The sequence below is a fragment of the Vanellus vanellus genome (assembly GCF_965231255.1).
Source record: "Vanellus vanellus genome assembly, chromosome: 3".
Classification (NCBI taxonomy): domain Eukaryota; kingdom Metazoa; phylum Chordata; class Aves; order Charadriiformes; family Charadriidae; genus Vanellus; species Vanellus vanellus.
The window spans coordinates 22,044,696-22,177,243 of record NC_138907.1 but is presented as its reverse complement, the minus strand read 5'-3'; the positions used below and the strand labels follow the sequence as shown (position 1 = coordinate 22,177,243).

Sequence of the window (132,548 nt, the reverse complement as noted above, 5' to 3'; positions counted from 1 at the left end):
AACTCTTGCCCTGTATCCCAGCAGCTACCCTGTCCCAGGGCCTGGCAGCCTCTTCAAGGCATCTGCCCTTTAGGAAGAAAGTGGTGTGATGCTGTGCAGGCCTGTGTAGGGTTTCTCTGAGGTCAGGTACTGGGTTTATGTGGCAAGGATTTGGTTGTGGGGAGACTGCAGGCGTGGCTTGTGTGAAAAGACACCAGAAGCTGCCCCCATCTTGGACAGAGCCCATTCCAGCTGGCCCCAAGTTGGACCCACCGCTGGCCTCCTCACGGCCTCAGAGGAGGGGTAGGGTGGGGAGTAAAAGGCTGTGAGGTGGGAAAATGAGGTGTTCTGCAGCTGGAAAAGTAAACCAAGGCCTTTTCTGCTTCTCACACTGCCCCGCCAGTGGTCTGGGGGTGCACAAGATGCTGAGAGGGGACACAGCGGGGACGTCTGACTCCAACTGACCAAAGAGATATCCCACAGCATACGATGTCATGTTCAGCAATAACGCTGGGGAGGAGGGAGGTTGGCAGGGGCTGCCCTTGCTTGGGGACTGGCTGGGCATCGGTCAGTTGGTGGTGAGCAACTGGGGTTTTTTGCATCACTTATTTTTCTTGGGTTTGGTCTTTTTCCTCCTTCTTTTCTCTTCTCCTCTTTTCTCTTCTCCTCTTTTCTCTTCTCCTCTTTTCTCTTCTCCTCCTTTCCTTTTTTTTTGATTAAATTGTCTTTATCTCAACCCACAAGTTTATGCAGTTTTAGCCTTCCAATTCTCTCCCCCATCCCACAGGGTTGGGCAGTGAGTGAGCAGCTGTGCAGTGCTTAGCTGCCAACTGGGGCTAAACCATGACAGTCCTCTGTAAATCATAACAGTAATGCCCCATGCACCCAACATCTGAATGATGGGACACAACCAGCACCCTCTGAGCATCTGCAGATTAGGAGTGCAGCAAAAAACAGGAGGATTAGCCATAGATGTTTAGAAGAAATCACGAGTGTGACAAGAAATCCACACGCAGCAAAACATCAGTATTAAAAATGGATAAAGTCAGAAATATAAAAGGTGTGGCATTTACAAAGACAGCCAAGCGAGTCTTTAAAGAGCCACGTTAAACATGACACAACTGAGGTTACCATGAACCACCATCCGGAGACCTCAGGCAAGGACTTATGAATTCTCAGGTGAAAACGTGCAAATTTGCCCTTTTTTGTCTTGTTTCGTTTGACAAACTGGCAAATGGGATACAGGTGATATATCTCCAAGACTTGTATCTTTTCGAATTCAGATCCCTGTATAGCTGTTGCATGCACTAACTATCCTAGCAAAATCTGCTGGTCATGGTGGAATTATTTAAAGCAAATAATATATTAGCTGAATCTGGCCAGTGTGAGGAGATAATTAAAACAGGCTACAGGGTTTCTTCTTTGTAAACTGGCAGATCACTTTATACTGCAAGCTGAATGGTGCAGGACTGTGTTTAGTGCAACTTCATGGATAAGCTCGTCTTTATGTTCAAAATTTAAAGCTTTCTTCTTGTTTCTGCTCTATAGTCCAGATTCTCCTGGAGGCTGTATCTCTGGTTTGGGGCAGTTGAAATTGCAACCACTTCATTTCTTAGTAGCTTGAGGTTTCTTCTTTTTTTAAAAATCTGATTGATAAATTTACTTTAAGGATGGATTAACTGGAATGCAATCACTATTGAAGCAACAAAGGTGGTACTGTGCTGTTTTTTCTCCTTCTTTTAATACTTACTGGCATTATCTAAAAGGATTATCACCAAGATTTGAAACACTTGATGGTTTTTAAAATTAGAGGTGGTTTTTTTTTTATCAAATGATATAAACAATGAAATAATTCCGACTGGATTGCTTAGTACCAGCCTATTGATCTTTTCCAAAGGGCACATTTTACAATACCCAGAAAGGAGCTGTCTTTGCTTTTGGATATCTAGAAGCAGCTTTAGTGCAAGCAAAAGAGGAATATGAAATTAACAGAAAAATCTGGTTATCATGCAGGTAGGTAACAACCAGGGTGCAGTACGTTTGGTATGTTATGAATTTTGTGCTACATACACAGTTAGACCAGTGTGGCAGAAAGCACTTGCAGAAGAATCAGAATAGGATGATTCCAATTAAGGATGGACCATTTTGTCTGGCTTCTTGCCCCAAGAGAGATCAATTAATTCTTGACAGGCTTGTCAGGTAATCAGTTGTAGTAGTTTTGAATCCTTTCAGTAACAGAGTTGTCTTCATTTCACGTAGATCACACTGTCTGCATTTCAAGCTCCTCTCTAGTCCTATTGACAAATTATCCTTTTGTCTTTCAGGATCTTTTCCTATATTTGACTGTTGCTGTGCCTCCCCTTAGCTTTTCCATCTGTAGACTAAACACCACCATCCCTTTGCATCTTTCTGCCTCAGCCTTAGTTCCCAAGATATTTAGTCATTCTTATTGCCCTCCTCTGGACTTTCTCTAATTTGTCCACATGCTTTTCAAATGTTGTCATGTCCAAAACAGAACACAAGCCTCCAGCTGGGGCTTGCCAAGACAAAGTAGTGCATATCTGCTACCTAAGCAGCTGTTTCCCATCTTGTCTGAGTGCAGAACCCCGAAATTATTTCCTTACATCCTGTTTTTTTTTCAGAATATTTACCTTATAGACATTCTTTTGAATTGTATTCTTGTTTTCCATGTTACTCTCAGTTGTTTGCAAAAATATATTTCTAGATATATCTGTTGCATCAACCCATTCACTAATGTCCAAGGCAGAGCCCCGCTCTGTCTATCTCTCCATGCTGACAGTGAAATATTGGTAACTAATCCCTATATAATACATGTATATCTATACTTAGAAAAGCAGCTTTTCTAAGAAAAATCAGACCCATGGCTGACCTTTTTTATCTGAAGCAACACGAAGCTACTTGCTGCCATTCCATCCTCTCACATTAAACACACTTCTTGCTGCCAGTGATTTTTTAAATAAACATCACTTCTCCATATATATCATTATGGCAGATGCTTCAATTAATCTTTGTTTATTACTGTATGATCTATTAATTAGAAATAAAAACTATTGCGTTGCAGTTAAACACCAAAAAGCAACTTAAGACAATGAAAGTAGTTGTGCAAAAAAGTATGAATAGCTATATGGAATCTCAGTTCAGACCTTCATTCTTATGCAGCATGATAGGCTTTATTACAGGGCCATTTTTTTCCAGAGGACTTTATGCATAGGATAGTTACTCAAGAGAGCATGGTCTATTTTCAGTGTATTTCATAGATCTGTGCAGTCTGTCCTCTTTTATTTGCTGTGCGACACCGAAATATAGTACAGAATGGGGACTTGTTCATCTCCTTCTGGGTTCTTGAGGAGTGGTGTCCAGTAAGTATCTGAATGCTTGGCAAATGTAATTTTTTTACAATACAATGATAAGAGTCAAGATTGTCAGCAGCCAACTAACTTAGAGTATACAGCCAGAAACGTCATGGGACATTTAGCATGTTACACTGTGGATAGTGTTCCTATTGTGCGCATCTGTAGTGACTATGAATGGTCAACACTCCTGCCAAAGGATGGGAAATGTTTCGAACCGGAGCCCAGCAAGCACACGTCACGCTGCTATGAACTGCCAAAATTCACACAGGGATCGTATGGGAGCTGTAGGGCAGAGGCTGCCATGGTGTTCTAACTCACCGTGTCATCTTTCAGCTGCCCTTGTTATTTTCTTCCATCTCACTCCTCAGTCTTCTGTTTCATTCACATCTTCCAAGCTCTCCATGACCAAGGGTGGGATCCGACATACAACAGCTTTCCTCGCCCTGCAATCCTGACCCACTCCAAAGGCAGTGCTCCAAAGTCCCTTCTCTCCAACTGATAAGGATGCATGAGTCATAGGATAAAATTGTATATGATCACAGTATCTACCATTATTCAACATAAGTAGGGGATTTAATGAAAAGCTTTCTTTTAACTAAGTTCAGTTTAAAGTAATCTTTTCAAAAAGTCTAAGCGTGCTGGAAAAAAAGTAATTCTGTGGATTGCCCTGATCCTGGAGAAATGTTCAGAGGGACAGCAACAGCTGAACCAGTGACCGTCTCTGTCGAATGTCAAGACTCTGAAACACTCTAGTTCCTCTGTGATTTATAGCAGTGAAGCAAACAAAGAATTGTTTTAACAGGTACTAGAGAAAAAACATTATTTAACTCTTCAATCCATCCCACTCCTACCAGTATGATGCCAATAGTAGACGCCCAGAGCCTAGTGAAGGGTTGCAGGTCAGCAGGAGAGCACCTGGAGTGCAGCACAAAGGAATTCCAGCCAGTAAGTCAACTTCATCAGGGGCCCAACATAAATGCCTCTATGGAAACGCAGGTAGCATGGGGAATAAACAGGAGGAGTTAGAAATGTGCGTACGCCTGCAGGGCCATGATCTTATTGGCATCATGGAGATGTGGTGGGATGGCTCCTATGACTGGAGTGCTGGAATGAAAGGATAGGCAAACGCAGCTCACCTATCCTGCTCTAACACTGCTTTTTGCTGCTGAAGCTAAACTGGTCCATTTCTAAAACACAACAGCTGGTGTTTCCACATTGTTGCCTTTCAAGATTTTATTTTAAATATGTGGCTTCTGGTATTGCAAATGTCCTGTTGTTACTTTACCGCATAAGCTACAGTCATAAATCAGCCGCATGTGATGGAGCCTCTATGCTCAAGGTAACTAGAAGTACTGGGACAACTATTGTTTTTAAGTGCTCCCTAACAGAAGATCTTAACAGAAGATACCCAAATTAGTTACCTTTTATCTAATGAATGTTTTACTGTTTTGTCTTCAGGAACATGGAGATGGTGGAGAGAGCTCTGAGAGAAATGACATGGGCTTTTTGAGTGAAAAAAGCTGCCTTGAGGGTACAGGGTATTGAAGACAGATCAGTTAAGGATACAATGGGTTTCTCCCAAAGTACTTTTGCAAATATTAGTGAAGTTTCAGAATGTGACCCAACAAGTGTCTCAACTACTAAATAATGTTGCCATTTCAATATATCTCCAATTAAAGTAATTTATGGGCTATGAATGAATCATCAGCAGGCCATAACATTAAATGTCTCCTCCCTTTGCCCATTGCAGCATGATTTTATTGTTCAGTAGAGAAAAAAAGCAACACAATCATTGAAGAGAAAAAGGAGTTTTGTGCAGAAGATGCCTCTGCAGCATCTACTGCTTTATTTAGTCTAAGGAGATAGTTGGAGCTTCTGTCATCTGGCTCCCATTTAACCAAAACTCTCTTATTTTCTGATGCACAGATCTTGGATCTGTTGTTAGCTGATCACTTATGAATATGGAAAACTTACTGCTTGGGGCAGTACAGTGCAATTCAATATCCTGGTACACCTAAATCATCCTGCAAAGTCCTCTTTTTTTTCTGGGCGGCTGCAGACTTTTTCCTCATTCATCAGAGTAGCAGAATCAAAAAAACATAATTTTAGCTGACTGAAAACATGTAACATTTACCTTTTAAAATATTCAGCAAAGCAAGTGGCTGAACACTAATAATCATGACTTTATTAATTCTTGCTCTACAGATTCTATATTTTTTTTGCAAATTTAAGTGTTGGTCAGTATTCGTAAGAAGATGAATTGGCTTTACAGATTAACCAAGATAATAAAAGAAGAATACACTTATCCTAGCTGATGTGCTGCTTCAGTAATCTTGGGATTTACTGAGTATTGTCCTAAACTACTCTTCATTGCACTTTTTTGATTACTTGTATGCTTGAAGAAAGTGAGAAGAACATCTGGAAGAGTGGATTATGGGAAGTACTATGCAAGATGAGTTTTCTGGACAATACTTTTGAAGAGATGTCTAAATTCTCTTTTACCCTGACAGTTTCATGGTTGTTGAGAAAAAGCATGTCTAAAATTTGGGTTTGCATGGGCCTGTGTGGTTTCTGGCTGGCTAAACGGAATAAACAAAATTCTCCAGTCGCTGGGTTGTCAGTTGAAAGTGCAAATCAGTGCCGCTCTGTTGTGCGTGCTAACTTTTTTCCTTTTTTTTTTTAAAAAAAAAAGGCTAGACTGATTGCAATGGTTTAGAGCATGAGGATTTTTTTACAAGAGTAAGATTCCCCCAAAAAAGCTGTTTTCTTTCTCAACTAGTGAAACTCAAGTTTCAGAAATACAATCACTGAAAGCAGACGTTTCATTCATCTACATGCAAATCACCACTATAAACCATGCTTGAGTCTCACAGGGAAGATTAGAAGTGACACAACCTCCAAGCAAAACTGGGAGCTCAGCCTATTTCTGCATAACAAGTGCTATAAGTGATTGAAAGCCGTGAATTTACCATCACTTTCTCACAGGCTGTCGAGTCGCTCATTTCTTTGGCATTTCTGTTTCTTCCTATTTCAGAATTGGAGAGTTGAATTCTTCACCTTTCAACTCCTGCTGTATAAACCAGAGGTCAGCATCAATAAATGTTCCAGCTAAGATGGCACACTCCACAGGCCTGTCCGCACTGCTGGATGAAATATTGAAACTTAAATTATTTCTATTACACATAACCGTTGTTTTATTATAATTATGTTGCATATTAAGTCCTGGGATTTGATAATGTAATGCTGGGGTCAAAGCAGTGGAATTTAGTCGCAGTGGTCATTCCACTGACCTGTTTTATTTGTTTGTTTGTGGTTTGTTTTTTGGGTTTTGTTTTTTTACTCTGACTTCTCTTCAGAATCATATGCCTACTGGAGAGATATCTTATAGCTATGCTGTTCCTTGTTCACATTCTGAATTATGTCTTTAAGTGTTTTTTTTTTTTCTTTCAGCTAGTGCCACTGCCAATAACACTGTCTAGGGGAGACTACTATTCTGTATGTAGCATGATAAACCTTTGGGAAGAAAAGAACATTTCCATCATTTTTGATGTTTCACTGCAAGGCAGAAAATGCCCACACCATCCCTCTGCTTGCAGAGCTGCTCTTACTGGCTTTCCTCTGATTGCATAAGTAGGCGAAGCACAACAGAGGAGGCTCGCGATCAGCCATTTCTGTCTGGTAATATACACAGGAGACTCCATTTCCACCCTACTCAGGTTTTGGCAGGTTGCCTCTCTTTGCTGCTTATAGTTTGTACCTGATGATATCTATGTTGGCAAGTTGGGGGTAGAGGTGAGATCTGGAGGGAATCTCTTTGTGAAGGGCACCTGTTGTGAACCTGCTCCATCAGCTCAGTTCATTTCCACTTGTTGAAAAATCAAATGGAGCTGTTTGCTTTACCTCTTTTTGGAAAGCAACTTAAGGGAGATTTTTCTCTTTCTGTGGCATTGTTTTCTCATGTTTTGTCATCCAAGAGCAATCACGACTACGTGCAAACTACTTCTGATAATTGGAGACTAAGCCCATGGGGCCCCAGCCCAACTGCTTCTCTCTGTCACCTCAGGGCTTGAGGTTGCAGTGTAGGCAGCAGATTCCAGTTGCTGACATCTCTGGTGTCTGGTCTGATGTGGCAGCAGTTCTATATGCACCTCCAAAACAAGCAGCTCAGCTATGATCTGTCCAACTCATTCCTGTGTTCCAGCAGCTCTAACTGGGGATCAAGTTCTGTTTTGCCAGGTGCTGCACAAATACAAAATAAAAGATGGTCTTTACCAGCAAAACCTACACTTAGTTCAGAAGAGATGATAGCAGGTTGTGTGGTGTGAGTGAAAGGGCAGCACTCACGCCTCCATATGAGCTGGCAAGGACAAAGCAGCTGTGAAACAGAGCTGAGTCTTCAGTACCACATGGATTCCCCAAACCCTGATGTTCAAACCCTGCTGTCACCTACCTGGCTTTGGAATCAGGCAGTCAGTCTTCTGCAGCTTAAGGGACGATGGGTCATTTCTGGCACTTTTCCTCTCTGCTGAAAGACAGATATTTTCTAGTTGTTGACAAAAAAAAAAAAAAAGGAAAGAAAAAAAAATATCTCTGGATCCCTGTCTATGTCCTTGTTAACTGTTTGAAATATCTCTTCTAGAGAACAGCTAGCTGCTTTTTCATCAAACCTGCAAAGAGTGGTTCTACCGTGACATTGTAAGGAGACTGCACTAAATGCTTTGACAAAACCCATGCACACTCTGAAATGAAGTCTTATTTACTGTGGTGTTATTAAAGTGCTAAATAAACAGACAAACTCAGAAGGGCTGGTAGGATGTGGGCGGGTGAATAAATAAGCTTTGATGCTAACGTCAGTCAATGCTAATTCCTGTCCTTTGAAGAAACTGAGATAAACACAGCTGCCAGAAGTGTGATCTGAAATTGCTCTAATTAAATTAAATTTTCACTGCAATGAAAGCAGCTGAGCACCTTGCTTTATTTCTGTTTTAGCTGGACTAATTCAGAAAATAATGACTTTCCAAATCTTTCATTATCAGGTAGGGAGGGTAAGGTTTGTTAAATATATATAAGGATCTGAGTATGCACAAAACTATTGGATGAATTTCTGTATTCATACTCCTTTTATTGTATTTGCTGCTCAGGATTTGTATCTTAATTTAGAATCTGAGATCTTCAAGGGGGAATTATCTGTACTGGCCACTAAACACTTTCTTCATAGAAATATAGGGAGACTTTGTAAGTCCCTCATGTTTGTCTCTTAAGTTTATGTGTTAGTAGTAAAAGACAGACAAGGGTGTTTCAATGGTTATGAAGTATTTAACTGCCCATCATGGACTAGGGATGAGAACAAGAAGTCACTGTAAAGAAAGACATCAAGGGAGAAAAGGTAAGAAACTGAAGACCGGTGATCTCTGGATAATCCCTCATTTTTTGTCCCCTTGTTTCAAAAACCACCTCCCTCCTTTTTGTAGATGGATTGAAAAATCTGTCACTCCAAGCTTTGCGATTTGACTTTGCAAGTAAAATTTTGATTGGACTCTGATCTGGATGGCTACTCTGGAGATCTGGAGAGCTGAAAATGAAGCAGGGTGATAGATTATTTCGGTACTTTTTTTGTGTGTGTGTCCACTATTTTCTGAAGCAACCTAATTAGTTACAGAGAACAGCATAGGCAGAAGTAAATAACTGAAATATATATATATGTTTGATTTGTGACTGCTATTGATTTTAAATAGAGATTTGTGTCAGAATTTAATGCCCTGAAATAAAAATATGAATAGGTATATCTCTAGATTTTATATAGAGAAACTTTTTTTCAGTTTACAAAAAAATACTTTCTATAAGTGCCATCTATCAATTTCCAAAACGTATTAATCGTGGCAAATCGATCTGATGAGGAATTCCATTAGTTGCAGCATCTCTTCCACGAGTGAACACTAGATGGCACTGAAAGACAGAAGCTGTGGCATGGAAAAAACGTATTTAAATTTCTCGAGGTTCGTGTACTTCAGTGGAGGATCACTGAAGCACAAATTATATCCTGCAGGCATATTTTGTTAAATAGGGGAAGGTTTCACGGGAATTACAGAAACTATCTTATGTGACTCAGTAGTTGCTTGAACCGATAGAAGAAATCAGCACAATTAGAAATTAAGTGTCAGAATATGATATTAAGTGACCAGGCCTGGCGGCAAAGTCCCTCTGTAGCCAGAGACCATCTAGGTTTTCCTATTCCACTTGCTCACGCTGCTCTGCAGAAAAGAAATCTCCTGTAAAATTCATATGCTCTCTCCCATTCACAGTTGTGTTCCTTGAGCGCTGCTCTAGTGCCAGACTTGACAGATCTAAAAACATCAACCTCCACAGCATTTCATGCTCTGATCCTACCGCTGTCTGACCAAAAACAAACCCTTGGGCTGATACAGGACACACACTGCTGGCATTTAGGATGAGGTCTGAGTCAGAAGTCAAGATTATAATGATCCTTTAATAAAAACCATGTCGAGTGAACTCCAGGGGAAGAACGAAAAGGGAGGGAGTTGATGTCTCTGACTCAGGCTGCAAACTCTGACTCTCAAACCATCGGCTGCCTGACCCCGGGGCGCCTCATGTGCTTTAGAGCAACTTTTAGAGAGCCAATTACCTTCGCGATGTGATGAAAGTGTAACACCTTGTCATGTGCAAGGGATCACTGCAGATTATCCAGTGTTTTATTATGGTTTTAAAAATTACAAAGATGTACTTCTATGCCAACTGCAAAAGCAAGCACTCAAAGGTTAGGAAACTGCGCCATCTCTGAGCGACAGCACAGGCGTGTTTCAGCCTATGCACTGACTGAGGCAGAGGTCCTTGGGGATAAAACGGTATGCAATCACGTAATTAAAAACAAAAGCATTTGCACAAGATGGCACAATTACAGCTGTAGCAAGCTTTTCCTAGCATTCCATCACTGGATTTACCCATTCTTTTCCCTGTGTAATCTTATATCCAATATTGACTTTTTTTTTTTAAAGATCAAGGATGGTCCATTGTGTGCACAGAGACATTGTGGGGGCCAGAGAAGGGATCTGCGTTACAGCCTGGGATGAAATGGTCCCGGGGCCATTGTGGCCCACGCTGTGCCCTAGGTGGGCCCGGCGGCTGGCGCTGCAGGTGAGGCTGAGGAGCCAGCCCGGGCCCCTCATCATGCTCCTCTCCTCCCTGCTGGGCCCGGCCTTGCCGCCATGTTCCCCATCTCGTCACAGTGCCAGGGACCCTCTGCAGCCGCCTCAAGTTACAGGGCAGCTGCTGAGAGGGCCAGGTTTAATTTCTTTACTTAATTTCTCCAGAAAAAAAAAATAAAAAATCTGCTGATAACATTATGCTTATTTGCTTTTCCTTATTGTAATTTTCCAACACTGAAGAGAATCGTTTCAACCCTAGATACGACTTCCCCTCTGCTTTGATCCTTTTTTAAAACTGTGTGTCTTAGGCTGTCGTTCTTTGGAGAATTTTAGAAAACCTTCATTCGTAGCACCTTCCCCGACATGACCCTACTGGCTCACGGAGCTTGGGCCCAGGGGCGGACGGGGACTGGGGCAGGCCCATGGCGAACCCTTCGCCCGCACCGCCCTGCGGCCGCGCCACGCTCAAGATGGCGGAAGGCAGGCGCCGGGCAGGGCGCCGCGCTCAAGATGGCGCCTATCCCCGCCTTCCCCTCCCTTCCCCGCCCTCCCGGTGGTGACTTCCGGAGGGAGAGGGCGTCCGTCCCATGGTAACTGCGCCACGGTGGAGACGCCGCCGCCGCGGGGGTTGCTCGCTTCCTGCCGCCACCCGGGCCACAACAACGGGCAGCCGCCTCCGGGGCTTCGCCGCCGGCAGCCGTCAGGTACGCGCCGCCGGGCGAGCACAGCGGCTTTCCCCGCCCGCTCCCAGTCGTGAGGTGAGAGGAGCCCGCCGGGGCCGGCGGGCGGGCCCCGCGGGGCGGTCTCACCGAGCTGCCGCCGTTGAGGTGTGCGGCCCCCGCGGTGGGAGGGCGGTACCGGCCGCGTCAGCCACAGCTGGCTCCGGCGGGCACCCGGCGGCGGGGCCCCTCAGCGCCGCGCGGGGCGGCGGGCAGCGCTCCCGCCTCTCGTCCGCCGGGCTCGTCGCCGGAACAGCTTCTCCCCCCCCCCCCAATCTCTGCCTCAGGGCTGGCGGGCGCGCCCCGGGCCCCCGGCCCCATCTCCGTGCGGGAGGCGGAGTAGGTCGGGCCGGCGGCTCGGGGGAGGCGGCGGTGGCCCCGCGCTCCGCCGGCGGCTTTAGTGGGGAGGGGGACCCCCCCCTTGGCCTGGGGGTAGCGCTGCTGCGGGTGGGCCCGCCGCCGGTGGTGCCCGCCCCGGGACCCCCGACCCGCTGGACACCGGCGTCTCCTCAGTGGGGGCGAGAGAGCTCTCCCTGGGGCGGGGGTGCGCAGGCGGGTCGCGGTTGCCCTCTCAGCCGCTGGGCAGCCAGCCGATGCCCTTGTGTCTTCTGAGCCTTATTTTAAAACGTTGTGGAAAAATGAGTTATTTTTATGTTCACTTCTCAAATTTTGTGTTTATTTTACTGGGAGCTGGGACTATTGTTTTCTTCTTTTTTTTTTTTTTTAAAAAAAAAAAGGGGTGTTCAGGCACCTAACTTTTTTCGTTCATCATGGACTGAAATACGATCAGGCTTTGGTGTGCTTTTAGTCTTTGTTCAGCCACACGCTGCTTGTAGCTGCCTAGTTTATTTGTTAGGAGCAAAGGCTCTGAGAACGTAAGGTCTACTACAGGCAGTGTAGCTTCTAAAGGGTCCTCATGTGGCACCCTTGGTCTCAGGGAATAAAGATGCGGTAACTCCTGACTTCTGTCTGCACAGCTGGCATTCTGATAAGCTGCTTCAGTGTTGCTTTCAGTGGTGGTGGCAAACGCTGGAGATGTATTGGAGAGGCCGCTAAGGCGGAGGTCTGTCCAGAGATATTTACATTATGACTAGTCCACAATCCACTGTATCCAGAAACTGAAGAGCAAGTAACCAGTTAACATGTTGTCAGTGATGGCATCTGCAGCCATCACAACTAGTTATCACTATGCTCCACTTACAGAACAGGTTAGCTCCCATGTGAAGGATAGCTCACCTGGTGAGCTTTCTCCATCTTTCTGCTAGTAGAGGAGGAGAGATGTTAGGAGTTTAGTTGAAAACACTTCTGTCAGGAAGGCAATAGGATGCCCCTGTATGTTTTTTCAGTCTCTGGATAAGATTGAAAAATATGATTTTGCAGAGTGGTTGATGGTTCGTGTTGTATGTCAGCGGATGAGAGAAGAGGGATGAAAATCAGTAGTTACTCAAAGTGTATCTGTAGCATCTGTGTATTTTAAATGAACAAAACTGTCTATTCAGAATTGCAAGCAGCTTGTTACAGAATATCTAACTTAGACAAACCTGTAAAATAGTAACAAACACTTAGCATAAGGCATCCAAGTTGTCAATGGGTTTGTAAACGTTCTCAGTTTTAAAAGTGTTGACTGGTGGAATTGCAGAGGAATAAAAGGTGCAAGAAAGCTCTTGGGATGGGTAGGGACTGGGAGGAAGGTGGGATTTCTTAACTGGGCAAAGGGAGAAGAGCTTGAAGCAAACAGCCTGCAGTGATGGAGCTGGAAGAGATCTAGTGTGAAACGGCAGAGGGGAGGATGACAATCTTTGGAGTGAGGAAATGTGTTTTAGGAAAACATAAATACTTAAAACATGAGCATTTATAGGCTCTTGTGGCAAATACTTAAGTGTGTTATCACTAAATTGTTGACTGTAACAAATAATGCTTATAAGCATTCACAGTATGCTATGTTTATAACATTCACAAGTTGTACTTATTTTACGTACATTTACATTTTACACTGAATGTAAAATAAATATGACTTGTGCTTCTTTAGGTTTTTCAGTAGTTCCCAGAAACTATAACTAGTACTGGGATGCTGCTGTGCTGATTGCTGAGTATACAAGTGAACTGAGATACAAATTAAAGAGGCAAGCAAACATCCAGGGGCTTTTTTGCTTAAGTAATTATCTTTAAACGTTAAGCTTAGAGTATAAGAAAAAAAAAAACAACACCCAGCCTTTGACACCAGTATTCTCTTTAGGAATAGAATGGTTGAACTACACCATGATTATAGTATAAGATATTTTGGAAGTCATTAAATAGAAAGGAAAATAAAATTCTGCGGAAAGATTTATTTCCTCCTTTACAGCAAAGTGAGTAATATCCTGTAGTAGTATAATAGCCTAGTTTGAGGACACAGTTATTTTGAGATTAGAAGCTTAAATGTGTATGTCAGTTAAAAGCAGATGGATGTTGAAATTGGGACCTGATACTATAGTGGTGCAAAATATGTAAGACTGCATTAGGACTTAAGTCTTTGTAGTGTAACTCAGGAGGGTTGAGGTGGTTCCTCCCCCAGACCCTTTGGGAGGAATTGCCTATATGTAGGGAATAAAATACAAGAATTGGATTTTCTGTATTTTTTTTTTAACCTGCTTTTGAACTCATTGTAGTGGAGTTAAGGTTGTTTGCTGGTTGTGTCATACAATAAATAAGGCTGCAGTGGTGACTGTTTGCCTTTGTGGAACCTGGAAGACAGTGGGTTTGGTGGTTGGGGTTTCCTATATAGAGAGCAATACCTTTGCTTCAGTTTGATTGCCTTCTCTTTCTCAGATGCATGAGAGATGACTTCAGGATGAAGCACGTTCTCTATTTTTTAGCAGAATGGCTTACAACATTGCTGAGAAAGTAGGGGTTTTCCCTTCAAATGATTTTTTTCTTAGTCCTTCTTTCCAAATCTGCTACCATTGCAGATTCCTGACTCTCTTGGAGCACACCATGTGAAGCTATTTTTGACTGATCAGAGAATTACTGTAGCAGGAACAAAAGACACTGATGGGGGAGAGCAATCCCAAGGGGATTCAAGAAGAAAGAGATGGAATTCAGATTAGTAGCCTCCAAAAAAATCTTGCTGTGGAAGAGGTGAAAAATAAGACTATAAAAGAACAAAGGTAAAAAGAACATGTGAAAACACTTAGTTCTCATAATGTTACCGTTTCCCATGAGGAGGCTTTTTGAATGGCTTTTCACAGTAATGTTTCTCATATGTTGACCATAGATTTGAGCAGTAAGCTTTACTTTTTTTCTAAGCCTTTAACAGAGATGATTGATTTATTAGCTTTGATAGAAGTATAGAATTACTTTCAAAATTTGAAATACATAATAAGCACCTCAGATAATTAGCAAGCCTACAACTATCTCTCTTTAAAGCTATCAATGGTGTTAATTTAGTTTGGTGACCATGGCTATTTTCTTGTTCAGTGACCATATGGTATTTCTGAGTGTAGTGTGACTTCCTGTGAGCCGTTTTTACAAAGTCAGCTGGGCTTTGGTGTGAAGTGCAGCAAAAATTAAACATTATGGGAAGGTGTGAAAATGTTCTTATATTAAGAAAAAAAAGGAAAAAAGCTGGTTGCTTTTCTACCCTAAGAAAGCAGGTTGCTTTCACTTTGCTGTAAGAGTAGATTGTAGCCTCTGAATCATGTGTTTGGTGAGACTGTAATGTTACAATAGTCAAAACTTATAACTATTGCCTGTTTGACACTAAATTTTTAATACAAATAACTATCAACAGATTAATGTTTTGTTGTAAATGAAATACTTTCTAACTTTATTGTAAAAATGAGACCTCTGTTATGGTAACTTAGCCTTTTAAGGGGATCTCTTCTTGATGTGTGATACACTAATGCTGCTGTTGTATGTGTCTTGACACTAATAGAACAGCCACGTGAAATTTCCATCTGAATTCTGATTTTTTGAGGCTTGCAGTAGTGAAAGTGTGAATTTTATCTGTCACATAATTTTTTGGAATACCAAATCCACTCCAGGAGCTTTTGAGAAGTGTTCTGGGCATCAAGGGGCACAGTCCAGCTGAGTTGATGAAAGCTAGAATAACAGAGAAGGTTCTTTGCTTGGGAAGCCCTGAGCTGTGTGTGAAAGAATTGTATAAAGGTGAAAGGTGGTTGGTTTATTTTTGTTTTTGTTTTAAGCTGACCTTTACTCTCTGCTTATTAATAGCAGTTTAAATTGGTCTGCAGGAGATTCTCTAGCATGCAATATTAACAGAAATAAATGTGGCTGTGAGAGTTGTGGGGAAGGAGAACTGGTGTCAAATGATGAACCAGGAAGGAAAAGATCTAAAAGCGGAAGCTATCAGGCCAGGTGAGTGAGGCAGAGAAAAGCATAGACCTTGCAAGAATAAAGTTTTCTGGGGAGGGAAGGTGGCATTGGGGAGAGACAGAGGGATGAAGTGGTTGGTGTACAGACAGGAAAGTGCCACTTGAAATTAAGTAAAAATACATCTGAAAGGAGTGACAGGCACTAGAAGAAGAACTAGTGACTGTAGGGTGCATGGTCTCGGACTGACCGTGGTCTTGGGGTGGCGTGAAGCTTGACCCCATGAGGGGAAACCTGAGTGCTGAGCGGGGGAACTGAGGGACTTGTGGTATGGAGACAGCTTAAGACATGTGGCCCAAAATGAGAGAAGCTGTACAGGTATGTGGTAGGGTGCCATGCTGGATGTCCTCAGTGATGCAGAGCCCAGAGTGGTTATCACAGTGTGCTCAGTTTACAGAAGCTGTGAATGAAACGCTCTGCCCTTCCTAGTCTTATTCCTCCCCCCACCTTTATCCTCTATGGTAGGGGTGAAAAACTTGCTTTCTAGTGGGTTGGTGTAGTCAGCCTATGACTGGAAATAATGTTGGGTTTCTGCATTTAAGCTTCTGAAGAAGGGTCTTGCTGTGTATCTTAATCTATAGCATTGTTTTTATAGGAAACAGAGAAACGCATCATGATAAAACCATTCCTGTGCTGTCTATAGTACAATGTAACTTTTGTACTATGTAGCACAAATTAATAAAAATTACTAAATTAACCCATAATTATTAGCAGATGGATACTGTGTTTTAGTCTTGTATAGTCTCTCCTTGTTAATGAACTTGACGTGCAGATAAAATGGGAAGGAGGTAGCTTGGGCTTTAATAGGAGGAAATGTTTCTCTTGTAATCTGAAAACACTTGCGTTCCCTGGTGAAATGTGCATGCTCAGCAATAGTGATTTCTTGTCCAGAGCCGTAGCATTTAGAAATTAAACTGCTGTTATTCCTGGATTGTCAAGGATCTGCATCCCCTAGAGCTTTAGTTCTTCATATTCTGTCTTTATGTAACCAAGGTTGGTCAAGGGCTGTAAACAGCCTTGCTATAGCCTTCCTGGTACATCTCTATGCTATTGCCATCCTAGCATGTGATAACACATGCCTGTTGAAGCTGTACCAAGGAGTAAATCTCAAAGGCAGTAAGGTTTATTGCCACAACTAATACTGTGCTCGTGGCTTGCTTTTCAAAAGTATCGCATTTGCCATTTTCCTGAGTGTTTGAAGAGAGTATTGATGAGCATTGTTTCATCTTCCTGTGATGTGTACCTGTCTGATCAATAAGTATGCTTTAAAAATACTTTAGACATAGAATGGCTAACTTAAGAAACTCGTTCTTTCAATGCTCATCCCTTTAAGACTTCTTTACCAATGTCATATTTAATTGTATGCATAACAAGAATTTTTCTATGTTTTAGTTTAGGGAAGATGCATTTGCCACTGATGTGTGTTCAAGCTGCCTTTTGTGAAGTGCTTGTCTGTGATTAAATATTTATACACAGGATGGAGCATCAGTAATGAGATTTGAGAAGACACATTTTGTAAATACAAAATCTGTTCTACCTGGAATGTGAGTGGAATGATACAGCTCAGATTACGCTTGTGCTTTGGGATAGTGCTGGAATTAAAGCTGGGGTTTTCAGGGTTTGTTTGTTTGGTGTCTCTTTTTCTTTTTTTTTTTTTTTTTTTTTTTTTTTTTGCGAGGCCTCATCTGTGGTCTTCCAAGTTCTGTGTTTTCCTGTTAATTGTAAGACATGGTGGGTGCTTGATACCTATAGATTTGGACTGAAGGTGCTTCTAGACTTGATGTGAACTTTAAAGACTTTCTTAGGAATTTTCTTCCCTGTTTGCTGAAAGTAGTTGCTATGTTCAGCAATACAGCTGGTAGGATCCATTTCTAAAGGTAAAAATATTTAATATTAAACACCCTTGTTGGGCAGCAGTTCTTGAAGTTGCATAAAACCTGGGGGATGTAGAGATGTCTTTGGGTGGGAGGAAGGAAGAGGGGGATTTTGAGAACTAAGTCATTAATTAAAAAATGCTGCAGTTATGTTTTGGGCTCAGAAAATTAGGGTACTATGCCACATAGTTTGAATACGTAAGTGAGTTAAAATATTTTCTTTAATACATATGCTGTTCAAAATAATTACATAAAGCTGAAGGGAATTTTTGCCTCTTGGAATAAACTTTACCCTAGTCTTAAACATATGTTCTCACTTATTGTTGATAGCTTCTTTAATACCATAAAGAACTACAGCAGGTATTGCAAGAATTCAGTAACTTAATCTTAACCCTTTGAAGTTAAATCATGTGAAATGTATGTCGTGCTGATACCTTTATAAAAACATAATGGAATTAAAACCAAAATAATTATTAAAACTAAAAAGAAGATAATTAATATAGTTTAGAACTCGCTTCTGTGACAGTAAAGTCTAAGATCCTGGATAGTCCTAGGAATTTTTGGCATCTGAGTTAATCATCATGTATTTTCTTTGACAGTGAAACTTTACAAAATGAAAAAGCAAGAATTACATCAAAGGGTTTGGAGTATAGTATTTGTAAATGTATCATAGTATAATAAGGTTTATATACATTAAGACAGCTGAAGAAAGTAGTGTTATGGTTGACTGTGAAGTCTAACTGGCTTTTTTTATGTGCAACTGTTGCATCAGTAAACTGTTTTTCTCTGCTTAATCTGCTGTCAAGTAAAGCCAGTTTAAGATCTGCTGCAAACTCAGTACTTTTTAACAGAGAACAAGTTGCCAAATGGTAGAGATGGTACTAGTGGAAAAACAATTACTTGCTTTGTAAGTAGTGCTGTTGAGTTCTGACTAAGTATATTGATTTGCCTGGCCAACACAAACTCCAGATGGACTTTTTTTTTTTTTCCATGGCCTTTCCACGAGAGGGTCACATGGCTGTTTGTTATTGCCTTGGATATGGTTGAGTACTACAAACCAAACTGCTTTCTGGGGAAATTGAGAGTTTTTAAAATTATTTTCTTGCAAATAGATCTTGATCACTGATGTGTGATGGTGGTCGATTGTGAGGGGGGAGGCTTGTCCCTCTCTTCTTAGGTTTTAAAAATCTGTTAACTTTGCAAAGCTCTTTAACTTTTCTTTGGCATGGCTTTACCAATAACATATAAGTTATTGACTTTCAGAAATATATTAATTTCTAAACTTTTTTTTTTGCTATGTAGGCAGGGAAAACCAGCATCTGTTTGCTTGTGCCAAATGTATTTTTGTTTTTTCGTAAATTGGTATCTTTTCCTCTAACTTTCAAATGTGATGTGAATATAGTGTTCAGAGTTCCCTGCTGCATTTAGAACTTAGGCTGCTAAATCTTTAAAACCCACAAACTGAAGCTGTAATAATGGGATTATGAGACACTGAGGCTTCTTCCTACTTTTGAGGTCAAAGAGTAATTAACAGAGCTCCTTCTTGTCTACCCTACCTTTCAGTATTGCCCTCTCCGTTTCAAGGAAGTGTCCAGTGGTCACTGCCTTAGTGTCAGAGGTTCCAAGTTAAAATTTAGTAAACTGGTAACAGTGGGTCTGAATGATATCCCAAAATTATTATACTGCTTTGCCCTTCAAGGCTTAATGCCAACTCTTGTGTCAACCCTGTTAAGACTATGTTCTCTGGTATCTTGTTTGCCTTTACTGGAAACTTATATTAATGTTTTTGTTACAATTTTTCTCCATTGTATAACAGCTGTAAGTGGAATGACTGGGGCAGAGAAAAGAACAGAAATAGAGTAAGCAAAAAGACTGGACAAAGTAAAAATGTTGGTAGTTCTTAATAAGATGTAGTTATCTCTTATGTGTGAGCTGCTTCTGGGTAGTCTTCCATGATTTACTGTTTAGTGTAATAAAACAAGCAAAAACAAGTACTTGTGGTTATTGCATGAAGAAGGGCAGGTGGTGGGAACTGATGCAGCAATTTTGTTCCACTGCTTAAATTTTTCTTTCTCACAGTTACCTTCTTTCACTGAATTTAGACTTGTATAGACTAGCTTCCTGACAGTCTATCTATAATTAACAGTATCAAGTAGTTTTAGTTATAGATGTGGCTGCCATGTGCAGCAGCTGTGCTCTTACTGTGGGTAATGTTCTAGGTTGGGATGACAGCACTTGGGAAACATAAATCGGAACTTCCTACTACAACATTCAAGCCCAGTAATGTGATCTTGCTTTCTGCTTATGCATTCATGGCATAAGACTATATAATTTGCTAAGCTAGCAGAAAACTACTGGCTTAAGTTAGCTTTCTGGTTATCAAATTGATTGAGCTCAACACATGGTCAGATGTACAACAGCGTGATTGGTACACCTCAACCAGAACAGGAGGCAAGAGACTTCATTTAGCACTAATGAGATATTTGGTGATCAGTTAGATGGCTTCCATCTCTAACATAATTTTTTTTCTCAGTTTACCAAACTGGACTATTGATAACTGGAAGGTGAGATGCTGCTGAGTGTTTACTAAATTAGGGTGCAGACAACTAGTAAAAGAGCTGAGTAGTGAAAATATTCTAAGAAGTCAATTGGTTGCAACCTTTTTGGAAAAGGTTTGGGTAAACCTTTTTTCAGAAAAATATTTAAAATTTCTTGTTTCATACTTTAATGAAAGTATGGATTTCTTTCTCTAAATTTGGTTAAGAGCACATACTGCCTGAGAGGTCTGACACCGAGACAAAGTTATGTTAAACAATGTTAGAATAAAGATTAAAAGGTAAGTATGGTTAAATAATAGAAATGCATGATACAAAAGCATTATACTGTACAACATGTACAAGTGATTTACATTAGTGTGTTCATGTCTCTAGAGAGGTTTTTCTACAGGGCTAGCTCTTCCTCTGTGTCTGTTCAGGCATGTTTGATACTAAGGGCATCCTCTTATGCGTACTACAATAAAGATAGTGTACTTCTAGAATAGTTTCTATGGTGATAATAAAAATAAGGGTTTGGCATGCAACTGAGTAAAGAAATGTAACATGATGCTGAGAAAACTGTATGTTTAGTGCACTTGTTGCTTCAGATTTATCTTTATTGCAGGATAAGCTGCAATTATAGCTGACCCCTGAAACAGAAGTGTAGGAACTTTCCTTAGATGAGGAAAACAATGAAGAACACTTACAAAAGTGCTAATTTGAAAAGCAGGTGAAACTCAAACAAGGTTATTTTACTTCACCTGATTCCTGGTCTCAGAATCATTATCAGTATCCATGTAGACAGATAAAGTTCTTTAAAGTGGGGGAGAAGCCAAGCCAGTACCTGTACATAAGAGGGGCAGGTAGAAAAGAACCACTAGAGAACTGGAGATCATTTGCAGAAACATTGCAACAAATGTGAACTATTTGGTAAGCTCTTCAAGGAAAAAATGCAAAGATGTGTAAATAAACATAAATGTGGATTTTCTCAAAACAAAATTCACGAGCAGTTGAATGTCCTTTTATGGCATGGTATCCAATCTTGTTTGGGAGGAACAAATATGTTCTTACTTTAATGAGCTATTCCAATGATTTTTTCTGTGTGAAAAGCAAGGAAATGTTTCTCTAAATACTGCAAAGTTGGTGAAAACCTTTAAATAGTTTCATGGATCACTGTCGGACCAGAGTATGTCTAGACTGAATGGTCTCTGCAGGGTTCTGTCACTAATTTCAACTTAAGTGAAACGTTAAGGCTATGCAATATTAACAGCAGATGGTACCAGGCTAGGAATTGCTGTAAGTGCATTGGAAAACATGGTTAGGGTTCAGAATGACTTGAAGAAAGTGGGGAATAATATGCCCTTTGGATAAGGACAAGACTCAAGATCCTCCATTTATTGATCATCTCTGTACAAGTAGGCAATGGGGGACTAGAATGAATTTTATGCGAAAGATCTGAGGATGCTAGAGTTAAGCTGGATGTGATTCTGTTAACATAGGTGTTGCAAGCAAGTCAGATGTACTATGATACATAAACAGGATAACTTTCCATAAATCACGTGACAGTCCATTCTGGGCTTATGCGTTTCACCTCACAAAAAGCTAAAGTACCATGTGAGAGAATAGAGGAAAGTATAGATAACAAAGTCTTAAATCTTTCTGTGAATAAAATAATTACATTTTCAAAACAGTTTCCCTTAAACAACAGAAGACTACAGGGAGAAGGAAGTTGTCTTCAGGTGAGATATAAACACAAAGAGAGGAGAGCGTTTTTTATTCCAGCCACTCTGATGACAGAAGCACTGGTAATGTGCTTAAACTGCAACAAAGATGGTGTAAATGGACACTAGAAAAAAGATGGTCATCCACTGGAACGCATTGCTTGGGAAGGCTGTGGTATTTCCATTTTTAGAGTACCTTTTAAGGCACAGATTAACTATGTCTAGACCGTGCTTTTCTCCTCCACTCCTGAGAGGGTGTGTTAGCTGATTTATTGAGCTCCTTTCCAACCATTATTTTATAGTATTAGAAAATCCAAGAAGGGTTTCTAGAAAGTGGAGGCATACAAATTAAAAAGGTATCAATGTCGTTAATAGCATTGGACCCATGTTAATCACTTTTTCATTTTCTGCTAATGGGTCTTGCTATCAAAATTGCACATCTGTACTCCCTCATTTCCACTCCCTGCTCTTCAAAGAAAAGTAATATTGCATTGGGGGAGAGGAGGGAAATACTTTCATAAATTTTCTGGCTCACTTCCATGTCATGACTGTAAATATCTGCCAGTTGATACACTAAGTGTATACTGGTGGCTACAAACTTCCAAAATCCTCTTTCTTCCCCAGCTTCATATAAAATTGCTTTGGGCACAAGGGAGAAATTAGAATCTTCAAAACCCATGGTAAGTTTCATATCTGATTGCGAGATTTCAGACTGCTTTGCTCATTGCTCCGAGTTAGAATTAAGATATAAAATAACATTCCTCATTAGCAGATACCAGCCTTTATCTTGCATGCCCTTTTTCCTAAAACTGGCAATTAAGATGCATGAATAAGAGGCAGTGTAGTCTCGTAGCAGGAACTTGGGCCTGAGAGACAGAACTGTCAGCATCTTAATCTTAGATATGATGTTGAATTATGATTTGCTGAAGGGCATGTTTAATTCTTGGCCTTGATTTCCACACACAGAACATAATGCTGTAAGGATTACTTTTTGTCTGTAGCTAGAGAGATGAAAACTCTGACATTTATCTCTTTCTGCATTAAAAGTTGGTATGTAAGCCGTAGGTTTTCATTCATGGATCCTTATGTTGTGTTTCACTTGTTCTGCTACAGTATCTTCACGTTAAAGAACAATTGTTTAAAACTTAGTAGGTTAAAAATCACCATCGCAGTAGAATTTACTGTGGTAGTTTCCCTTGTCTTTGTATATGAAAAATGCAGGCTCTTGTTTTCTTCCTTTGCTTTTTTTCTTCCCCACTACTGTTGAAGATGGCTCCTTTCTCAAAGGCTTTGGATGTATGGTATAGTTGTCTGGCTCCGCTCATGATTTATAAGGGTACAGAAAGCTTACAGAATTTACTACCTAGCTCTTCTTAGTGAGGAGGCTGCACTGGTATAAACTGATTTGACTTTAGCGTTGTTATAGCAATACAACTATCCTATGCATTTCTCTTTTAATTTAAGTTCCTTAAGAGGCTGGGGGCCATGCTAGTATGATGTCATTCTGGTTTGACAAACCAGTAGTGTTGAAGAGTGAGAGGGCGCGTGGGCTCTTTAGGGCAATGAAATACCTTTTTTAAAACTGGTAGCATCAGACTGAAATCCCTGCAGGCTTCTTTCTGCAGGTGTGGGTTTTAAGCTAGGCCTCCACTGACGTTTACATTTAAATTTATTATTACAGTATCACCCTACAGGGTTTACAGTTCCTTCAGTGAATTCTTTGTGAAAGAACTGGCATAATTTTTTAAAGGTTATGTTGAATTCTGGTTTCCACAGCACAAGTTGCCATGGTTATGTCAGGTTCTTAGTATTTGTTTACAGAGGAATGAGGTAGAGAAAGTTCATGCTAGCTATTTCAAATGAATGTTCTGCATCCAAATGATGCTGTTCTCATTGGGAGTTAACTGTCCAGGGAACGTAAATTCTACTGGCTGCTTTGAAAATGGATTAAGTTCACTTTGGAATGACTTAATGCAGAAATGTTCATGTATATATCTTTACTTTGCACTAGCTTGTCAGTTGTTCAGGTTCATTTTTTCCCTCTGCAGTAAAATGGTCCTGCTGATTTTGTGTGCCATGCAGTATTTTGGAGTCTTGTCAATCAGCATTTAAATAGGTAGACAATATACATGCCTTATTCTAGTGCCCAGGAAACGAGGAATGCATCATTGCCACTGCCAAACCTGCTGTATTTTGTGCATCTTCATGAAGCAAGGAATGGTTCTAGACTTCCTGTGATCTGGGAAAAGGGGATGGTGAATTTTGTCTGGCTAAGAGCTGGCATAACAAGGAAACTAAACCATAAAACTCCTGCATGCATAGATCAAATGCCCCAGAGAGACCACTTACATGATACAACACACACACTTGATGTGTGTTTCTGGTCTGTTCTCTGCCTTCTAAACCATCTGCTTTGCTACTTCTTAACTACTCATTTACTTTTCTTCTCTTCCAAAATAAGGATCACAAAGATGAATGTGTTTATGTAACCCCTCAAATCTTGATTCAGAAATACGGACTGCTGGCTTTCAAGCCCATGCATACTTACCTGCACAGCACACCAGACTGTGCTGTTAAGTAACCACTAGAAAAAGTATACAATTAAAACAGAAGTCAAACATTAACTAGCTCCTTTCCCAGGTCACGCTGGGAGGGGCATGGGGAAGGCATGTTTGAAAGCTGAAGAAAACGAACCCTAATTTTACTGTAGGGAAGATACAACTAGACTAAATACTGCTCATGTCCCATTCTAAGCTGTGTAGCCCTTAAGGACAAGGCAAACAACTGGTACAGGACACATGGTTAGGTTTTTTTGGCAAATAAGCCAAAAGTCAAGAGGCAACAGAATGGAAAAGAATGAAAAGGTGAATGTCCTCGTGTGTAAAGTGGAAGATGAGTAAGGAAGAAAAACATCTATTAAAGATGCAGCTGCTGTAAAAGATAGATGACCACTTTTAACAGGGCAAAAGAAACAATTAGCAGCAGTTTCCTTGGTAAAATTGAGCCTTGTGCACGTGCTGAGATAAACTTAATTCTGGAACTCCACAGCCACAATGGCTCTATCCCTTTCCAGTTCACTATCAAAGGCAGGTTTCTTGAGTGGGGGAGAAGCCTGGGCATGATCTATCTGTCTAGCAGTTGCTTCCCATACTAGCTCTACTGTCAACCTTGTTTTAAAGTTCTCTCATGTGTAAAACTTATTAAAGGTATTTTGACAAAAGTATAATAGTCTTATGTTGTGTGTTCCACAAACCTGAAACGTTTCTACGAAGGGGTGTCTTGTGTATTTTAAAATGTGTAAATAAAATACCCTCAAGTGTGCTAATTTTAGTGCAGTACATCTGAGCTGTTTCCAAATGGAGGTAACAAGATGCTCTATGGGTTTAATATCCGTAGCAGTAGCCAGAGAGGTGTCATTGTGAAGTGATAGGTGCAGAGATAGATGTTAAACTATGCCTGTTTGATAGAAGAGCTTTTTCATTGCTTTTACAGATGTCATGCAAAATATCTCAAGTGATTCATACAAGACAAATACCGCTTAGCAGTCACCACCATTAAACATCTTAATGTTCCATTCAGAATCTGAAATACGTTTTCTGTACTTTCTGCACCTGTTTGGAGATACAGTATCTGTCAGAGGGAACCTTTGTCTCGCAGAACAGCGAGGTGACTTATAGTCTAGTTTTCTTTGACACAAGTTCAACTTCTTTGGGAAGAAAGTGGGCATGGATTTGAAGAGTCTAGTATCACATGTCTAGGATTAAATGAAGTTGTGAGAAACATCACTGGAATCACTGAGAAACACAGATTTCTAGCTTTGAGTTTTAAAGCTGATATGGTATGGTTCCCCTTGCTGGCTATATTATAGCCCATATACCGTAAGTGTGCAAATTCAGCAGGACATTATGAAATGACAATGCTCGGGGTGAATGCCTTTTGCAGACTCTGCTTATTTCATTATATTAGATGTCATCTTAACAATGCCAAACTGTCTTTCTGCCGGTAATCACCAGTGACCGAAGCCTCTTGAGTTAGTCTGTTTCTATGGCAGTTCAAGGCTACTTTCCAAGTAGAATTCTAGGTAAAAGCCACCTTGTCTTTTTTTTTTTCTTCTAATCATCCCATATGTCTGTTTTCCATACCTGGAAATTGTAGGCAGAAAAGCCACTTGGGCTGGCAACAGGGGAAGAAAACCCAAAGTGCTACATACATCTACTGGATTACCTCATTTTCTGTCAATCCTCTTGGCCTGACCCAGCAGCTAGCTTCCAAAGCTGAAGCTACCAGCCATCAAGATCCTAAATATTCACAGACCAATTTCTATGGAATGTTTTCAGATTAACCCTTAATGGTCAGTGAGAAAATGCCTCAGATGCAGAATGTCTGGGTTTAAAAAAAAAAAAAAGTTAGGTTCTGCTTCACTGGGGGAGACTTAATATTTTTTCTGTTTTTACCTTACAGTGTATTCACTTAAAAGATTCCCTGTCTCATGACAAATTGAAACTTTTTGTGTGAGCTATAAAAAAAATCAGTCTTAGTATTCTGAATTTGAGACGTAATTCTTCAGTATTGTTTTTTCTCCATAATCTGCTTTTGATGTGATTATTTTCCTTTGAGAGAGGAATGAATGTGTATTACTCTTTAGTAGATTGACTTTTGAGAAGTTTGTCGCAAACCATAGGTTAAGTTTAAAACTTAAAGTTCCCCTTGTGTGTGGATGGGATGTGGCAGTCTCCTGAGAGCTCATGATTTGCACTTCTATGCTTTTTTTGTGCAAACATACTTGCTTGCGGGGACTTCTCTCCAACCGTGTTGTTGTAGAGATTTGTTATTCTGGATCGCTGGGGGTATTGCTTGTTTGATCCACACACTCTTTATTAATCTTCTGTGCTGAATGTCTGAGATAATATACGTGTGCTCAGTTTAAGAAATGAAGGCATTCTTGTATCTATTTGAAATTTTAAAAGAGCACCTCTCTGCTGGCTAGAACTATGTATGTGACTGCTCTGTAAGGCTGCCAGGTTTTGAGAAAATTCATACTGAGAAATGGTATTTTTATAGTTAGGGTGTGGTTGAATTCATACTGCTCAGTCTTTTCACTCTGAAAGTTACTTTTTTTAATGTGGGTAAACATTATGTCTTGATTCTCCCTTAAAGTGGTGAAGAGCAGGTGTGGGGATTTACGAAAGAAAGAGGAATAAGAAATTATTCTTACCATACTTTTTCATTCACATTTACGTAGCTAAACTAATCATGTTGGCTGTTGCTTTTAGAGACAGTTTAGCTGAAACTTTGAGAGAGAATTCTTTGCTTCTGGTGTGATGTCCATCATCTATGAACTGTGAAGTCATGATCAAGGCAGAGACCTGGGGCCTTGGGTGCCTTTTATGTTGTGGTTATTTTTGTGAAACATAAGTGTAGTAGTCTAAAGTATCTCTTTTTCCCGTATTATTCCTTTCTCCTCCTTTTGGGATTAACAGAAAAACATTTATCAGCTATTTAGTACTAGAATTCTATCTTCTAATTTCTGTAAAAGGAGTCTCTTAAATATGCAAAATTAATTACTTGTAAGCATGTGTAACTGAAATAAACATATAAAAAGTTATTCTTGTCAGTGTCTAGTATGCTAGAAAGAAGGATTTTGACACAGGGAGAGTTCTACATACTTCTAAAAGCACGGCAAGAACCTCAGTGTTCATAAGTAAACTTTATACTTCCAAATAAAGTGGAAATGTGTTTAAAATTGATGTTATAAAGCCTACTTCCTGGGTGATCAATGTTCTATAGCCTTTAATTTCTTGCTATATATCAGTCTTTGCATATTTTAGGGAGTAAACAATTGATTTTTAAATGACTGAATCTCAACTTTTCTTTTTGGGTTAGTATTTGTGCGCATGATAGCACCTCTCAAACAGGTTATTTGCTGGTTTTATACATTCATGGCTAAATAGCATGGATGTACATGTTAGGGGTGAGTACTGGGGATTCTCTGCTAGGGATTTCTTCAGTATGTACAACTCTGGAAGTGCACAGACGGTTTGCTTGCTCTCCTGTCCTAGAACAGTTGTTTCACACAGATGCTGGCATTCTTGCAGACAGAAACTGTTAACTCTTGAGTTACAATGGTATTGAAGAGAATGCTGTAAAATGCAAATATATGTTATTAGAGTATCATATGTATTATAATGACTGATATTTAGCAAAAGACTCTGGCTTGCCTCAATCCTACATAGCTGTTGTCAAACTTTTATTTCTTTTCCCTGATATTTTAGACTTTTTAGCAGCTGTCATTAATTGTGTGGTTGAACAGTTTGAATACTAGTTGGAAACAGGTGGTGTGTGCTCTAAATATCTTGAGATACAGATGATGGTCAGCAACGTTGTCCCTGAAAATGTAGATATTTGCATCAGTCTGTGCTGATTTTGTTTTAGCGGAACGTTCATATTCTTTGTTATGGAGAAGTATGTACAAAGTGTTCTAAAATGACACTAGTCATAAGACGTTGCTGAAGCATCAATTCATTATAGATTACTAAACCTGTACAAAACCAGCATAGAATTTGCTGGCTTAATTGTAGAGGGTATGGATTAAACCAGCAGCAGAATGTCATGACTCTAAGCTGAAAGACAGCTTTGTATGAAGCATTTCATTTGGTATTCTACGATTCCCACCCAGAGTACTCCTATGTTCACTGAATGTGGTATGCGTATTAACTGGGAGATACACTTATATAACACAGTGAAATCTTTTACAAGCAGACACTTTGGGAACGCTTGAACTCCAGACAGGATCTGTTGTTGTGTACCTTATTCGGATAGTAAAAGTATCCAGTTTGCAATAGCTTATCCTATAGCATAACATTAGTTTGGGGCCTTAAATCTGTTTGCAAATTGAACCTTGTAAACTTGAAGATAAAAGTGCATAGTTTTGCGTGTACTGTAATTGAAGACTTTAGAGAAGAAGAATCAAATTGAGGCAATTAATTGGGCCTCCTTAATTAAATCTGTGGCTGAAACACTCATAATTAAATCTTTTTAAAGTATTATCCATATCTCTGTACAATGTTGTACTGCTAATGTAGTCAGTTGGGTAAATGGGGGTTGATTCAGACCTTTCTCTTAAGCAAAGTCCCTAGACCATTAAGCTAGCTGAAATAATTTTAGACATTTGGTTTTCATTAGTGTTGTAACTGAAACAAAAACATTTTAATGACTATTTTGAAGTTTGTGCAACTTTGCTGGGAAGGTATTTAAACTGTAGTATCAGTTGCAAGTTGGCTATAGGCCAATTTTTCAAAGCTGTTTCAAAGCAATACGCTGGGTTTCCAGAGCGTTAGGAAACAGGAAAACTTTGAGAGATGAAGCAGTGGAAGGTAGTTATGGTAAAATTTGCACCAATGAAATGAAATTGTCTGCTAAAAGGAGACAGTGGCAATATTCATGCTCTACTACAGTTTGCTGCTTTGTTAAAGAGCTGTTTCAGTTATTTGAGAAGAGATACAATTTTGAGCTTTAATGCTTATATTAATAAAGAATCATCTACCCAAGGAATCAGTGTGCTTTTTAGATGGGTTTTTAGTATCTCAGACTTGCACAAAATGGGATCCTGCTTCTAAGGGAGAGAACATATGTTGCTTACAAGATCTACTTTTAAAAATACTTTTGGGGAAAATATTTGAGTTGGTCTTGGGAGAGGATAGCAGTGAAATCTGATAAAAATTAGCATGTGGACTTGGTCGAATAAAATATTAATCTGTAGCTTTACATTTATGGGAGAAGCTGGAGACTGTTAAAATTGTCATAAGATGAGGATTGCTTATTCTGTATCATGCTGTAGTCACAATAATGTCTCATGGAAAACCTGCTGAAGTTGTTGAAATATTCTGGGTGATCAAGGGTCAGTTGGGGATCCAGGGACTTCATTGCATCTGAAATGGTTTCTTGTGGTTGCTGCGTGGCCTGGGTACACAGAGTGCCAATAGTGGTGTTTACCTGAGTAATCTTAGGATTTGATGTTTGGGCTTTTTTTTTCCTTATAGGTGATATGGGGTTAAGCAGCAATTAGAAAACGACCGGATTACTTCATTTAGGCTATTAGAAATTGATAGTGATTTGAGCTAGGGTAAACTAGCACTTCTAGCAATAAAAAAAAAGTACTGCTCAGATGGAATCACTGAATTGTCTGTCTGAACAGGTGCAGATTTCGATGGGTTAATCTGCACAGTATAACTGTAGTGAAGTGATTGAGCTGTGATTGACAAAAATGAAATGTTCCTAAAGAAATCCACTTGTCATGAGCAAGAAGCAGTGATCTGAGAGTGGCTGAAAGTCTGGGTAGCTTCTGAGAGCTTCATCCCAACTTTGCAGTTGATAAGTTCATACTTGATTTTAAATATTCACCTTTTAGGAATAATGTTCTTATGTGGAATGTGTATAGCCAACCTGAACTTAAGTAACTTTTTGTTGTATGTTTTGCAAGTATTATGTTGTTCTGTGTCTGTTCTGTTATTTCATTTTACAGTATCTTACGGACAATATAGACTTTTTTCACTGGCTTTCTAAAGATTCTGTAAGTTCCTTTAGTAAGTTTTGGACAGAAATACAGCATTTTACAACATAGATTCTACCTATGGTAGTAAAGTGGTCCTCTGTTTTTTCAGGAGAGTGTGTTCAGTGCATGTCATGGAAGTTTTATTTGAATGCCTAAATTAAAGGTTTTTACAAATGTGAAATAATGCAAAGTTGCTGCTCTTCTGGGAAGAGTCAGCAAGGTGGTATGCCTTTCCTTTTCTCCCATATTCTGTCTCTGGGAGGTTTCTTTTGTGGTTTCACTATTGGGATGTTCTACCTGAATTGTCTCATCTATTAAAGCTTATAGGGAATAGCTGCAATTCTGAGACTAAATTAAAGGAATGGCCTATTTCTCATTTGTGTGCAGTGCTGATAACATTGTGTACTTACACCTTTGTGTTCTGCGTATGGAAATACTGGAACAGATGCAGATGCATGTTTACTTTGGTACCTTTAGCTACAGGTTAGAAATCCAATTCAGGATCATGATAGTGATAAACATTTTTACTCTTCTGTGGTTAAACTGAAGATACCTTGCCTGTGCTGAAGATTTTTGGCAGTACTAGTTGTGTGTTGTTCAACACATAAGAATGTGAATACTGAAGGACTGCATAGTTTGTCATAATTCAATATAAGGAAGATAACTTCATGAAATGCTAGAAACTCGTATTGATACTGTGCTTTGAAACTGTTCCAGCCAGACTTCATTTTTTTAATATCTTCCCCCATTCGAATAGTCATTAGAGGTTTTAAAAAATTATTATTTTTAAAAGATTAACTTTAGAACTAAATTTCTTGAGAATATTTAGTTGAGACTTATTACTGTTTGGTAGCACCATAATCTTGATACTGAAAGTAAATACTAAGTAGATGCTGGTACTCACATGAAAAGAAGCAGCAGGTTTACCCTAGGGCATGAAAAGCCTTATTAATAAAAGGGGAGAGCTGTCCAGTACCCCTTTGCTGTACCAATTTATTCACTACTTTGTTTTAATATTCTGGTAGTTTGAGTAGAGATGAGATAGAGGTGGCAGAGGAGCGAGCATAAATAATAGCGAGCAGGCTGAAAGAAGTTAAGTGCTTATTTAAACAAGGCCTGTCAGAATGCCGGGTATGTTTAGGAGGAACAATTCTCTTGTAAGCATAGAGTAGCAGAATAAGCAGGAAGAGAGAGCATGTGCCATTATAAAGCTGGAGTAAAAGCAAGTTTAGGAAGACTGAAGAAAGGATATGGGTTGTCTGGGGAGAAGTAGCAACAGAAAATAAGATCTGTCCTCAATAGAGAGGCATTTAAAGAATATAGAAATGGCTGTGTTGAATTTGACTTGTAATCTGGCTGCTTACTGTATTGTCTCTGGTGTCAGCTACTGCCAGAAGCTTCAGGGTCTGTGGAAAGTGGTGTGTTAGGTAGTTGGGAGAATCTGTCTGCTGAGGCAGACCCACTTAATAGTTTAGGAGAGAGCTCATCATGGATAAGTTTAGCCATTTAAATGATTAAGGACCTAGCCAGGACTAGTCATCCAGGCTCCCTTTAGAATAAAGGAAGAGACTTGTACCTTTAAAACATCATTTTCAAAGACCATGTTAAGACGAGTGTTCTGGGACTGAAGTTGCACGCTGCAGCTATGCCAGTGCGATAGCCTTGTCTCTGCACCAGGTCTGGTATGCGTCAGGTCCATCTCTGAGTTGGCTTGGCTTGCCAACCAGGGAGAAATATATCCTAGTGTGAGGGGATCAGGGGGAGAATGGCTTACTGTGATCTTTGCCAATAGAAGCAGCTCAGTTTCAGGGGCTGAAGAGCAGCAGGGATTGGACTGGAATCTTATTGTAAGGAATCTTACCACCTTAGAGAGGGCAAAGTTATTTGTTATGGTTTGAGCCAGAGACATGAAAAGCTTAACATCTTAAACATCAGATTTTTATCTCTCTTTCAATAGTCTTTCCATTGACATTAATAGTACGAGCAGCTAAATGTTCTTGTCAACCATAAAAATTTGCAGTGCACTAAATCTTGCTGTATTCCATGTTTAGCATCATGTGGTGGTGAATTCTCAAGGCTGATTGATTTCAAAGATATCAAGGTGCCCAATTTAGATTTATTGAATGTTCTTTTGTCGTGAGCAGACAACTTGCTTTACTTATGTTGTATTTCTCTCCACTGTTAGGCTGCAACTGGGAACAATATTATTTCTAATGAGACACCTAAGCATGGAGCTCCAGTAAGAGCAACATCATCTGGCTGTAATAAGGCTTTGCTCTCTTTCTCTTGCTTTGTGATTTCCACATGCCAAATCCTTGGTGGCTTCATCCAGCTGCATCTTGTTCATAGGATATGAGGTGTGGGATAGAAAATGGAGGTGCTCTATGCAAACATGTGAGATGCAGGCTGCTGACAGGAAAACAATGTAAGGTGGGAATATAACATGCAAGTCTCATGAATGTGTGAGACTTCTTAACTGTTTGAGACAATGAGGACAGAAATTCCCAATTCTGGTTAACTTCTCTGTACAGTTATTCTCCATATAGTTTTTAGTGAGGTGCACTCATTTTCTTTGCAAGGTAAATAACTTCTGTAACTTCAGTGTCTTTGATATAGGTGGGTGTTTTTCCCCTCACCTTCTGGGAAAGTATGATAGAATGGCAAGAGTGTTGTTTTACTAAGGAGAGTTAGGATGGAGGTTAGATGGTAGTTCTGTGATTGAGAATTGGTTTCTTGATGCTGGCAAAGAAGAATAAAAGCAGGGGCTTAGAGAAAGATGCTGCAACACTGACAAGAACTTTGCTTTGAGAGAAGGACCTGAGGAATTGATTGAGAACAACGATGATGAGGTCTCAGGTGGCAGTTGCATTAAAGATGCATGTTACCGGTACACTAATTGACTCTCTAAATAAGAGCTGATCAAATGAGACATTAGTCTCTCTAAAGAACTGGAAACAGAAAAGTTGAATGAATTAGATTTAAAAGGCAATTAAGTAAATTAGGATTCTTTTTACTGACTTTTCATTATTTTCATTATTTTTCTTTTAGTGATTGTCATATCTGATCAGGTAATGACCCTGTTACAAAGCAGGTAGAATAACTAAATTATTTAAAATAAAGTGCAAATGTAAGTGCATCCTACTGCAGAGGTGAAAACTTAATGAGTTTCCTTGTACCTTGGTGGGTGGGACAGAGGTTGGGTAAATGCTGTGGAGGATGAGGTCCTACAGTAGGAGACGGTGTACCTTTAAGATTGTGTCAATGCCTAACTTAAACATTGATCTTGTCCTTGGAAATGAAGTAATTTCCATGTGATTCATGGATTTGTTGAGTTGTTTTTTTTTCTCCTTCTGTTTGCTTCGTTGCTTGGATAAGTAATGAAGTCTGGAGGTGACTGTAGGAATATTTACTTGAAATTAGAATTAAACCTTTTTTCATTTGACGAAAGGAAAAATACAGCTGTCTGGGTGAGGATACTGGCATGGTTTCTCTACGGAAATGGAAATGTATGGGTTTTTTAGGTGACATAACATGGAGTAAAACTTGCAAATAAAACTTGCTTTCCTGCTTCCCAAGTTCACATTACCCAGTTAACATCTTTAAAGGGACAGTGACTGAATAGCACGCTAGAAATATTTACCTTCTACATTTCCAAGTAAAACAATGCAATAGTACCTACAGGTTAGAGAAATATTTTTTCACTGATTTGACAGCTTTCTGTGCTTGGCAGCTCTTTCTGAGTAGCAGTTTTCTCATTTGTGGCTCTCTTGCTGTTTGCATCCCAGTCCAGTGAAATGAGGCAATGGGCACCAATTAAAAGACTATGAATTCCATATAAACATAAGAAAAAAAAAAAACAAAAAACACAACAACCAAAAAAACAAACAAACAAACAAAAAACCAAAAAAAAAAAACACAAAAAACCCAAACCAACTATCTTCTCTTACTGTGGGGGTGATCAAATACCGGAACAGGTTGTCCAGAAAGACTGTACCCATCTGTGCTGATATAGTGTGTGTTCTTTGTTTGCCATGGCAATTTCAATCATTTAATTGCAAAACAGTACTATGACAGGGAAAGCAATGTCCAATACTAATCACTTCTACTAATTTACTTGCTTTATACTAATGCAAAAATGGCAGTTCTTGGAAATATGAGGCATAGTTTGTTTGGAAATCAGAAAATTTGGCTAATGGTTGCAGAATCGATGTTGAGATAGGGCCTTTGCCATATCTGAAACTTATATTAAAAACATATCATAGACTACAAATGGGAAACTTTACTCAAATAGTAAAAAACCCTTTCGTAGTTAGGACCTTATGGCTCAAATAACTTCTAGGGAAAACGTTCACTATAGAGTTGTCCATATTGTGGCAGTCATACTTTTCTCTGAAGAATCAGGTATTTTGTTGTTTTTGAAGATTGAAAAATCCGTTGTCTTATGGATTGATTCAGCACAATCATTCCTAAATTTCAATCACAGAAATGTAAATACCTCCAGTTGTGCATACAGCAGTGTGTAATATTGTAGCTAGTTTCTACCAGAGAAATTACTTCATGACCTACAGAAAGCAGTAATGCCTTTTCTAATCCATAAATAAGTATGCTTCAGTACCATTGCTAATGGTTTCTCATAACTTGATAAATGCTGGAGGGAAGTGCGTAATTTCTGTAATGACTTACATGTAATTTCTCTTACTATAGGTGCACAGCTGTCTAAAAACATGCAAACCAAACTAACCTGTCTCTAAAATCCTCAAGAGAAAGAAGTTCTGGCTCAGCTTCTGGAGCAAGGAGACTCTTAGTTTTCTTTTTCTTATTGAACATTCACTTTCAGTGGTCCACTACTGCCATTGATGACATTAAAGATTCCAGAAGCAAAATTTTTACATGATTAACCTGAGACAATAAATGGAGATTAAGTTAAATTTTCTTAAGCATTCTTGGTTGATGGAAAGTAGAGCAAATCAGGAGACTGAAATAGCAATCAGTCTGCCTTGAAGTTTTAAGCTGGGAGTGGGAGTGCTGGAATGCCAGATTTCTGCTTCCACCCTGACTTTTCTGTTACTTATTGAGACTTTGTACTGCACCTTTTCAAAGAAAGGTCATGAGTAGGAGCATAGTCCTCTGCTGTTCCTGAGTGCTCAAGGTCCTCAATGAGAGAGTGAGTGAAGTGATAAACTGCTTTCGCTTCTTCCATTACCTCATCCTTCCACCTCCTTGTTTTTTCAGTATAAGCCAGTGTTGCAGACACTACTTTTTTTGCCTACTCTTATAGTGACCTGATGGGCAAATTGCATGTTTTAATGGTTTAGTGCAAGAAGCTTAGTTTTAGCTTGTGCTGTGCTGTAAAATGAAAGTGTGCATTCAGGAGAAAGTGGTATTTGTATTAGTCTTTCAGTTTCTCAAAGCTGTATGAATATCTTTTCATAGCTTGTTACAGGGCGGGGAGGAATGATAAACCACCTTACTACTTGCATTTACTTTCTACCCCATCCAGCTTTGCTGCAGTCTGTAAGAGCGTGTCCTGCCTGGGGAATGGAGCAGTTTCTTAAATGCATTTCAGCTCTGCGAGATAGTCAGTGGCAACAGCTGCTTCCATCTGTGTACATGTGCAGGAAGAGATGTTCAGCTGAACAGGCGACATGCTTTTTTTTTATTATGGTATGCATAATGCTAGCATATGTCCTCAGTTTTCAAATCTGCAGAATATGGCATATTTCTTCTGAAACTCATTGAACAAAATGTGGCTGAAAAAGAGTATATATTTGTATCTTAAAGACAAACAAACAAAATAAAAAACCACCCTGAATCTTGTCGTGATTTGAAGACATGACCTATTTCTTTCTGTTGTAAAAGATGGGTATATTTTTCTTTGTGTATCCTGCACTACAAGTGAAATACTGCCTTCTGTCTATGTCTCCAGAGAAGGAGCCAGGGCTTTTGGCATGTACTGCCAGTTCTGACAGTGCACCTAGAATCTATTTGCAACTGGCTGACATCATCTCAGGCAAAGTTTCAATTCACTGAGTTTGTCTACCTCAGTGCACAAAATGTATTTTTCAATGCAAATATATATTTTTGGGCATTGGGATATACTCATTATAAATTCACAGTTGCAGATTTGTTTATACACCACCCCCCCACCCCACCCCCAAACCAACAAACTGAAAAGTAGGAATTCTATTTTAGGATAAAGACGTGTATTTCCCCTTTTCCTTCTAAAGAATCTGAATCTTGCATAATACCTGCAATTCCTTTTTGGCAAAATAGTGGTCAGTTGCCCTACTGCTTGTGTTAACTACTGTTTTGTGACATCAGCTAACATGAAGCCCAGCAGCCAATTCTTTTCTCTGATACTGTGATTAAACACATTTTTCACTTGTGCTTGCAGACTAAAGGGAAGGAATGTTGTAAGTCCCACTTCTGCACCAGACAAACTGGATAAAATTAATATATTGACAGGTTAGCTTTTGTGGAGCAGAGTTTTGACTTGGAAATCTTTTGAGCATGTGAGCATGAAGGAAGAGTTTATTAGGAATAATCGATGTTTGGGGCAATCCAGGCAATGTAATAAATGTATGGCACAGAGCAGTGCTTTCTTTTGATTGTCTGCAAAAGCTTGGAGTTTGAAAGTAGAAAATTAGCAAACAGCAGAAAGAAGCTGAGATGTTGGCACACATCATATATCAACAAAAGTAGTATGTATGATGTGAGCCGGAGGAGAGACATTAGACACACACTTCTGAATTCGGACAGGATGAGTTCAGGTGCAGTACTACCTAAGGTCAGCTAGAGAAGACAAACTGGATTTGCAATACCCTGCAGTCTTCACAGAAAGATTACGAACCATGGCATAACTAATGTTTAAAACTGTTCTAATTATGTTAAGGTATTTGGAGCCAACAGCTAAGTTCTACTACTTGCAAAGAAATATTTGTATATGGGCATAAATAATGTTAACTGAAAAAAAATGAAAAGCAGACCTGCTCAAATATTCTGTCAGTCTGTTGTTGTTATGTTTCTTGTAGAGTACAGATTTTTTTAAAAAAGTCCGTATTTTATTCAAATGCTGTTTGAAGTACTGGCTTTCCCCTTCTGCAATACTGTATGTTCCAGTGATCAGTATAGACATGTCCCACTTTGAAGTGGTCTATACTTAATTACCTTGTTGAAATTCCAAGCAGAGCTCCACTTAGAAACTTACACTGAGATTCCTTCCTGCCCTGGTGAGGCTAATTGGTTCAGACTGTTTATTTTCAGTCCAGGTACAACTACTGCTTTTTGACTTTCTTCCAAACTTCATGAAAAATAGGTTTTCATGGAGAAAAAAAAAAATTAGAAAGTGTTAAGTGGCATGATATTCTGATAATGACTTTTTCTTATCTATGTCTCCTAAGTATCCTTTGCAGAGATGTGATTGTGGCAAGTGAGCACAAATAGTTTGTACTAGTTGATTTTCCACCTCAAGTAAAGAACGTACAAACATGGGATCATATTCCTGACATAAATTAGGCTTTAAGAGTATTAGAAATCTGCCATCAGCGTGCACACAAATATTTGCCTTTTGATCATTTAAATTATACAGATTTGATTACATTTTGGGTACTGAGTAAGGTACTTTGTATTCATATAGTAGGCAAGATCAGCATGACGCAGTTCCTCAGACTGCTAGTTTGTATATCTTTCTGCATCCAACATAAAATGTGTACTAGAGGCCTTGATTGGTTTATGCTTGGGAGTCTTCTGACTTGGTGGTAATCTTCAAGGTATGCTGAAATAACTTCAGGCCGTTCTTGAAGGCAAGTCTGCTCCCTTCCCATAGCTCCTGAGGCTTCTATTGAGTAAAAGCTTTTTACTGAGAGCAAATGAGATTTTTTTTTTAAAAAGAAAAAAAACCTCGATGGTTAACTGCAACAGAAACAGGCTCCTGTGTTCTTAGAAAGTCCTGACTTGAGATTGTCAGTTCTGAAATTAAGCCGTCTATTCAATTTACGTGAGCAATGAAAAAATTGTCTGATAACGTTTAAGTGGATGCTGCCTGAAGCTGGCTATCAACTAGCATGTTGGAGAACTTCATTTCTTAATCCTAATCTCCAAGCTGTATAGTTCCTTTCTGAACCATTCTGCATGCAGTATGATTAAATGTTTTAATAACTTCTAAGTTCTCGATCCTTGTTTTCAGATTAAAAAGCCATTTAAAAATATTCAAATAGCTACTTGTTGATAATTGCTCTGCTTTGTTGGTAATGTCTAACAATACAGAAGGTAGATGCTGTCCACTTTCACTTTCATTTTTATGAGACTTGAAAATTTTTGCTTGAAGATACTGTAGATGAAATAATAAATCCGTACCAGTTAGATTTTGGAGAGAATGGGAATGTGATGACAATTCCTCTACTCTTTTTATGTAAGAATTGCATCTTGGTCTAAAAGTCCCAAGTTAAACATAGTTCTGACAAGAAGTCATCATCCCATAAACGTAGAAGTTAGATTTTAATTGTATTAGACAAACTAAGAGAGGGTTACTGGTGAAGCAGCACCAAAGAAAAAAATAATCAGTGTTAACCTGTTTGATAGAGGGGTTTGCAGGGAAATTTTAAGGACTCGTACAGATGTTGGGCTAGTAGTACTCGGACTCACTGGATAACAGTAGGGTGAAGTTACGCTTGTAGTTCTATGGTTGGCTCAAAAATAGCAAAAGAGTATGGGACTCTTCTGTTGAAACTCCATTGATATGACTAGTTTGGGTGAATAATCAACAAAGTACATGAAAAGAATGACTACAACCCTAAATTCTCCTCCTATCAGAGAAAAGTTATGCCATTTCTAGGCACCCAGGCAGTCACTGCTCAAAACCAATTCAAGTCTACAAAAGAAAAACCCTGTAAGAAAGCTAATGGATACCTCCAGATGCAACCAGCCGTAAGGCTTTTTGGAAAGGAAAGCATCCGTTTCTACCTTACACTTCTGTAACGCCAGTCCCAGTAGCTCCAGGGCAGACACCTGCTTTTCGTAGTCTAAGAACTTTTTGACTGTTTTTCAAGACTGACGGGTGAGGAAATTGATGTGACTGTCATTTCCAGGTAATAGAAATTATTCTTGCATCTTATCACTTTAGGTGACTTTTCCAAGACAGTGATTTCTTTTTGTAACCTGCATGACTTACAACCAACTACTTGTCTGCTTCATCCCTACTGCCATCAATATCATCAGCTGGTGTACATTTGTCCCATTACTTAGGTGTTCCAGCTGACACTTTGCTGCTCAAACTCATAAAGCAGTATCCAGATATAAGAACATCTGTACTGAACAGTTGTCAAAAGAAGGTAGCTGAAGGCAGTAGTGGTCTGCAGCCAGGCAAACTGCTGTTGCCAGCCTCTTCAGATGAAAAATTCAGTTCATGTTACTGATGACTGAAAGAACGTGTTACAAATAGAAGAATGGGGGGCCCAGAGCTGCTGATAGGAGTGGACTGAAATCAATGAGTGGACTCCAAGACAGCTCGTGCAGCTCACCTAGCTGGGTGGTGCAGCAATACAGGGGAAGCAAGCAACAGGTACCATTTGTTCTTACATTTTGGGGGGATAAAATGTATAGATAACTGGTAATTTGACTTATCAAAATTATATATGCCCATGTTTCTCTGTTTCGGGAGTTTACTAAAATATTTATTTCTCTTCCTCTCTCTCCCCCTGCCCCTGTAACAATGGGTTGTATGAGCAGAAGGGGAGGGAGAATCTGCCCTGACAAACAAATTTCTAAAACTCATGTTAAGCTTTTTCTGTGCAAAAAGCGGAATCGGTAAAGAGTGGGCAGAAGCTTATGCCAACACAAACAAGATGCTGAACAGAATGTTGCATGTGACAGTAGTCTGCAACATACGCATGCAAACAGTGAATCAGCAGTGCCTAGATAGCAGACAATAGCAGTATCATGGGATTTCTTAAAACTCCATGTCATACAGTAAGATTTATGACTTGGAATGTCTCAGACAGTGCTTTAAGGCTATTTCTAATGTGCAAAAAACCAGGCAGAAGTTTGCATGTTGAAATGCTCAATAAGTTTGTCATGTTAACCCTCCTCAGGACAGTAAACTTCTAGGTATAGCAGTTGAGCCACACAACCTCGCTCCATATTCAGACTTAACTTTCCATTTTGGAAACTAAGTGTATGTGTATTAGCATGTATCTCTGTGCTACCTCTGTCTCTTGATGTGCTGGATCTGTTCACTTAAAACTTCTCAAGTAAAACAGATGTAACTGGCTAAAGACTTGTAATTTTCTGCTTGCATGGAATCCATTTTGGATTGCCTGGGATGTAGGAAGGGAATTCAAATATTGCAAAACATTCTTCCAAGTTGTGACAATGAATGCCTGATAATCTTAAGTCTTCAATGGTTGTACTGATCAAACCAGCAAAATCCTCCCACACATACTGTGATTTCTCTCAAATTGATAACAAAGTTAAGTCAACTTATTACTTGTGACAGACTGCTTTGGGGATTTTTTCCTCTTTTTGGCTTTTCCTTTTAAGGAGGGAAGTAAGTTTTGGGGTTTTTATTATTATTATTCTTCCCAGCCCATATGTTGGTCAGATCCTTGGGTTCCAACCTGATGATGACAATCAGTCTCTAATCTCCTGTGATGTTACTCTGGTTCCTAGGCAGACTCACCCTCTTGAAGTCCTTTCATATTCTTCTCAGAACATTTGTCTAAAAGGCCAAAAGAAAGGATTTGATTTCAAATTCGTACCACTTTCAAATGCACAACACTTCCAGCAATGCTGGGTGTTTGAATGAGTCCTTCACATTAAAGGCAAATTGAGGTCCTGCTTTGTTGTGTTTATTTTTGCTTTTATTTGTCTGATCTCTACCTGGTTCTGACTTAGCCTCTCAATAAGATCACAAGAATGTCCTGTAGTTGGCATAACAGTTCTGGTTTGTGTCCTGCTGACCTCCTGTCACAAATTCACAGAGGCTGTCTGAGTTTCTGGCTGGCAAGCCAGGTTTTGGATGCTGAAAGGCAATATCCAACTTGGTGTCTGCTTTGTTCTGCATAGGTAGTAATGTGGGGAACTTGATCAAACCAAATGCTCTGAATATGAGATACTTCTGCATAAATAGTGGCAGTGGTTGGGCTAAAACCCTCAAAGTGCCTAAACATATTGTAGTGAAGGCATGCCTGTAGCTAAATTGCTATGATTCCTTCTTTGACAAGAATCTGTTTGCGGCATAGCCTCCATTAAGTTCCGTTGATATTCAGGACTTTTTATGTGTCAAACAGCAGTGCTCAATTCAACTATGGAATTCTCATTGTTTGGGTGGTTTCTATCTGCCTGAGACTATTGCTTTAAAAAAAAAAATCTTTTAAAGAGGAATACTTTCTATGGCACTTTAAGGAAAAGTTCTGTTTGATTATATCATGCATAATTAAGATAATTTGCTTATATTATCAGTAATAATATTGGTACATAAGTTTTTATATTTATTTCTTCAGTGGTGAATACAGTTTTATAAACTATTTTAGAACTGTGTACTGAAAAACTGCTTATCTCCTTCATTTTTTCTTAACTTTGTGGGAAATGCAAAATATGTAGATACCCAAATTGCATTCCAGCACAACCTACTAGCAGGCAAGAGGATTTCCGCTTCAGTGCTGCAGTTCATTAAAGAGCTGTAAACAGAAATGCTGCAAAAGTGTACTGTGAGCCTGTGACAAGAGACTTCTGATAACCTCAAGGCTGGCTCCCAAATGATCTTATTAATTCTGTGAGTAACCCGGGGAAAACCGTAGGGTTTCTTTGACTTTTGCCCTCCGAGGTTGCAGTTTTTACAGCTTGGAGTAGCTATTAGTAACAATAGCTCTTGAAGTGTAATTTAAAAAACCCCAGGAAATGTGTTCCTGTTTTTCTTTCTGATGCAGTTACAACTGACAACTCCTCTTCCTTTAGCCCCTAATTCAGTGTGCTGCTGTTCCTGGAAACCTGTTTGGAATGTTATAATGAAGTTTTTCACTTGCCTGAAGTACATCAAATGTAACACATGAGCGTGGTTTCCAGTGGAGACTTCATTCTGCATGCAGTCAGCTGTTTCTCATGAGTCACACAGTTGGCTGGGTAAGGAAGGAAAGGGTTGCTTTGTGGGGGCTCTGGGAAGTTTTAATTCTTCTGTATTGGGAAGGCTTCTGTTGCAGCTCTCAGCTCATTTGTGTTCAAGGTAACTAATCCAGGACCAGAAAGTGACATCTTTTCTAGCTGTTAGTGACAACTAATGAATAAATTAAAATATGGACTGTAGGAAACCTGGATATAAAGTGTCACATTTTGTGGTGATGGATGGAAGAAAAGTGCAATGAGTATTTGCATCTTTTCTTGTGAACACGTTCTCTTTTTTTTAGAACTGGGCTGCCTCTTTCCAGGTGCCTTTTCTCCTCCTGTCCCATTTTTGCCTCTGCGCTCCAGAGCTGACATCCTAGGGTCTGTGTTAGAGAGGGCAAGATTACTGAGCATCAGACATGAACTGTTTTGAAAGGCTTGTATCTGTGGCCTGTTGTCTGGATGTTACGTATAATACATACAGAACTGTTAACTATATATAAACGATTCCCATTTTAAGACTTCTTTACTATGCAAATTAACCTTAGCTGTTCTTTAAAACTACTGCTTTGTAAAACTGCTTTTCCAGCTTAAGGTAGGCACGCTTACCTTGCTATTTAGTGTTAGCAACATATTTCTTTGACGTATATCCACATAACTTTGATGCTATTATAGTTTTCAAGTTTAGCTAGCTGCCTTCTCTCTCTGCTCTTAAGTGAGTTTTTATTAAAGTATATCCTTTTAAAACAGATAAATGGGAAAACACGTAATTTGATACAATAAAGAGTTATAAAAAGATTGATCCAGTCTTCATTAGTATTAAACTTTTGGTTACTGCAGTTAAACTGTGAGAAGTTCAGAAGTTTGGGGTTTTTTTCAGCTTTTTAGAATTTTCTGATAATTACTACTTTTGAAGCCAGAAGCTGTGTTACTTGATGCATCAAACAAGTAGATAATGTTATTGTGATTAAACTTATCTTTGGAGATCTTTTCCATTGTTTCCCTCAGGAGGATAAATAGCTTTGAAATAATCTTAGCCTAAATTGGAAAACTTAAGACATGCTTCATCAATGAACTTTATGGTGTCTGATACTTCATTGTTGTGGAAGTTGCAAATGCAGTGCAGTTCACCGCAATGATTAAAAGATGAAACTGGTTAATGGAGTTTGTAGAACCTGTGTGCCCACAGAAACTTCTCGGTTGTATGTTAAGATTGTCCTGTACATCTAAACTTCTTGCAATGGTAAATAGTGTTTAGGCAGATAGGTATTCGACACAGTAAGATTGCCTACAGGACAGATGCAGAGATTTCTCCTTTCCTATCTAGACTACTGCTTCTAGAAACTAATCTTCTGAGTTTCTGGTTCTGCTGATTCAGAAGATTTTGTAGTTAGGAAAATTCAGAAGCAGGAGATGAGAAAGAAGCAAAGGTCCATATAAAAGAAAGAGAAATGGTGCTGCACCTGGAGCATAAGGAGAGGTAGTTATTGATACGCTGGTGGGGCTGTGCAAAATGGGTTTGGTAGTAACAACCATACCTTTGAAGTATTTTTTCTGATTTTATAGAAATTATGACTTGTTCATAATTATTTTGCTGCCTTAGACTGAAAAGCAGATTTTGGCAGCCTCTGCTTTGCTTCCTCTTTTGTAATTTGCCTGTGTAGTGTTCTGAGTTGGATATTAAGGAACTGTAGCTCCCCACTGTGCAGAAAGCTGATTTTATGTTAAGTTTCATTATATTCATCTGTCACTTGCTACATACACTTGTACAGATTCTTGAGGAATTCTGGAATATATGGGGACAATGATCTCATTTAGATTCCTATACCCTAAATTTACAGCAGCCGTAAGGGGGAGGAATCCAACTTTATCAGATGGAATATACACACAAAGAAATGTTTGCTTTGATAACAAAAGAGGCTTAGTGCTCAAAAAGATGTTCTGGAAGGATTTCCTTCTAATTAGAGTACATAATTTGACAACTTTAAAATAAAGAATGCTATAATATGTTGATACTTTTATTCACAGCTTCAGCTAAGATGGCATGATCAATGGCTTTAGCAGGTTTTAATTAGCCTTCTGTCTGTTCTGTTGCAACAAGAGGAATAAATGTCTTAGCAACAGATTTCTGTTTAGGATAATTTAACTTAGTGTGAGCTTACAAAAAGAAAAAAAGGAAAACTGCTTTTGTCTCAGATTACCCCATAGTATGTTATATGTTTAATCTCCTTTAGATTTACTGTAGCTTAACTTGTTATACTATAGGTTTGATTTAATAAATAAACAGGATATGGAGCATTTCTCTTACACTTCCAGCAAAGTGATCTACATGATGGCCAGCAAAGACCAAGCTGGCTTCCCCTTTTGGTAGCAGTGTCTAAGCTGTCCCTGTGGAAACTCGAAAACATTTCCTAGCTGTAAAAATGGTACTTATTTTCCTTTTTTCATGTTGTTTATTGTTGGCTATTTGTTTGTCTTTCCCTAGGTTTTTTGATTAAGCTTTCACTTTTACTGAATCCTTATCTGTAATGACAGTTTAATTTTTTGGAAGATAAATTGGAGTATAGAGCAAAATAACTTTTCAACAGCGTAGTGCTAAATGTTTCCAGATACAGATGCAATTTAATCACATCTACACTTTCTGAAAAATGTAAATTTGCAGTTCTCTAAGGAATGTTTATTAATACCTTTTAATGTTTATTGTTGTACATCAGGAAGGTATACATAATCCCTCTGTGTTAGAAAGACCCTTCAATCTAAATTTATTGAAGATTACTTTACCCTGTCACAAACAAAGTGTCCCCTAAATCCAGTTCCCTCCCATGAAAGCGTGAGAATTTCTCCACTACTTGGGGTCTGTGCAAATCATCTGCACTACAAAAGAACCCCAGCTCCTTCCATTTTAGGAATCTGGGAAGGGTAAATATTTAGAAGTGCTGGCATAACAATAGCAGAAGTAGAAGGAAATTAAAGTTTGGGATCCAGTGCTGAGACGCATTTGGCTTAAACTGTGAGTGGAAAAAAGAAAAGCTTTGTAGTAAATTGGTGAAAGGTTACGACTTTCATTTTTGGGTTAAGGAATATGCAAAACTCTTCTACGTAGAATAAACTATCCAGTTTCACAGACAAGAAGTCTCAGGGTTTTAAAAGGTAACCTTTTTTGTTCTTGTTTAGTCTTTTTGCTTTTTCTGTCATACCAGACTATGTTGTTGTTCAGTTACTTTCTGACAGGTCGCAGGAACTAATATTTCGCTGAGCAAAGACTAGGTCTGTTAAGTGAACAAGTCTTTTTATGGAAGACTACTGCTGGTATGAGAACTTCTTGAATGTAAAGCTCAGGGGCTATAGGTTGAAAGAATGTATGATGTAGACTGAAATTAAGACCATGGCATAGAAATTGATTTCATTATGGAAACTCTGGTGTTAAGGTTGCAAAGTATTTTGCTCTATAAAAGATTTTTTTTTTTTTTAGAATCTTTTAGAGAATTTCCAGCATCTGTTGTTTGCAACAGCTGTTAGATATTGATCAGAAAGATTCGTTTATCCTCAGAATAGCAAGAAAAATGTATTCTTTATCTTGATAAATTCAGTTCGTGTTGAGTAACTCTTTGGATATTAAAACCAGTTTTCCTGGTGTATTTGACTTATCTTTGGGAGATTTTTGGCACTATGTTCAAATACCTAAACGTGTATGTTCTAAAGACTGAAGTCTATTTCTGCCAAAATTTGCTGTGTGACTTATGAGTCTATATAAAGACCATTATAATAACTTAAACTGATACTTGGCTTGTGTTTATGCAAGACAATTCCAAATAATCCTTTAACTTAGTTTTGAACAGTGCTATGTTTTTCAGAAAGGGACCATATAATGTTGGCTGGAGAAAGAGAACTGTACTTTTGCAAAGAATTTCAGTGTTCTGAAATTTTATGGGTTTTTTTTGACCCAATTTAGAAGTTAAAACAAAAAATTCTGCATTTCTTTGTAGAAGGAAATAGAGTTTCTTCAGGGTGTTTATCTCCACAGGTAGGAGACCCTGCTGGGTAGCCTTATCTGATGCCTCAGGGCTCTTGGGTCTCATTCCACTTGCTCCAAGTTGTATGGGTCATCAGAAAAGGCAGGTTTCCAGTTAGTTCTGTTGGAAAGTTGTCAAACTTTACCATCACCATCTCATGTTTTAATAGTATTTTTTTGTTACCCTTCATATAATTTTGATTTTTATGGTTTCCAGATGGTAGATAATTCAGTGCAGCCCCTGACAAAGTTTGTTAAATTTCAGATCACGTAGTGTCTTGAAGGCTATCAGAAGTTGCTCTTCAGATTTAGGTGCCAGTTGCTGCAGGGGAAGCTAGACCCACTGAACTTTGGAACTATAGTGAAATACATTAGTATTAGTGAAATACAGTGTAATGGTATTTGGAAATAGAGTAGTTTAGACCACTCCAAGAATTCAATGCCTGAGTTTTCTTATGAATTTCAGTATTTTGGTTACCTACTTGTGTGGATATTTGTTATCTTGAAGTTTCATTTGTGGGATGACAAACAGTTCAGTATTTAAGTGCCTGTCCCACTTTAGCTTAATCTTACTGAGAGTACTCTGCAAATTCTGCAAAGTGGAACAATTTAAAGAAATTCTTATTTCAGTAAGGTCATTTCTTCAACGTAGCTACCTGAAGAGCTAAACCCAGTGCCACGGGGTGATTGAACAATGTGGTCTTAATCTGTACAACAGTGATACAGTAACGAGCACAGCAGAGACCAGGTGGTTTGCCTGCCTTATTCAGAAGCTGATGTCCCCTGCACAAAAGGTAATATTGAATCTCACAGTTGATTAACCAAGCACTTTTCCTAGCCTTTTGTGTCATTGTCTGTTACTGCATGAGATGTACTAGTTGTTAAAACAAAACCCCTTAAAATATTAAGCAGAAAAAAGAAATTACAAAAGGAACTGAATTTATAGTAAACTGAACTTAAACCATGAAATATGAACTCTATGGTAGTTTAGTCTTAGTTGGAAATTAATATAAATCTACTTTGGATTCAGGGTCTATATGACTGACAACTGTTGAATTTTGGTCACAGTTCCGGGGAACTTGTGACCAGGGTCAGTGGGATTCAAGTATCTTTGCACAATAGCTTTCTACTGGTAATATAAATCATAACAGAGCACGTTTTAGATCTATGTAAGGCTTGTGGGACTATGACAACTTTAGTAGGTTCCTGTTCAATACTAATGAACATGGCTGAGTTGTGGCAGGTGACACTCATTTTAGTGTAGGATTTACCATGACCGTTTTGTGGGATGTTCCATTTCTTCCCCAGTAATTCAGCTATAGCACCATTTTACTGGTCAAGTCCTTATGAACCAGAAGAATTTAAGATGTTTGGTTTACCCTGTTTAAAAATAGGGATTTCAAAATCCTTTTAGCTGGGATAGAGTCATTACTTCTAGAAGTTCTTGAATTAACATCTTACAAAGTAGATCAGAACTTAGGAGGGACAACAGGGATGAAGGCCCTCATTGCATGGGGGAGGAGTGGAGAGCTTGGTCTAAGCAAATGTAGCACTCCTGTCCCCTTGCAGTGCCAGCAGCAAGGCATACTGGTGTGCTGTAGAGCAGAGGCTATGCCCAGTGCTGTTTCTACTAGTGGCCAAGTTCTACTGCAACAGCAATGAAAAAGTCTCCCCAAATGCTTTGCAATGCTTTGATATAATTGCCGGACAACTGTATGATAACTCCAAGGAAACGAAGACTTTGGCTTTTATACTGAAATCCATCTGAAGGATTTCAAGCTCAGGTATCTCACCAAATAGTGGACTCTTAACTACTCAACTGTTTACTAGGTTGGGATCAAGGGCATCCTTTGTAGAACTTGGAACACAAAATTTACAGGACCAGAGCGAGGGAGAGCACAAGCAAGCAAAGCAAGACTTTGTAATCCAATGATGAGGTCACTTACTTGGGTGGGGGGAAACGCGGGCTAGATATGTATTTTACATGAAACAGTGCACCGAGTTTATTAGCAGTCTTGGAAGCTTAAACAGAACTAAGCATAGCCTATAAAGTGGTGGATTGAACAATTTCTGTCTAAGGTCCTTTGTAAAAAATTGAGTGAAGCTTTAAAATGGCAGTAATAAACACAGAATGCAAGTAAGATTTTTGTACGTGTGGTTACTTTTTTTTTTCACATTCTTGATATTTGCAAAATTGCTTCATTTCATAACAGAATTTTGCGTGGTGAAAACTTCTGTTTAATCTTATTTTAGGCCTCTGTTTAATCTTATTTTAAATGTACTGATCAAGCTTTAGTTTGTGTACTTGCCAGAGAAATTATTCTTTATTTGTGTTATAGTTTTAAGAGAAATGAGCATATTGAAAAATCAATAGAAATTCTACATCCACATCTGTGGGTATAAAATGTTGATGTAATAGTGGTGCGTGCCAGCACTCGTGTATTTCTCAGTTTATAACTTCGAAGTGAAGAAAATGCAAATGTATTGTACTTCAGTGCATGACTAAAATAGGCTATTAAAACAGGTTCTTTATTACGTTTACCTCTAATTTTGATGGTTTAAAAAACTCACTTGTTATTAGCTAAATTTACAGTGGCAGTTTTAGGTTTCTAGGAAGCTCTAGTGACCTCTGTAAAGAGGTAATTCAGTGAACCTGTCACTAATAGTTTCTTTCTGCAGCTAATAGTAATGGGTTTAATCCAGAAATTATGAGCTGGGCCCCCCTTCCCTGAGGGAAGTATTTCTTTCCATCTTTAAATGTAAGGGGCGTGAGCATAGTAAATTTAACAGGACCTGGCTGTTCTTTTATTTTTGAAGTCATGAGGCTTTTGCTAACTACTATGCAGAATTGAGTAATATGCCACACAATTTTCCTTGAATTGCCTCCATCTGAAGGCAGACACATGTGTTTCACCTATGCCATTTTAATGGAGTACAGCTTTGTTTGCTGTCACTTGCATGTTCACCTGCGGCTTTGCAAACAAGCTCATGATGGCTGGTATCTTTTAGAGTCTTCTGTGTGCCAGAAGCCTGACCATTTCAGTCATCCTCTGCCTGATAATCTGAAGAATATGGATGCTTCTGCTCAGTGTTTACAGTAGCCGTGCAAGTAGTGTAGCAGTGCAGCACTTGTGAAGAAAGTCACAGAAGATAATGACATTTTAGAACTGTTGACTTATTTAGCTCTGAAAGGAAAAGTGCAGTCATTCAATGACAAAGCAGAAACCTGGGAAAATCCCTTCAGTGGCTTTACCAATTGTACCCGACTACATTTTAGTATTGAATTAGAATGCTAATCACTGAGTTCTTCTCCATCTTGTCCTAATGAAAGAAATTCCTGTATGTAGGGGACTGGAATTTCAGTTTGTAAGCATTTCAAATACAGCCCTTTGTTTCTGCTTTGTTATTTTGTGAGAATTTGGAACTAGTTCAGCAATAACTTGTTTTATAGAAAACTTACAACTAGAAATTAAGCACCGTGCTTACACATCCCTTCGATTTGCAGTTCTACTTTTTAGTTATATCCTGTCCTACGTGCTTTCTTAAGCAAAATTTTAAATAAGTTTTTATTTAGTGCTAAGTATCAACTATAAAGCTATTTCTTTTATAGTGTATACTACAATATACACATATGCATAAATACTTCTAAGTGGACCTAAATCATTAGTGTCACTGAAAGAAGCACATCTCCCTACTTACTCCTGCTGGTTACTCTTGCCTGTTGTGGTTGCTGTCCTTACACCAACAAATGTGCTTGTGCAGGTATGCGGTGAGCTGAGTTTAGAGAATTTATTAGGATTAAAACTAATCTATAAGGAGGAAGTGTGTGAGCGAGTAGTGTCTTAGCACATGTTTGCGTGATAGGCACTTGCCTCTTAAAACTATCGCCTAGCTGTGAAATTCCTTGTCCTCTGACCTCAGGCTGAGCGTTCCAGGTTCCCTTCTCTCCCTTCTTCCCTGCCCCTTCCCCTTGAAATGTGCAGCTTGCTCTCACCCCTGGCTTACAACATGCCAGTAACCAAGGAGCTCAGCGTCACCTGTTTCTCCTTGCCATGCACAAATACTGCTGGTCCCGCCTGACATCTCACACACAGAAGGGTGGGAAGAACACTGGCAGATGTTATGGTCTTTTCTAATGCCTGCCAATAACTTTGCATTTGGCTTTGAGTACTATGATCAAATCCATGTGATACCTTTTTCTTCACTGTGAGAAGAAAAGAAACATAATAGTGGGTATGTCATGCAAACATGAAGAACAAGTCATCCAAAATTGATTGGGATGCTTTCCTCAAGGTTAGATATATTATTTTTTTTCTTATCTTTGTCTCTAAAGCAAACTCTCTGGGAAAGATATTTTTGCTGGTAGATTTATACGTAAGTTGTTTTGGAAAGGGTATATACAAAGATTAATATCTTCTGACAAATGGAGCAATCTTTGTGTCTGCTCTTTTGTTTTCAATAGCTGGTTGGGCTGCGAGTTCTTGCTGGGAAGGTCAGTATCTTATGCATGCATTGCTCATATTAAAATAGTATCTGGCTGATGACTGTTAAATACTGTAGACTAAACAAGGCTGTTCTGTTAAATAACATTTAAAATTGTAAAAAGATTATTCAGGTTTTAATGTCTGAACACTTCTATAAAGGTTCAATGGCTTGGTAGTAAACAGATTTCTTAGCTTTATTAAAATTAGCAGTGCCCGTACCCTGGAACAGGTACACGGCCCAATTAAGTGATCTGAAAGGAAGGGAATTGCAAAGGGACCAAACTTTTCTCCCAGCCACAGAATGGCTGTGCAGCTGCTGCTGCCACGGGGCTGCCAGAAGTATTCGGCAGCTGCTGTATGCCTGTCTCTGTGTCTGATATGGAGGTGGTTCACTGGTGCTGACTTTGTACAGCTGTGGTACTGCTGGCAGACACCCAGTCACTCATCTTTGCCAGGATATAAAAAGAAAATCCCTCCATGGTTGTACTCTGTAATGACCAAAAGTGACTAGAGTTCTCACAATTCCCGTACCCCGGTTTCCTGTGCAGAAGACTGATATCAGTCCTGCTGCTTCAGAGTCCTGGAGTCCTTCATGATCCTCAGTTCCTGGGTGCGGAAAGAAACTGTACTCCTAAATACATTTCAGCACATGATCCTCTTCAGATTCCTCAATTCTTATGCGGAGAGAGTTATGCTACAGTTCAGGTAACCAGTAGAGGACCAAATCCCATTCCAATGAATCTAGAAACAGAGCGTGTATAGTACACGTAAAATGGCTAGCCTATAGTAAGTGGAAAAAGCAATATTGTCTAACTGAATTGGCTACATACATCACAGAGGCTGTAGCAGAAGTAATCTAATTGAAATCTTATCTTGAATTTGATCTTTAAATAGCTATCCAACTGTACTTATTGAATGTAAATCTCGGGAGGTACCATCAGGTTTGAAAAGCCTTCAAGTACATCATCTTAGACATTTGGTCAATACTGGACATATTCATTATAAAAATTTGGGTTGTTAAATGGACCTCATGCAGAGAAATAATATATCTGTGTTTCTAATAGAACTGTCATGAATTTCTGTATATGCTGTGCTTTTCAAAAGGATTTTTTTGATTGAGACTTGATCAAGAAGGTATACAGTTGCAATTTTGTACTGAAAAGAATACAGCTCAGAACTGTGTGTCTCCAGGGAACCTGTGTGCATTGCAGAAGATGCCAAATCAGGTTTTTTGAGAAGATACACCTCAGTATCCCTAGGCGTAATATAAAAGGAATAGAGGTAGCATTAAAAAAAAAAACATGTAAGGGAATGTTACATAGATGTTTCATAGTTTAGTCTTGTCTCAAGGTTTTTGACTTAGAGTAGCAGGTAAAACAGACACGTATCAAACTAACTTTAGTGAACAGCTTTGGAAATGATGTGACGTGCATACGCTAGGCAGGAACTGTAGTTTAGTCTAAACAGTGCGAAATCAGAGGGTCCCAGAGAAATCTGACATCTCCTTCTAAAGCTATGGCGGTTGGTGCTCTGAAAGGTCTGATTCTTGATTTATCTGAACGTACAAGAAATTCCCAGGCTCGCATCTGTTTGCTAAGAGACAGCTAGAAAAGGTTGACTTCCCATTGCAGGAGCTGTGTTTGGGTAACCCTCTGGCAGGCGGGCAGCCTAGTGAGCAAACATTGAGTTTATGCTCAAATAGCATTTTCTCCTGCCTTGTCTGTCAGGCCTTCGTTAGTGTGTCAGTAAAGCTCACATCAAATAAAAGCTCCTCTATGGGCTCTAGCAATGCTTGTTTACTTCAAACACTTAGACTTTGGTGCTTGTTTCACTTTCCTAATGGAGAAAGGTGAAGGTGCGATGTGAGTTGTGTGCAAAAGCAGGGGAGCTCTTTCATGCATTATTTGAAGGTTTAGGCCATTACTTTTGAAAATCCTTCAGAAAAATGAATAATAAGCTGGTAGGGGTTTTCTTTCCCGTTACTTTTACTAATCCAAGGGAACGGCATGCTAGGTTGAGGGTCGAACTTGCAATCGGTAGAAGAAATGTTTCAGAACTAAAGTAATCACCTAATTCGCTCTTCAATGAGTGAGAAACTCCTTTTAGCTGTGAAGGTGAATAAAAAGAACAATAAAATGAGTAGTTTTCTGATATGTGCAACATAAAGGTTTCTTTTGCACATGTGTTTATATTGCACACCTATTATATGGCAATACTTATGCAGTTGCAGTAAGTATTTGTTACATTTTTAGTTTCCCTGAAATTAAGTACAAAACAATAGTCCCTATCTTAAAAGTAATTGATACCTTCATGTTTTAAAAGAATTCCTTACGTTTCAAGACTTTGCTGTTTCCTGAAATAAGAATATGAATATGAAAAAGTGACTTCTCCTTTGCTTCTCTAGCTGAAATAGAAATAGTGGTAGCTGTGTTTTCTGGATTGTTGCTGTATGAATTCCTCCAAATGATGGGAGAAATGCAGTTCTTTGTTATTTCTTTGATTATAGACAAGTTAATCTTAATATGGTGGTTACTGTAACAATATTGGTAAACTGCATTTCTCCTGTCATTTGGAAAAAAAGTATACTGCAATAATCACTTTCACTGTAACATTATAGTGGTGGTTGTAATTTAAATATTGGTGTTGTACAAGTGATGGAATTACTGCTTTTTATGTCACTTGTTTATTTTACGTTCAGATAAAGCTTTCTGTTAGTTTTTCCCTCTGGTCAGTCTGGACTATTTTACAAGTGACATTATACATGTGTGGACTTACATAAGGTATACTTAAGTGTAGTTAGTTCATAGTGGAAAAGGTACACCTGTGAGAAAGGAATGTGAATGAGAAAATGTAGCTGTGTGTAAACCTGTTTATGCAGCTGCATTTTAATGTAACTTTTATTATTGGAGCACTCTGTCTAGAGAATAAAACTGTTACAACTGAAGACAAGCTATTAAAAATTCCTTCAAAACATTGTGAGCTGTAGATAAATCAAAAGTATAGAACTTCAGTTCTGCTTCCAGATTTATTTGTACTTTTTCTTCATATTAGTATCTGAAAACTATTTGAGATGCTAATAACACTCTTACAAACTTTCCATATTAAAGAATTTTTGCAGAGTACTAAATCTCATTTTTTTTTGTTTTATTGATGATTAATACAGAGCTTTGTATTTTATCTTAATAATGTAAATAATTGCTTCCAAGGTGAGGTATTCTTTTAACTTACTGGCTTTTAAGATTTTTGTGTGATGTGGGACTTGAGTTCCTGTTGGATCCTCAGATATGTATTTCAATTCAGAGTACATGGGATTTGGAAACATGCATAATAAAAGATTTATCTTTATTAGATATTCACTGAAAAATCATTAAACTGATGTTAGTATTTCTGTTCTGTAAGTAGATAAAAGAAGATGGTCTTACATTTCATGGAACTCAACCTTCACGTGACCTGGTTTAAAACCTCAGGTTCTCAATGAAAAAAGTTAAACACTGCTAGAGTGTAGAGTGTCATCTCATTTGGGGGGGGGGGGCGGGGGGGAGGGAGGAAGACTGGAAAATGTTGCTATCATACTTTGAGAGCTTTTTAAAAAAATCAATAAGGGAGATAGTTCAGTATGATATTGCAAACAAATAAAGCAGGATTCTAAACTGACTCTTTAATTACACCAGGGACTGAGAGCACATTGTTCTAAGTGCTTTGTGGACAATGAAAGACCCTCTTTGCCCCAGCGATTTACTTCTGTGCTTTGACTTTGTGTTATTTGAGATGATGTGACCTTAAATGTCCGGTTGCCAGAATATTAAAAGAATATGTTGGTATCTGTTTTATTGAATGTAGTGTGTAGGGTTTAAATTTCCTGATTACAAGCCAGAAGTCCTTTGTTTATCTAAAAAAACAAATAGAGCATGATCAGCAATTATGTCTAACATTTCCTCTGTCACTAGTGCTGAAGAAGAGTGCTTTGCAAGGATTAAAGATTTTTCAGCCTCTATACTCAATTCTCAGCCTTTCTTGAGGATATCAGTATGAAAGATTTTGTGATGAAGTCTGGATGAGTAGGAACTGGAGAAGGACAGCCAATTTACTTCACGTCATCTATTGATCAGTCAATGTTTCATCCTCATGGAGCTAGCAGTCTGAAAACTGAAGGCTCAGTACTTAAGGCTTCAGCCATCAATGTATGATGGTACTAAATCGGTTTTCGCTTATATAACCACCTATATTTATATGAAGATTTGCCTCCACCCCAGGTGGTGGGGGGGAAAGAGTGTATAGAAGAATGCTAGTGTGAGAGCATGTGAGTTCTTATGTTTAATAACTTTTATTTCATTCAATTCCTTTTCTTCATCCTGTATCTCAAAGAAATAAACCTACAGATCTAAGTACTTTTTTTTTCTCCATTGCAGGGTGCTTTTGGTTTTATCTTTTACAGTGTTCTCTTTCATCTCTGGATGGGTAACACAGGATGTGAATTAACTCCACTGTCGGTTCAGAGGCTCCCAGCTGCCAGTTTTGAGAGTTTCCATCTCAAGGGCGATGCCTTATAAGCACAGCTCTCATGTTTTCAGGCTGTTTAGGTCTAGGAGCAGATGACTCACACTTGTGTGTCTGCAGTCTCAGATAATCAGTTTGGGTTTTTGCCTTGTATTTGTGGACCCCAGAGCACTTGGGAGCACCATGTAGGCACTCGGATATCTCTGCAAAATCATCAGGTGTAACACAATCGGTGGCAGTCTAGACCTAGTAATCTCTGATGGATCAAGCTGAATCAGTCCAATTAACTCTCTCAATACTGTGCTCCTGGTATGCCACGTGTACTGCTAGAATCTGGAAGATCCAAATTTGTGCCCTATGTGGCTCCGACTAATTAAAGTATCTCCTGCTATCTCAGTCCTCAGTTGTTGGATGAAAATATCCCTTAGTGTGAAAAGCAGTAAATAAATAGTTGGTTCCCTACCACATTTCTCCCACGGCATTGTTTGTTTTAAGTGGCGTTTGGTAAATTGCCTCCTGCAAGTAAAGTGCTAAGATGCAATAGAGAATATTGGGTCCAAGAAAAAAACACCAGTCAGGAAATTCTGTAGGTGGATAGGAATTGTAATAAAAATTCAGTGTAGCTATAATAAAATACTTGCAGAGTACACATGCCATGTACAGAACTCATTTTGTCATTTGAACCTCTAATTAGCTCTTTACTTCTGTTCCATATTCCCTTATTCTCCCCAGTTCATTAGCAATTCAGCAGAATTTCTACGGCACCTCTGGTGCCCTCTGTCTGGCCTTCAAGGATTTCAAAAGTCTCCGTGCTTCTCGCCTGAGTGCTTGCCTGCTCCTTTAGTATCAGTTTGTCCCCAGAGCACCCAAAAAGGCCACCAGCTCTCCTGTTAATGTCCAACACTGTCAATGTCCTTCAGCTTCTTCTGAATAATCTCTCTCTCTTTTAAAGACACCACTGTGAAAAGAAGAATCTGTGATTAATGTCATATTAAGCTCGGAGAGGCGTGTGAAGGCATCCAGCCAAGAAAAGGTACTGGGAATAGCTGCAGCTACAGTGTTGGAAGTAGCTGGGAGCAGCTCTTGGTCGTGGCCAGCCAAAGCTAGCAGAAGCGGCTGGCACTTGATGGCATTGCCTGGTGTCTTCAGTTTAGGAAAGACTATGAAAGGATCAAGGCCAAGAATTGCAAGTCTCTATCTTGTTTGAAGAGAGAGAGAATGGTCAAACTCCATATGTTACAACACAGTATGTCAGCCATACTTTGTAAATACAAATGCAAGCTTCGATTTTTTTAGGCTTATCTTCTTATATATTATACAAGCTATAATTTGTTTGAATCTCTATTACGGTTATCATCCTAACAGTGTTTATTTTTTCCCAAGAATTGTATATTGAATTCTATATTAGTATTTTTACTACTACTTGATTTGATTTGTTAAGCATACTATAAAAAATGTTGTTTTAAATTCTCAGTAAACCAAGCCCCATATCATGATGTTATAAGAGATGGATTGCCCAGTTTTCTAAGTTTAAATGATTTTTCTTTGATCAGGACATGCAAAGTACGTTTGTTTCTGCAGAGCAATATGTCTGTCTTCAAGGGCTTGAAGTTCAAATCACGAATTTTTAAGTAATCCATGAAATCTAAAAATAATAATTAACTTTCAACATGGCATAATGGTCAAATTTTATTCTGCTCGTTTTCTTTTTTATGCATAGTGAAGCTTTGAGAGATCATTTTATTTATGATAGAAATTCTGTCACTTGTAAAATGTATCGACAGATCCATAAGGAGGTGGAAGTTCCTGGTGGATCGAGGATTGTATTGACTTAAACCAAGGCTGAATTAGTAGTGCATATGTCCTGCAGATTCCCTGCATGTATGCATTTCCAGCTGGTGGATAGAGCAGAGTGTTAGTCATTTATCTTCTTGAGGCTTCCACAGATCAAATTTGACATCGCTGATCTGCCTTAAATCGGTCTAAATTCTTCCATCCTTTTCCACCTTCCCGATTTTTTTCCTGTATCTGCACTCCATATGCTGCAGACCTCAGTTGTATTTCCTAATCACATACAAATGAAGTCAGCATTTGTCTGATATTGCTGGAGATGGACAGTAGGATAAGTAGCAACATTAAAAGCTGAATGTAGTGCAGAAGCGGATGTTAAAGGGTGTATGATGGAGATGTCAAAACCAGAAGTGTTCTGGGGGGTATACTGGACAGTTAAGGCTCTGCAGGGATAGAGCATAGTGTGGGGGAAAGGTTTCTCAGCATTTGCAGTGCTGAGTTTGCTTTTCAGATACTGCAAAGGCAATAATTGACTACGAGTCTGTAATTCAAATATATGATACAGTATTTAAATCCAATTTGTACAGGAGTAATTTTATTAAGCATAACCTCTGAACATACATTATACATTCATTTTACTATCGTCCTTGGGAACAAAGTATCTGCAGTAAGTTGGTGTGCTAAGATATAGTAACACTATTTTGTGCAGTATGTATAATCTAAAAGCTTTAATAGATTGTACTCCTTTAGATTTTTATAGTAGTTTTCCTCCTAGATATTGAAGCAGTGAGTTACTATTATGTCTTTTGTAACATCTTTGAGGTTATTAGCAAATACAAGTGATACAATATCTGCAGTGAACTGATATACAGTAATATTGACATATTTAAGAAATACTTTTATTAGTAAATAGCTTTTTCAAAAATACATAGTTTTTTGACTTTGGAAAAGTAGCTTTGAGATTATTCTTGTGATGCTCCTGGGCATATATTACATGTTTCGGATACTCAGAAAGTGAATACCATCTTGTAGTCCTACTTCCATTTTGAATTATGGTTTAAAGTTATCTGGTTTGTAATGTTGTTATTTTGCTCAATAAATATATCTGAGTTTCTTGTATAAGAACTGTCCTGGACCATTAGCACTGAGTGGCTCTACACTGGATGGAAAGCAAGTTTTCTGTTTGAAATCTATTAGTTACAAAACCAACATTCTAGATAGGATGCTGGTGGTGTGTGGGAGGTGGAAACAGGGCAGCTGATGCCAGTGAAATTTTCCAGTTGAAGCTAAGTGAAAAAGTCAAGGAATACCAGTTTAAAAAAAAAAAAAAAAGTTTCCCCTTAGAATGGGGGAAGTAGCACAGTCTCTCACCACCTGTTAAAGACCAGATCCAATGAGCAGGAAGAGCTGCCTTGCATAAAAACTTGGACCAGAGTTAGGATGCATAATTCTAACGTCACAGTGAGGGAAACTGAGCCCCATTGTTTCCTTTTTGGTAAGATTTTTTTTGCTTTACAAAGAGTAAAGATGCTTGTGGATGAGAAATGCCTTTTGCTACATGCAGCTCAACTTGACCTTGAAATCAGAACTCCCGTATTTCAATTGGAGAGGAAAGAGAGATCTTCTAAAAAGCTGGTCCTGGGTGGATTGTGACCTGCTTTGGAGTGGAGGGGACTGGTTTATAAGATGTGCCCCAGGAAGATGCCAGTTCTGAGGTTTGTGTCTGTTATAGCCAGAGCTGAGGAAAACAAAACAAAACAAAAAAACCCAGGAGTCGCCTCCCAAAACAAAAGGCTTGTGAGCATGTGAGGCTCAGTAGTTCGTTTGGGCATACCCTGGTAGAGCAGGTTGAGACCAGCTTGTGTCATTTCCTATAGTAGTGTGTTAAAAAGTTTTCCATACTACAGCCCTGCAAATTGAGTATCATGTTCCCCACCTTAATACTGACATCTTTCTAAACATGACCTGCTGCTTTATTCTTGAGGTCTTAGAATTGAGGGTTTAAATATCCCCAGAATTTGGCGATTTTTTTTTTTTTTTTTTTTTTTTTGACATGTAAGTGACCAGGCCATTTTCTCTGCTCCTGGACTTTTCAGCCTTTTGCATCAATAGTCTGTAGTAATTCAGTTCGTATTTATAAGGTCTTCTAAAAAATATACGAGGAGTATGTGGAGATGTTTACTTTTGGTGCTTACTCAAGTGCTTAAGAGTGAACGAAGCTCAAGAAAAGGCATTTTAGGTACAAATATCTTAAGATCTGGCTGGGGAAACCCCCGGGTTTTCCAAGTAAAAAAAAAAAAAAAAAAAAAAATGTTGTTGAAGTGCCGGAGATTTGTAGCCATACAGAGGTACTTTGTAAGAAATGCCTGACAAGCAAACGCTGAAGTAAGGGCTTGGGGCAGGGGGACGAGACATGCTGCCAGCGACTAATAAGCACTGAAGTGAGTTTGAAATACACTCCAAGTGACACTCGGTTTCTATTTTCGGTGTCCCGCCTCCCTCAGCTCTTTCCATTTCAAAAACGCTGGTGGCACGGTGATGCCGCTTGTCCTTTCCACGTCACCACGTGTGCCGCAGCTGGAAGCGCCTGCGGGTCCCACAGCTCCCGCGGGCGCAGGCAGGCGACGCCGCCGAGCGCGGCTCCCGGGCTGCGTCCCCATCAGCCCTTAAAACCAAACCAGACCCAAAGGGGGCTGGAACCGAGGGCGGGGAGCGGCCCCGCGGCTCCCGCAGCAGCAGGGAGGAGCCGGCGGGTCGGTGCCGGTTCCCTGACTTGCCGCCGGGAGGGGCTTCCCTCGGCCCCGGCTCGGCAGCGACGGTGCGGTGCGGCGCGGCGCGGCGTTTCCCCCCCGCCTCGGGACCGGCGTTGGGGCGAGCGGCGAAGCGCGGGTGGCTGCGGGAAGAGCGGGTGCGTAGGCGGGGGGATACCTGGATCAGGAGGAGGCTGCTTTTCTCCTTACTGCTACCGCGGCTCGGGTCTGGTAAGTGGTGTTATGCTGGTTTGCTCCTAATCTGGTCGTGCGTTCCCATAGCGTATCTTGGGTTACAGCTGAAACAACTCGGGGCTTTGGGAAAGCGTTAGGATGTAGGTTTAACTAAGACTATTGTGTACCTTCAGTTTATTTACACTACCATGCTACTTTGTAATGCAAGTAGTGTCCTGGGCTTGTAAAAGACTACAGCTGGGGAGTAATGCGGGAGAGCTTGGGACAGGACCCTGGTAGTGCTGAAGAGCTGGTGAGAGAGAAAAATATCCCTCCCCGACTCGAGATCCAGCTATTTCAACAGAGGCGCTATTGTAAAAGTGGGGTTTATCGTTTGGCCTTCAGAGCGCGGCTCAGCAAATAGGAGGCTTAAAACCAACATACACTTTGGAAATGAAGAGGAAAAAAGTCCGTTCTCGCATTTTTAGCTTTCGAAGAAAATGATTGTTGGACCGCTAGTGTAAAGCCGCTTTCTTATATTTTCTGTAGCTAAATGCCAAGAATGCTCTGTGTTTATCAAATAGGTATGACAGCTGGTATATACCTGCTTGATGTGCCCTGGCATTCTCACCAAGTGTTTTGCTTGTTTAATATGCAGTAGTTCTAAAATTACATTAGTGCTTCTATTAAAATATGAAGAAAAAATGCTATTATTGGTAACAGATTCTTTAAAGATGTTCAGACATAGCTTTTAAATTTGGACAGAAAACAAAAAATCTGCTTCTAAACAGCTGGTCGAGAGGCTTCTTAACCTCTTACGTAACGCTAATATAGTCAGGATGATGGTAGGCATAGCTGGAGTTGTATGCTAAAGAGTATTGCTTTTGTGTCCCTTTACAGCTGTAATAATTTAAATGTTAATCCCACAGCACGATGAAGTAAAAACTTGTGGAACTTTCAATGCGAGTAACGTCTTTTACATCCAGAAAGAGACATTTTTGTTTCACCCCCTTTGTGTAAGCAGGTTTAGAGCTATTTTGGATCAGAATATTTACAATTACAAAACTTAAATGTCTTTCATATGGTCACGGAAAGTCAGTAAGTTGTGTAAATAAGATTTAGTGCGATGACAGTGTCACAGTTGCAAGCAGTGTTTGGTTGTTTTTTTTAACAGCTTTCCATGCTTTTAAACTGTGCTGAGGTACGTCTGCTTTCCAGAACTATGCACAATTTTTTTCCTCAAAGCAGTGTGTATTCTTCCAGTCACTTCTGTTTGTACCTGTATCTCTTTCCAAAACTCAAGAGTATTTGAAACCTTTTCGGACTGTCTAATACATTTTTTTCCAATTTCCCCTACACATATATATGCTTAATTATTTCTTTTAATAAAATTTTAGATTCTTACAAAACTTGTGGAAGAGAATTTTCAGGTCATCTTGTTGTTGCTTCTGTCTGTAGTTTAATTATTTATTGTGAATTCTGACTTTAAAAAGACTTTGTAGGTAAAGCACTGCAGTTGGTTTCTCTAGTCGAAGCCCTGCAAATGATTTCTGTAAATGGTCTGCTATTGTTTTACTGTTTGTGCCAGGAGAAGAAACTTTAGCTTAAAAGCAAAGCAAAATCTCTTTGTGAAGTCCTGGAGAATACTCTTTTCTCCACTCTTTGCAGTCTTTCCCAGCTCCCTCATCCCACAGCTGTCACTGGTGGGCGAGTTCATCTGCCAGCTGGGCAATACTGGTTTGCTAGTGCCCATCTGTAGCATGAGCTGTAGTCCTGGCACAGTGACATCTGGAAATTCCCTGTCACAGGAATTACAATCTCCGAGCCAGTCTGCGACGCGGGAAATGAACTCACCATGTCTCAGGTTCAGGACAGGACAGCTTCTCCACCTCTCAGGCTGCTGGGAGGGATGGAAGGAATAGCTGGCTCTTGAAACACTTGCTACAAAATGGAGGAGGGGAAATTTCCCTTTCGAAAATCTCTTCTGCTTCATAATCGTCTTCTAACTACTACTGCGTGGTAAAACTAACTTAGATTGCTGAAAATCTGCTCATTAACAGGGAGACATTAGTTGAGAAAATGGAAGCTTATAGACTGTGCAGAAAATAAACTGACCATAATGGCATTTCTCAAAAATAGGAGCTACGTTGTATCAATCCCCAAAGTGAAGCAGTTGCATTAATGGGTGTATCACCATTAGAGTATCTTCTTGAAGATGAAGTACATTCTTTTAAAATATACTTTAACTACTTGAAAAAGAAGCGGAAAGGACAGGGAAGGCTTGTTCTAGTAAGCACCTATATTTTGTATAGTGAAAGCTTGTTAGGGAAGACTAGTGGTTAACAGCTGAAATGGAACAGCAAGAATCAGGGTATTGAGAGAAACCAAGCACCACGTGTGAATGCATAGGAGTAAGAGCTAGAGAATTTGAAAAATGTCTAGCTGAGAGCCAAAATGGAGATCAGCAACCATAAAACATTAAAAAGCTGTTTGACTTGCTAAAGACCATTGCAATGATAGATAACTAGACATCTCCCATAAAATCCGGTATCAAACACCAGGCACCACCTGTTACTCCTGCGAGCACTGAGAAAAAGAAAAGATGCAAAGAATTTTGGTGATGTGAAGGAGGAGAAAGCCCTCCTTAAGAGTGGCTGTGCACTGGCTGGCACAGCAAATGAAGTCTGGAGGATTTAACTGAGTTTACAGATTGAAACCGTGTAACCCATTTGCCACATTGAAAAACTTTAGTGTCTTAAGGGACTACAAGGTCATCATATTGCATCTGGAAGGAGACTTAATAGGTAGCACTGGCATTGTTAAACATTGCTTATTTCAAGAATGCACTGCTTTTAGAATCCAACTGTTTTACATGAACTTTTGACATGAAAAGACGTTTTTGTTACTTCAGACATCATGTTCAGCTCAGACCTATGACGCTTTGTATCTGTCAAGTCTGCAAGGTCCAGAATGCCAGGACTGGTTCTGCTGGCTGAGTGACATGATGCTGACTCCAGCTGAAAGGCTTTAGATAACTTTTAAATGAGATTTGAGTTTTGCCCTACCTTAAATGAAAAGTGTAAAATCTTATAACTAGCTTAGTTTTGGTTTAGTGCAAGGTACAAATTTGGGGGATTATTTTTTTCTTATATGGTTAAAACAACCCTCGACACTTAGCTCTTCTCTGTCGTCTTCTAAAGATCTATAAATTATCTGTACTACTAAATTTCCACTACATCATTCCCTCTTGAATTTGCACTTCTATCATACTCAATTGCAGGCATTATGAGTCCAGATGGGATTTGTTGAACAAATGTTTTTTTAAAGTCTGGTGGGGTTTTTTTGGTGGTTGTTTTTTCTTTTTTAAAGAAGCTTTAAAGCAAAGAAAAATTCTTTCAGTTGCAGCCAAAGGAACAGGTGAACTTAATCCAAGCCTAAAAAGAACACGCTAGTTAGGGAACACCAAATCCTACATAGTTTCAGTGTGGTACAGCATTACTTTATTTCCTGAAGGACTTGCAATGCAGATGGCAGATGTCTGCTGGGTAAACTGTAGAGCATTGTTAGCTCTACAAATAATAGAGGGATTACTCCATAAAACTGTCACTAAGTAACATTGCCTCTACAGACTGTGGTACTTTCCAGATATGACACTCTTCCAAGCTGTTGTTTTGAACTGCATGGCTAAAGTGCTTTCTTAGCAGTTACTGTTATCAAGTGTGCAGTAATTAAAGATAATTCTGATTTTCTTTCCTTAGCAGGCCAGCTGGCGTAATTTCTAAATAGATGTTAATGTTTAAAATACCTTGCGTCCAGCCAGAGAGGTGGATACGTAAGCGTGGTGTATCAAACGTGTAGCTTAGCACTTTTTCTAATTGCATCTAATCTTCTGTTAAGTAGGGCTGCCTGTATTAAAACCTATATTATCTACAACCTAATTTTTCAGAATACCTGTCTACTGCTTCAAAGCCTTCAGATGTAAATTGGATTAAGTCTGAAAACCTCACTCTGTCAGAGAATACCAAATCCTGAAGCAGTCTGAGGAATGCAGCAGAAATACTCCAGCATTGAAAGCATTTGGAATTCTCAAAGATTCTTATTTTTACATTTTGTTTTCACGATAAACAGGTTCTTTGATTTCCCATGTCCATGTGTTATTAAAACCTTACTGTGCTTTTACTTGTTGCATTTTAAATGGCTTACTTGTGCATCCTCTAAAGGAGAGATTCCCAGTTAACTGTTTCCTTGGACCATTATTACAACTCTCAGTAAGTTCCCAGTCACTGCAGTTCTGGCAGAGGAGACAAAATACAGCAGAGAGATAAGAATATAATCTAAAAATGTATTTTGCTGTGACAGCTGCAGGTGAAGTTTTGCTGTCAATGGAGTTGCAGTCACTTGTATAGAGCATGATACAAATAAAGTATCATAGTACGTAATTTTTATTACCCTCAAACATAAGTGAAACAAAACTCAGGTAACATCAGACTTGTCAAGTGACATCAACCATCTTGCACTCATTTAAGAAAAGCTACCAAACCAAATGAAAATGTACAGCCCAACTCATATGCTAGAGAATTGGTTTGAGTCCCAGTTCTTAGCTGTGATTGATTAAAATACTTAAGCATGCAGAGTAGTCTCGCTTACTTTAATAAGGCATTGAAAGAACGTCAAGGTAAGCAGGTGCTTCCATTGCCTTTCTCAAAGACTCCATGAAAATGGACAGAACTCGGTAGTTTCTCAAGGCTTAGGAAGAAAGAAAGAATCAGCTTGGTCTGATAAAATTTTTATAGCCTGTTCAAAAGGAGAGCAAAGGCAGAATTATATGTTGTGGTACTGATGATGATGATCTTTGGCTTTTCTTTGAATTTACTAGTTTCTAAAGAGTCTTTCTAAAGACTGTGGTTAAACTGAAAGGCATGCAGGTAGATATTACATCTGTTGAAAAGAAAGCATTTTATCTTTGATCGTATTGAATGGAGGCTGCTGGGCTGGATGCAACAAAAGTTATAATTCCCATGTCAGCATTTACGAGGGTCACAGATACAGTGGAGGTCCCAAGCCTGTGTGTCCATGCTGGGATCGCCCAGCTTCTGCAAGTGCGAGTTAGATTGCGTCTCTGTTTGGCACATGTGTGCCTTGCACGTGAATGTGTGGTTTCCTTTATAAAGTGATTTGAAACAGCTACTAAAAATTGTCATGTTATCTCAATTGCTGCACGCTGCAGATGTCCTGGGCTTAAAGCAAAAGGGCGGTGCATCTGTCTTCTCGAAGGGCCTAGAGATTTGCAGTATGTCCATACCATACTTTCAGTTATAATAGTAGTCTGTGGGACAGTCACTTTGGTCAGTGTACAGCAGTTTCAAGTGATGATGTGGATGTGTCAAACTAACTTAGAAACAGAAATGTAACTACATCATCGTGCAGTCTATCTCTTCTGGGACTGAATGTGAAAATAAGCAGCCAGAAATGCCTAAAATGCTGCCAGAGGCCTCGCAAGGAGTTTTCTCTGCCTTGATGTCCAGCGCTCTCGCTCTGTCCACTTCAGCAGGCTTTGAAGCTCCCTACAGTACAAGAGAAAACCAAACTGTTCAAACACAGCGGTATTTCACATAACTAATATGTCTCTTCAGACTGAAATGAAGTTTAGGCAGCCACTTGAATTCACTCACCTCCATGGGCTTGACTTGCCTGGGCCAGGGGAGGGGGTATCCAGCAGAAATGTGTGGAATTTGAAGCTGGAAAAAATATGCTCGTCGAGGAGTGTATTCTCCTGTTCTGAGCGGCTATCTAAATGAAAGTGATTTCCCAGGGCATCTGGCTCTGCACATGATCTAGAACAAATAGCAGAGGATTAATTTTCGTTTCAGAAGTGAAGGATTTAGCTATGTCTAGGGGAGGTGCTGCACGGGGGGGACTGCCGGGGGTAGCATTCCAATCTGCAAAGCACTTTCTGCTCAGAATTAGCATTCAGGCAATTAAATAGCTCAGCTGGCTGGGCAGGCTTAGCTCTCTGAGCACTCAGCAAAGGTATCTGGGAAGAAAGAGTTAGAAACTTCCTCGCTTATCTGTCTTAATCTGTATGTTGTGTCTTTCTGCAAAGTTCAGTGTCTGTAATCCGAGCCTTGCAATTTAGACTTGGAATGTTGTTGATTAAATTCAGTATCAAAAAGGTAACATTGTTAGCCAAAGCAGTTGTAATTAGCCCATTCTGTTCTTTAAGCATTTGCTGATTTATTCTTCTAAATAGTACATAATTAGTGTCCTTTCCTCCTTGTTCTCCGTTCTCTTCCTCCTTCCTCCCCATGTAACTTGGGAAACAAGTTCTTACCTAAGTGTGATGTTTGACCTTTTGTGTTATTTATCAAAATAATAATTTCCAACTTATTTTCAAAGCTTATTAAAACACAATTATAGCTAATGAAGAGGAAATTGGCTGCTGCGAGCACCTCAGACAAGTTTTGCTTTTGAGCCAAGCTCCTCAGTCACCTTTCCAGTGTTAATAGTTTTCACTTATTTACATTTTGCTTGAAAAAGACAAGACTTCAGAAGAAAATCTTTAATATCCTTTATTTACAGCACAGTGCATTTCTTAACTGCTTTTGGAATACATGTCACTTGGAACCATGAGCTTCTCAATCAACAGTAATTGAATCCTGGGATTATTTTTTTTAAGCTTGGGAAAAACACGTGGCTATATTCTATCTTTTTAGTATTTGTAACAGTTCATTTTGAGCTTCTGCTAAAGACCTAGTCTACCATCCAGACATTTTGACAAATGTCTGCTGAAGTGGCTTGATTTATTTAAATTAGGCATTTTAAAATCATTTATTCAAAAATGCAAATAAGCCTAATTTTCAGTAGAAATTGGAGATAGGAAGGGAAGCTACTGGAACTAGCACATTCATGATTAGTAAACAATCTTTACAGCGTGGTCCTGTCTCCTGCTGGCTTTCAAAGCATACAGGCAAATTGCAGTGCAAGGTGTGGATGGTTATGCAGTTTGTACCAAAATCTGTTTTCGTAAATAATGGCTGTTTCTTAGTCTTGTGCAAAATGATCTTGTTCCCATGTATATCAACCATTACTTGTTAGTTGTGAGCCAGAATGTCAAATGTCTATTCATTCTATTTATATTTTGGTTTAATCACTGAGCTTCACTCTTAACTTTTTCTTGAACAGATGAAAGTCCTTCAAAACCTTTCTGTTGGTGTGTGTGACTGACTCCTTTCTATTTCACTGTGTTGTGAAACATGAAAATGAGAGAGGAGCTTTACTTATTTTAATCTAAAGTTATTTCTGAGCATCTGAAGGCACTGCAGCTCTGTAAACTTTGCTTTGTTTCTTCAGGAACATCACATATCCATTGAGAACTTGGAGCATGGCTATGAGCAACGTCAGTGACTCTGTGGTCCTGAGCAATGGCAGCATCTTGTCAAATGCTACTGGCCCAGGTATTGTTGCAGCTAATGATGGAGATGTCGCCATCCAACAACTTCCATCCAAGGAAACACCAAGAACAAAAGCGAGTCCAAATGGCTGCCTGCAACTTAATGGTACAATCAAACCATCCTTTCTGCCTCTAGACAACCAAAGAACTCAGCAGATGTTGTCGCAATGCTGCCACCCTTGTCCATACCATCATTCTTTAAGTAGCCATAATAACCAGCAAGAATGTCATACAGTGGTTGGCAGCTCAGCACCATCTTCTATGACTTCCTGCTGCATGCAGCCACATACTGAATATTCAGCATCTATTTGCCAAAAACACACCCCCATATATCAACCTGCCTGCTGTCTTCAGCCCTCCCCATCTTTCTGCCTTCACCATCAGTGGCCTGACCATTTTCAGCATCAGTCTGTGCAGCAGCATATAGCCAGGATAAGGTAAGCAGATTGCATTATTTGTTAGTTCTCTGTATGAAAGTTTCATTTTCATAGAAAAGCAGAAGATCAAAAAGGAAGATGAACCAAATTTCTTCCCCAATGTTTTCACAAGTTAATCTCTGATGCATTACTAACTTTTTTTGTTTGCTTGTTTTAGAAGAAACCAAGTCAGGAAACTAGTTTTGGTGTGCTACATGAGTATTCCTGAATTAGTTCTTTCTAGGGCGGAAAAGAGGCTGTTTTTTCTTGGGGATTCTTTGGAAGCTTTTAAACTCTCTTAGAAAACAGAGTACATCTATATCGTGTGAGACAAACCAATAGAGAGTGAGCTAAGAAAACACAGAAAGAACTGGCAAGTTTGCATAGTCTAATCAAACCCTGTATTTCCTCAAAAAGATGCATTGAAAAATACTTTCACCAGTTCGGTTCATAAGTGAGTTTTCTTTGTCAGGTCAGCTAGTTCAGTGAGTTGCCTCCATGTCTTTTCCATGTATGTATCTGCTAAACTTTAAAGTTGTGCTTGGATTGAGAAATTTGGATTGTTCCAGGTTTTAATCCTTTCTCTCCTCCCCTTCATATGAATTTGCCTCTTTATATCTGTTAGCTTTGGAGTTCCAGGGACAGTAGTCCCAGCTACAAGAAGTAACGATCACGAGGAGAATCTTCTACAGCCTGCTGGTCCTGGGCAAAATCAGTCAGTCCAGGAGGCAATTTCTGAAAATCAAATTCCCCATTGCAGTAAGACACTCCTAAGCTTTTATGCAAGGGTATTTTCTTCTGAGTTGCAATTGAGCCAAACTGGATGAATTTTCACTGGGGTAATAAAAGCTGCCCTTCTCTCTGCTGTCCAACATCTGCATCCTTGCTCAAAAACTTGGAGCTACGGGGATTTCTCAGTCAGTTACAATGATTTTGTCTTGATGAAATGCATGAACTAATTTTAAACTTCTGAGAATAGCAGACTGAGACAAATATGTAATGTGGAAAAAGTCAAAGTGAATAAAGCTTTTTTCCTTAAGGTAAAAGCAGATGAAAATAAGGATAATAATGCAAAGTGCAAATCAGTTCTCCCATGCCAGTTATTCCTCTTACAAATGGAAGAAGTCTTAACTGTTGGAACTGCTTACGATCAGACATGTTTTTTTCCACCCCATACTTGTTTAAATGTTAAGTAAAAATGAAAACTTTTATGTAATTTTGTATGCAAAGGTATGCAGGATGTTGAGCCATTACAAAATCAGTCACAATTTTCAAATTGTCAAAATGGGTGCACTAATTTCACTGTTTTTCTCCCTGTGCAGCAGGACTGTTAAACTTCATCTGTGTTCTGTAGTCTTGAGGAAGGGAACAAATGAGATCCATGATTTGTGTTTCTGTTCTTAGTCTAGAAAAAAGGACAGTGAAAAGTTCTTCTAGATATGGTACATAGCACTTCACAAATACAAAGACTTTGTTTGAACTTCTCTGATTTGGATCTTGAGGCAAGATGCTTTTTTTTTTTTTTTTTTTTAATCTTGCACTTCCTCACCATGGTGTAAGTTTGTACATAAATGTATGTAAATTATAAATAATATTTATGGTAAATGTTTGTCTTGCTGTTAGCAGTCAAAATAAGGATACAATCTGACCTGTAAAGCACCTGTACTTATTAACTCAACTATATCCAATAGCATACTCTATGTATCCCGATCTAGTGGTTACTGTTTCCTTTCTGGCCTTGCTTCTAGCTAAGGCAACTGAATTTTCTCAGAAAAAAGATGCTTGCAATATGCCTCATAGGTCAGCAAATTAAATAAGTCCATCTTCTAAAGGTCACGTAGCTTCTGATTGCTGTTACCTGTTCTTTTAGCTCCAAACTATGGTAAATAGGACTTGAGTCCCATGCCATGTTGGGGAAGCTGGACTTCTTGTATGCATTTTAACTCCTTAAACTGGCTGTGGCTGCATTAACGGGCAATGCATACGTCCGAAGGTATCGCTTGTGTTATTAGCATGGAACCAAAGACTTCTTTTCTCGCTGAATATTCTATAAGATATGTGTAAATGTTATAGTCTACCAATGGTAGAAATAGGGATCAACTGGATGTAACCTTGCAGCTGGGTAGGTACATGCTCAGGAAGAAGCAAACTGTCTCATTGATAGTTACTCTGCAGTGCTAAAGCGAATAGCTGATAAATGTGAATTCACATTTTTTACATGCTCAGATAACTTTCTGTACACAGAAGAGTAACACTTAGGTCTGTGATATTTTTACATGATCTCTGTTCCACACCCTAATTTTATTGTATTTTGAGCCTGTAATCTGCACAACAGCTTCTTCTCCAGATATTTTTCTTACAAAGCTAATTGGGACTCATCCAGCTATATAATAATGTGCATGTTTTAACAGGGTTATTTAAAATCCAGGTTTTCGTACAATACGTAGTTAAATTCATGTGTAGCCAAACTAGCTTTTATTTTGGTACTTTGCATTTTTAAGAATTGCATTCAAATATTGCTATAGTTTTAAGCTTAAGGCGGGGGGGAAACATGATTAGATGGGAGGGGGGGAACTCTCTTGCAAACTCTATCACTAACGCTTACAGCTCTGGGCAGGTAACCAATTGTTTCAGCCCGACAGGTTTTGTCAGGTTTTGAAGCCCAAGGCTTAACATTTGTCAGTGACCTAATATTAAAGGAATGTGGCTCTGGTATATCATTGTGGATTGGAGTGTATAAAGAAGACAGATTGAAAAAATGCCACATTTGTCCTATCCTCTTAAAGCTGGCTGGATCTGGAATTTTGTAGTGTACTCTACCTTTGAAGTTTATACTAAATTACATGGAAATGTCATCTATACACCACAACTTGAACATCTGGGCAACTGGTAACTTTTTTAGATTGGTGAAAAAGACTTGTAGCATGAAAGAAAATATTTTTAGTGCTTGGTGGTTTACAATGTGATTGTGGCAAAAAATTCTATTGTAAAACTAGGTAAAGCAGGTCAACTGTTGGTCATAATGATTCTGATGATTTTTAGATATTTTCTGAGGTTGGAAGATCTTGAGCAAAGGTTTTTTTTGTGTGTTATTTTGTGCATATATTTAAGAAGTAGTTCATTCGAGCACGTTCATATCTCTTTTTAGTGAGCATAATACCTTGACCACACAAACACTCCCTGGGAAATTCCAGCTGTGTCTCTATGAGAATGCAGTTGTCCAGGCACTTGATTTGCTTTCTGACAAACGGTTTCTAAACTTACCTGTTTGGAGCATGGTATGATTAGTTCTTCTTTTCAGGTACTATTGGAAGATTTTTTTATTTTTTTTTCCCACCCTGCCCCTTTGGAGGACTCATGTTGAAGTAACCCTTTTTGTCTGAATGCACTTCTGTGTCTCAAGAAACCTGTGGGGCTTAGAGCCACTGGAGGGCGGGTAGTTATTGCCCCTCCTTTTCTGCCATCTGCTTCTGTAATCATCAGCAACCTTCAGTGAGCAGACGATAGAAAAGGGGAAGAAGAGCCAAGTAAGGCTGTTAATCTGAAGAAGTGGAAGAAGCACGAAGACTGATGCTTGACAACTGGAAGCACCGAGTTAGGAGTCACTGGGGACGAGTAAAACTGTGCAGCCCAGCAGCATGTTTAGTGAGATGAAAGGAGGATAAAATAAATTATGAAGGGTTTCATATTTGAGCAGAACTAAAGACTACAGTAAAGAAATGTAAAACCAGAAAACTCTTAAAATCATTCCTGGCATTTTTCAAAATCTATTGTTTATATAGGAAAGTATGCATGTAAATAGGAGCAAAAGAGGAAGAATATGCAAAGATCATTCAGTAAGTAGTCTCAGGGTTGTGGAAAGTGTGGGGTAACAGTGCTGTGCATGGCTGTTGTCTCTGGTACCAAACTGAATTGCTTCTCTCCAACTTCATGTATGAACTTTTTAATGGGAAACACCAGTTAAAAGTTACCTGTATCCTTGCTAATCTTGATGCCAACTCTTTTGGAATCTGTCTTTGGTGATACAGTTTAGAGAACTGATTTGCAGACAAAAAGATAGGGGAGAAAAGGTCAGGGAGCACCAAAAGAACCGATCGAAGGTACTTCTGATAAGGAAACTGCTGCAAACCACCAGTGCGTGTAGTGCTTGCACTTCTGCAATATTGAACCAATAAATTCAGACAAGTACTCTGCAGTGGGCATAGACCTGCTCTGTATCATCTACCATTATTTACATTTCAAGACTATACTGTTAAACCACATGCGTAAAGAACTGTTTGAAAAGCGTCTGAATTCTCTCTGGTAAAAAAGACAGAATAAAAGGACACGTGGGATGATCTCTTCATGAACATGTAGGCATCTCAAGCTAGAAGACAAGACAGTTTAAAGCCTCACAGAATCATTAGTTTGGCTAACATTTAAGACTGGTATATTTGTAAATTGTTCCTGATGCTCCACCAGCCTAGTTTGGAGGTTTTAGCTCCCAAATCTTAGTTTGAATTGCTGGATTCAAAGTTTTCGCTTGCTGAACCAATTTATATTCTCAGCAAGGCAAACCCCATAGTACTTCAGAGTCAGGAAACAGGTAAAGCGTTAATATCATCAGACTTACTGTACATCTTCCTTTCCATTAGATTTAAGCCTCCTTTTGAACTGTTTTGGCATTGCAGATTTATGTGAAGGCTCTGGGATTCTGAGTTCTGCTGTATCTCAGAGTTCTGTGCCACACAGTTTAAACACTATTGCAGACATACTTGAATACTTACACTTTAATTAATACTTTAAAAAGGAGATCTATAAAAATGAAAAGCTGTGAAGCGAGGATAGAACATTATAGCTGCCTCTTACCCATTTTGTATTTACCTTCTAGTTACTTGGCATAAAGATTAGAACCAGAAAGAAATAAAAAGCTCTTGTTTTTTCAAAAAGCAAGGGAATGTTTGCCAAATACCAATCTTAATAACAGGACTTTGTTATGAAACAGCTCCCTACTTGATTCCAGGAAAAGGATAATTGTTATCTAGTACATTCTGCGTGGCTTGCAGAGCTGATTATATGTATACATGTGTATACAATATTTTCAAATATTCTCATTTCAGCAACATTAACTGTTCTCAAGAACTCCTAAATGGACTTTTTTTTTTAAACAAAGTATTTTCCACCTATCTAAATATTTTCCATTTTGAAAATTGTTAGCTTCTGCTGTATTAGCTGCACTAAAAGATACTTTTGTTCTCACTTTTTACATGAAATGTGTACTAATGTCTTTTGTACAAAATACATATGTGTGTACTGTGTTACAGATTAATAAAAGACACTTAGTCCCGTTCCCTTGGAAGGTTAAAAATAGATATCTTCTAAAAAATATCCTTTAAGTCAGATTTTTGAAAGTTGTTTCTGAACTCTTTATCAACCTTTAGCAACTAGAAGGCAAAATTCGTTACCATCGTTTCATTCGGTGTTCAAGATGTTGCAAATATCTTGATGCATGCTGTAGATCAGGAGTTCCTGTGTGTTAGTAATTTTTATGGCAACAATACAAATTCGGACTCTGTTCTCATTTAAGTCATTTATTCCATGCTAAAATAGGAATTTTTTGTCCAGTGGTTTCCCAGAATGAGAAGACTGGAGGCACATGGGAACCACAAACTTAGATACTCCCTTTCATGTCGCAGCATTAACAGCCCAGTGGCATACTTGGGGGTTTTAATGTAGTTAAAGAAAGGAAAGGGAATGTGTAACAGTCTCATGCATCCTTCTAAATCTGAGTCCAAATGTGGGATTCTGTTGTGCACGTGTGGAAGAAGAGCTCTCCCTGCAATTAAACAGATAAACAGGTTCGTTTTCTTTCTCTGAAATAATTTTTCATGGCAGCCAATAATTTGAGCTGTGCTCTCTCATTTTTGCTCACTTTACTCTTTTTTGATTTTAGTCTTACATTGTCCCCGAGTGTGATACCTTAAGAGTTATATTTTGGTTTTATTAATTTATTTACTTTTCCCATGATGATTATTGTGCATTGTTGGCTATGCAAACAACATGCTGCACTTTCTATTAGTCTTGCACAGAGCTGAAAGCAAAGGGCTGACATGCAGAGACCGGAATACAAATAAAATGGCATTTTTAATTCAGTGTCTGATCAAATTAAAAATAACACACCTAGAAAAATATTAAATGCACTTAAAAAAAAAAACATCTTGTTCATTAGTCAGTCTAAGGGATTTTTGCAGGCTTTTAATTGTACTAGTTAAGCATTATTATTTGTCTGGACTTCAGATTGGTTTGAAGTAAGCATTTTTGCAATAGGAAAGAGAGACTTGGAAGGTTCCTGCTCTGGTCTGAGTGCAGCTGAGTACCAGCCTGGCCGTATTTTGACCTTTCGCCTCTGCCATTTACAACCTCCAGGTTCTGTGTGTGCTTGAAGATGAATTTCCCGTGCCCTGTATCCCTCACCTTTCATTGAACAACAGAAGAGCTAGTACTTAACTTGCAATGTGCTGGGCCTTTGAACTGCAGTGTTCAGAAGACATAAAGCTGATAATGTGAGGGAATTGGTAAAAAACATGGGTCCTTTCTTTTGTACTAAATTGACTGGAAAACCAGCATCAGCTGTGTTCATTCTTGGAAAGAACTAATTGGTGTGTTTTTTGAGATTACTTTCAAAACTGAGCGTTTACATACACGTATTTAGGAAAAAAAAAAAACACATGGCAGAACAGCCAAAATGACAGCAGTTTGTTGGAATGCTTTGACAGTGTGTAGTTGTTTTCATGCCCTTTTCATTTAATGGTAAGTTGTGATAAGGTTCAAGTGTGAAACAAGATGACACTAAACAGCAAAGATCAAAAGTCTAAATGTGGCCAGTGACCAGATGGGAGAGAGATGGGATTTGAAAGATTTGTGTATTCCTGCTTCTTAAAAGTTTCCAGTTTTCCTTATGATGGGGGGAAAGTGCAGAATGAGGAACATTGACTTGGGAAAGCTCTTTGTAAGTTGCCATAGCTGTCTGTCTCTCTAGCTTCTTCCAAAATCACTTGTCCTTGCTCACTGATGATATTGCAGTGTCGTTTTCATCTCCTAGTGAGTAATAATTAATGTGCATGCTTTTAAGTAGTCAGTGGTGCTTGAACAGTAAAACAAAACAAAAAAAAACCCAAACACAACACAAGAAGGAAATACACTGGGCACCTGAGCAATTTGGCATTACTTTTGCTACACTAAGATTGCTGTGAGATTTCTGCCCAGATTATCTACTGAATAAAGAAATATCTTGAAACCTTGACTATTAGTGGAAAATAGAAATGAGATGGTACCACTAACAGATCAGTACAGGTAAGGGGATTTACAGGTAGAAATCCTAAGTACTGGTCAGATTTCAGAAAGCCTGGCGCCTCTATTTGGAAATCGGGGTGTGGAGGGTTTTTAATAAAATCATACATAGACTAATGTACTGGGCTAGAAAAGCTTACACGCATCACTTCTCCCACTTTTCCAGTATTTTCTGTGATGTTAATGGGATACCTTTCCGCAAAATTCTTGCGTTACATGTCCAATTTGTAGGATGTTTAGTTTATTCAGTCAAGTGGATGAATTTTTGCTAACTTTTTATGGAACAGTTTTGATTATATTAAATCTGTTTTATGGTCTGTTTAATCTTGCAGTGCTTTTTTGGGGGTCTTAGCTAGAATACTGGAAACCTTTAAATGTTCAGTAAACATTCCCTTTTTTTCTTGCTTCTTCCTGAGCAAACAAAGCAAATTTAATCTCAGGAGGTACAGAAGGTGGTGTCACATTATATATGTACAGTTTTTCATGTATGTCAGCATAAGCTAAAGAGCCGCCTTTGTTTAATTACTTGGTAAATCCTTTTAAATCTTTTAATTGTGTTGAATACACACTTGTTTTATATCATTCAAATTATTACATTCTAAGTGACTAAATTCACAGACATTGCAGTGTTGAGCTGCTGTTCCAATGTATGTTCAAAGTGAAACACTTTGCTAAATTTAGAACAAAATTGCTAAAGTATTTTCATTCGCTGCAAGAGATTAAACATGTAGAAAGAGAAAAACTAGCATTTGTCCCCATAGTCAGTCTTATAATTTGGAGAAACTGTAAGGGCTTGTAGTCTATGTTCAAAACAGCTCTCTGGTCAAAGGAGGCTTTCTGAGAGCAAAAATGAACCCCCTGGTGATTTACATTCACAAATTCTTACATCTGCACAGGAAGGAAGACTGAAACGTGTAGCAGTTGAAGCGTGATACAAAACAGTCTGAAGTCTCCCTACTCCAGAGTCAAACTTACATATGCTTAATGTCAATCATTAATGCCTATAAGAACATGGATTTCAGCCTTTGTGGAGAAATACCTTGATAAAAATAGGTGCTCTTGTACATATCTTTCATTCTCTTTGGTATCATGGGATGGAGTTTTTCTTGTGTGCGTGTTGTGATTTCTTGGGTCATGTTAATTTCCTGTCTGTCAGAGAAATACAAGATGTGACCATGACCTTGCCTTGCTCCATTCAACTGGGAAGTGTAATAAAACCAGCTTTGAAATAAAATATTTCTAAGGAAGAAACTTTTTGCCAGTAAAAATGCTCAAAACTACTTTAGTCATCGTTTAAATCCCAGAACATCTCTATTAATTTCACTGTAATTACCGAGAAAAGAAAAAAGGCTAATGGTTTTAGACTTGTGAAGGATCTTGAAATAATATTAGTCTGCTCCAAATTAGCTGTTGGCTTGTTTTCAAGTAATGATTCATGGTGGTATTTTACTAAGCCTTTTTTATTGTCTTGAATAGTTCAGAACTTTTGTTTAACTTGCCAAGCAGTACTGTATGTGGTCCTGCCCTTAGTGTTTCAGAAGTTAAAGGAATATATCTATACAGCTTCAATTTAACCTTTTGAAGAAGAATATACTTTAAATTATGTATAAACTTTGCCATTTAAAGCTGGGACAAGCCAGTTTAGGTATGTTTGATGACAATTTTCTTATTGACGGTTTGAGAACTGTGTTTAAAAGTGACTACACTCTTTGGAGAAAAGCTTGGGGAAAGAAGAATACAAGAAAAATATTTGTAGGGTATATAATACTTGGCTCCTTTGTACACTGTCAGATTTTCCTACAGAGAAGATGGTTTACTTCCTGTTGAAGACAAGTGGACCAGGAAAAGAGCCAGCTTTCCTAGAAGTTGATAGTATTTAGTCAGTTGTTGAAGATGAAAGAGGGAAGGCAATAGAAGTCGGTATTGCAAAAATGAGGTTCTAAGGAACCTTAAACTGAAAACTTTCTAAGTAAATCCTGTGTTCCTGCATGTATACCATCCATATGGAGCAGTGAGGAAAAGGTGGGGGACAAACCCCAAACCTTGGAGATGTTTATGGGAGCATTTCAATTTCAAGCTGTCTGCATGCTATGAACTTATAAAAGTTTTAATTTTAGCATATAATGAATCATATTGGGATACTAAACTTAAGAAAATAGCTTCCAAATGAAAACATGTATGCATAAGATGTCAATATGGTTGTATTGACCTTTCCCCATCTCTTTTGACTTGATGGAAACGTATGTTCCTGTTGTATGTTGGCGTGAGCTGGAAGTTTGTGATGGGGAGAAGTTGAAACTACCTGTTACTTTATTCACCTACTTTGAAAAAGTTTAATATTGATTTCATAGCAGAAAGCAAATGAGCAAAACCTTGGCTTAGTTAAGTAAATAGGGTTTGCCACTGATATTCAAGGAATCTAGTTTTACTCAGTGTGCATACTGTAGGTCAGTAAAGCATACACTGTTTTGCTAAATTTAAATCAGCTAGAGCAAGAATCACTTGGACAATGATTTTACGATTGTTAACACCTCCTTACAATTGCTTTCCTTGCAGAAAGACAATGTTATTTGCTCATACTTGCTGTGAACATAGAGCAGATCCTCAGTTGGAACTGAAGAGGTAGGTAAGAATACAAGAACAGACAAGAACCTTCATAAAGCTTGGTATCTCAGCTACAAAAATGTGAATTGACATCTATCATACAGCTGCCAAATAGCATACTGATTTTTGGTCTCTCTACTACAAAGTAATGGTTGCTTAATTTTATGCATAAGAATAGTCTTAGCAGAAATAATTCATAAATGTAAGGTTAAGCAAAGCTGCAACATTGAGATTTCACACTTTTTAATGGGATGAAATAGCAGTTAGTTTCAGATCATCTCACGCTGATAATCTAGAGAGAAAAATATAAAATCCTTTTTTTGCATTGTTCTTTCACGTCTTATATGGGAGAGAACAAGAAAATTCTTGGCGTTTTTCTTGCTTTCAATAAAACCTTAAAAAAACAAAAGCAACTTATCAGTGAAGTGAATTCTCTTGTCATCTTTACAACATCCTTCCTTTATAGATGTAAATAAATAAAGCTAAGTGCAGACAAATACAATAAACACTATGTATTTAAAAAACATCTAGAGAGTTCATGATTAGAATCAAGGAAAACTCTACACTTCATAGTGAAAAATTAAATTGGGAGGCTTGTAAAAAATTTTTTGGCAACTTAATCTGTTGGATTTGTTGTCTGAGTGGTTGTAGTGATTGTTAAAATGATAAAGCACGTAGGTGTTACACCTGATAGAGCAGCAAAAGCTAGCTTGATATTTTAGAGCATTTCAAATTGTTCTCATGGGTCAATGACATTCTGAAAACACGAGGATTTTCTTCCTCTACTGGGATTTAGTTTGTATTGTATGTTCTAATGGTAGGTGTACAATATGATGCATATCTCATTCTATCCTGCAGGGATTTAGCTTATCCTTGAGTGTAATAATGACAAAAAGCTATGTTTTATCGCTTCTTGTAACCAGATCTACCAACAAAGGGAATAGCTTCCCTCTGGCAAAGTAAAGCATTGAGGTTAAACACCTCATAATCCTTGGACAGGGGAGTCTTTATATTGATTTTTCTTTTTTCCAGTAAGTAGAGCTATTTATTGTAACTTAACGTTTTTTACTCAAGTGAATTTTTTTAAGTGAAAGGCAAGAGTGCAAAATTAGGTTTTCTGCTATTGGCTTTGTACAGATTAGTTTTTTTGCTATCAGTATGTTTAGACACCTGCGGTATACAAGGTGCTTCAGAAAGAAGGTACAGTTTGTGTCCTAAAGGGCACACTATGTCACAAATATGCTATGTGTTTTTATGGATGTGATGTTATTTGTATCAAGATAAATAATACATCTCTTTTATGAATACCTGCACAAGGAAAGTAGAATTAAGATCATGTGAAACAGTTGGTGTTTGTCTATACTGCCAGAAACTGAAGGTATTACAGACCTACTCAATGTCCACAAGTTTCATTTCTTCTGGATCCTGTTCTACTGGAGCACTTGTCATGATTGCTTCTGCTGCTGTGTTATCTACAGTACTGTTTGTGAACATTTACAGCCCTGTAACTACTACTTTGTGATAAATAGCTGTAAGCTATACATTTATTTTCAAAATTTTGCGCAGCTCAGTGCCAAAATGAAGGAGACCAGCTATCTGACCAGTTAGTTTTCTCTGAATGATTGTTTGGAAAATCGGGCTTTTCCTGATCTGTCAAGTTTCTGTCAGTGACCATTTCCATGCTCTGCTTGCACCTGGGTTTGAGCCCTGAAATTATGGTTGGCTGTCACTGTTCATATTCAAATGTCACCCAGCATGGATCTCAGCTGGATTTGCTGAGCGATGACATTTATCAGCAGTCAATACTTTTTCATCTAAGACCAGTTCCTGCGATGAAGTAGGAAAAGTGGTTGCAAAGACTAGTGCTTAGCTTTTAGCAGTGCTTCTAGTCCATTCAGCTGGGACTTCATAACTCATGAAACATTGTTTGTGCCATGTAATGTCCAGGTGACATGAAGGTTATAGTACGAGATTTAATAATATTTATGATTTCCAAAAGCTTGCCTCTTCATTGTGGTTCTTGAAATTAGGACCAAACTCCCCTCTCTGTTATACCCATGTCAATTTATTAACTTTCATGAGAAAACTCAGTCGGTCCTGTAACTGGTAGGAAACTTTGGCTTCACTGAGAACCTGAAGGCAGGATGTAGCTGAGTGGCATGGTGTGTTCCCCTTCAGGAAGACAGAGCGCTAGTCGTCTTCTTTCTCAGATTGAAAAATATGTGAAACAATAGTATTTTTTTTATACATGTGAACTGCCCCTATTCAAGTCGGTCTGCACACAAAGACACAAATGTGTTACCTCACTGTTCAAAATACTGGTAAAAATGCTGAGGTTAAGTGCTTATTTAGACTGGAGAGGTGAGTATTGGAGCTGTAGTAGTCCAAGCTGGTGCCCTGGTCCAACCTCCTGATACTCATTATATCCTACAGTAAACTTTTGGATATTATAGCAATGCTTTTTAAAAGCACCGTTCCTCCTTTTCACCATGTTGCACAGAAAGATGCTGGTCCACCAAATACGTTTCACATTAAGAAATGTCGAGGGTTTTTAACCGATCTAGTTATCCTTTCTTTATGTAGTTCCTAATTGTATGGTGCTCGGTCTAAACTTGCCATTAGGTAAGGACAGGATGAAGCAAAGCATCTGTTGAATGAGGGCTGAGACTTGCAGTAACTGGTGGTAGAATAGAGCCTGTCTCTTTCTTCTCCCTTCCCTTTTACCCCCTTGGTGCATAGTATGTATTAGATTTTAATCAGTGAATGTAATTTCTGTAATAACTTGGTTGAGCTAGTTCCGTCACAAACAACTGTGATTGTCACTTTCCACTATCAAACTTGTGAGAAGTCAGTACAGAGGTAATTTAATACGCAGATCAGCTTGGCTTTTGTCCCAGCACAATTATGGAATTCACAATTTCTTTCTCATGAAAACTGATGAGGATTTCTTTTTTTTTTTTTCCGTCTAGACTTTTTTTTTGGGGGGCGTTAGTGGCATTACTTAAATGGGCTAACTGGAAGTATAATACTTCAAAAATTAGACACAGTCGTGTAATTAAGTGGGACAGATCTGGTTTTGCCATGCATTTCTGTATTTTAAGCATAACTAAAGAATTTTTTGGGCATAGTTTTCAGGGATAACTTTTCCTATTGACTGATATAATAGAGTCATCACAACAGCTGCAAGGGATTGGTTACACTGCTGGAATTCACCCGAGTGTACACAGGTTTTTTTAATGCATGCTTTTCGAAACAAAACAGTTTGATAGCAGGTGTGACCTTTAACCTTCCCTAACTTTGAAGAACTTAATCATCATCGTTTGTTCAGCACTGAATATATTTTGCAGGTGGAGGAAACAGAGGGAAATGTAGTTTGGTTTTGATGGGAAAGGGGGAGGATGAGGAAGGGTCATGTTGGTATTTTTACCTCTTTTGTGTAAACCAAACTAGCCTCAGTTAGTTTTTGAAAGTTCTGTCTAAAATTTTACATTCTGTTAAGGAAATCTGTTTTGACATATGGCTACAGAGACCTGAATGAAAGACGGGGTGAAGTTTGAAACGAGAGATTTAAAATGTGCACTTTTACTAAAGTTTTGCAGCAGAAGAGGCTGGGAGAGCTGTGGAAAGGGTGAACATACTAGAAGATACATTGAGAAGGTACCTTCATCATCCCCAGAACAATACCAATTACACCTTGGTCCTTCCCAATAAATGTTTGTTTCAGCAGCTTTTTGAAGACCTCAGATGATTATGTGGCAGTTCTGTACCTCACTGTCCAAGCAAACCCTTGTATTTGGGGGATTGCGTAGTGATGTGGACATGGCACTCTGGATGAACCAGCTAACCCTTTATAGAGTCGTGGAAATCACAGTAATGATCATCTGAGGATATGGAAGGCAATTTTGTGTGCCAACATAAACCTGAATTGTCATATAAACCTTTATATAATCAGTATAAACCTGAATTACAACAGCCTGTACTAGTTGTTGTCCTTGGGTGGCTGTTGGTTGTACCATAGTTGTATGGTGTTGTTGCTCATGGTGAGGTCCATAATGGCAGATGAAAATGGGACTTGCTTTCACAAATGACTGAACGTATATGGAAATGTAAATCTGTACAAATGAAAGCTAGAAATACATGTTTGAATCACTATATTAACATGAAATACGTGCGGATGTATTTCTCTGTAATCTGTAAACCCAAGAGTGAATGCTGCAATTACAAAACATCTGTTACCTGACTCTAGCTTTGTCCCCTTTGTCATACAGGCATGGAGGCATGCGTTCAGTTTGCGCTCGGTATCGGTGCTGAATTAGTCCATGAAAGGGCTTGTCTGTTTAAGCATTTCTCTTCATACAGAGTCCTGTTACTACTAACTTCAGATTCAATTTTAGTAAGTTCTGTAAGTTCTGTTCACAGCAGTGAATTACTGCCAATAGAAATTTGCTTTTATACAATTCTTATTTATTGCAACAGTTAAATTAATATGGGTTTATATTTCTTGAGTAAATAAATATATTAGCTTTATATTTCTTGATGGAATGTTCTATCATAGTTAGATTATGTGCTATGTTGCTTGAGAGACATCATGAATGAAGATGAAGAGTATAAGAGGGCTTTAGCATCAGTGTTTAGCATTGCTAGTTTAATTAGTTCTTCCATCCTCCCTGCCTAGGAAATGGATAACAGTAAGCTTTAAACTTTTGTGAAAATCTCTGAGGAGTCCAAAGTTGGAGCTGTTAATCGATGATCTTAAAGGTCCCTTCCAATGTAGATGATTCTATGAATCTGATGGTGTGAAAGTATGCAAATCTTTACTCTTTTGGAGACCTCAGTGTAGAAATATTAAGTGATCTATTTTATGCAGTCAGCTGGTTCATAAGTTGTTGGTTTTGATACCTTTTCAAAGAAGCAATATTAAATATGTTCTTGATCGTAAAACAAGTCCATAACTTAACTGAAGCCATAGTATGGTTCCATCATTAGAGTGATAGTATGTTGCAGTCATAGACAGGAAATTCTTGAAAGGACTTACAGACTCATTATGGGAATTTTTTTTTAAAAGTGAAATTTATGTGAAACTTACTGATCCAATAGCTAACAAAATGAAGTGCTCCCTGAACAGTGGCAGATATGAATAGTGTGCATTGGGGTTTGTGATGTCCTAATCAAAGTAATCAAGTAATCAAGGTAACGTTGTTTGTATTAGATTTTTAACAAATAAAAAAAACTTGCATAGATAAGTTATTTTATATAGGTACCTTTTGTTATTCTATTTCCTGCATTATGACAAGACAGAATTTATGTCCAAAAATTTTTTTGTATCTGAATTACAAAGGACAATTAAGAAGGTTCGTGAATTGCAATGTCAGAACATGGTGTTTTGGTTGTCTGTTTCCATCATATGCAAACTTTGTCATGATTTTCAATGGTACTGAATTTTTATCGTGTTAGTTTATTTGGTCTCTTGTTGAAAACTGCAAGACTCTTAAATAGTAATCCCAAAAATCAGCTGCATAAGATTTCACTTTTGAAAACCCAGCTGTCTGTGGCTGTAATTATTCTCTGAATTACTTGTTTGCAAAGCCTCAATTGGATATGATTGTGTGTCTTTTGAAATAATTCATCTTCTAAGATATCTGATTTTTATAATTTAGCTGCTTATCCATGTATGGGAAGAATTAAACAAATTGGCAAGTGCATGTATAATTCATATATTTTCAATTACTCTCTTTTTCTTCCTTGCAGGCCAGCCAGACCTTTCAAGTTACCAAAAAGGTAAGGTCTAATACTGACACATGTGAGGTTTACAGAATCATAAAGGCCGTAGATAAGGTGATGACAAAACTGTTATTCCCCATGGAATGCAAGAGTAAGGAATGTTAGAGGAAAATAATTGGTAATCAAATTAAAACAGATTTTTTAAAAAAGAAAAGTAATCTTAATGCAGTGGGTAGCGAATTTCTGAAACTGCCATAGGAGATTGTGAAGGCAAATATCATCAGCAAGTTCAAACAACTTTTAGAAGAATTGATCTACGATGGGTCCCTAAGCAAACACTGAAATCAGGAGCCTGGGACAAGCTCTTTAACATCCCTAATCATACATCAGTGAATCCTGGGGGACCAGGAAGGGGCTAGACCACAGACGAGGGCCAAACTCTTGTGCTTCCCATAAGTAGTCTTTCTGTAAATAGCTTCTTTTGGAGAGGCTTTTGGAGGTAGTATACTGGGCCACAATTTTAAAGTCTGCAGATTTCAGTGGGGGATTTTTGGCAAATATTTTATGTTATTTTTTACTACAGTCCCTGCCATTCTCTTTGCATGTATCTCCACTTTCTGCACAAGCATAAAAACCCTGTGACTTGGTACCTTTTTTATTAAGGGTTAGTCTGAGAAGCAGCTTGGTTGTGTCATCAATAATGATAAGACAACCAGACAGAAAAGTTCAGAAATTTCATCGTAGTGATTTTTTTTTTTTTCTTCCTAAAACCAGAAACCCCACACTGTCAAGAACACTAGGTTTGGACTGCACGTGCTCTGAAGAATGGCAGGGCCAGAGAAAACAACAGTCACAATTTGCCTTCAGTAAAGCACAAGCTTGTTTGCTAGATACCTTTTTTGAGTTACATAAATCTGTTTGTTATTATGAATTCAGCAACACAAATATATATTGCTCATAGTGACCTCTTTATGATATAGAAACTATATATGATATGTTTCTGCCTCTTTATATGAAACTGACTAGTGGTTTAATCTGATTATGTCTGCATATAGGTGCTGAATTGAAAAGTTTATCCGTGTGTTAAACTATAACTTAAAATGAGGAGGAAAAGTGGAGCACTATCATGTTTTTTTTTCCCCTTTCTACTTCTTAAGAAAGCAGCTGAGGTCTTAGATCACTTTGGGGCAAATAGCTTGAAACCAGTCTTTTGTGATGCTAAATGAGTGAGATAACTATAGATTGAATTAATTACTGTATCTCCTAAGCATTTTTAATTTTTTAAAACATGAAGAAAAAAAACCCACCAAAACCTCAAACTTTTTTCAGGTGTGTGAAAAACATCAGAAGGAAAGACATTAATGAAAACTATATACATTGTCATGGTACAAGGCAGCTTACAGCAGTGTCCCCATTCTAACAACTAGATTGAAAGCAGGGGGTGAAATGACATAAAAAAAGAGATTTCAGTCAGTGTCATAGTTATGGAGAATTCATCATTTAGTGTTTGAATAGTTTGGAGGGAAAAAAAAACAAAACAAAACAAAAAAAAAAAACCCCAACAATGTATCAGTGTAGCCATATGCCCAGCTCACTGTGCAACTGTAGTTTTAATTAGGCATGAAAAGGCAGGATTTAGGAAAATACTAAAGGATGTGCTTAGCGCTAAGGATATGCTTTCTGAATGTAGTGATTCCTTGACTGAGGAATTGATTTAAGTGCTTTCCTCCTGTACTCAGACATTATCAGCAAGAGGTCATTTATGCAGAATCTAAGTCAGGGCAGTGGCTTACTTTTCACAGAGAAAATAACAAGTAACTGAACTAATTTCATGGCTTTTTAATGGGTGAAAAATAAAATGACTGCCTTCTGTTTAGCCACTTGTGATGGGTGGGGATCGAGGCTGCCTATAGGCAACTTGGTTGGAACCAGAGCCCTCGGCAGCACCAAATGATGCTCAGACAAATAAAGTTAAAATACAGTGTGGTTGATCCTTTTTTTGAGTTCTAGCCCAAGTCAGCTTTGCTTGTCTGAATTTCAGCATGTGATACAAGAAACAGGGCATACTTGCAGGTGTAAACAAGCACCTCTGTATGTGGCTTATTAACGTGTTAAACACTCTACCTAGGACATAGTTTCTTTCACAGCTAGTGACTGAAGAATTTAACCAATTTAATTGATGCTCAGCTGAGAATGGAAATGTAGAGACAACATATCAAAGGGGTAAATCTGGCACTAGTGACGAATAGGAAAATCAACCTTTTGGTTGTAATTTTTATGACTTCAGAGCAAATGTCTCTAATAGGTAGTCAATCTAGTACTTGGTGTTTATGAAAACATTTAGTCCTATAAATAGGAAAATTCTATTAGGTCATTTACTTCCCCTCACTTCTACTTTGTACAATTGCTCATTTGGCAAGCTGCCCCTTTGTGATTCACTTTAATAAAAACTTACACTTAAGATTGCTTTTCAGGCTTTTGCTAATTAACCTCTTGTGTGAGAATGTAAGAATTATTCCACGTTTACGTAATGGGAAATTGAGATACACCCAGTGCTTTGGATTTCCTTGCTCCTTAAACCTGTACTTAGACCCCTAGACCATACCTATTTCCTCATGCTATGGACAGTCAGCAATAAGTTTGCTCACTGCTGTTGATTTTACAGTTAGAAAACTGGGAAGCTGTTGCTGGAGTGAGGAGCTGGGCAATTACCTCCCTTCTTAGCAATGAGGCAGAAAATTTCTGTAGAGCTGATAAATGAATTAGATAATCGGTTGCTCTTAAACTAAAAAAGAACAATAATCTTTTAAGACAGTAGAAAGAAGTACAGAGACCGCTCTGCTATAAACTTGCATGTTATGTTGCATGTGACTTGCGGAGGAAATAATAGTATAGATCTTCTTGGTCAATTTTTAGTGTGTACAGAGGCTATCAGTATAGAACAATTTGTAGCCTATAATTATTTTTCTAATGCCTTTTAAACTTTGTGGGACTGTCTGTACTCTCTTTGCTCCCAAGATTAGACAATCGTGCCCTTGAAACATAAACTCCACAAATTCAAGTCTTTACTGTGTGAAAAATTATTAAGAAAGTATGACTTCTATTTTACATTTTATTTTCTGATACTTATCTGTCAATTTAACACAAAAATATTTTATGAATATGATGGAAATTAGATTTGCATATAAAAATTCTTGCACTCATAAAATTTAGAATTAAGTAGGAGTTAAAATCCAAGGATATGTGTTGTACTAGAAGATTAAACAATTAATGCTGATTAATTTGTGTATCACATTGCAACTCCCTTGCACCTTTGAATTTACAACAGATTTTATGGATCATTAGTATATAGGGTTTGAGTGATTTTTGTTTAATGACTTTTAAATATAGAGGAAATGTTTTCTTTTGGGTTCTACTTTAAAACTCATTTTTCCTCTCTCTGCTATTTTTCTTTAAAAAGCTTAAGCTGTTTTCTATCATTAAAATTGTAACAAAACATCTATTTTCTAGTGGTCTCCAACCATGAGTAATACCCATGTTAAAAGTTACGTACAAAGTTAAGGAAAAAGTATTTATGTAAAATATGTTTAGTCTTAACCAACAGTTTTCAATTCACTTTTTAAATTTTTTTTAATGTAAAACATTTTATATAAATTATTGCTGTGCCAGTTTTAAATACTGAACATTTACTAAACAACAGAAATATCTATTTCAGTAGCCCATAGTTAATCACCTTTGTAGCAGCACAAAGAAAATCTAAGATAAAGCCTGCATTTTTGTCAGAATCCTTGGAAGGAAAAATAATAGCCTGATACGAAAAGCTTTTCTATATAAGGAAAGAAAGTGGTGGTGGTGGGGGGGGGGTTGTTTTCTTACTTTAAAAGAAAAAAAAAAAAGTGTAGAAATAAACTGTTTCCAAACGGTTTCCATCCATGTGTGATAGCTAGCTTAATTTCCTGAAAGTAAAGCAAAGAAAAAAGGTCAGTGTTTCAACATGGTTCTTTAGAGAATCATGTCTTAATTTTGTGTATAACTTTTATTTCTGTAACATCTTTTTTTCTGCTCTTCTCCGTATAGCTATGCTGCGCTGATAGCTGACTGGCCCGTGGTGGTCCTGGGCATGTGTACTGTGTTAATAGTGGTATGTGCACTGGTTGGAATATTAGTTCCAGATCTTCCAGATTTCTCTGATCCATTGCTGGTAGGTAAATATTAATCAGTTCTACTGTCAAATAAGTATTTTTGGTTTGCTGTTTTTTCAGTGATATCAGTAAACAGCATATGCAAGTGCAGAAATGTATACATTCCTCTTAAATTGACATCTGCCCAGGGGAAAAAACTGACTCTTAACGTGCCTGAAAGGGTTCCCTGTACTATGAATCTGTTTAGGAATCAGTTTCCAGAGAGATTCAATTGGTAGTCAGCTTGCAGAAGCAAGTTCTGTATAATGAAGCTACAAAGGAAATGAGGTGGTAGAGCGCCTTGTAATTCCTATAATTAAAATAAAAATGTATTAAGTCTTGACATTGGAGCAACTAACAGTGATACAAAGATGCAGTTGCCATCGGAGAGTGTTATCTACTAGTTTAAATTCCTTCTGCATTTTCCTATTGAAAGTTCTTATGTCCTTCAACAAAACTGCTGTACATTGATTAATGTAAATTCATCCCAGTTTCAGATGTACAGCAGAGTACAGCAGACCATACGTTCTAAATCAGGTTTCAAAGAGTGAGGGCCAGGATCTGTTAAAGGAAAGGGGATTCTAAGTGCCTTCTGGGGATGAAATGATACCCATATTGAAAGACTGAAAGTAATTTTTATCAGATTCTATTAAATACTGTGTTCATTTCTTACTTTTCATGAGCCATCTTACCCATCAGTAGCTTTCAGGACTTTTATTGAAAATATTGTATTAAATTATTCTTTTCAAATGAAAATATACTGTTCCTATAAGTTATTGTTATTTATGTTATAGTAGCATATGTCTGTACATATCTGTGTAATGTATATTTCTTGAACAGCCAAGTTAATAAAATTGTTTCAAAGTCACTTTCAAAAGTATTTAAAGATTTGCCTTATTCTTGGAGAAGTAGAGAAGATATACTTGAGTGTTTTTTTAATTATATTTAGTCAGTAAAGAGTGATAATTGAGGTACAGAAAAGGACTTTGTAGAACACCCTTGCTCTGAAAACAAAGTGTTGAACGTTTGATAAACTAAAGCATCATCACTTCTCAGGGAGAGAAGTAGGACGTGCAAGAATTCTTAATCCCTTGTCACTCTGTACAGTTGGTCATTATTTTGTCTGACCTGTCATAAAGCATTTTACCTTTAAAAGTAGATGCCTGGAGAAACTATGCTTCATAATGGAAACTATCCATCACTTTGATCATGTTTCCACTTTCCTGTTTGAGCTAAAGAATGAAAAGTATTAATGGAATTTTGTAATGCTCTGTCTTAGGGTTTTGAACCAAGAGGGACAGCCATAGGACAGAGATTGGTCACATGGAACAATATGGTGAAAAACACAGGGTACAAAGCAACGCTTGCAAACTATCCTTTCAAATATGCAGATGAGCAAGCTAAAAGGTGAGTATTAAATGCATTTTGTTGAGGTTTTTTTTGTGTGTGTACATAGCACCTGCTTTATAACCCTCTGAAGTTATACATATGTATATACTGCCACTAATTTCATATAAATATTGAATCTGGTCTTCTACAATTCTTAAGGCTTTTCAAATAGAACTAGATATTTCCCAGCACAAGGTCTTTAAAAGAATGTATCGTTTTAGTCATCTCTTTGAATTGTGGGTATTTTCAGTACTGGTCTCAATGTAATTTCCTTTGAAGTCTATAATAACAGAAAATTCAATGAATATTTAATTTTTTGAATACTAGAGTCACATTGGTAAGAATGTTTTTTTTCATACATAAGGGCTATTAAGATGTGTGGCTTGTTTGGATACTCTTTTAACAATCTCTTTGCTTTGGTAAAGTAAAACTATTTATTCGGTTTTAGTCATCAGGATGACAGATGGTCAGATGATCACTATGAAAGAGAAAAGAGGCAAGCAGACTGGAACTTCCACAAGGATACATTTTTCTGTGATATTCCAAGTAAGTGGAGAAATGATGTAAGGAAGGCTAAAAACTTCTGCCAGTTGAACGATTTCTGAGCTCTTCTGTATATTGTATACCTTATTAGGAAAATATTTTCTGCTTAGTATATTCATAAGCACCTTCTTTCTGTGTGAACAAGTCTTTGAAGAAATTGGGCTGAAATGCTGTGTTCTATTGATTCTTCCCAGGATGCATCTCAACTTAGTGCTTAAAATGATTCCATTTCTCGTAAAGATTTTTATTAGTTATTGGGAATGCTGATCATTGTAAAAGCACTGTTTTCTGTATGACTATATAGAGTTAGCGCTTAATTCACACTAGGGAAGAAGTTGTGGTTTATGTGTGCCATTAACTTAACTCTAAAAAAACCTAAATCAAAATACTTTTCCTGTATAAGTCCTAAAAGATATCCACAGGACATATCTCGCCCACAATTTAGGGGTTGGTTGAGGGGGGAAAAAACCCACATAAATCTACACACACACACACACACACACACACACACACACACACACACACGTGAAAATCCCAAACAAAGCACCCCTCTCAAAGAAACAAAACTAAAAAAAACTACCCCACCTTAAAGTACTGAAGGCTTATGAAACTAAGTTAAACCAGAGGACAGAAAAGACAAAGAAGTCTTTATTGACTTTTTACAAGGCATACTGCAAAGCTTTGATAAGTCCTGTTCTGGCAGAGAGCAAGATGTAGATCTTGCCTTTATTCATATAATGACTTGGGCTCTTTTGCAGCTACTTCAATATGTAAGGACTGATAACAGAGCACAAAAACATAATTGTGAAATTATTTGTTTATATTACTTGATCTGAGAGAGCAATGACCAGTAAAAATTGGGGTGAAAAACAGATTTATGATTTTTATTTTCTTTTTCCCCGATTACTGTATGATCTTACATCTAAGTGAGAGGATGTGAGCAAGGTTGTCATTTCTGCTCCTGTGAGCAGAGCCAAATTAGATGGAGCATATCTCGTGTAACGAAGAGGAAATGTACTCAAAACTCTACTGAGCATTAACTGCATCTTGAAGCAGAATTAACTCCTCTTATCCTGACGCTATTTCTGCATAGTCTCACTCTCATTCTTTCCACTACTGTTTCTGTGTAGTCTCAGTTGTGGCAGTCATGAAGGAATTGTGCTTCTTATGGGAAAGTTTGCCAGTCCGTTGTGTAAAGAAAACAGTTGATTTCCTCTTGACCCATATTTGTTATTCCTGGTGTCTTTCTTTGTCTGCTTCAGGATCAGCAGATTTCAGTTTCCCTGATGTTAAGGCACGGTCAGAGATCATAAAGGCACTACCTCTGCGTCTTTTCATTACAGTCTTGTGAAAGGCAAAAATTCTGCACATTCACAGCAGTGGGAAAAATTCAGCCTGTTGGGTTTTGGAATACTGTAATTAATGTCATAAAGTTTCTTAACCCCAAGTACTATATTGCATTACGTGGTACCCTGTATTTCTGCTTGTGTATATGTTTCCTTTCTCAGCTACACATAAGGATCTCACTGCCACTAAGTAATTATTGCCTTTCCTAAAAGCTGTCTTCTAATAAGTGTGATTTAATTTGTAATTTAAACTGTATTTGTCTAAACTGTAAAATTCTTTAAAATGGCCTCAAGGATATCACAACAATTTCCACTGCAGTCATTTGCTTCTAAAGCGAAAACGTTCTTGTAGAAACAGCTTTATAATTATTATTTATATTCCCAAATGACTTACTAAATCAGCCTTTGATTACTATTATCTGTGCGCTGCCATTATGCTGTGCCAAGAATTTCATAGTTTGCTGATTAGATCTTTTGATTTTTATTTGTTTGTCATATTTCAGAAGATAGTTTGCTTGAATAGAAGTCTGTAGAGCTTCTAAGTGGTATATAATATAGAAGATGCCTATTTACTATAAGCACTTTAAGGAAACTGAAACTTTAATGTGGACTGAGTCTTACAGATAAATACCTCGTCTTGAAAAGGAGGTGGATTCCCATGACCTGACAAAGATTTAATCTGTGTCATTTGACTGGTGGGATTTTGCCTCGGTCTTTGATACCAGACACACCCAAATAATCTATAAAACCCCCCTCCTGTAATTTCAGGTGATCGCTATTCACGAGTGGTGTTTACATCAACAGAAGGAGAGAACTTATGGAATTTGAATGCAATTAAGTCAATGTGCAATGTAGATAACTTGAGGGTAAGTAAAGATGGTGCTTAATTTGTTTCACTTGCAGATATGAAGCATGTATTTGAAACTGTTTTGCTGCCCATTACCGTCCAGTACCATATAAGAGCACTTCACATTGTTCACATCCTTTTCAAATGGTCAGTCAGCATGCAAAGTTAAAAAACAACTTTCAATTTGTACAATCAGATTATATAGAGGAATTTATTTGTTTTTGCTACTGATGCCATCCAGAATTGGGTGGAGGAGGATTGCTGTAGAAGTTTCTTTGCAGAAAGGAGGATCTTAATTTTTGCTGTGTATTTCTTCTTAGAATATCATTCCATGTGTTTTTGTTCTTGTTTCCAGCAAACAATTCCATTTTTCTTGCTTTTTTACCTTCAGGTGAACTAGATCCTCATAGCATATGTAGTTTTCTCTGACAGACAGAGGGTCACTGAGGTGTCTTTTGTTTTGGTTTGGGTTTTTTAGGTCAAAAGAGAATAGGTTAGCAGGACATCAAAGGAATATAGATGCAGTAGCTAGAAATACAGCCCAAATAATTAGATGTGGATAGTGTACTTTCAGAGTAGTATTAATTTTCTCTTTAAAACTAACAAAATGAAAGAAGACGTTTTGGCCTTGTCTATCTGGCCCCGTTGTAATTTTTCTTGGCTTTCTTTGTACTCAGTACCTTGCATAGTCAAAGTAATCATTGTAATAGCCAGCTTCAGGGACTGCCATAGCTTCTTTTGCATGTTTAGAAGATAATTTAGCACTCTGATTGAAATCGATATCCGATTTCAACTGATGGAATTTAACTGACAAAGGCTAAAATAAAATAAGCATAAAATAAGCACTTGCTGGAAATGAGCACATTTTTTTCCTTTGAGCTGCTGACTAACCATACATTTTTGTGTATTGGTGACTTCGTATGGAAATAAAGCAATATGGTTTTCTTCTATTAATAATGATCTGTTTATTTCCAAATTTTTCTTCTCCAAACCAAAAATAATCATAAACAATTAACTTCATATTATACCACATTTATTTCATGAGGAATATTTTCATTATTAGATTTGTTTATCATTGCCTTTTAGACAACTGTGTTAATTTAGTGAATTGCCAAACTGTTTTCCCTAGCAGCCGGCATTTGCTTGCTTAAAAAGCTGAGCTGTAGTGAAACATTTTATAATTAGTCTCCCTTGGCTGTCTGCTGAGAGGCATTTTGGCCTGGTTGGCCTCTCTTGGTGTAAGTGGGTTTTGTCCTCACATGCTCATGAAATGTTCCTTATTTCCCCATCAGAGATTATTGCACCAACAGGATGGCTCATGTGATTACCCTTTATCTCTTTCAATCAGAGATTTCCAGGTGGGCAAAGTACAGTATTTAAACTAACCCAGCTCAGTTTTGAATGAACTGCGCTAGGGAGTAATCATATCACCAGTTCAATCAGAAGATACAGTGGAGAGAGAATAATCTTTAACAAGGGTAAAAATTGAGAGTTAGGGAGGAGATGCTAATCTGTGCGTTTAGCTGTAGAAGTTTAGTCACATAGCTGATGCAGGTAAATCCCAGGTAGTAAAGGTCATTGCAAAGCAATGCAGTCTGAATAAAAAAAGAAAAATATTTCTGTATAATAGAATAAAGACAGTTAATTGCCTTCGAAGAATAATCTTTGTAATGGTTGCATTAGTCCTGAGGAGTTTTTCTTTTTTTCCTCTCTATACGCACACTTTGATAGTAATGTACTATTTCAAATACTGCTTTACTCTCTGAGGGAAGGCTGAAACTACTTTACTTCAAAAAAACAAGCACCACACATCTTGTATCCATAAAAATAGCTATTCCTTTGAAATACGAACACTTCAGAAAATTAAACGGTGGCTATTTCAGCTACACCCACAGTTGTGTAGATATTTGTAAAGAATATTGACGTAGATAATGTTTCTGTGGATCTTTTTTGTAATTTTGGTATTTATTTAAGAATATAGTAAAAAGCTGAGTAGAACGACAGAGCATCATGATAGCAGCATTGATTTTTAGCTAGTTGGTAGACAAAACAAATTGAAATGGTTAGGTTTTGCAATTATTGCTGCTCTATCTATGTAAATTTATAATATTAAAAATCAGATCCTCAGGGCTCAGAAAGGGCTGAAGCTTCTTTCATTATTTTTTTTTTAAATGCTTGTTACTTACAAATAGCATGTGTAAATGATTCTAACACTAACCATTTCTAAGCGCTTGTAACACTTTTTAGAAGTCACGAAGTGCTGCAGTATGCCCCCCCTCTGAATGCTAAGTTCTGCTAGCAGCCAGTCCCTAGAGAGGATGCTGACTTGCACTGCAGCTATCGGAAGAAATTGATGACACTAGTGACCTTCTGGTCTTACAGGCTCCCCTCCGGCTGTAGTTATTTTTGTTGTTTGAATTCATGCTTGTTTAGGGCCACGATTGTGTTGAAGTAAGTGGCAAAGCTTTCTCTGTTCAAAGGCAGCAAAATCAGACGTTATTTTCTGGAAATGCAAACCTTAGAATTCATGTATTTTTCTGATGATAAGCAGGATTGCAGCACCAACTATTATTTGCTTTAGTATGGGCTAACAATATATTCCCTATGTGTTAATAGTATTCCCATCTGCTGGTAACTAGTTTTACTATATGTTTTACTGACACTTAGGGGCTCCATCCTGCAGCTGCTCAGCGTATGGTAGTCCTAGAATCTTCATGGAGACACTATATACAAAATAGCTATAGGAGGTGTTCAAATTTTTTACTACTTGAATAAGAGCAGCCCTTTCTTTCACCTGTTAATTGCACAATGTTTTCCTTATAAACTGTAAACAGTTATTTAATAAGCTTCAAAGACAATAAATGATGTCCTTGGACTGCTTCCCCAAAAACCTGTGTGATTCTCTGTCACTGCATAGATCCATTTGGGCAAGTCTGCCTTCAGATACACCATGTGGCAGGTTGCACAGCTTAGGTTCCTTACTTGATCCAAAATAAATTAAAATGTTGCCAGTGGCAGACCAAGTCGGGCAACGACAAAATGGCCTTTTCAATTCCTTTGGATCACCAACAAAGCCCAATGCTACAATATATTAATTTTTTATGTAGCATTTTAATGAGCTATCGGAGCTAAATTTTGGATTTTAATTTCTAATTTCCAGCTGCCAGCTCATGTTACTTTATCTTTGGCAACAGTTACCAGTGAATGTTTATGGCCTGCAGCAAGTGTTGAAGAACAGCATATAAACCTCATTGTCCTACCTTGAACTTGAATACATAGAGAAGACAATACAATCCTTTCCTCCCAATTTGCCTATTATATCCTCATAGGATTAACCTGGAGATGTGCCATGAAAAATACAGATATGCTGTTCCAGTGCTTCCTTTTATTTAGTAGGTTGTTCAGTTTTTCCTGAGTTTGCATGAGTGAGTGTTTTTATCTGGAAACAATCAAATGTGAATTATCCTGTTTTTTTGGAATGCCAGTTTGTTATTGTTCAGAAACTGGTTGACAAAATTAAGTCCATATTAAAGCTTTTATAACTGCCATGAGAATCTCTAAGTGCGGGGTTTTTGTCTGCATTATAAAGGATTGCTAATAATAAACCTGTGCAATTTTGCTTAAAAAAAAGTCAATTGGTATATTTCAGATCACCTCAATTTAAAACATACATGGATAATGGTTTACAGGGCCCGATCCTGTAAACTCTTAAGCACATGGCTTTATTAATGTGAGAGTATTAATATGTATTCATTCTATGTAACCTGATTTAGACTGAAATTTTACATATATCTAAATACTTGAAGGATTAATTCTGATTTGTCACATATAACAAGCCAGAAGTTCTGGCTTTTAAGACTTCTGTTCCCTGTTTTCCCTGATCTAACCCTGTTATTTAAGAGTTTCAGTTCTGTTTTATAGAGGCTTTCAATTTTGCCTATGGTGATTATGGCGATTTAGCTAAGTTGTGCTCTTACTGGCTTCAGCTATGTCTGGAATATTCTTGAAATGAGAGCATCCGCATAAGGGATTAACACTCATTTAGCTAAGGAGGTTCCTTGACCAAAATGTTAAAATTGCTATCATTTTTGTAAAGCATCTGGTAGGAGTTCCTGGGCTTTGGGCAGTCACTTGAGCTGACAACAGCAGTCCTCCCCCATGACCCAGCTCTGTGCCCTGTCCGCACTTGCCACTGGTCCCTGCTTGCCCCTGTGACTCCTCTGGCCTTGCTGCTGCTGTACCTTCCTGCACTCCACTCCTGACTCAACTCTTGGGACTTCCTCCCACGGTGGGTGCAGCATTCACAGGCATGACCGCTGTCTCTGTGCAGCAGGGCTTATTTTGGGGTGCTTCATGCCACAGCGGCATTATCTTGTGCTCATGCCTTGGAAGTCCTGCATGACTCGGGGACCTGCAGTGCCTGGGTGGCAGACTGACCTGGTTGGGGGAAGTGTCTGTCAGCTGTACAAGAGCAAAAAAAGACTCATAAAGTGAGGGTTGTAGAAGAGAGGTCAGATGATGGAAGGCATCGTAAAACTCTGACATCCTTTCTTTCTGCATGGTAAGTCCTTGCCTTTTCTAGGAACTTCAGTATGTGATTCCAAACAGAATGAGACTTTGTTGATGTATGTCTGATTGTTTATTTTCAGGACAATAGTGTGAGCTAATAGAAGAGAGTTAACAGTCCTCAGTCTGGAAAAAAACCTCAGTGCAACTTCAAACAATAGAATTACAATATTCTTAATGTTTCTGCCAATTTTGTGCTGCTGTGACAAGTCAGTGTACTGAATTACTGCTGGTTTAGTCTGCTGCATGTAAGAGGATGCTGATCAAAAACTGTGTGTGTGGAAATAGGAATTTAAAACGTTAACATAAAAGGACCGTAAGCTGAATTTTCATCACTTTGGGATTTTTTTTGTGGGTGAATGTTTCTAGTAATTCAGGCTATTACTTTAAAATGGATTTTTTTTGCCCTGCCTGTCTTTATACAGATCAGATCCCATTCCCAGTTTGGCGATCTCTGCCAGAGAGCCACTGCTGCTTCGTGCTGTCCCAGCTGGACACTGGGCAACTATATCGCTATTCTGAACAACAGATCATCGTGTCAAAAAATTGTAGAACGGGATGTCTCTCACACTCTAAAGCTGCTTCGCACATGTGCCAAATACTACTACAACGGAACCCTGGGGCCAGACTGCTGGGATATGAATGCCAAAAGGAAGGACCAACTCAAGTGTACAAACGTGCCTCGCAAATGTACCAAGTACAACGCTGTTTACCAGATCCTTCACTATCTAGTGGACAAGGATTTTCTAAGCCCAAAGACAGCTGACTATGTCTTACCAGCTTTAAAATACAGCATGCTTTTCTCTCCTACTGAGAAAGGGGAAAGCATGATGAGTATTTACCTAGATAACTTTGAGAACTGGAATGCTTCTGATGGTGTAACAACCGTCACAGGGATTGAGTTTGGAATAAAACATAGATTGTTTCAAGATTACTTGTTGATGGATACTGTGTATCCTGCCATAGCCATTGTAATTGTTTTATTAGTTATGTGTGTATACACGAAGTCCATGTTTATCACTCTGATGACTATGTTTGCAATAATTAGTTCCTTGATTATTTCTTATTTTCTATATCGGATAGTATTTAATTTCGAGTTCTTTCCATTCATGAATCTCACTGCATTGATTATTCTTGTTGGGATTGGAGCAGATGATGCTTTTGTCTTATGTGATGTTTGGAACTACACAAAATTTGATAAACCTCATGCTGGAACCTCTGAGACAGTGAGCATCACATTGCAACACGCTGCTCTTTCCATGTTTGTCACGAGTTTTACTACCGCTGCTGCCTTCTATGCTAATTATGTCAGCAATATCACAGCAATCAGGTGTTTTGGTGTTTATGCCGGCACCGCCATTTTGGTGAATTATGTTTTGATGGTTACATGGCTACCTGCTGTAGTTGTTTTACATGAACGATATCTTCTCAATATTTTCAGTTGCTTTAAGAAACCTCAGCAGAGGGTATACAGCAACAAAACCTGCTGGACAGTGTTGTGCCAAATGTTCCACAAGATTATTTTTTCAGTTTCAGAAGCATCCAGGATATTCTTTGAAAAAGTTTTGCCATGCATTGTTATCAAATTTCGATATATTTGGCTTTTCTGGTTCCTTGCCTTAACAATTGGTGGAGCATATATTGTGTGTGTAAATCCAAAGATGAAACTGCCGTCATTGGAGCTCTCTGAGTTTCAGGTATTTAGGTCTTCTCACCCATTTGAACGATATGATGCAGAATACAAAAAGCTTTTTATGTTTGAACGTGTCCACCATGGAGAAGAGCTCCACATGCCAATTACAGTAATCTGGGGTGTCATACCCGAGGATAATGGTGATCCTTTAAACCCTAAAAGTAAAGGAAAGCTGCAACTAGATAGCAGTTTTAATATCGCTAGCCCAGCTTCACAGGTTTGGATTTTACGTTTCTGTCAGAAGTTAAGAAATCAAACATTTTATTATCAGACTGAAGAACAAGACTTCACAAGCTGCTTTATTGAAACATTTAAGCAGTGGATGGAAAATCAAGACTGTGATGAGCCATCTCTTTACCCCTGCTGCAGCCACTGGAGCTTTCCATACAAACAAGAAGTTTTTGAACTGTGTATCAAGAGAGCTATAATGGAGCTAGAAAGAAGCACAGGGTACCATTTAGATAGTAAAACCCCAGGGCCTCGCTTTGACCTAAATGACACCATCAGGGCAGTGGTGTTGGAATTCCAAAGCACATACCTCTTCACACTAGCTTATGAGAAAATGCATCAGTTCTACAAAGAGGTGGACTCCTGGATTTCAAGCGAGCTTAGTTCTGCTCCTGAAGGTCTTAGCAATGGTTGGTTTGTGAGTAACCTCGAATTTTATGACCTTCAGGACAGTCTTTCTGATGGTACTCTGATTGCCATGGGTCTTTCAGTTGCTGTTGCATTTAGTGTAATGCTTCTTACAACTTGGAATATAATTATAAGTCTTTATGCAATAGTTTCCATAGCTGGAACTATTTTCGTCACTGTAGGTTCTCTGGTTCTTCTTGGATGGGAGCTAAATGTGTTAGAATCTGTCACTATTTCGGTGGCTGTTGGCTTATCTGTAGACTTTGCTGTTCATTATGGAGTGGCTTATCGCTTAGCCCCTGACCCTGACCGAGAGGGAAAAGTAATTTTTTCTTTAAGCCGTATGGGTTCTGCTATTGCGATGGCTGCATTGACTACATTCGTAGCTGGAGCAATGATGATGCCCTCTACAGTGTTGGCATACACACAGCTTGGTACTTTTATGATGCTTATAATGTGCATTAGTTGGGCTTTTGCAACGTTCTTCTTCCAGTGCATGTGCCGATGCCTTGGACCCCAGGGCACTTGTGGCCAGATCCCACTACCAAAAAAATTGCGGTGCAATGCCTTCTCTCAGACCTTTTCAGGAGCCCAAGGAGGCAGAGGTCAAAATAAATCACATTCTGTTAGCAAATATCAGCTGGACTCCAGAAGTCAAAAACCAGAAATGGAGCATGAGCACTATGAGCTTGAGCCTCTGGCGTCACAAACCGGTATCTGTAACCCTGCAGAGAAAGTGACTTATGAAGAAACTCATATCTGCTCAGAGCTCTTCAGTAGCAGGCCCCAAAACACATGTATGCCTATGCACTCCGCCTATAATAGCGAAGTGAGTAAAAGCATAAAAAATGTTGGTAGTTCAGCTATGCTACAGACATCTATTGACCAACATGCCATATGCCCAATTTTCTCTCAGAGCAGGCAGTGTAGCTGTCCTGATGCCTATAAGCAAGTGGCAGTGAAGTGGAGTCCGCACTCATGTCAACAGTTAAGCGATACCTTCTGTTACCAGTGTTCTCCTTCGTCGGGAGCTGTACAGATCCAAAGCTCTGTAGCTCCTATAAACACTTTACAACAAGCCGCCGAAGGTTACGTGCACCCAGTCCCGCACGTCCTCCACTGCAGTTGCCTTCAAGGAAGGCTCAAAAGAACGATGACGCAGAACTCTCTGCCTAAAAATTTTTTCCTCCAGTCTGTGCAGCAGTTTCAGGCACATCAAAGAATAAGTAGGACAGATTCACATGCTCATCAAAACCCAGAGGAAAATGTAAGAACTCTTCCAAAGGTGATGAGCCCCTCACAGTTTCTCTGTCGAAACGCAGGACCTCTAATAGTGCGTTGCTCTGAATGTGAGAACAGTGTATCGAATAACCAAAAGGGATTGTGTCAGCAGACAGACAAGTGTGATGAAAAGGGTGGTACAGAAGCGAACGGGGTTGAAAGCAAGAAAGCCTCTCTGTCAAAGCAGAAAAAGAAAGCTGAGAGCAAGATCGATCAGTGTTCTTTGCAGAATGACCGGGTTTTGAAGGCTGACCAAAATGATAAAAAACATCTGCTGAATAGGTCAGCGAGAGAGGCTCGCTACGAGGGTTGCCGTGAAAATTCACACTGTTGTAGCAAGGCTATCGCAGTGAAGTGCAATTCTGTTGACTGTCAAATGCCAAACATCGAAGCCAATGTGCCTCCTATGTTAATGCGCCCAGAACTTTCCAATGAAAGTTTGTTAATAAAAACACTATAATAAATCTTTAATTTGGCAATCCTGTGTCTTTCTTTTTAAATAGGTTTAAAACACTAAAAAGGAAAGTCCTGAATAAACATGAATTATAATTTGCGCTTTGGAATGAAAAATTTATTTTATAAAACAGTAACATTTATACATTTCATAAAGCTGTTACATGTGGTAAAACCTGATGTTGTCCAGAATGGTTTTTGCTGTAACTCATAAGCTGGACTATACTTAATTTAGTTTTTGTCCCAGGGCATTAGAGTTTGAATTCACCTTATAGAGCATCTCAAGAAATAAAGCGTTACAAAGAAACTCTCCCTTCCCTTTAGCTGGGGCTTGTCAGATTGATAACGTTTGGGGTGGAGCGAGATTGCCGCATTTTCAGAGTACATAATTTACCTTTACTGCTGCTTTGGCAGGCTTGTGTGCACCTTAAACAGCGGCAGGACTACAAGTGTGTTCATTCAGGATTGACTGAAAGACCAGCTCTGCAGGGTAGCCTGTTTGGGGAATATTTTTAACTATTTATCCTAACAAAATCTAACGAAAAGCTCTTGGAGGTCAACAGCACTCTCACTCCCATTGTTGCGTACCTGTGTATATAGTGCAGTTAAACATTTAAACTTCCCTTTTGGGCAGTTTCTCTATAGACTTACCATTAAATACCAGAGAACACAGGTGGAAACAAGAGTAAGTGAACATTATTTACTTCTCAGTGATGACGAGAAAAGTGTAATTCCTGTGTATGTATATAAAATCAGGAATTATAATATTAAGCACGAAGCGCCTTGCAATATGGAACTTCTTCCCACAAAGTATGGAAATCGGAAGTAAATCTACTGTGGAGAAGGACATAATTAATACACATGTTCTAGACTTACTGTCTGTAGTATCAGATTAAGCCAATTCAAAAGGCTCAAATACCTAAATTAAATACTGTGCTCTGAGTTTTCTTACCCAGAGAAGTTCCACGATGTAGTTACAAATACAAGAACTAAACCATGTAACCAAGACATTGTGTTTGTGTTGCTACAGGGTTTAGTCAAATGACAGCTATGGTTTGGTCATGGGAATACTTGCTGGTCTCATCATTCAGGGAGAGCAGATTTGAGAGCTGGAACTGTGTAGTATGTCATAATTGCTATGCACCTTAATGACAAATCTCTCTTTGTATAATCGTTTGGTTATGCTGATTATGTTGCTTAAACCACACACAGATAACAGAAGGTAGATTTCATGGACTGATGCGATATCACGTACTTTGTGTGTTATGAATCACTGGAGGACAAGCCTGCCTTTTTCTGTTCTAATGTTCATGTTGAAGGGACATAGAAGATTGATATCGTTGACAAACTGCTTTGGTTTGTCTGCGAGTAGCGATGTTAGTGCTTATATATCCCAGTGTCTGAAACAGAATACGAGGTTGAACTCCACAGAAAAAGCTAAAAAGGTTTTACATGGTGTCAGAAGAGCAGCATTCTTTCTTAGATATAAAATAAAATTCACTTTTAGTTCTTTTAAAACTCAATTTAGAGCCAGATTCCTTCTAAATGTTTGTAATGAGAGCAATTCGAGGATTTTCTGTGCACCATAGAGGCCGTTAATTATAAAGAGCTAAGACTTGCAGTGCTAGGAGTCTAAAGAAATTAGAAGGGATAAGAAATAAACTGAGCTGTTGCTGTTGCTATTGTCCAACTTTCTTCCTGATCATTGCACCTGCCTGAGTTTCTGTGAGGGGTGTATGTAACAGACTAAGCAATAAATCATCCTGAAATAAAAACAATGTTATGATAGTTTAATTGACCTGTACTCAGGCCTTGCCAAAGCAGTGTGTAATGCTTATGTAGTGCCAGTCACATCAGCTGTCATTCACAGCTGTGCCTTTGAGACATGGGCCTTAGGGGAGGTCCCCAGCTAACGCATCTGCAGAACATAAAACTTTTTGAGCTGGTGAGCTCAAAAGTGAGGTTTTTTTCTAAGCCAGTTTTCCACAACTGCATTCTGTACAAGGAACCCCCTTTTGACTGCTTATATTAATAACCGTTTTATAACGGTGAGGTAAGCTCTAAAGATTAATATTGTATTTTCTTCATGATTGATGTGTTCTTCAAGGCTGATACGGTGAAAAAATAGGGCAGATGAGTTGTGAAGTAATGTACTCTTAGAAAAGATTAGAATGACCTAATATACTTGGCTAGCGAACAGTATAGCTGTTGTATTTGCCTTTTGTGACTTTGCCTTTACCTCCCTGCTAACTACTTTATTCTTTCCAAATCACTTAGCTGGACGAGGAGCAGTCATTGAAATAGATAAGTTTAATATTTGTGTATGTAGCACTGTGTGTGTGCGCGTGCTGCATCTATGTCAATTCGTGCCGAGACTGTAAGACCCAAGCCAGTGCAACTCCTGGAGAGTGGAAGAGAATAGGAGTTGGTTCCAGTGACAGTTGAGGGCTGAAGAGGCTATGCATTACTCTATCCCCAGAAAACTCATGAGAGAAAAAAGAAAATATTAATAATTAAGTTTTTACAGCCTACTAGCAGCAAGCGAGCAGAGGTGGGATCCTGTTCCACTCCAGGAAATCGTAACAAAGACCATTGCATCCTACTGAGACATCTCTCTAAGACTTGCCGATGATTGCCAAGTCCCAAGGGAAGCTGGTGAGCCTAGAATACTCTAATTTCCATTAACTGATACACCATCACCGAGGTCCTCCCTTACACTGGGATTACATAGTGGATCTGGATTGGTTAAGCTGCATTGGTTAAGTGTGGTGCTTCTCTTGTAGGCTGCCCACTTGGGGCTAAGGGCCCTACCGCTGGCAATGGCTGGCGCTTCCTCCGTGAAGTGACTGGGTCCTGGCTTTAGAGGATGTAGAGCTTTATTTCTATGGAGAATCCGTGCTGGGGTATTTACCAAATTGGGCAGAGTATTTGGTAATTGTTCTGGCAGTGATGACACATGTAGCTTGGGGCATGACAGACGAGCTTTCTGCCTTTTCAAAGTCTAGGAAAGACTTTACTGTAATCTGTATGTGCAGTAAGTATTTAAAGTGGCATCTCTTTGATTATCCCAGGGAGGAAAGAGAGAATTTATGTGGGAAGATGGTGATCTGTTTATGGCTCTGAAGTGGCTAGTGTGCTTTCTTCAAGAATAAAGAATATTCCTGGGAATGGGACTTGCATCTGAGACCAACTTTCTCAAATTCACTTTACTTGGGGGAAAAAAATTACATTTAACAGATAACTTAGTTGTCTGTGTTGTCCTTAGGAACCGCGTTTTTCAGATTACAGTCACATTTATCATGTGGTTAATACAGTGATTAGTTGAAAAAAAATGAGTTGACCATTTACAATAAGGCCTTTAAAATATTACACCATGCTCAATATATAATCACTCTGAATGTACCTACCTCATACAAAGTATTTGGTAGATGGGTAGGTAGCTGGTATAGTAACATAAAGGGTTTTTTTAAGTTACTGTTTCATTGTTTGTGTTTTTTATGAAAATTAAAATCCATCTTTTTACAGTCACCTGCAATCAATTAAATTTGATCTTCTTTAACTAATGTCGGGGAATTGCTTTGAAGTGCTTTGGGTTAGAAACACCTCTGATTTTGCCAGATGGAGCCTGGCAGTCAGTCCAAGAGAGCTCTAAAAATACAGGTTGACAAATGACAAAAAATTTAGCACTGTAAGAAATGTCAAACATGATCTAAATTGAATATATTTTATTTATATAGAGAATGTTATACTGCTTAATATAGGTAGCAGATGGGTGATTCAGGCCAAAATCACACTGACTTCATTGAATCGGACCTTAAATTTTTTCCACATGCTGGCAAGCTATATTAAATTTTACTTCTGCCAATAATATCTGAAGTGCCTATACATCTAGCATTTGATTTACGATGGTGAGTTGGGACGCTGTACCACTAAGTATTGTGTATTCCCACAGTGTGAAACAACACTTGCCTTTGCATAAAAAAGCTCAGTCTGTGTAAATAAGAGAGGCTGGAAGAAAGGCAACAGCTTCTCTGAGTTCATAACAGATCTCCGCAGACTCCTGAATTTGCATCCAGTGTCACTATTGCAGAACTACCCTCACTTTAATGTTGTTGTCCTTCAGCTGTTTATTCTGTATGTAGTTTCCATCTGGCATCGGTCATTCCACCACTATATATCTCACTGGTTCACTCACTTTATTGGAATAAGGTCCCTGAGGTCTGGAGAGTCTGTAAAATAGATTGTGCACAGCTTAAAGAGGCTGCAGTTTTTAGGTACTACCGTGCTATAACTTCTGAATACTAAGTAGTCTCACACACCAAGGACTCTTGACTTTGCTCTTTCCCTTTACTTGGCAGCTTATGTTCCAGTCTTTTTCCGAAGGTCTTCACTTTAGAAAGTTGCATAGACTCAGGTGCTTCCTGGAGACGTAATTTTCAGTTGATTCCCGAGATGTATTAAAGGTAATATGTCCCACCTGGATTTGGATTCCATTTTTTAGGTTTTGATAAATGTCCCTTTACCTGCAAATGGATAGACATATTCCAGAGAAGCAGCTGGTTGTTGCTTTTATTTAAATTCTGTTATTTAAAAATGTGTTGAGTCTAGTTCCCAAACCATTAAAGTTAATTAAAACTGGTGCAGATTTGGCTTCTTAAAAGCAGCAGGGGTAACACTAGTTCTCTTGCTGCAGACTGGCCACAATGACGGTAGTGTTAGAAGTTGAACTCTTCCAGCAACAAGTCTTTAGAGCAGATGGATGGCTTTGCTTTGAGGCCTAAACAAACTTTCTTAAACCCTTGTAAAGCCTTAACCAAAATTGTCCGTAGATTTATCTTAATAGCAATTCCAGCACATTTCTCCATGGCTTAGAAAAGGAGCAAATTAGTCATAACTGACTCTTTAGTAATGCTGACTATATTACAGTGCCCTGATCCTGGGAAAACAGCATGACTAAAACATAAACTGAGTAATGTCAGACCCTGAAAAAGTTGACCTAAGCCATGTCTTCTGCATAAAATAGTGTTCAATAATAGGAAATGTCATAGTTTAAATCTTAATATGGATGAGGTACTAAGATTCTTACTGAGTTTATGTATATTTGAAGCCATTTTCAGGACAAATGAATGACAAGTGAGGACATCGTGGCTTGGGATGACTAACGAGGTGGCACCTCTGGTTGTCTGCCCTCACCCAACCCTAGCAGCAGGTTGCCTGAAATCACCTTGCTGTAACAGCAGCGTTTGGGGCAATAACTGCATCAGATGCCTCTTCTCCCCTTCTCGCACTGGTGAGGTTCTTCATTTTGTTATAAGAAAAACTGTGTGCTGGAAACTGGGACAATAATTCAACTCTCGCTTTGATGGTATAAATCAAAAGCAAGTTAACTGGAGTTATTGGAGCTGAGTTGGTATAAGAAAGAGAGGTATCACAACTGATGAGTTCTTGGCTCATGAAAATTCCTCGTACGCTTTAGTATCTGGCCCTAAATCCATTTTCTGAGAGATGTTTCTGTGCAAAAGCAGAACCCATGGATGTCCTTAGAGTTCAGGTAAAAGTGAACAGAAATAGGCAACTGAAGGCACAGGAACTCAGTACCCAAAAGATTCACAGATTTAGCGTGCTTTGAGTGGAGAGTTCTGTTGGTGCCATCCTGCAGTACAAGGTTAGATACTCTCCTTCACTTTTTCTTACAAAAAAGTCTGTTTAAATATATATTTTTTTAATCTATGTTTTTAAAATCTATGTTTTCAATATCTATTTTTATAATATATGGTAGTATTGTCCCAAATATTTTCCAAGTGATCTGATAGGGCATGGCTGTAAATCAAACCTTTTTCCTAATGTATGCTCTTTTCGATATGATAAAACTGGAATTCTTGGCTGTCATAGCAGCAAAGCTGTCCCAGACCCTTATTGACCCTTTCTTCTAGTCTGTGTTCTTAGTTAGGGTTCTGTCTCATCTGACATTAGGGCTTTTCTTAGATGCTCTAATAGCTGGATTTCTTGATTTCTTTCCTGACATAATACTGAATCTGTTAAGTGCCAAATGCACCTCATTTTGACATTAATACACACTAAAGGTAACAATGTTCCCTGTATTTCATGTATTCATAAAACCGCGTGTAGCAGGCCTTCCTCTACTTTTGTTGATTCCCGTTTTTCTTGAGTTTCTGAAATACAGTTGGTGTAGTTGTGTAGCACAATCCCTTTGATCCTTTCTTATTAGAGAAGTTTTATTTACATTTAAGGGGTATAATATGTCAGCTTTTTAACAGTTCACAGCAGTGTTACACTACTAAATAGTGCAGAAAGAGAGAGTACTGTGTTACACTGACACTACTTTGGATATTTCTAGCAGTAGGTAGTTACCTGATTTGGAGGTGATTTATTTGGCATAGTACTGAAAGAGTATAATCTTCACAAAGATGGGCATTACGGATTTTGTAACATAAATGGCAGATAATCACTTACTCTCATCTTCTTTTGTGTAGCATTATCTTCATACAAAGAAACTTAAAGTAATTCCAGAAGTATTAAGCAAAACAACATAAAATTTAAAAATGCTAGGATTACAGTGGCTTGCCAGGGGGTAAGCTCTGCTACTTGCTCAAATACTTAGCGGATTTGGCCTAAACCATGACAATTCTATAAGGACTTTCTAAACCACCTGACTAAATATGTCCCAGGTGAACAGCATGCTGCTGTCAAATGAGAATTCAAGAAACCGTCCTCTGGCATCTCTAGACAGTATCACTTCCCAGAGAAGTTGGAATATGTGAAATAACAGCACTGGGGAAAGATACCAAAATAACGTGTCACAATGAAGACTGTCATTCAAGCGTTACTCAATCTGGCATTTTTGTCATTTGCAGCTGAGAAGCGATATGGGACTTAAACTAATGTATTTTAACTGCAAGATACTCAAGCCCGTATGCAAGAATTTGAGACAGCTCAGTAGGTGCACTGGCTTACTTAGATATATAACCTTCGATTAGTCTAGTTAAGACAGAGTGGGAGAGGGAGACAGACGTACCCCAAATCCTTATTTGCATTGAAATACTCTTGTATATGATACAAAGGGCGTAAATGTCTTAAAAATGCGTATAAACCACAATATTTGAGTCTACAATAACTTTTATGGTCTCAGAGTAATAAGCACTAAACAGAGTAGCAAACAATAGAATGTAAAAGGTGACTGATGTTTAATTAGGGAATTGTAAACTTCTATGCATTTAAAATCAGTGGTATTTTAAAAGGGTGCGTTCCATGAACCCGCTGTTGGTACTCGTTCAAGATGACCAGTAACTCAGTACAGCCAAATAGTTTTTAGTGCGATAACTTTGATGTGTTCCACTTGGTATCTATGATGTAGGTTCACAGGTGGATCAGTGCAGCAAATTTGGCCATCGCCAGTCAGGACTTTGGATGGAGACTAAGCTGCCTCCTGATCGAGCAGCTCAAAACTGGGACCATCTGTGAAAGCAGAATGTGAGTATGCCTGTTCTTGTCCTTCGCCACATGCTGGCTTGTTATAGGCGATGGCGGAGGGAGGTTGACATCTGTACTTCCAAATACATGCTTGGATTTTTGTAGCTAAGATGTTACTGCCATTCATATTGATAGTTTAATTTTTCACTTCACCCTGCTTAAGTGTAAAAAGTGGCCTGATCTCTTTCTGTTTTGATGCTCTCAAAGAAATACTATGCTCTTATGTTTAAATTAATACTTATTTTAAATATATAAAATCTAGAATAATATGCCCCAGTCTTAAACTCCTATTATTATAAAGCAATGTTTGATTTTATCATTACTTCAGAATTTTTATAAATGGTCCAGCACTGTAGGGACATATAAACTCTGCTTTCATTTACCATTTTTAGTACTTCATGATTGTATTTCACGATGCCTTTAAAATAATAAATTTAAAATGCTAGGCCTGGATGCATAGATGATTCAAAGTACCTACAGCTAGCTTTAAAACTGCTTGAAACAACTGGGGGGAAAAAAAGACAAAACACTTGACCTATAACAGTAAAACAACAGCCCATATACTTCATTGCTAGCGAGCTTGTATACACGTGCCTCGCGTCTCGCTTGCCCTTTTCACAACCCTCCCTTCAAGACTGCGTCCACCTTCGTTCTGCCTTCACTTTCTCCTTTCCAGCTCAGCTCTGGTTTTCTTGCAGTGTCTGAACATGAATCCTAAAGGAGGAGGGCTGGTTTTCATACTGCAAGGGGCCAACCAGTTCAGAGGGGCTGCAATCATGCCATTGTGTGCCTGCTTTTTAAGCTTATGTTCCCAGACACAGAGCTTGAATAAGACCTGCTATTACATCTCGCCTAGTTCTCTGACCTTGAGGGAGTGATTGGTCTCAAGCAGCCGAGCAGGTGTGGTGGCCGATGCAGCAGGGGGGCACTGGGCCGTGCAATCCCTAAGGATTAGTCTCCAGTCATAAGAACCCTCAGCAATTTATCTTTCTGATATTAGGTCTAAATTTGCCTTTTGTTCGTTGTCATTGTGCTACTCTGCAAGTTTTTCCCCCCTCTTTGGGCAACCAAGAGCAGCTCCCTCCTGGTGCTTGAGTTCCTCAGATCCTTGCAGTCGCTTCTGCATGCAAAGAGGCCGTGCTGTGGCAGGAGCCCCTGCTGCTTGTGTACAGCCTTGTTGGAGCCCCTTGTCAGCGGAGGAGAGCCGGCGGGATTCATTTATTTAAGTGGCCTTGCCCCAAAGATCGCTATTGTTTGTATTGTAACCTCCTCTGCCACCTGGGAACGGGGCAGGGGGAGCATGAGCTTCTGAGGTGGACTGGAGATCTAAGTGCTGTGGATTTGAACCTGTTTTGTCTTCTGACTATGGAAGAGCTCTGAAATCATCCTGACATCTAACATTTACTGTCTCACTCCTGCTTTTTGATACACTTGAGCCTGAAAAGCCTGATTGATGTGAAACCCTGCTGGAGTCCTCAGCTTTCACACTTGCTCTGGTTTCACATTGTTGTGTTTTAAGATCAGGAGAGCAAAGGTTCATGTCAGATGTTGTTGCTGCTCGTGTCTTCCCCCTTCCCTCCACCCAAGTCCACGCTATCTGGAAATGGGTCCACCCTTCCTTAGGAAACCCAGACAGCAAGGAAGCCACAGCCTCTTCGTGTTTTTACATTTAGGTGTGCCTGACTGAATGTAGATTTCCTCAAAGCTATCGCAGCTCTCAGATTGGTCTGTTTTTACTTCAGAGCAGCTGAAGTCCTACCTCAGTGTATTGAACTAGGCACAACTCTTGTTTGCAACCTCTCCTACAGTGGGAGGTAAAATGGGGAAGACAAACTGGAACTGAGTAAAAAGACTCATTCTCAATCTCTTCCATCCCTTCTCTATAGGACAGCGGCTGATCTGTAATTGATGATCTGAACTGAGAATTTGGCTCCCAGCTACCAAGTTTTGCCATGATCTGAATTAGTTCAGTAAAGTGAGATCTGAGAGCTCCAGCCTGCCTGGGTATGAATGCAGCAGCCAAGAAGTATACCAGCACCTACAGCTGATTGCTGCCAGCAATCAGCATGTGCATCCTGAGCTGTGGTGTCCTGCCTAAAATCTCTCTGTTCTCACTGCAGAAAACCTCCAAATTAAATGAGGGACAGGAAGCTACTGACTGCATAATAGCAATCTGAGATGTACTCCCACTGTCGTCTTCAGACATCCAATCCAGGTGCAACCTTCTGGAAGTACCTGTGTCTCTTCCCGGTGACTATCCAGAGAGCCCAGGATCCTAATTTAGGAGCAGTGAATTGTACCTAACTTGGAATATCACTCTCTGAAGGTTTCCAGAGGTTGTGATGTCTTTTTGGCTAACAATGCGGTATAGTCTCCTTTTTTCCTGTTAACTAACATACAAGTGGATTGAAACCTGAAACTGGAATAACATGGGGAAAGTTGGACAAGCACGGGAACAGGTGAAATATTTATTTCTTTTTTTTTTTCTTTTCATTTTTCCTTATTTTCCTTCCCCAAGCTTGGCAAAGGGGCTACTTCGTTTCCATGAATCTTTTTATTTGACCAGGCAAAGGAAAGTGGTGACAGCCTTACCTGAGATACTTGCCCTGCTCCACTTAGCTACCAAAGGAACTGACTAGTGACAACAAAAGCTCTGGCCTGGCTTATTTATCCTGCCTTCAGTACTCGAGTTAGCACATGTAGCTGCCTCACACACCTCCGTGCTGTGGTCTGCAATGGGAAATTAAGCCATAAGTCAATGTTGACTTCTGTTAGAAGTCATCCTGTACAATAGTCTGCAGTAATTGCCTTTAGGGACAGAACACCTCCTTTTCTGTGTAACTGGTTACCTATTTAATGATAGGGTAGAATCAGGGGTTACCATAGTCCCTGGTCCCAGCTTTTGTCTCTTGTCTTCCCCATGCTGATGCGTTAAATCCAGTTCATCTCCTTGCAGACAGTCAGCCATCAGCTGTGTGCTGGCTTGGGAAAGCTTGATTTGGTTGACTAATCTATTGTTCCCGTTTGTGTGTTTGTGTAGGTTTTAACAGGAAAAGGCGTGGGGTTTAGTCTATGGCAGCAGACAGCGCTCACCAAGACACCTGGTAATACTTCTTTGTGTGCAATATGCATATTAATCAAAAAGTTATAAAACTTGTGTGATTTTTGTGAACTAAAATACTGGATTTCCAGTTCAGAGTCTTCCAGTATGTAAATATAGAGGGTAGGAAATACAAATGGTCTACTTAGATTCCTTTATTGCTTCTTAGAGATCTGCAGTTTTCTTGCACACCTCTGTACTTACACATAGGAGCCATCATTTGATTTCAGTTTTCAACAAACCCTCTCTGACTCTGAGATTTATAGTCATCCTTTGTTGTAAGAAGAAATTAAGTGAGTAATTTCCAGTGGGAAACAGTTTTTCTGGTTCAGTTCTAGCATCATATACATATATGTAAGTGTGTGTATAAAAACATAAAATAAATAAACAGGCATAAACCCAGATTTCTTTAAAGGTTAGATTTGGTCATAAAGGAGGCTGTTAAAAACAAAATTTAAAAAATCTTGTTCTTACAGTATTTACTTATTCTGTTTAGGCCAGCTGAAGCTTTGAGACACATCAGCATGTTTCACTTGAGGAAACTCAGGTTTACAATAGTTTCTAAAAATGTAATCTTTTGCTTCCAGCTTTCTAAGAAAGTTTGGCCTTTCTTCCCTTAAACAGAATCTGGCCACATTATGCCAATTCATTTATCACCTCCAGATTGTGTTACTGTGATTTTTTTGTATCTAAAGCTGGGTTTGAAAATGATGCACAGATTTCAGAGGGAAGAGCGTGTGATTGCCCGCCTGCCTTCTCCATGCTTCGGGCTGTGATAGGCATCTCAAGCCTGCTCTCTGCTGCTTCTCATTTATTTTCAATACCAATTTAAGGCACTGATTTAGTTTTCAAATCAAAAAAAGGATCAAGCTTCAGCCACATTAGAAGCTGAATATTAATCTATGTATGACTGCGGCTGCTGCGTTCTTGTAGGACCATACCAGACACACAGCCCAGACATACCCATTCTCTGGATGACTGACAAGGAAAAACCTCTCAAAAGATATTAGATGAATCTAGAATCAGAACTCCCTGAGGATACGTTTCAGAGCTTCCTTAGAAAGCCTTTTTATACTTGGGTACTTAAATTGTGAACTTCATTCTTGTATCTCTAAATCTTCTCCCACCTGCCCTTTCTCTCCTAAAATATTTACTTCAATGAATGTTGACCTTCAAGAGGGAAGACTGCCAGGCACTCTGTGCAGATCTGCCTGATTCCTGCAATATTACAGATAGGGCTACAGTGAAAAGAATGTCAAAATAAGGCAGATAGTTTGGTTTTCCAGCATTTTTAGTTCTGCATTGCTTCTGCAGCCTTTTGTGCATGTTCCAGGGTTTACAGATAAACATAAGGTGAACTCTGGAAGGCAAGGATATTAACAGAGAAGAACAGATACAAGAAGTAGGGAGAGCCAGGTTATTAATATGCGTATTAACTATTCCCGATTCAAAATTTGCACAGCTCCAGGAGAAGGCACCGTCTCATAACTTACATCTCCACTGCGATTGCATGGCATGATTATTCTTATTAAAAATGCTGTATGAAATAAAAAGACAAGCCTAATTCTCAGATTATGGGTTCAATCTCCAGCACAGGCAGAGAGAGAAATCTTTCTTCTCCCTGGTAAATAAAGCAGAGACAGAACTAGCTACTCAGAGGAGTATTTAATATTGACTGAGCAAGGAATAAAAGGGACATGCATAGAGGCAGACTAGCTGCACCTGGGTTGTACCTGTGCCTCTGAGAGTGTGTATTACTGTCTTGTTGAGTAGTGGACTTTAATGCATTAGAGTTGAGTTAGGAAGAACTACTGGTCTTAAGGAAGGCAGTTTGACCTTGCAGGACCAGTGATTAGGACGACTAGAATTAAACGTGTGCAGCACTGTAATAGGGTCCTTGGTGGATATGCAGACAATATGCTGTGAAGTAACTGTAGTACCTTAACAGACACTCATTAATGTTGGCATGAACTGCAGCAAAGAGCCATATGTGGCTCATCCACCAGCGTTTCAAGAGGAAAGCCAAAACTCCTTTATTGCCTTGGTCTGGATTGCTACCCTTTCTATTTTTCATACTGCTGTAGGAATTTTTGAGGCAAGTGAGTTGTCTGGTCAAAGGTTTTCTTTCCAGTGCTTCCAGTTGTGGCTGTTTCAAAAAAAAGGTTTAAATGCTCATTGTGTTCCCACTGTAATTCCGTTAAGTGTTGTGCGGGTGAGGGTGGGGAAGCTATTTTTTCTTGACCTCAGCTGGTGATCAGCTTATCCCCTGGAAGCGTGACAGTTGATATCTTTGGCCATTTTTCATTAGCTAGTGTAATATTAGATACTATTCTTATTCGTACAAATGTCTGATCCAGCTTTTGTTCTCTGAGCTGGCTCTGCCGGAGGATATCCGAGCTGCAGAGAGATGAAGAGCAAGGAAGACAGTGTACTGATGCGGTGTGACTGATGTTACAGGGAATGCACAACAGTAATTGCAGGTTTTTCCTGCCCTAGTTTCCTCTTCCTGTTGGTACCGGAGTTAATGAGGATTTGAAATAACTCTTCAATATTGTGTTTGTATAATAATTATTGATATTATGAACAATGAAGGCTTTAAACATGCAACGTACTGACATGCCATCAGGAAATATTAAGTGTTGTTGATGTGGGTGGTGGGGGGGTGACAAAAAATACAGTGCAAACAATATTTGTTCGAGTGAGGCAGGAAGTCAAAACCTTCCCTGAGCCTTTATAGTCCAAGAATTTGTTCTAAATTTTGCCAAGAGAGCAACTTGTCTAAGAAAGCAGTTTCTGGAGTAAATCAAAGTCCTTGTTGCCCTCAGGGCCTCACTGAGATGCTCTTCTCGGGTATCAGCTGCATGAGAGATGAAAATAAGTGTGTCTTTCTGACTGATTGCTGTTCTACCTTGTCGTTCCAGCAGCCTGGAGAGAATTAACAGAATCACAGTCCTAGAATGAGTGTGGAGTTCTCAGAAATAGCAATATTTGGGAGGCTCGAGCTTTAAGTGAAAACCTCAGAACACGGCTGAACTAAAAAACTCTTAAGGAAAACACAAATACAAGAAATTCAGCCATTTAAAGAAATAAACCCTGTTTATCACCCTGGAAATTACCGTCTTTAGCTGTGTCTGGCCGTGGGTTGGCAGTGGCAAGTGCTAGTTTTGTTCTGCTTGCCATTCAGCATAGGACACTAGCCGGGAATAAGAAACAGTAAGCCCTGTACTCTGGTGAATGTTGTCTTTTAAAAGATAAGCTGGAGAGAGAATAGGAAATAAACAACCATGTTACACACTGTTTTCAAACTGATGCTGAGTGATACCTGAATCCAGAGGTTCAGACCTCCAGGATTATTGTTGCTTTAAACTGTTATTACTATGATTTTATTCAAGTGCAGTTTGGAAAATCTGAAATGTCAGAAATGCTTTGTAAAACTTGGAGTGTTACTTTAGGGCTTGTGAAGTAATGATGGTAGAAAAATTATCTTTAACTATGTTTTAATTTTGAAGGCCATTGCACAGAGCATAAACAGCTTATTAATTCAAAATATTTCACCAGCATTTGTACAGAGATGTCCGGGTTTCTTTGTGGCTGCTTGACATTTTATCTTTTTCTCTCTCTCTCGAAGTCTTTTTATTTTGCCACTGAAAAAGTGAAAGAAAAGGAAAAGTGATAAAGGAAATCAACTGAAGAAAAAAGGCAAGAAAACTGAAGCTTCTTTAATCCAGGGTTTCATTTTTTTAGGAAGATGATTCTGACAATAGGATTTTTGATGGAAATTAATATTTTAAATGACTCCTGAAATGAAAAAAAATAAGTCTCAATCTGATAAGGATAGCTTGTTCTGTTTAAGAACTTTGATCTCTTTCCTGCCCCTGGCCTTTGTGCAGCTTTGTCTCCCCTTTGTGTAAATCACAAGCTGGTCTTTCACTCCAATTTGGGAAGAATGTCGGGTATGCCTGTGTCAAATTGCCCACATAACCTCCACTGCTTTAAGGCACACACTGACATTAAGTTGTCTGTGCGTGACAGCGTCTGAGGTATCTCTGTCACCTCAAGGTAAAGTCACCTTCTACGCTAAGTTTTTCAGGTAACTCGATTAAAATCAGTATCTTCCCAGACTTCTCAGCTCTGCCACATGTGCCTAACAGCATGGCGACACAAGTCCCCGCAAACAGAGACCGCAGATGAAATCCAGCTTTGATTTCTGAAGTGAAGCGTGAATTCCTGTTAATTTTAGCACTGTAGAATTTGAAGAAAAATGCCTTTCTTTCTCCTGGATCTCCAGAATCCTTCACCTTCTTTCCTTCTTTTCTCTTGGGAGAAGTTACATCTTCTTTCAAGTGCTGGCATCCCCACAGCCTATCAGGGCATAAAAAAAAAAAAAAAATCAGAGATTACTCTGTGGTTATTTGGGCAGTTTTATTTTCATCAAGATGTTCATACAGTGTTGTGCCAATTTCCCTTGCTGTATACCTTAAGTTCTGTTTGCAATTTCCTTCTTTTCTAATCTCAAATTACTCTACCCCACTAATAGTTCTGCTTCTTTGCTTCTTTCCATGTTTCACAAGAAAACTATTTATGATATTTTGCTTAGCAAAGGTACTTGGAAATTAGGGGCATTATAAGAATAACCGTGCAATGCATTGACTTCTGTAAATCTGAACCAAACCCCCCTCCCTGTGAAGCAAAAGCTTTTACAAGTTGAAAAGAGGCAGGTCATCAAAACCGTACAGTGAAACTGCTATCACAGAAAATTGCTTGTTTTCCCACTGAGGTGTTCGGTGTGTCCTCGGGCAAAAAACTATGTCTTCGGATTTGTCTTCTCTTGGAACACAGATTCAAACCAATATTGTGAGGTTTGGAGTGGGGGTTTTTCCTGTATGAATGATTTAATTATTCCCCCAAATTCTGTAGTTGATTCCGTCTCGCACCTTGCAGCTCTTCAAGATCTCTATCCAGTGTTGTCATACATGGAGGTACATCTTAGCTTAGATTCATCCCATATGTCAGATATTGCTTGGAAAAGAGACAGAAGCCACTGGGCTGGAGTGTGACTTCTTCCATGTGATGCTAGTGCTATATAAAAAGAAATTATAGATGCTGAAAAACTTCCATGACTTGACTGATCTCCCAAGGTACTGGCACTTAACCATCCTGTGAATACACTTTGTCCTAGGTCAGTTGTATATGTGCTTATCTTTGGGAAATAGTTTTGGTTTGTAGCATGTGCAAATGGAGTGGAAGTCACAGAAGCCACTTATGTATAATCCAAAGCCAAATGTGGTACTCAAAACTCAAAGAATTGTGCCTTTAAAGTGTCCTTGATCGATTACCCAGTTCTTCCTGTTCCAATAATAGCTTCTCTGATTCTTTCTCTGAAAAATGAAATCACATTATGAAATTACATTAGTGTGCATTGGGAGAGTACCAGTTATCTAATCTGACATTTTATATATTGATTGAAACGCTGAGAGACAAGAAAGTCATGATTTATAACAGTGCAGTGAAAAACTGAGAAACAGATGAGGTAAGGTCACAAAATATGAATGGTAAATGGGAGCTGAGCTCCTGCGAAGCATGAGACTGATGGGCTGCTCTGTGGTGGTTAGGAAGGATTTGAAGGGCTCTTATTCCTCAAACCAAGTTTGGTTTGCTCAGCTGTTTTATTTTTCTATGTAGTCTTACCAACCTGTATGGAACAAAAACTGATAAGAACATATAGTAATATCTAATCCAGAACTTCTTATTTATAGGTCTCAAAAATACTTCAGAAAAGTAAAGCAACAGAGATGTCCCAAGGTAATTACCTAGCAGGCTGGTGAGGGAGCCAGGACAGCACCCAGCACTCGTGAACCCCAGTCCAGAAGTCTGTCCTTTTGGCTGACTTGCCCCTGATCATGAGAGCAAGGAAGGGTCATGTCAGGGTTGTGTTGTCATCCACGGTTTGACACAGCTGGGCAAGGTACATTTAACTTGAACTGGTCGGTTTGGTGTGTTCACCTTTGTCAGCCTGCCACTAGAGAAGAGCACAGAGTATCTTTTAGGGGAGGGTTTTTTAAAACAAGATTTTTGTTTTAATTGCTATTTACACGTTCCACCCTTCGCCCTTTTTCAGCTGCAGGGAGATCTTGTTCTATTTTAAAAGCCAGGGCAGGAACTTGAGGCTAGAGACTGCAGCCAAATCAAACAGGAATCTCACCAACCTAATAGAGGGTTGGCTGATAATAAAGGCTATCTTCCCAAGACTTTAAAGCTCTGTTCTTCCAAAGACACTCCCTTATCTGAAGCCTCTGTCTTCCCATGAGAGGGTACAAACATCTCCCTATGTGGCAGAGTACCCTTTGACATTAAGAGGAAAGTACAACCCAAGATAAATTGAAGAGGCTTTTATGTCTAATCTCAGTAAGCATTCAGAGGCTGTGAATGTCTTTTTATCCTGAGTTGTTGGGGTTTGTTTTGTTTTTTTGGCGGGGAACACATTTTGCTTGGAGTTTTATTACATCCCTCATGGCTTTTTTTTTTTTTTTTAAGCTGAGCTGTCAGTGCAGTACTTGTTTGGTCAAGACTTGTGTGTTTACTTGGCATCTTCAGTATATAAAACTAGCGCTGTTCGCATGGCTTCCATGCAGCCGATTCTGCTAATATTTTAAGGTTCTGCCTAATGTGGCTTGAGGGTAAATGTTTTGACTTTAACATTGTACCTTGCTCACAGGAGCAAGTTGTGATAGCTTTTTTTCCTTGGCAGAGGTTCCAGTTTTGTCAATTCACTGCTATTCCTCGTTAGAGTTTTTGTTTTTTTTTTTAAAGAGGTGGCAAAGTTTTAGTTCTTTTTCCGTAAGTGTTGGGATCCGGTCAGTGAACAGCTCATAGAAAGCCCAGCTCACTTCCTTACAAATGCATTTGTATACCCATGTGATTGCTGAAGGTAAGACCCCTACTCTCCCCCTGTAATAATAATCTCCTCTTCCAGGAGTGCTGGGCTCCGATGCACCGCCTGGGACCTGTTCACTCATCCTTGTTTCGTGTCCCTTCCCAGTCCTTGCATCTTAACCACCCGGTCTCCTGGCTAATGCAGAGCAAATGGGATCTCGTTCAGAGCCTGGCATAAGCGGCCACTTTGTCCTGAAGGACTGATGTTGAAGGATGTGAGGTGATTTGTGCTGTTCAGGGCCGTACACTTTGCTTCTGCTGCACTCCAAAGTGTCTGGCTGGGAAGATACTGGAATTGACCTTTCCCTCCCAGCAGCAGTGCCAAAGGCCTCTCTATTCTGCTCACTGGGAGCCAATTAGAGACAAAACAAAGACATTTCAGCATAAGATTTACCCCTGTGGCTTAGCAGCAGTGGTGAACACCAGTGGAGGCTTTACTCAAAGGCTGTCTTGAAGCTCCTCCTCCTATCCCATGAATGAAGACTGGGAGTCCCTCGCATGTCCCCAGTAACCACCCCAGGCCCTCCACACTGGATGTTCCCCCTTGTTCCAGCCACCCTTCAATTACCTTCATTTCTTTCAAAAGGAAAACATCCCTTGAGGCTCATGATGCGAACTTGTTTTTAGATAAAACACGTATTCAGCTACCATAATTAACCTCCCATTTTAAAACCTTCATTCTCAGATCAGCTCCCTACAGGCTAATTTTTCTGTTTGCAGGAGTGCAGGAGTGATGCACAGATGCTCTGTCTGGATATTTCACCTATTCATTAAGTTTGATTAGATAGCATTTGCACTCTGCCATCTAAGAGTGCACCACTTTCTGATATAATTAGTGTTCCTCCAATTAGGATAAATGGCTGTTTCATTACTTTTAAGTGGGTCATTAAAGTGCCATTGCTGTCTCATGCCTCTGGAGCTGACAAGGGTACCTGCACACTCCTTTTGGCAAAGTCAAATCTAATTTCAGAAGGCTAATGGAGAAGGTAATGTACCAGGGCAGATGTTGCTTGTGACTCCTGCTGAGAGCAGTTCCTGGGTAGTTGATTTTCCTCTGTGCTTGATACTCTGATTTACTGATGAAACAGAAGTATCTGTTTGCCAAGGCACCTTTTGAAGAAGTTCTTGGAGGCATAACAAACTGGGAATGATTTAAAATATGTATTGATGAGCTTCTGTTACCATATGAATTCCTGTTATTACTGTGGAAGGGCATCGTTGTCACGGGGAAAACACAGAGATTGTGCCTTATCCAGAGCAATCATGCATCTTTGTTTTCTCACCCCCATGTTCATCCACAAGGATGTCTTCTCTCCGCGGGCCATGCTATTTGCTTGTAACCTGGGTGTAGCAGCCCTTTCTATTTCTCAAAGAGGCCTTGCAATTCCTGAATCATTAGATACTGCAATGCTATAAACACCATTTTCTAAGAATTGGAGGGCAGATTTCTGGCCCACATCAGAAAATTGTGACTCATATTTTGGGAAGGGATAGAGACATCTTTTTGCAAACGAGATTTGCGAGCAGTGAGTCACTTTGGTGGTCTCTTTCTGTGACTTCTTTTTAGATGTGGAATTCATGGACAGCTGCGTATTTTAAAAATGCTTAAGGCCACATCTGCAGGAGAATAATCTTGATCGTTTTGGATGCTGTAAGTCAGATGCTGGTCCAGGGCTGAGATCATCTGATTCTCCCCATCAAGATCTAATACTGTTTTAAAAATTTCTCAAGAAGGGCTAAGATTTTGGAAAACAAAGATTATACTTCTTGCTGTGGGATTAATCTACTCAAGATGTAGTAAAAATGTCTTTTTTTTTTTTTAGCTAAAAGATTTATGGAACTCCCTGGGTATCTTTCTATTGATGAAACTGGGTCAGATCTTAGATTGCTTAAAATGTAAGAAGCCCATTTGTTTTTCTCTGCATTTTTTGTTTTTCTCTCGTTTCCTTTGATTTTCAAGCCCTTTTGTTTTCCTCTGCCTTGTGGTCCCTGGTTCTGCTTTCACCACAACATAATTGTGTAAGACTTCTCCTCCCTAGTTCATCCAGCTTAAAACCACCTAGACGTTTCTCAGGGTCTCATCTCAGATGTCTCATCAAAGCCAAAACACCCATTAATCAGTCACCATCTTACTGATTAGGTTTATTTCTAATAAGTGTATTAGTACTAAAGAAAAAATTGCTCAGAGATGTTTTTCCCATCCTCCTCAAAGTCAGTGGATATATGGTAGGTGGGCTGCAACCATTATCCTCTTCAACCACTTCTCAGTGGGTAGATCGAAACATGCAGAGTAGTCACAAAAGGCAAGTGGGAGCTAGGCAGGAGGGATTAGCTTTTGAGGAATTTTATTTAATTAACCTTCCTGCTAAAGCAATCACATCTCACTTCTCAGACTCTTACCCTCCCAGGTCATGTTTTCTCTATCAAACTGTGAAGTAACACACAGAATTATATAGCTTTCTTGGTATGTTTGATTTTTTTTAAAAAATATACATAATTCTGAAGTGACATGAAAGTATAAGTAGACAGAGTATGAAAATATTTACTACTGCATAAATAGTTATTAGTCTGACAAAAATCTGGATCTCTGTGGGAGGCAAGCTTGAGTCTCGCACCTTGAGCCACTTCTGACAAAGTTTTGCGTTGATCCCAGATGCTACTTTGAAAACTGAGGCTTGATGCATCTCTAGCTTTTGCAGAAAGTCAGAATAAATCCAATAGCTTCTGTCTAAAATCCCTGTGGGTTTTGCTATGGATGGTGTTTTGGTGGTGTAGCAGCTTTTAGTGAAGATGCTGGCTTCAGATACATGTCCCAGGAGAAGAATGATATTTTGCAAAGCCAAATTTCAGTGACATCAAGCACATCGTGATACCTCGTCAGGCATTATTAATGCATGTATCCTGGAACACTAAAGATGAGGGTCTGGCCAAAGGTTCATAGGTTCAGGCAGGATGTGCTGCTTTGTCATGCCAATGAAATAGAGTCAACAGGATATGGGGAGATCTCCAACCTGAGTGTAAGGGCTACCAAAGGGTCACTGAAAGAAAAGCTGCTGCTTCTATACGTGGAGTACAAGCTGTATCCCTCCAGAGCGTCTCCTGCTAAGCTTCTTCCTTCAAAGGGGTAAAGCTGAGGTCAGAGAGCAGTTGTTATTAAGCTAAAAACTCTGTATTCTGAGGTCATCTGAGAAGCAGCAGAATCTACAGCATGGCAGAAGGAAGGGTGAGGCTTTGCGGAAGGGGCACTGTTGTTCTTCTGCAAGGTCTGTTTAGTGGATTTCATCACCCACTGCTGTGTCTCGCGTATGTGAAGTATGGGCCAGTCTCTTGATAGATGCCTTGGTCCCGTGGGAGAACAGACATATGAGAAATGCCACCTTTCTCTGAAAATTGAGAAGGCAGAACAGCCCAGCCATAGTGGTTACTTGCAGCTACCTACTTGTAGGTATTTTACTTTGTAAAATATTTTTCTGCAGATATTACTGATAGGTCCCTAAGTTATAGTGCCAGGCCTCTTTCCTGAGTGCTTGCAAATACTGAGGACATGGAAACCTGAGGTAGGTCAGGGGATCCTTCATAAACCATGGACACTGCAAGGAGCCCGTGGAGAGTAACAGTGGCAGAAATTATTGTTTACTAAAACCAGTGCCCCTGGTGCTGCTCCCTGAAGTCAATCAGTGGTGCCTGAGCAGGTGTCGCAGGTTGCCTGTAGAATGAGAAGGATAAAGCTTGGTAGAGTGGCCACTGCCACCTCCTCATTCTGTTGTTTAAAATTTTGATTTAAGTAGCTTCTTAAGTCTGGCAACCACCGCAGTATCAGCAGGATGGACTGTCCCTGGGCACCTCTGCTAAAAAGGTGCCTCTGTAGTGCCTTTGGCAGCTGCCAACAAGTATGCTGGAGCTGTGTAGAAAACTGCAGCATCTTATTTGCTCTTCTTCCTCAGGCTTCGTATGACTGGGCAGCCCTTTTATCTTCTGACTATTTTAGGACCATAATGTATATGCTGACATAGTGGAGTTGTGCAGAGGGAGTGTCAGGCTTCGTAGCTATGCGCTTTATAGTGCTGTAACACGAGTAAGATAGTGTTGTTCTGTCCCTTCAGCCAATACCGAATTATGTCCTAACCCATCCTTCAGACACATTAACATTTCCTCTATAGGCTGACCCTTCCTCCTGGCAGGGCACAGCACAGGTAGCAGAGCAGCGGAGGGGTCCCCAGCGTGTGCGTTGCGGTTGGCCAGCTGCAGCCTGGCCTGCCTCTCTCTTCAGGGTCAGGCTCTTGGCCGACTGGGTCGTTCTTCCCCAAATTATTTACTACGGTTTCTCTCAAGCATTTTATAGGCCTTCCTCTTTATCTCTTAGCTTGCAGGTAGCTTATTCCTCTCTCACGGGGTGTACGGTACGCGTTCTGACGGCGCACGTGTCCTGGTGTGGAAATAGTCACGGTGCCAAATTCTCTAAATATTGTAAAATTCCAAGACCCAGTCCAAGTCTCCTAAAATAGCGCGTCTGAGCAAACTTCCTGGGGCTTTTTAAACAGCCTTCTGATGTGTGTGCTGGGGTATGAATGGAACTGTGGATTTCTGAAGTGTCAAGAGGGTGAATGTGTGTATACCCAAATGAGAATATTATGAATGAGTCTCTTCAGAGAAGAACACTGATGAAAAGGACACTGTTAGCAAAAACGACCTCAGAAGTATGAGCAAATACTAGAAAGGAAGAACACCCAGGGGGAGTGGGTTCCCACTTTCTAGTGAACTACGTTATTTTCTTTTCAGAAGTCATGCTAAATAGGAAAGATTTTCCAGTTTTAGCAAAAAACTGAAACAACTGTCCTCAGTGAAAGTTCTTCTAGGTGTGAAGACAAGTGCCAGTGTACTTCCGTGGCCACAGGACAAGCCTATGGATTCCTCTCTTAAGATGGGAGTAAGTTAAAAAAAGTTAAGCCCTTATCTGTCTTCTGTGTTTACCTTGCTTCACCAGCATGGTCTTTAAATGTCTCTCAATTTTAATGTATTTACAATTACAGCACCCTTAGGCTAGAGGGCTTGTGCTAGTCTTTCCACGAAAAAGACGAAGTAAGGCATGAAAGAGAGTGATTTGCACAAGATTCTTTCAAAGTTGAATTTTTCTCCTTTATTTCATGTAGTCCCTGCATCTACGATATGAATAGATAGTGTGTTGGCAGGGACAGTCCCCTCTGCAGTAATGCAGCTCCTCTTTCCTCACACTGGAAACTTCTGCTAGCTTCAGATATAGTTTTCTTGAAGCCGTTGTTGTCAGTAGTTCTTTTACTTCTCTGCATTCTTCAGCTCTTTCAAATCAGACTACAGATCTTTTGCAACCTGCCTTTTCTTTCATGAAGTGATTTGTTTCCATCTTCAGCCAGATCCTAGGCTAGGGGAATTGCGCAAAAATGGAAAACAGGGCAGAAAACTGAACAGTTTCTTCTAAAGCCTGTCTCAAGTTTTAGGAACAAAAAAGAAGAAATTCCTTCATTATTTAAACTAACCAAGCTCTGTCATTCCCAGCTCGAGTCTGTTCACCATCAAGTCACATTCCAAATTACTCCTGATAAAGAACTGTAAAGACAGAACTGAGTGAAATACCACTAGCTTTGTATTAACCGACAGCCTGCATTTTCCTCTTGCTGGACATGTCCCTGAAGAGTATCGAGGGATTTTTGTAAAGGTGCTGTGTGTTCTGGGTTTCTCTTTGTTCTACACGAGCTTGGATTTCCCCTTGTGCCATGAGATCTGTCGGGGCAGCACTGGCTGATACAGCTGACGGCTGAGCTGGCATCTTCTTAAAAAGTTGTGCCTCTGGCAGGAAAACTGCAATCCAGACTTCAGAGACAGGAGGAACGGCTGTGATTAATCTGTGAGTTTTCTCAGAAATCTGGGTAGTGAGTATGGCAGACATAGCTAGGTAAATGGTTTGTAGATCTTTCCTGGCTTGTATTTAATTGCACGCACGTTCCTGCCATGCAGCGTACGTGTCAGCTGTCGTCAGTCCTCACTTGCAGCACAGGACGGTTCTTTCCTGGGTGGGTGCAAATCCATTTGCAACAAAAGATGGTTGAGGGATGTTTGACAATGTGGAACTAGGGAGGTTAGAAAAAGGAGTTACAAAGCAGTTAAAGTTTGAAATTAAAGAAGCTGACACTGAGAATTGCGAGGTGCTTCCAACAGGAGCAGTTGGAATGCGTTTGCTTGAAGGAAAGAGTGGGATAAGGCCTGCTTTTCAGGAGTGTGGGACGTTTATGTCAGGAGGGCTGCAGGTGTTAACACTCTTATAACAAAATAAGTGATTCACCCTGGCATTTCTCACCATCCCAAAGGGAAGGCTGGGTGCATGGGCCTGGGGTTTTCCTTTCTGATGAGCAGGTATGGGAGTAAATTCCAGAACATCAGGTCTTTGGAAAAAGGAGGTTATAGTTGGGATATGTTCGTTCCTTTCTCATCCTTCCTACCATTAATTGTCTCACCTTTTTTTTCCTTAGTCACATTAAATTCTTAGGCTTCATTGTTTTGAAGCAACATAGCCAAATGGCTCATTCCAAAGCTTTTTCCTGATCATTGATGAAATTTTAGTATCTTAGAGCTCTCAAAAGAGAGTTCATATGTTTAAAAATACTTTGCCTTCTCCCTGTTCTCCCTACTCCGTTGCTGGCATTCCCACAGGTGCATCTTCACCTAGACTTGGCCATATGTCCTCCTCTGCTTTTTCTATTGTCCTTAATTTGCAATCCCTCATCCGAAATACCAGCCCATGTGGCTACCTGAAAAGTGTTAGCAACTCCCAGTGAATTCTTGCTCCTATCCTGAACAGGCTCAGATTATCCCAAAATCACTGTCACTCAAGTTGGCAACTGTCAATGAATCTTCAGCTACCTTCTCCTCTCTGTAAAACTAGTTCTACCCCACATGGGAAAACTAGTGGCACATTAAGTGGAGACCTTACACTGTCAATTAGTTCTGCAGATAAATTGAAGACTTTAGTTTCCAAGGTAATAAAAATGCATGTTGTAAAACTACAAAACAGAGCAAACAGACCTAGTAGCTTATCTTTTGTCAAACCCGAGTTCTCTTCCCTGTGCTGCCCATGTCAAAAGGTACATAACTTCATTCTCTTTGCTTCAATTCCTCCATCTGCAAAGAGAGTATAATAAAATGCACTTATCTTTATAAAGCACTTCTAGTTTCACTATTAAAGGCACCACATGTACCAAATATCTATGTTTTGATATTGCATCTAATCACAATGCTGAAATTACATTGCCAATTCAGTTCTTAGGAACAGCATCAACAGACTTCATGGCTTGAAGTACTTAGCTTTGAGTGGCGACACGAAAAGGTTACACAGCCTGGTACGTGTAATCCTGACGCAAAAGAAGACTCACCCTGCCACATCAAACTGTTGTTTTGTATGAGGATTCTCTGTTTGCTCCACTGCTCTCCATGAAGGCTTAAGGCAGCCTGATAAAGCTGTTCTTATACTGTGGAAGCTTGCATACGGGTGATCAACCCAGCGCAATGACTGCTAATAAATCCATTTTTGCAAGCGGCTGGTGAACTGGTAAAGATACTCTAAACAGCAGTGTAGCATTTGGGACACGCTAAATAAAGAGTGAAGCCTTCTTTGATACTTACTGATGTTTACATGCCATGTAATTATTATCGTTGAAAATCCCAACTTCCTTTCTTTGAACATAATGTCTAAACAGGAAAAAGCTAACCTTCCTGTTTGGAGAATTGTTAGTTTCAGAAGAAATATATTTTTCGCTCTTACTTGCAGTTTTCAAAGATTTTATTTTTAATACAAATAGAAAAGACAAACAATAGGCTATCTAAAAGGAAGGAAAACCACATGTCTGAAACAAACAGAGTCTGCTATGAATAGATAGACTTTACCTCTATGAAATAACTCATGTCGTACCTATATACTGACTTTTGCATATTGGGAAAGGAAATGTAGACTTATTTTTGGCACCCACTACAGTCTATGTACACAATACAGAAAGCAAAGGTAAGATAAGAGAGGGAAGAGAAGCCTCCTGTCAATCTGTACAAACAGCCAGAAGGAATCATGCGGGAGTTGGATCGGCCCAACAGTTACGCCTAGATGTGATGTGAGGTTGACTAGCAAGGCCAAATTTAAAATTTCTGCTACCTGCTTGGCATCCAGCATTCTCTGTGGTTCAAGTCAGTGCTCACAGTGGCCTTCTGGGCAAATCTCGGTGTCTAAACTTTGCTTTTACACCTTTTGTTTAGTTGAAGGTAATACTGATGGAGCAGCGCTTGCAGTTCTATTCCAGGTATATTGAATCCAGGTATATTGATGGCTGCCAGGAGCAGCACAGTGAGACTTGAAGAGCAAGACGGTCGGCTCATCTTTGTGAGGCACAATATCAAAAACAGGTAACTAAAAACTATGTATGAAAAAGCACTCGTACCCAAAAGCAGAACAAGCTGTCTGACATCCCAAAGGTGTTTGATACTTTCTCAGAGGCTGACAAGCAGCCTAATAGAATAACCACCAGAAGAGGCCTTGTAAGGTCTACTGATGTAAATTTGTCTGTATGGGAAGTCTTCATATTGTCACTTCTCCTTTAGGTTATTTCATTACAGTTAAGACTGTAGTTTTGCTGATCCTATTTAGCAGCAGCAACAACTAAACAATCTTGCAAGAATGAAAGAGGATATATGTGATGTAAGACCACTGCCCAGAGTGGGCTGGGAAGCTGGGAAGGCCAGCCTGTCTTTTCTTCACCATCTTCCTAAATCTCTTCCTTATTCAAGGCATGACTAATTTAGATGTACTTCACAGTTAAGCAGAAGTCCTGAAATAGAATCACAGAATGGTCAGGGTTGGAAAGGACCTCTGGAGATCATCTAGTCCAACCCCCCCTGACAGAGCAGGGTCACCTACAGCACGTTGTGCAGGACAGCATCCAGGCAGATTTTGAATATCTCCAGAGTGGGAGACTCCACAACCTGTCTGGGCAGCCTGTTCCAGTGCTCTGTCACCCTCAAAGTAAACAAGTTCCTCCTTTTTAACCTTTCGGGTTTTTTACAGCAGTTTTCTGATTTTGGAAGCCTTATTTTACAGAACTGCATGCTTGCTATTGGCAGTACTGTATAGTGCAAAGAAACCTTGCAAATATTTGCAAATGCTAGTCCTATTTTAAGTTAAATCTGCTTTCTGTACTAGGGCATTATGTTTGGGCATGTTTGTAGAGTCAGACCCTAAAGATGTATCTTGTTCCTTGTCTGTCTTTGTTTGCTTCAAGTTTCTGCTTCTCATGGAACCCGTCTCCTTTCGATCGCCATGTGTACCCTTCCTAACTTTGCTGCTTTCCCAGAGATTTGTGCGTGCTGCTTTTCCTCCATTTGCAGAGTCTTCACCACTCACTCCTGCCACTCAGTTGTGTATTGCTCTTCGTCTGTAAGTATTTTGCCAGGTATGGGCCTTCCTTTATGATTTAACTGGACTGCTGCTATTCACAGCTCCAGCAAGAAGAGAACATGTTAAAGCCATTGTAAAATAATCAGCAGCACATCAAATTGAGAAGGTGGAATCCAATAATCTGAAACCCAGATGGTCTCTGGCAGTTAGAAGCAGGAGAGCTGTCATGCTGAAAAAGACCCAGAAGTCAGCAAAGGAGCTGAGTTAATGATGTGACACAAGAAAATGAAAGGCAGAGTGATTCTGAGCAACGTATGTAGGAGCGTTGCACTTAAGAGACTGAACTCTCTGTAGTCTTATCTACACTAGTGTTCTCCACACAGGTAGCACAGCTATTAGGGTGGGAGCAGTGATGGATACTAACTGTAAACTAACAAGGTGATAGATCTACCTGCATGTTGAACAGTCTCTATGAGGAGGGATTAGCAATTGGGATTAGGAAATATAATTGAACAATGCTTTGCTGAGACTAGTATGCGCGTCAGATGGGAGGGGGAGGAGAAGCCTGATTTCACTGTATGTGAAATAACAATCGTGTAAAATATGAAATAATATGTGGGCATATCTTTGTTGGCTCCTGTTACCCTCCATAAGAATATGTTCGTAGAATCTGGGGTCTGGTCCTGAGTGCCTTGATTTTGAGTAGGAGCCCATGCAATCTTTGGACTCTGACAGGTGGGCTAGCTCTTGCTGTTGAACAACACTGCCTGCTTGGCCAGCTAATGTTTAGAATATATATTGCAATGGTGGAGGTAGCCTTTTACTATTAAATATTTGAGCTGATACCACATGGCACTGAGTCACTGTCCTCTGAATATTCTCCGTGCTGCTACGGCAAATAAATTCACCAGCTTCCATCTTAATAGCTTGCTTTAGAGACAGTGTCACACTTCACACCCTATTCTGGCCACTCTCCAACAAGTTAATGTCTCTCACTGAGGAAGGTGAGTAAAACTGATGAGAGTATCCTTAACTAAAGAGCCATAAAATTCTAATAGAGCAGTAATGTTCCCAGCGAGCCTGAAGGGAATCTGATCAATAGTTATGAGGTTGAGGCTCAATTTATGGCCTTAATTCATCAAGCATAGTCATTCCCCATTTTTGCACAGGATGCTTTTGTGGTTCCTGCTGAGCAGAGGAGTATAAAGTCTGCACAAGCCCTTTCTCGACAATTCCCCAGGCTTTGTCATTTAAGAATAGGTGACTCTACAGAGGTGGTGATCAGGGTCCTATGATCTATTTGAAGTCAATTTTTCATTGTATAGGACAGACTGAACCAACTGTGTTTGTTCTGAGAGTCTCAGGCTTGGAGTGGTTTCACAGTGAGTAAAAAATAGTTATTTTGGATCTCTTTAAAATTTGACACTGCAGTTATTCATATGCCTGCAAACCACTCCACAATCAGGAATGGTTCAGTAGCATGGTCTCAAAAAATCCTTTTACTGCCTATTGTAGACCCTGTGCAATAGAATTTGCAAGGGGCTGATGGGGGCTTGGCTACTTCTATGTTTCTAAGCTGCCTCTGTGGTAGAAAGAAGTTTTCCCAGCTGCTCCTGACACAGGTTTGATCTCTTTATGTTTCCGAAATTGTATATAAGCACAGAGTCAGACAATGAAATTTCATCCAAAGGCTTTATTAAAACCTTTATGTAAAAAGTCAGGCCTTTCCAAAGACTGAAGTAAATGCCAGTTTTATGTAGCCACCTCCCACCAATGGCATAAGCGTGAAGCAGACAGAAGCATTTCAAACAAAATGGAAAAGCCTTGGTTAAAGCTTCTTGGTAATCTGTGTATCTACTTGTCGTTCCTGCATACATAGGTTAGCAGAAATAAGTTTTAAGTATCTGAAGTGATAGCAGTGTCTTGTAAGTATACAATAAGGTCCTAACTGGAAAGAGATCTCAATTAACACTTGACCAAAAATGTTTTGTGACATTCATCCGAATATAATTGAAGTATGCTTCTAAAATTCCCACCTCTTACACCACGTACAGATCCATAGGCTAACAGCCTACACCTACACATGATCTTCATTGTACAGATTCATTCCCACTTTGGCTATCTGTCAGTGGGGTTTTTTTTATGTGAAGTACTCCCTGGTATAACCCTTGACTTTAAAAGATGCCTATAAATATTTGCACTGGTTGGGAGAGGAAAAAAAAAAAAAAAAAGGAAAAAGGTTGGACATTTTCAGAGAACTGTAAGAAATGCAGGGAGTTGACATGCAGATGGTGGCTTTTCTGACAGCCCCCGGGGGCTCTGGGAAACCAGGGCTCCTGGTTCTTTTTCAGACTTCCCTCTGCAGCAGCATTTTTTCCCTAATGCCAGCAGCTGCAGTGGTGGGGAGGCAGGAAGAGTTCAGGAAGCCCTAGCTGTTATCTGAGCCAACAGCGACACCCAGGGCTTCATCAGCACAGTCAATCCCTTCTCTAATCGCTCCCCCCCACCCCGTGCTGCCAAGAAAATTTTCCAAGGTTTAGTCCTTTTCTGTTCCTGAATGACTACGCTGATTGAGAAGGAAGCAATATTTTACTGAAGTAATTTTATCAATAGAAATCCTGTGTCCTGGTGCACTGAGATTAAATTAGATCAGCCACATGCGCATCCATATTCAAACAATTGCATTCACATGAAGTGAATTGTACTTTTTCATCTCTGTTCAAAGTAGTTAAAATGGTATTATTTGTTTGCAGCTAAGGCCGAGACAGCTTAGAAAACCTCCCATTCCTGCTTCCTCACTACAGCAAAAGACTCACTGACGTCATACTGAAATTATATTGGTAGGCTTTTGTTGAATAAATATATAAACCAAAATGAAGAGTATACTGAAGGAATATGTCACAATGGAAATAATAGATGCGGGTTCTATAACAGTGAACACTGAGTCAGACTTTTATTAAAATGACCCTGAACAACCCCCTGTAGACATGTACCTGAACAAACAGTGGTAAAACGATTAGAGAGATAAAAGAGTACCAGGCGTTCATGACGCTAAAAAAATATTTCAATAGAAGCAGAAAAACACATTAGAATTGATCAGGACACAGGATGTACAGAGAACAACCCAAATTACACACCAGTTGTCTGTACTTTCCACTCCCAGAATGTCTGTCAGTCACTGGGCTATTGGACGTGTCACCGATGTATGGCCTGCATGGCTGCTGAGGTAGTTTCTTGTTTGCTTTTCAAGCCCGGGCTCAATTCAGATCTGAAGGGGATACCTGTTCCTCTCTGCAGGGCAGGAGGTAGCTCGACTGAAAAATCAACAGGCAGCAAATGAAGTAAACCAATGACTGCGGTTTTATCACCAAGCAGAGAAGGTGTGCAGGGGAAGGGGATGAATGAAGTTCAAAGTTTGTACATTCCAGTTGAGAAGCTGAGGCTAATTGAGTAGAAAATAAATGAAATCTGTGTTGCACCAATTTAAAGCACAAAGGTGCAAAGCACTGATGCTACTTTGAAACAGAGCGTGAAAAGTTATAGGGTTCAGAAAGCACAAGAGTACGTGATCCATGAACGGATAGTCAGGCTAGGCCATACATGAAAGTATACTTTATCACTCCTGTATAGTACCATGGTCTCTTTAAAAAAAAAAAAAAAAAACAAAACCAAAAACAACAAAACAAGCAAACCACCATGGACATCCTTCTCTAACTGAAACAGACCTGTACGTGAGTAGTACTCTCATAATCAGGACTAAAGTGTCTGAAGCTGAGTATCCAAAATGTGAAGCATCTTTGATTCATTTAATCCTTCTGAAAATATGTGTCATAGTCACGGAATCACAGAATTTTCAGAGTTGGAAGGGACCTCTAGAGATCATCTAGTCCAACTCCCCTGCCAAAGCAGGATTGCCCAGAGCACATTACTCAGGACTGCATCCAGGCGGGTCTTAAAAATCTCCAGAGAAGGGGACTCCACAACCTCCCTGGGCAGCCTGTGCCAGTGCTCTGTCACCCTCACCGTAAAGACGTGTTTCCGTGTATTTGAACGGAACTTCCTGTGTTCTAACTTGTGCCCATTGCCCCTCGTCCTGTTACTGGGAACTATTGAAAAGAGCCAGGCTCCATCCTCCTTCAACCCACCTTAGGTGCTTGTAAGTATTAATAAGGTCTCCCCTCAGCCTTCTCTTCTCCAGGCTAAAGAGTCCCAGCTCTCTCAGCCTTTCCTCATAAGGGAGATGCTCCAATCCCTTAATCATCTTAGTTGCCCTTTGCTGGACTCGCTCCAGCAGTTCCCTGTCCCCCTTGAACTGGGGAGCCCAAAACTGGACACAGTCTTCCAGTTGTGGCCTCACCAGTGCAGAGTAGAGAGGGAGAATGACCTCTTTCGACCTACTGGCCACACTCTTCCCTATGCAGCCCAGGATTCCATTGGCCTTTTTGGCAACAAGGGCACATTGCTGGGCCATGGATAATTTACTGTCTACCACAACCCCCAGATCCTTCTCCTCAGAGCTACTTCCCATCAGGTCCGCCCCTAACCTATACTGGTGCCTAGCATTCTTCCTCCCCAGGTGCAGGACCTTGCACTTGCTTTTGTTGAACCTCATTAGGTTCTTCTCTGCCCAGCTCTCCAGTCTGTCCAGGTCACGCTGGATGGCAGCACGGCCCAGTCCATAAAATAATTGCACTTTCATATATTTGCTGGTTGCTTTCAAGCTGTTTCCATGTAGGATATATACTGAAATAATTATCTTTCTACCTGCTTTTTCAAGGAAAGATGAAGCAAACTTCTGTTTATTCCTGCCCTGGTGTGGCTTGGAAATGGGACATTTAGAGACCCAGCAACCCATACACTATCAATGTGAGAGTGTTGCCACAGTCTGCAGCTCTATACCACTGGTTTTCTTTTGCACTTTTTTTTCCTTCAGAATTTGGCAAGAAAGGTTATTTAAAAACCAGTCTACATCTTGATAATCTTCAGGCCACCGCAGATATCGACTTCTTCGTAAAAAGTTTCGAATTGGTTTGTGTTTCATCAGTTGATATTGAGAAAGTGACCCGACCA

At 39.2% G+C, this 132,548-nt stretch overlaps 2 protein-coding genes across 2 annotated transcripts in view; one reads left to right on the top strand and one right to left on the bottom strand.

Moving 5' to 3' along the window:
* Positions 1-11,191: 11,191 nt before the first annotated feature.
* On the top strand, positions 11,192-100,552 carry DISP1 (dispatched RND transporter family member 1; the record flags this gene model as incomplete). Its single annotated transcript, XM_082481550.1, has 9 exons — positions 11,192-11,220; positions 67,441-67,977; positions 77,842-77,907; positions 83,638-83,667; positions 87,688-87,811; positions 89,071-89,198; positions 89,629-89,726; positions 91,838-91,935; positions 96,908-100,552. Exons 2-9 carry the CDS (start codon positions 67,472-67,474, stop codon positions 100,550-100,552), a joined length of 4,695 nt encoding a protein of 1,564 aa, XP_082337676.1. The 5' UTR covers positions 11,192-11,220; positions 67,441-67,471.
* A 31,787-nt stretch (positions 100,553-132,339) lies between these two features.
* The window catches only part of TLR5 (toll like receptor 5), a gene marked incomplete at its 3' end in the record, with an annotated part of 5,971 nt that continues 5,762 nt past the window's right edge, over positions 132,340-132,548 (bottom strand). The window contains exon 2 of the mRNA XM_082481780.1: positions 132,340-132,548. This exon is cut by the window's right edge and continues 2,381 nt beyond it. Coding sequence (XP_082337906.1) covers positions 132,340-132,548 — 209 coding nt within the window.